The 117,080-nt window shown below is 39.5% G+C and overlaps 11 protein-coding genes and 1 long non-coding RNA gene across 15 annotated transcripts; 8 read left to right on the plus strand and 4 right to left on the minus strand.

The window, feature by feature from the left end:
• The first annotated feature begins 9,173 nt into the window (after nt 1-9,173).
• LOC149951931 (uncharacterized) lies at nt 9,174-10,137 on the plus strand. The gene is made up of 2 exons (XM_090170155.1): nt 9,174-9,509; nt 9,581-10,137. Exons 1-2 carry the CDS (start codon nt 9,238-9,240, stop codon nt 10,017-10,019), a joined length of 711 nt encoding a protein of 236 aa, XP_090026281.1. The 5' UTR covers nt 9,174-9,237; the 3' UTR covers nt 10,020-10,137.
• A 10,198-nt stretch (nt 10,138-20,335) lies between these two features.
• LOC149951932 (uncharacterized) lies at nt 20,336-21,213 on the minus strand. Its single transcript, XM_090170156.1, has 2 exons — nt 20,871-21,213; nt 20,336-20,799 (listed from the first exon to the last, which is right to left on the minus strand). The coding sequence occupies exons 1-2, from the start codon at nt 21,140-21,142 to the stop codon at nt 20,361-20,363; spliced, it is 711 nt and encodes a 236-aa protein (XP_090026282.1). The 5' UTR covers nt 21,143-21,213; the 3' UTR covers nt 20,336-20,360.
• A 5,950-nt stretch (nt 21,214-27,163) lies between these two features.
• Kap-alpha3 (karyopherin alpha3) lies at nt 27,164-32,873 on the plus strand. Of its 2 annotated transcripts, none has more exons than XM_090168383.1 (11): nt 27,164-27,407; nt 27,646-27,953; nt 28,017-28,102; nt 28,171-28,478; nt 28,579-28,641; nt 28,704-28,772; nt 28,834-28,962; nt 30,220-30,324; nt 30,397-30,631; nt 30,705-30,796; nt 32,733-32,873. In XM_090168383.1, exons 1-11 carry the CDS (start codon nt 27,339-27,341, stop codon nt 32,826-32,828), a joined length of 1,560 nt encoding a protein of 519 aa, XP_090024509.1. In that variant the 5' UTR covers nt 27,164-27,338; the 3' UTR covers nt 32,829-32,873. The 2 variants fall into 2 exon arrangements, with proteins under 2 accessions (XP_090024509.1, XP_090024510.1); XM_090168384.1 differs by having other exon boundaries at nt 28,171-28,472.
• Nucleotides 32,874-35,673: 2,800 nt separating this feature from the next.
• On the minus strand, nt 35,674-36,501 carry LOC149951934 (uncharacterized). Its single transcript, XM_090169701.1, has one exon. It carries the CDS (start codon nt 36,499-36,501, stop codon nt 35,674-35,676), a length of 828 nt encoding a protein of 275 aa, XP_090025827.1.
• Nucleotides 36,502-55,075: 18,574 nt separating this feature from the next.
• LOC149951935 (putative ammonium transporter 1) lies at nt 55,076-66,558 on the plus strand. Of its 2 annotated transcripts, none has more exons than XM_090168385.1 (11): nt 55,076-55,487; nt 56,153-56,242; nt 57,643-57,757; nt 58,790-58,902; nt 60,259-60,341; nt 60,532-60,669; nt 61,055-61,291; nt 61,355-61,588; nt 61,646-61,772; nt 65,225-65,326; nt 65,397-66,558. In XM_090168385.1, exons 1-11 carry the CDS (start codon nt 55,355-55,357, stop codon nt 65,561-65,563), a joined length of 1,539 nt encoding a protein of 512 aa, XP_090024511.1. In that variant the 5' UTR covers nt 55,076-55,354; the 3' UTR covers nt 65,564-66,558. The 2 variants fall into 2 exon arrangements, with proteins under 2 accessions (XP_090024511.1, XP_090024512.1); XM_090168386.1 differs by lacking the exon at nt 55,076-55,487 and adding an exon at nt 56,071-56,089 and having other exon boundaries at nt 65,397-66,557.
• Nucleotides 66,494-71,619, minus strand: LOC149951936 (uncharacterized). Its single transcript, XM_090168387.1, has 6 exons — nt 71,236-71,619; nt 71,010-71,169; nt 70,743-70,877; nt 70,093-70,152; nt 69,727-70,029; nt 66,494-66,772 (listed from the first exon to the last, which is right to left on the minus strand). The coding sequence occupies exons 1-6, from the start codon at nt 71,341-71,343 to the stop codon at nt 66,543-66,545; spliced, it is 996 nt and encodes a 331-aa protein (XP_090024513.1). The 5' UTR covers nt 71,344-71,619; the 3' UTR covers nt 66,494-66,542.
• A 2,293-nt stretch (nt 71,620-73,912) lies between these two features.
• LOC149951937 (uncharacterized) lies at nt 73,913-84,937 on the plus strand. Its single transcript, XM_090169702.1, has 5 exons — nt 73,913-74,010; nt 74,966-75,027; nt 83,180-83,281; nt 83,359-83,397; nt 84,887-84,937. Exons 1-5 carry the CDS (start codon nt 73,914-73,916, stop codon nt 84,935-84,937), a joined length of 351 nt encoding a protein of 116 aa, XP_090025828.1. The 5' UTR covers nt 73,913.
• A 4,383-nt stretch (nt 84,938-89,320) lies between these two features.
• LOC149951938 (uncharacterized) lies at nt 89,321-89,958 on the plus strand. Its single transcript, XR_016479881.1, has 5 exons — nt 89,321-89,368; nt 89,437-89,541; nt 89,654-89,692; nt 89,764-89,808; nt 89,873-89,958. It is a non-coding gene; the product is annotated as an uncharacterized LOC149951938 (long non-coding RNA).
• Nucleotides 89,902-90,891, minus strand: ND-13A (NADH dehydrogenase (ubiquinone) 13 kDa A subunit). Its single transcript, XM_090168389.1, has 4 exons — nt 90,719-90,891; nt 90,342-90,395; nt 90,158-90,280; nt 89,902-90,082 (listed from the first exon to the last, which is right to left on the minus strand). Exons 1-4 carry the CDS (start codon nt 90,860-90,862, stop codon nt 90,014-90,016), a joined length of 390 nt encoding a protein of 129 aa, XP_090024515.1. The 5' UTR covers nt 90,863-90,891; the 3' UTR covers nt 89,902-90,013.
• Nucleotides 90,892-91,046: 155 nt separating this feature from the next.
• Nucleotides 91,047-93,443, plus strand: LOC149951940 (uncharacterized). Its single transcript, XM_090169703.1, has 5 exons — nt 91,047-91,475; nt 91,563-92,412; nt 92,697-92,901; nt 92,960-93,185; nt 93,246-93,443. The coding sequence occupies exons 1-5, from the start codon at nt 91,047-91,049 to the stop codon at nt 93,441-93,443; spliced, it is 1,908 nt and encodes a 635-aa protein (XP_090025829.1).
• On the plus strand, nt 92,992-97,369 carry Cog3 (conserved oligomeric Golgi complex subunit 3). Its single transcript, XM_090168388.1, has 18 exons — nt 92,992-93,185; nt 93,246-93,690; nt 93,798-93,881; nt 93,950-94,011; nt 94,071-94,236; nt 94,299-94,466; nt 94,527-94,777; nt 94,844-95,068; nt 95,141-95,280; nt 95,340-95,500; nt 95,812-96,013; nt 96,082-96,167; nt 96,230-96,319; nt 96,385-96,505; nt 96,566-96,783; nt 96,845-97,051; nt 97,125-97,223; nt 97,289-97,369. Exons 2-18 carry the CDS (start codon nt 93,553-93,555, stop codon nt 97,322-97,324), a joined length of 2,454 nt encoding a protein of 817 aa, XP_090024514.1. The 5' UTR covers nt 92,992-93,185; nt 93,246-93,552; the 3' UTR covers nt 97,325-97,369.
• A 13,963-nt stretch (nt 97,370-111,332) lies between these two features.
• LOC149951942 (nudC domain-containing protein 1) lies at nt 111,333-114,718 on the plus strand. 2 transcript variants are annotated; one of them, XM_090168390.1, is made up of 8 exons: nt 111,333-111,517; nt 111,583-111,737; nt 111,806-111,982; nt 112,135-112,345; nt 112,409-112,817; nt 112,876-113,146; nt 113,622-113,854; nt 114,423-114,718. In XM_090168390.1, the coding sequence occupies exons 1-8, from the start codon at nt 111,343-111,345 to the stop codon at nt 114,667-114,669; spliced, it is 1,878 nt and encodes a 625-aa protein (XP_090024516.1). In that variant the 5' UTR covers nt 111,333-111,342; the 3' UTR covers nt 114,670-114,718. The 2 variants fall into 2 exon arrangements, with proteins under 2 accessions (XP_090024516.1, XP_090024517.1); XM_090168391.1 differs by having other exon boundaries at nt 111,333-111,481.
• The last annotated feature ends 2,362 nt before the right edge of the window (nt 114,719-117,080 follow it).

Raw genomic sequence — 117,080 nt, forward strand, 5'->3', positions numbered from 1 at the left:
ATCTATAACCTTGGAAACACAAAGCACACGGGAGTAGCGAGCTGGTGTGGGCTCGCGTGGCATGAAGAGCTTGCCACCATCCTCCTACGCATTGTAACTCGGCCAACTGTTCAAGGCATTAAAGGTCGCTAGATGACTTGGGCTTAAGGTGGTGCCAAGGGCATTAGCCTAGTTGATTATTATGATTAAGTCCCTCGAAAGGGATTTAAAGCAAGTGTCGGCTCGACGTGTACTAGCTCTTTTTTTTCAACAGATGGCGTTAGCGTCGAAATCAAAACAATATGCTTAAGCTACATTGTGACAAAAAAGGCGGGACATAAAAGTACCCATCGCGTTGATTGGCTTGTTTGTAAATTTAACAATAACTTAAATTGTGGTAATTTTTAACAGTATATTTTATATGGGATATATAATAAAGGTTAAAGTGCACTAAGTAGAGTATAAGTTATCTAATTATAATACTCATAAATGGTTCTCTGACGACGTTATTGTTTCGCTATTTTGAATTTTATCTTCCCGTGCCAATAATAGATGGCACCACGCTCTCCAGTAAAGTCGTTTTTTCGAAGAATCGGATAGATTCATTGCCATCTCTAATAACAAGGGTCTTATCATAATACAGGTGGCAATGATAGAGCCGATAGTTGCTTTAAGTTGCGATTTCGAAGAGTCCTTCAGACTTTCACAAACCCAGGTCGTCGCTTCCGCTTCTGATACTACTTCGAGGACATGTGACTGTTAATTGGCCAATATTGTTTTCATAGATTTGGCATATACATTTATTTATTTCTTTATTTAATACATAACGTCTTAGTCACTAATCTTTTTCAGTAGTTGCCTGTAAGGTTTGCTTTCCCACGGTGCACTTCCCTGGCTCAGCTGGTTAAGATACTTGTTTTATTTTGAGCTCCTGTTAGATATAAAAGTGTTTATATGTTAACTAGCTTTTATAATAAATTAACTTGACTGTGAATATCCTTTTCGACTCGAATGAGCAAAACCTGTTGCATTTTAAGAATAATTTTATATTCAAATGAATAAGGACAAAAGGATCTAGGATAAAACGTTTATTTCAAACGTTTAAAGGTAATAAAATCTCAGGTATTTGGTGTGGAACACCAACGTTTACAGCTCTGGCCGCTCTTGCCTTTGGCTTTAAAAATATTTGGCGCCACTGTACAGGGTAATTTAAAAAATTTAAACGGACTTCCATAATGATTGCTTTGCAGGTTATATTACCAATGAAGAATTTTCCAATTATAGTTCCATAAGTTGAAAAATTTTGAAGCCTATACAATGCAAGAATTTATTTAAATGATTGTTCCGAAAGAACATTCTGTAAGTTGAAAAAAATGATTTTTGCAGCCTACGGAATGTAAGAATTGTTTTAAAGTTTGTTCCGAAACCAAAATTCTATAAGTTGAAAAATTTTGAAGCGCATAAAATGTAAGAATTTTACAAATAATGCTTCCAAAAGAATATGTAAAAATCAGGGTATCCGAAGTTAATGTTACTCGCTGCAAATTGAAGATGGATTTGTGGCAACATTTGAACGCTGGTGGGTCTGTCGGATTCGTCTTAATGAGTGTGGTGTCGACCTTAACGACATATGTTATATCTCTGCCATTTTCGTGGCCGGGAATTTTTTCGTCTGACCTTTAGTATCACTATAATCTACCCTGAGAGGCATCGCGGTAAATTAAGATGGTCCCCTTTAACGGATGTATTAGAACCAAAACCAATGTGGACCATTGATTCGAATTCTTTCTCCGGGACTTCTTCGTATAGCCGGTACCATAAACAAAATAATTAGTATATAGATAGGAAACTTCAATGGGGCAAACTGACTCTCACGAGATTGCCCTGACATCTAGTGACTGCGCCAGTTGGCTGTGTTCTCAAGAGCGTAAAACGTATTGAGAAATTTGAGGTTGGAGTTTAGGGAATAAACGTATTTTGCAAGGTAAATGTCTTCAAATTTACCAGAAATAGCGTTTAAAACAAGCTTGAAATCTTTACTGAATGCTATTTCTTTAGTGCTATTTTTTTAAATTTGCTCTCAGTTCAAGAAAAAGTGCTTTTAATACATATAGCTCGCTTAAGCCTTTGAAATTGGGATTGCGTTACACCAAGGTTCTAGCAAGGAGGATAGGAAGGGAGGCGAAGTAGGAGGGATGAACGCGCCAGTATTCTTGTAAGAAGTTTAGCGCGCGCTCGGCGGGAAAATTTCGGAAAAATGGCGGCAACACGTAGCGTAGCGGCCGCAATCTTGCCGCCATTTTTCCGAAATTTTCCCGCCGAGCGCGCGCTAAACTTCTTACAAGGATACTGGCGCGTTTATCCCTCCTACTTCGCCTCCCTTCTTATCCTCCTTGGTTCTAGTACGGACATCGAGTAGTGCGAACTTCACCAAATAATATTATTCGGGTGCCGCCACCAGATGTCGGCCCAAATTCTGGCGTCACTTCTACAACATGAAGTTTCCTATCTATATACAAAGTTATTTTATCTATAGCCGGTACTATTGACCTTCTAGGAAACATTTTTCACAAGCAGAAGTCGTCGTGTATAAAAAAAACTTAAAACATGTTTTAGAACTGCCGTAAGTTTAAAAAAATAATATCTATTTTAATATATTACTATTAGCGTCAATGTTCCTGAATTCTAATGGTAACAAAGATATATATTTGACTAAGAAGTAGGATACGCGACGAAATAATATATATATATCTATGGTCATAACTAAACCAAAAAAACATTTAAGAAAACCCTAACCCCATTCTCTATAAGAAATATGTTTGACCCAGCGGCCTCAGGAATTAAAATCATCCCTCGCTCTATGTCCTCCTGGGTGCGTCCCTCTCTGACGAAGCAATTGCTTCTTGCCTCGCGAGTAAAACTAAAGCTTTGAAGATTATGGCTGGGAATCTCCATAATATATCAACACATCACGGTTTCTTCCTTTTGAAAAGCTCTTTGGCCATACCGAAGCTGTCCTACCTCCTGCGAAGCGCTCCTGTCTGGCAGTGTAAAGACGGTCTCCTGTCTTTCGATGAGTGTCTCCGGATGGCGCTCCAGGATGTCACAAATACATTGATGGATGAGGGCCCCTGGATACAGTCGTCGCTTCCCGTTGCGAAGGGTGGGCTTGGAATCCGACACGCTTCTAAGCTTGCCCTCCCGGCTTTTCTCTCATCACAATCCAGCGTCGCCGAGCTGATTCGACAAATCTTAACAACCCACATAACTGACCCTCGTGATTTGGTTTTTACGATGCCCTTAATCAATGGGAACGCCTTACAGAGTCGACCTTACCTTCACCCGATCATTGGCGTCACCAGAGCGTGTGGGAAGGTCCAATTGCCGACAACTCCATCAACTCTTTGTTTGCCTTGGCATTGAGTGCACGTGATAAAGCTCGGCTACTCTCTGTAAGCTCTAAAGAGTCTGGCGCTTGGTTAAACGCTCTCCCATCGCCGTCCTTGGGCACTCATTTAAAAAACGACTCTTTCCGCATCGCAGTCGGTATTCGGTTGGGCGCCCGGATCTGTGTTCCCCCCATTTGCAACTGCGGAAGCCAGGTGGATTCCCTCGGCACTCACGGGCTCAGTTGTAAAAAGAGCGCTGGTCGTCTTTCCAGTCACGGTTCCGTAAACGACACTATAAAGCGTGCGCTTGTTTCCGCGGGCCTATCGCGGGACGACGAGAAACGTCCGGTTGGGATGTCTTTGGTCCCTTGGTCTGGCGGTAAGTCGCTAGTTTGGGACTTTACACGCACAGACCCCCTCGCGCCTTCGTATTTGGCGGCTTCTTCTACAGCCCATCTCTGGGCCGCTACCCAGGCTGAAGTGAAGAAAAGGTCTAAGTACGCTGGACTCGAGAATCGGTACACTTTTAAAGCCTTGGCCGTTGAAACTCTCGGCTCGTTCGGTCAAGAAGGTTTGGATTTAGTGCACGCCATTGGCCGTCGTTTAAAGGACGTCACCGGTGAGCCGCGTTCGGTTCAGTTCCTTCTCCAACGCATCGCGATCGCGATTCAGCGTGGCAACGCGGCATCAATTTGAAACACCTTTCTTCCAGGTGCTTCCCTAGAGGATTACCTCTATTCTTTGTAAATTTTGTAAATATTTGCGAAATAAATAATATTTTTAGAAATCCCACCTACTGACATCGTACTTACAAGAAGAGTACCCGAGGTGTTTATTGCCAATTTTGTTCAAAGTCGGGCGTAATGTAGATCTATATGATATATGAAATTTCCCAAAAGGAGACGTTGCACTACCCATTCGATTTGCCATGGCAACCGAAAATGTTTTTGACCACTTAAAACTAAAATAAGATTTTTTCCTCATTTTAAACAAAAATGCTTACAATTTTACCTAGAAAATTTCCAATTTACCCAAACTTTATGAAATTTACCTAAAGGTGGTCCAAATTACCCATTTCGTGATTTTCAAATTGAAAAAAAAATCGTAATGCTTTTTTAAATGGAGATTTTATGTTTTAAGTGGTGAAAAACATGTTCGGTTGCCATGGCAAATCGAACAGGAAGTGCAACGTTTATTTTTTAGAAAATTCATACCTCATATAGGTCTACATTACGCCCAGCTTTGAACAAAATCGGTAATAAACACCTCGGGTACTCTCCTTGTTAGTGAAATCTTACCTACTAACATACTTAACCTATAACAATATCACACACTTATGTGGTGGGTTGTCTAAGCAGACTAAGCTGTCTGGGATTGTAGAATTTGGTAATATATAGTTTAAAATTAAAAAAAAAAGCATGCGAATAACTAGATAACGCAAAGTAAAAATAATAATATCAAAAAGTAGATCAAAAGTTCTATACAAAATTAAATATCGTTGTAAAAAGAAGTAAAATTAGAACTTTGATAGTATCCCGATAAATGTCTGAAAATATTCACTCCATATTCTTTTGTAAATAATTTTAGTTGTATATGTAAAATAAAGTAATAGTTCGTTTTAATTCGACGAAGTCCCAGTTATTTGCGTACAACGATTAGGGTTCAGTACAAGGTTCGTAAAATCGTTCAGTAAAAAATCGAAATTTTTCAAATTAATTTTTTTTTAACTTGTGGCAGTCAAACAATGTTTTAATGGTTTTTGTAATATCGGCGTGACGTAGGTCGACTTCACCCATGTTTTTTCCTATTGATAAAACACTGTACTCAAAATGGCGGCCATAGCCCAAAGCTACAGAGCGATACTACTCCATTGGTCCTCTTCTATGTGAATTGGTGATAAATCTTAGAAGCCTTCTTGTTATTCTCCATTTCAAATTTAATGGCCACATTTTTAAATAATTTAACACGGCTTAAGGAAAAAAAGACAGTTTAAATGTTTTGAAATATAACCTACATAATAATAATTATCAGCTAGGCTAATACCCAAGGCACCACCTTAGGCCCAAGTCATCTAGCGACTTATAATGCCTTTAAACAGGTGGCCGGGTTACAAAATTAATTGCGCAAAATTAAACAGTCAAAGATGGAGTTCGCAATATTATAATTTACACTTATTATCTTATGATAATTTCATTTAAGAAATTGCAGATTTTTATTTAAGTGAATTTCAATTAATCGATTCAATAGTCTGAACAGACATATACCATTCTAGGCACTCAAGTTATTTCATAATGGAAAACAAATTTGTTGTGTTATATACTCGCATTTAAAATTTTAAATTAAGTCTGTTATAACTTAACAGTTACTATTGAGTAATCTACAATTTGGGAAACGACTAAACTAATGTTGATACCTTTTACGGTAACAGTTAAAAATTATCCTAGATAATCCAATATATTCTCAATCTACAATAAAAAATTTTATTTTAAATAAACTAATATTAAAATAACGGATGAAAAATACATTCACTGGCTAATTAATGACCCCTAGAATTAATTACTCGTGTTAATTGGAGTAGATCTTAAAATTCACCCTTTTATCAAAGACTCTTGGCAAGAACCTTTTTTTACTAGTTTTTTTACTCCAGCCGATCTTTACAAATAAATAAATCCGGTTTGAGAGACAGTAGTACATTTCACAGTTTTATTCAGTCTTTAAAAATTATGAAATTTAGTAAAAATTGTCAAATTATTTCAGATATATCAAAAGGAACGAATCTGATAGACCATACTCTACTATGCGGACTAAGACCTAGAATTAATAGCGTCTGCTAATTGGAGTTAGGGTAGCCCTTATAATCTACTCTTCCTGGTAAATAATCTTGAAAAACCTTTCCCAATAATATTTATCTCAAAAGAACATCGTCAGAGGGTTCCCTAATGAAATAACGAACACTACAGGCCAATTTTTGTCGGTGCGATCGAGAGACATATGATGATGTATTTGTACCCCGCCGTTCCGCTAGGCACTACGGCGGCTTACACGACTAACCAGTCAGACCGGGACAAAAGTGCACGTTGCGAAACAAAGGTTCGGCCAGTGAGACAGTTATAATAACTGGCTCACATCTAGCAAACAAACGCCCTCATCATGGCCCAACAAAAGGCAACACGATGAGTCTGCCCGAGAACCCACCCTCGCACAGCTGAGGACTAGAGTGACCTTATTCTTCCACTGCAAATACCATCCCCGATAAGGTTATCGAATGACAGGTATGGAGCGAATCATCGCGCGAACCCGAAATCCGAGCCCAGCAATCACGGACAACACCCGTCACCCCCGGACAGCAAAGGGGCCGATGCGACCTGACGCGCAAACCCAGAAATCAGGCCCGGCAGCCGCAAACGACACCAGTGACCCCATTAAGGACAATCCGGATAGGGACAGTGATACCTGTGCAAATCAGCCGCAGGTTATTAGCCATACGTTGCCCGACTCTCGCCACGAGGAGGCTTTGCAATCTGGATTTAAGAGAGCCGCGATCGAGAGACATAAGTATATGTATTTGTACCCCGCTGCTCCGCATTAAGCACTACAGCGGCCACCTAAAACAACTAGCCCCGAACAAAAGTGCGCTTTGCGAAACAACGTTCGGCCAGTGAGACAGCCATTTTGACCGCCTCACATATAGCAAACAAACGCCCTCATCATGGCCCAACAAAAGGCGACACCATGGGCTGCCCGAGACCCACCCTCGCACAGCTGAGGACTAGAGTGACTTCCTCTTCCACTGCAAACTGCCCTACTTAGTAGGTCACAGAATGACGAGTGTGGAGCACCCATGAGGTTCCAGTGACCCAGCGCCCCGATCACATGACCTTGAGAGCCGGGTATGGAGCCCCTCACAGGCTCCAGTGACCCCATCACACCACTAGATAGGGACAGTGGGATCGAGAGACATAAGTATATGTATTTGTACCCCGCTGCTCCGCCTTAAGCACTACGGCGGCCACCTAAAACAACCAGCCCCGGACAAAAGTGCGCTTTGCGAAACAACGTTCAGCCAGTGAGACAGTCATTTTGATCGAGAGACATAAGTATATGTATTTGTACCCCGCTGCTCCGCCTTAAGCACTACAGAGACAGTAAGAACAGAAGTGCGAATATGACCAGTTTTAAAATAACTGAGACCCTTGCGTACTTTTTTTGTTCAGAAACTCGTGTTGTCGGCCAGACGCATTAGACATCAATAAAACCGAACAACACCAAAATCAAAAGAGAGACAATTTTATATCATAAGTCACAGTATACAGGGTGTTTCAAAAGGTTTATGCAAAAATGTTAAGGAGTTGTAGGGGGTGAGTTGAGAAGTATGCCGGTTTTTTCCCCATTTTCCTACGATGAAAAGAGCGCCAGAGAGCTTCAAAGTGTGGCCTACTAGCCCCTGGAAGTAGGCTGCAACAAGCGCAAAAACATTTTTGGTTGCCATGGCAAAACGGTTGTCTATGGAGACATTTCCCTTTGGGGTTTTTCAAGTTACAAGAAGGTCTACCAAACCCCCGAGTTTCAACAAAATCGGTGATAACCACCTCGGGTAGTCTCCTTGTTAGTGTGTCCATTTTGTGGTAATATTCCTAATTACAATAACGAAGCGTAATAGGTAACGAACTCAGCGGAGCCTGGCGACGGTTTTTAAATAAATCTAATCATTAAAGGTGTTGGGATTAATAACGAAGGATTTCGGTAAACAAATGACATTTAATACATTGCTAATAACAGGAATCCATACCTCTACTTGGAATGCTTATCCAGCCGTATCGCGTTTGGTAAGATCACTCTGACGGCTTTGGCCCCGCCTACGAGAGAAAGATTACATTTGCGCGTTGTTGTTTGTTAAGTTAACATAGTGACGTCAAAAAAACCGTCAGCCACATCGAGACGAAAATCTGCCGCGATAAGCATTGGGGCTGTTCACAAATTACGTGACGCACAAAAACCACTTTTTGGACTCCCCCTCCCCCTCGTAACAAAGAGTAACAAATGGAAAGACCCCTCTTCTTAAATTACGTAACAAATATTGAACCCCCCCCCCCTTAAATTATTATAGTACGTAACAACTAATATGCTGGTAATAAAGTACAATAAGATCAGGTACTAAATTTTGTTGTTTGTAATTTACATTTGAAATTACAACTGTATTTTTACGCAACACTTTATACCCATGGGTATGAAATTCTTTTAAACGTGAGTAAACCAATGAAAATGCTTATGTTTTTAATAATTGCGACTGTTTGTGAAAGTGATGAAAATTTTATTCTACGATATTAAAAATTAGATGTGTTACGTAACATTTTAGTGAACCCCCCCCCCCCCCCCCACGTAACAATTCGTAACGCTTGCCAAAACCACCCCTCCCCCCCTACCACGTTACGTAATTTGTGAACAGCCCCATTCCAGGTAGAGGCATGAATTCCAGCTAATAACTATGTAATTTAAAACACTAGGGTTTGCGTTCGAATTACCTTCGAAACAAACAAGTTAAGCTAAATATTACCATTTTAATTATGGGAATGGGTGCGCATTATTTTGTCTTGTTATTTGTGCAAATGTCACTAGATGGCAATCGTTGTACTGAAGTAACTTTTGTTTTCCATTTTTCCCTCGAGTGTTTTAAGTTGTTATCTTTTAATTTTATAACTAAAAATTAAATGATAATCACAGATAAGATAATTTATAGAAAAAATAATTTTGAAAAATAGTATTTAAACCCCGGATTATTCCACCGAAACATCATTCTTCAGTTACCTGCCCTGTATATCAACAACTACTGAGATTATAATCAGCGCCTTCATAATATCCGTGCACGACAATGGCCTTATTCGTATTTGTCACCTCTGTCTTTTTCGTGATTGTCGCGGTCGACTGCCATCCAGTCTCGAGCCAGAGCGGCGATGTCCCTGTCCAGAGTGCGGAAGACAAACTCGAAGGTCGCTCGCCTCCATTGTCTCTGGCCATGGAGTCCTTCTCGCAGTACGTCTTGCGAACCGACCAACAGAAATGTATGCTGAAACTCGTCTGCACCATCGGCGGGAACGTCACCAGATACGGTTCCTACGGAGACGTCGTCTCTTCTTACTTCGGGTGAGATGGTCATTCGCTGGCTTCGAAATTAACATCTAATTTTAACTTAGAGAACCCAACTTCTTCTAAAGGTACGTCTACAACCCGCACGACTTCAGCGTTTCCGAGAACAGTCACGCGCTAGAGAAGCTAGGTCGTCCGGCTAATCCTCTGGCTTCGGGACTACTCGCTTCGACGACCACCGTCACCACGGACATCCCCGCTGCGAATGGAACCTTCGACGATGGAATTAACAAAGCTACCGATCCAGAATTGTTCAACCGGAATCCCAGCCATGCTCTCAATGAGACGGCGCCGGAATCCGAGGTGGAAGCGAGAAGCTTCTTCCCGGGCATGAAGGTCTTCAACCGGGCCTTCGTCCTGGGTTTGAAAGGAGGGCGGCAGTCTTGCGACGAAACCTTCCGCAACTGCACGATGGACCTAGACGTTCTCATTCGGTTCGGACTCAACATGTTCAACAACTCGAATCGGAACAACTCTCTTCCTATCCCCGTCATGGCAAGTAACTGAGCAAACTGATTTTAATCATCAAAGTATCAACTATTGTAGATTACTATTTATCTTTGTTGTAAATAATTTGACTTTTTGTACGTATCCATCGTGGAAATAAAATAAGGTTGATTTTTAATTCTTCTTAATTTTTCCTCTGCAAACATTAAATTTTCTTTCTTGCAAGAGATGTACGCACCAAAACGAATAGACTGCCGGACACGCTCCTTGCAATCTTGGTTCTTCTGATATATTCTGTAGTATTTGTTGCAGTCTTTAGGTTACGTAGAGTACTTAATTACTTAACTTTATACCGGGACTAGTGTCATCATAAGGTCCCCATAAGCAAAGGTCTACCATAGGGGCCCATGTTAACGGCGTTGTCCCGGAGATAAGAAAATTAACGTACGACGATAGGGCAGTAGCGCCATCTTCGTTTTCAAAATTTCTACATCTAAAATATTATATTACTTGGTAGAGCCGTGGAAGAAGTAAAGAAGCAACGGCGGCCTCATGTTAAAAAACCTGTCGCAAAAAGCTTTACAAATTCCCCTTTTTGTTCATTCCCCCCATACTTTTACCCGGCATCAAGTTTCGTTTACGCAACCCTCACGCGCATCCTACCTTATGTTATTGATCTGAATGTCCGTATTAAATGCTTTTTAGTAAGGTACAACCATAGATATAGGAAACGTATATAAAGGTCTAGATAAAATATTTCAAAGGGAGTGAATACGGAGGTGACTGCTAGCAGAAACGCGTAATTTCTGCAGGCTATCCTTATAAGGCGCTATCTATCGGTAAGAAAGCTCGTGCTATCGTCTCGAGAGCCATTGTCTCCTGCTTAAAAATTATACTAAAAGTCACCAACAGATGGTGTCTAAAGACTACAGCCTGCGGAAAGGTCAAGCACTTAGTACTAAAATGCTAAGAGAGCTCGCGCTCTTGGTCACGTACCTTCCTCGGTGTCTGCAGGGGGTAGGAACGTACGCGAAATACGTTGTCTCATGCGATTCCCTTATGGGAGAGGTTAAGGGTGGAAGGTTAGTCTGAAAAGCTTCAGCGGGTTCGTCTGCTTCGGTATCTGGACCTCGTTTGGGCCTCGGGCTAAAAATGGATCACGCTTATTGTCAAAAGAAACAACCCAAATCTAAAAAGCCGAATGCTTAGTATTACAATTTTAATTATCATCGATATAGTCATAAATTGTTGGTTTTAAATATAATTTCAGATTGAATCTCCTGATTTACCTTTTGTAAAAATAAGTTTTAAATGCTTAATTTCAAATGTTTTTCTATATTTTTATTCTTTTTAAACAGCTTTGCTTAGAAAAAAATTAAGGCTAGAGGTCGGCGGACCGAATAAATTAACCGTCAAAATTTCGATTAACCATAAAAAGTTTGGTTAACTGTTTTTTATGAACATTTTATACGAATAAACAACGATTTAACATGCAAAAATAATCGGTTTTTTCGTATATTTTTTGGATAATTTGCGGTTATGAATAAAAATAAATAATTGGATAATTTCTTATTCAAACGCCGATCTCTAATTAAGACAAATCCAATAAAAATGATGACAAATGATGAAGCATTCCATTACTTGTCCATATTTACAATTGAAGGCACCACACGGTGACCAACGTATTAATAAACTTCGTTACAATTTCAATTTAACCCAACTTATGATTAAAGATGACTTGTGATAGTTCTTACAACTCATGAATTGCCAAGATTTTCCCATATTTAGTTTACACCTTGGTAAAATAAAATGAACCTTAGTTTAATATTATATCTGGTTAATGTAACTTAAAACAAATACCTTTGAAATCCAATCAGTAAAATAAAGTCCCGATTTTTTTTGTTTAGACTGCCAGCAGCCTTTGGTGTCTGCTAGGTGTCAATTCCGTATTTAATGTTAGGCTTGGACGCCCCGAAATTTATCTAGACCTTTATATACATTCCTTATATCTATGGGTACAACCATGGAAGAAGTACTTATTTGTTTGGTCCTCTACTGCGTACTGTTTTTAAAATTTTAACGGAAATTTTTTAATGTGTAAGGCTTAGGTAGTTACGGACAAATTAAATTGCTGATTTAAATCTAAATGCAAAAACATTCAAAATATGAATATATATTAAAATATATTATATCTAAATATAAAATATATTATATCTAAATATAAAATATATTATATCTAAATATAAAATATATTATATCTAAATATAAAATATATTATATCTAAATATAAAATATGTTATATCTAAATATAAAATATATTATATCTAAATATAAAATATATTATATCTAAATATAAAATATATTATATCTAAATATAAAATATATCATATCTAAATATAAAATATATCATATCTAAATATAAAATATATTATATCTAAATATAAAATATATTATATCTAAATATAAAATATATTATATCTAAATATAAAATATATTATATCTAAATATAAAATATATTATATCTAAATATAAAATATTTTATATGTATAAATTATATCAAATAAATTTATAAGAAAGAAAACATCAATTATAAAAGTATGGTGAAAATTAATCCATAGTTTGCATTTCATATATTTCGTTTTAGGTTTAGGGAATGTTAAAAATGAAACGTTCTTCATATAAGGTTTATGGTAGAGCAGCCACGCTTGGGTTGATAAATGCCACACAAAACGCGTTTAAATCTCAAATTTCAAAAATAAATACCTTCAGAAACAACTCTTATTTCTATTAGCCAGTTTTAGGTTCTGATGAATCATTTTGCAACGAAAAGTAATAATTTTAAGTTTGAAAGTGATAAAATTGTGAATAATAATCGTCCAAAATTTGACCTAGACCTTAATTGCTTATGGGGACCTTATGATAGGCTTATGGTGTCATTAGTACATGTGCAGGGCCGTAGCTAGAGAAAATGGCGCCAGGGGCGAGCTGCAATTTTGGCGCCCCTAATATAATAATATGGACCAATTTTGGCGCCCCTATACCCTATCGTACGCACGGCGCCCGGGGCGGCCGCCCTGGCCGCCCAGCCCTTGCTACGGCCCTGTACATGTGTTGTTACTTTAACTATCTATAGATAACTTAACTATAGTATTTAATCTAGTAGTAAGAGACGATAATTAACAATGCTTTAATGACAGCCGCTTGGCAAGTGCCGAGATCATTTTTTAGTGTACACCTAACTTGAGAAAACATAAAACGACTTGTACTAATAATACAGTATAATTGAGGGAAGTCATATGAGAGCTTTAAAAGTTCAGGAATTTTTCTAATACCAACTCAGAATCGGATGAAGTACAAGGAATATCTAGGGAGTTTTTTTGTTCTGTCTATCCTGAAAATCACTGGCAAATATTTATTAACTATTTCGATGAAAAATGCAAAAAATATTGAACGGGGTCTTGCCCTTCATACTTAAGCAGTTTTTCGGAGCTCAAGTTCTGCCCCCCTCTTTAAAAAATCCTAGATTCCAACTGGGCTTCAAGCTTAGGAAATATAACGCCATCTGCCTTAATATCCGTCAACTAAGTATGTTAAAAAATAGCAGGTTACTTTTGAATAACGGTTGAAGTTTTTTTGTGCAGAGATAATTTTGAACGAGTAGTAAGATTTCATATATTCAACGAAAACCTTGGTCGGTAGGCGGCGATACTTATGACCAAAATTTAAATTACGCCGAAACTCAGAAAAAAATCGTTCCCTAGTTACTATGATAGCAAAGTATAAATAATAAGACCACGAACAATTTTTAATAGTATCGTCATGCATGTATTCATTTCAATCATGTTGCATATGCCGAGGCTTAGAACAATTTTTATTCGTAAAATATTAATGCGCATGTTTTTGAATATAAATAGGTAAAATAGCAAATGTGTGATTATCAATAGCTGTTATCTTGGTTGGTTGAAACGAAAAAAGTTAAAAATTAATATTACACTGAAGCTAAATGATATAATTTCACGCGCTCCCTCCAACAAATTTCGCGCATTTAAAGCGAGTGTCGGCTCGACATGTACTAACTTTTTTTCAACCGAAAACATTTGGAGAGATTTTAAAGCCCGTTTAGTGAGCGAATTTAAGAGATTTTAGTTTCGATAAATTATTCCCTAAATAGGTAAATTTTAAAGGCAAAACAACGTAGGAATTTTACAAAATATAGTTTTTATAAATTATTCTCTCGACGGATATATTTAAAGCCAAACTAATGTACGAGTTTTACATAATATAGTTCGAAAACATTATCCTCTAAACAGATATGTTTTAAAGCCAAAACCGTGCAGGAAATTTACACATTACAATTCCGAAATAGTATTCTGAAAGTGGATAAATTTTAAAGCCTAAAGAATGTAGGAATCTTCAGCTTGTTTTCCACTGGCGCGCGCAACGACGCGTTTCTCAGCTTTGAAACGTTCAAACGTTTTTACACGCGTAAAGAAAATAACATTATGACGCGCGCTAGTGGAAAACAAGCTTTACACAATATAGTTCCGAAATAGTATAAATAAATTATATATAATAAGAAAAACACTGCAAAATATTAGAGGGTCTATAAAGAATACCGTACGTCTCAAGAACTTTTAATTAAAAAGAGTTTTTCTAAAAGTTAAAACATTTTTTTCCCCTCGATTTTGAAGTTCTGTCAAATGAGGGCTCAGACACAGTTGAGGTAGTTGCAATATTAAGTGAATCCACTGCCATCTTTGATATAAAAAACCCGCCAAGTTTTGGAAGTTTCTTTTTATCTGACATTTTCTTATTAGTCTCTTTGTCGAACAGTCGAACAAAATCAACAAATCGGAATTGGTGAAAAAAAAACGTTTAAGTGGAAAAATACCCATTATCTTAATTAACGTATAATAAACTGAAGTTTTTGCTTCATTCATTGCGTTTATACATTCAAAGTTCACATCTTCGAGTTAATTTAAATTAATTTTATTTAATAATAATATTGTATTGATAGTTTGGCGGTGAAATGATATCACATAATTCTATGGATGTGTAATCGGCTAATATGTGGATAAATATGTTTCCCTCACATTTGTTTTATTTAATATTGCCTAAAGTGTGCCGAAGGCCGGCTAGAACGGACAATCCACGCACTTTCTGGTTTGTTCTTTCGTGTTTTGTATTAAAATGTACATAGATGGTGGTAGCGTTTTCGTTGAGTGACAAAAAATCAATAAGCCCGCTATCCTGGGGGTCGGAATAAAGTTTTACAAGTTTTTGGTGTATATAGCGGGGGCCTTCACACCAGGCGCGCAATTTAAAAACAAATAAAACAAAAAGAAAAACAATAAAAAGCCCGAAGAACACTGTACAAATGGTAGAATTACACCAAAAACAAAGGAAAATAAAATAAGGAAACCGATCAGAATGTCAATGCACCGCACGTCGCAGAATAGCACAGGTGGCAATAATAATGTCCATATGACCGCCATGTTCGGAAGATTGCGCTTCTGGAGCGCTGAAACCAGCGCTGGGTGACGCCCAGTGTGATAGGGGCAGGTGAATAAGACGTGGTACGCATCGTCGATAGCTCCGCAGTGAGTGCAAGCGGCCGTCACACTGAGGTTGAACCGGTGTAGGGTCGCGTTTGTGGGAAGGCGACCACAACCTAGTCGCGAGAGAAGGGTATCGTCCTTGCGCGAGAGTTTCAAGTTAAGTATAGTACTAGAGCCGGGAAAAGGTTTAGCCTCACGAAGAGGCCGCACTACCCTACTGGTCTGCCAGCCCGTACTCCACTCAGCTGAGAGAGCCCGACGACACGCACTCTTTATTTCTACAAGAGTAGACGGGAGGAGGAAGTCCACTCTAGAAGGGCGCTGCAGCCCAGGGACCGAGGCGAGACGATCGGCCGTCTCGTTTCGTGGAACTCCCACGTGTGCTGGACACCAGATTAGAGAAACCGGATACGGGTACTTATCGCAAAGCTCCTGGATACAGATGGCCACCGGATCCATCGACCGACTTAGCAGTTGGGTGAGTGCGCTTTAAGAGTCGGAGCAGACAACTACCGGCGAACGCGGATGTGTGGACGCTAGGAGAGAGCCATCTGGATGGCCAATAGCTCGACCTGATTAATAGAATGACCGGAGTCCACTAAATTAACCGCACCAACGTTGAGGGAGGGAATTGCGAAGGCAGCACCCGCGACCCCTGAATCGGGGGAAGCCGAACCGTCCGTGTAGAAAACCATCGCGTCCTTCGCGTGAGGTTCGAGAGTAGCGAAAAACAGTTGCCGTAACTGCTCAGAGTTATTGTCATCCTTAGGAAGGTGAGCCAACGCGAGATGATGGTCGCCGACGGAGGGGTCCATGGTGGGGTCGCCGCGGTGACGAGGTGTCGACTAGATTGCAGGCCTGAGCCAGGCGCCAAGCTCTAAGTAGAAAAGGCAGCCTGTTCTTTGGGAAGCGATGCTCCAAAATCTCCAAGGAAGCAAGGTCCCCTCATGGAGCAAGGGTGATTAGATCCATATAGTCTCTCCTGTTGCTTAATGGCGGAATGGCCGCTTCGGCCGCCTTATTCGGCGCTTCCTTAGTTCTAGAAGCTCTCACCGGGTGACACTACTCTTGAATTCACTGCCTCCCAAACAGTGTGAGAAATAAGGCACTATCACAGGCCAATCGCCAGTTTAAAAATTAGCTGGGCCAGTTTAAAAATTAAATGCTTGGGGTGTTAGTGGCCCTGGTGACCACTTTTTAATTCAAAGTGAGTCTGTCTACTCTACACACAGTAAAGAAATATAAACAGTCTCTCTCCAAAATTTTGAAATACCCATAATAAATAACCTACTAAGCCTATGCCCTAGAACATGTTGCAAGAATAAATAATTTGACCATAAATTATGAAAGCCTGATTTTGACGGTTAAAAAAGGTAAGTGGCCAGTGGCCAGTTTTTAATTAAACTAGCTAGGCTCTATTTCCTTCCTACTCTTTGTTCATACACTTAGGGTACCTTTGCTCTTAGCACTTTAAAAATGTCTGTCATGGAGGGAAGTTTAAATTTTCCGATTTGTTGATTTTGTTCGACTGTTCGACAAAGAGACTAATAAGAAAATGTCAGATGAAAAGAAACCCAGTGGAGCACAGTTTCGCAAGAGAAGAAAAGAAAAAGATAAAATCACAAGAAACTTCCAAAACTTGGCGGGTTTTTTATATCAAAGATGGCAGTGGATTCACTTAATATTGCAACTACCTCAACTGTGTCTGAGCCCTCATTTGACAGAACTTCAAAATCGAAGGGAAATTTTTTTTTAACTTTTAGAAAAAATCTTTTTAATTAAAAGTTCTTGATACGTACGGTATTCTTTATGGACACCTCTAATATTTTGCAGTGTTTTTCTTATTATATATAATTTATTTATACTATTTCGGAACTATATTGTGTAAAGCTTTTTTTCTACTAGCGCGCGTCATAATGTTATTTTCTTTACGCGTGTAAAAACGTTTGAACGTTTCAAAGCTGAGAAACGCGTCGTTGCGCGCGCCAGTGGAAAAGAAGCTTAAGATTGCTACATTCTTTAGGCTTTAAAATTTATCCACTTTCAGAATTCTATTTCGGAATTGTAATGTGTAAATTTCCTGCACGGTTTTGGCTTTAAAACATATCTGTTTAGAGGATAATTTTTTCGAACTATATTATGTAAAACTCGCACATTAGTTTGACTTTAAATATATCCGTTGAGAGAATAATTTATAAAAACTATATTTTGTAAAATTCCTACGTTGTTTGGCCTTTAAAATTGATCTATTTAGGGAATAATTTATCGAAACTAAAATCTCTAAAATTCGCTCACTAAACGGGCTTTAAAATCTCTCCAAATGTTTCCGGTTAGATTCCGTGGTCGTTATTTACTTTCTTAAAAAAATTTAGCTTGATAATAGAGAGGTTAAGTCAGACCCCGAAAACGTGTAGGGGAAACCTTGGTGTGTACAGCCTGCACCTCCTTCAAGTTATCTTTACACGTTCTCTGGCCGATTACTGATGCTGGCTAGGTGTGGTATAACCATTTTACGATTTTCAACTATACCAAGTTCTTAGGTTGTGTATTCCCACGTGTGGAGTGCAACTCTTTTCATCTCAAAAATGGTAATACCCGATTTAATCCATTTAATAATAATGATAATCAGTTAGACTAATACCCAAGGCAACACCCTAGGCCCCAGTCATCGAGCGACTTTTATTGCCTTTTTAGTTTTACATCGAATATGTATTTGAAGTGACACTATTGCTATGGACGGAACGGCATTAAGTGTTTGTTTGTTTGTTGTTGTTGTTTGTTTGTCGTGGAAAGCGATGACACGGAAGATGGAGCTGCAAACATTATTTCAAATTATGATGATACCGGGATTCGAACCGAGGTTTCTGACCGCGTAGTCTCCAAAACCGACGCCTTATTCAAGTGAGCAACGCCGTCCTCTTCAAAAATTCCTGCTTGAACTTTTAGCCTTGAAACGTTTATAATTTGTATAGTTGGTCCAGAGATTTCACTCTTGTCCGAAAGTTTCGGCGCGTTTTTTTGTTTGAATATTTCATCGAGCAGTTAGTTTGGCGGGAAGTTTGAATTAAACCCGGGTCTTCTGAGGGTGGGCGGGTTGGTCTCATTCGATAGAGCTCTTTTTTCCGCCCCCTCACGCGTGCCGTTAATTTCCGCCCCCTCCGACCAACCCCCTTAAATTAAAGGGAGAGTGACCGAAAGCATCGCACTGACGCGTCTTCAACTGATTTCCTATTTCCATGGAGCTTCTATAGAAGCTCCATGCTATTTCCTATAAAACAAATCCGTCGCCAGTATGGTGCAAATTAAAGTGTTTTCTCTTTGTGACCCAGATGGTGGGCGCCATCCACTCTTTACCTTAGGATGGAAATTTATATATCAAACGATAAGAAATCACGTAGCCTCAACAGTTTTTGTATTAGTTAGCCTACCTCTGTCTACTAAGGGTGTATGAGTTTGCCCACCCGAATACACCGATGTGGAACTATAACATTACGGCCTGGGCCGACTTGTTAATTTGGGTGGCCAACAGCTCCCTACACTCGCAATTACCGTTAACCTCTACAAGTGTTTATCTCAATGGATTTACTTGATTATTACGCCCTAATATTTTACGAATTTTACGAATTTATCATAAATATTAACTGTCATTGACGTCTCTCTCGGGGGAACCTCCCTGTGGGGTGGCGGAGTGGTTAGCAAACTCAGCATTTTCACCACGCAGCGAGAGGAGCCTGCTTGTGGCACTGGGTGAAAACTTGGAGCTACTCCTTCCTCGTTGAGTTTGCAAGTTCTCTCCTCACAGGTTAAAGGGGGGTTCCCCTTTCCATAAAAAACTGGTTGAGGTTATCGAGTGAAGGGAGCTGTTGGCTCGCGTGGCTTACCACCACCTTCCTACGCGTTGTAATCCGGCCACCTGATTTACAGGTATTAAAAGTCTCTAGATGACTTGGGCCTATGGTGGTGCCTTAGGTATTAGCTTAACTTGAATTGTTTTAAAACAATAATGGATCATTCCTGTAGCTCTAAAAATGTTTCTAAACGAAAGAAAACTAAAGGTGAGTAATATAATCTTGGGTTATCTATTGAAATTCCTTATTTCTCACCCTGCTATGGAGCCCGATTTTTCTGACTTCCGGCGCGAACTCAGTAAAAGCCTAAACGAGAAAACGCTCTATTGAGAAACGGCAGGATTTCGAATCTAGGGTACGTAGTTCTTTTGTCTTTGGTCTTAGTCGATAGCTACGCCGCAGAATTTTCGTTTTGAAAACGGAAACATTTGAGAGAGTTGCCCTTTTCAGTCTATCAAAATCTGGCAGCCTAGCTTGCCTTCCGGCCTATATCTCCATACCGAAAATGGCCGAAGATTACACCACCGAAAATATTTTACTAAACTGATCGGCGGCGTTTTTGAACGTTATTTTGAATTATCGACTACGACTATCGTCGTACGTTAATTTTCTTATCTCCGGGACAAGGCCATTAACATGGGCCCCTATGGTAGAAATTGGTTACGGGGACCTTATGATAGGCTTATGATGACACTAGTCCCGGTATAAAGTTAAGTTATTAAGTACTCTACGTAACCTAAAGACTACTACAAATACTACAGAATATATCAGAAGAACCAAGATTGCAAGGAGCGTGTCCGACAGTCTATTCGTTTTGGTGCGTACATCTCTTGCAAGAAAGAAAATTTAATGTTTGCAGAGGAAAAATTAAGAAGAATTAAAAATCAACCTTATTTTATTTCCACGATGGATACGTACAAAAAGTCAAATTATTTACAACAAAGATAAATAGTAATCTACAATAGTTGATACTTTGATGATTAAAATCAGTCTGCTCAGTTACTTGCCATGACGGGGATAGGAAGAGAGTTGTTCCGATTCGAGTTGTTGAACATGTTGAGCCCGAACCGAATAAGAACGTCTAGGTCCATCGTGCAGTTGCGGAAGGTCTCGTCGCAAGACTGCCGCCCTCCTTTCAAACCCAGGACGAAGGCCCGGTTGAAGACCTTCATGCCCGGGAAGAAGCTTCTCGCTTCCACCTCGGATTCCGACACCGTCTCATTGAGAGCATCGCTGGGATTCCTGTTGAACAATTCTGGATCGGTAGCATTGTTAATTCCATCGTCGAAGGTTCCATTCGCAGCGGGGATGTCCGTGGTGACGGTGGTCATCGAAGCGAGTTGTCCCGAAGCCAGAGGATTAGCCGGACGACCTAGCTTCTCTAGCGCGTGACTGTTCTCGGAAACGCTGAAGTCGTGCGGGTTGTAGAAGTACCTTTAGAAGAAGTTAGGTTCTCTAAGTTAAAATTAGATGTTAATTTCGAAGCCAGCGAATGACCATCTCACCCGAAGTAAGAAGAGACGACGTCTCCGTAGGAACCGTATCTGGTGACGTTCCCGCCGATGGTGCAGACGAGTTTCAGCATACATTTCTGTTGGTCGGTTCGCAAGACGTACTGCGAGAAGGATTCCATGGCTAAAAATGCTGGAGGCGAGCGACCTTCGAGTTTGTCTTCCGCACTCTGGACAGGGACATCGCCGCTCTGGCTCGAGACTGGATGGCAGTCGACAGCGACAATCACGAAAAACACAGAGGTGACAAATACGAATAAGGACATTGTCGTGCACGGATATTATGAAGGCGCTGATTACAATCTCTGTAGTTGTTGAAATACAGGGCAGGTAACTGAAGAATGATGTTTCAGTGGAATAATCCGGGGTTTAAATACTATTTTTCAAAATTATTTTTTCTATAAATTATCTTATCTGTGATTCTCATTTAATTTTTAGTTATAAAATTAAAAGATAACAAGTTAAAACACTCGAGGGAAAAATGGAAAACAAAAGTTACTTCAGTACAACGATTGCCATCTAGTGACATTTGCACGAATAACAAAACAAAATAATGCGCACCCATTCCCATAATTAAAATGGTAATATTTAGCTTAACTTGTTTGTTTCGAAGGTAACTCGAACGCAAACCCTAGTGTTTTATATTACATAGTTATTAGCTGGAATTCATGCCTCTACCTGGAATGCTTATCGCGGCAGATTTTCGTCTCGATTTGGCTGACGCTTTTTTTGACGTCACTATGTTAACTTAACAAACAACAACGTGAGAGGGGAGCGCCCGCAGAGGGGATTTTCTCGCTCGTAGGCGGGGCCAAAGCCGTCAGAGTGATCTTACCATACGTGATACAGCAGGATAAGCATTCCAAGTAGAGGTATGGATTCCTGTTATTAGCAATGCATTAAATGTCATTTGTTTACCGAAATCCTTCGTTATTAATCCCAACACCTTTAATGATGAGATTTATTTAAAAACCGTCGCCAGGCTCCGCTGAGTTTGTTACCTAATACGCTTCGTTATTGTAATTAGGAATATTACCACAAAATGGACACACTAACAAGGAGACTACCCGATGTGGTTATCTCCGAATTTGTTGAAACTCGGAGGTTAGGTAGACCTTATGGTAGTATGAAAAGTTGCAATGCGCTTTAGTTTTCCCATGGCAACCGAAAATGTTTTTAACCTCTCAAAACCAAAAAATTGCCATTTAAAAAAGCATGGGATTTTCTCGGTTTCACAGGGTACTTACTTAAAATTGATCAATGATATTTGCTAAAATTGATCAATTTTGGTTAAATTTTAACAAAATTTGGGTAACCGAGAAAATCCCATGCTTATGGAGAGGTCAAAAACATTTTGGGTTGCCATAGGAAAACTAAAGCCCATTGCAACTTTTCCCTTTGCGAATTTTCATACTACCATAAGGTCTACCTAACCCCCGACCAAATCCCGACTCCTAAGTTACAGACTGCGAGAGTGCCCCAACCAAACAAACATACGGGGTTATCTTTCGAGTCAACACTAAAGATAATCTACAACAAGTTGGCAAGCCAAAATATACCTCTCCTCGGAAGTATGGTCCCTAGTGGTATTAATTTCTCGATACGACCCCCAAAGATATCTCCGCAATTCAGAGTTATTTACGAAAAACGTATTCTCGGTTCAAATCCTGCCCGGTATAAAATTTTAATTTTAATTTAAATAATTGAGACGAAACAATCGAGTTTAATTTATTCAGAATATTATAAATTAAGTAGTTACAACAGCGAGTTAGATTCACTAAAACAATGCACAATTGAATTTAACCCTTTTTACAGTACATGTTTATCAGTTGAATATAATACTAAGCAAATTTTAATGAAAGAAACATCTACAGATGGTATTTGTATTTTTCTCGCTTACGAAATACTTGCCGCATCTTTAACGCTCATTTTATTTCAACGCTCGTAGACTTCCAGTTGACGTTGTGACACATACCGCATGAAAAAGACCAATGCCGTCCAATTTCCAATATCATATAATGACTCGCACACCCAAGAAATCATTGACTGCGTTAGAAATCGTAGATATCCAAATATCCACACCAAATATATTTACAAGAAGCAAAAACCTTACCATCAACAAAGCACAGAGAGCCACTTGACTAACCGCCAGCTCTTAAAGCAATTAACGTTAAATTATCTCCTTTGAATTAACACAACTATATATAGGTCGTTAATAATACCCGTAAATAAATAACAAAAAAACTAACAAAGTGGACCACCCACAGGGTCTACCCTTTAACCCTCTAATCTCGGCTGACTGCGCTAAAACAAGATTTAACCTTTAAAAAAAACCCGATTAGGCCTTCATAAATTCATTAATAAAAAAGACTTTATTACCTATTATGCTTACGATGCCTGTCTTAATTTCAGTGAATCTAAGCAGCTATCGGTGGTTCTGTGGTAGAGCGCTCGACTGCCAAGCCGAATGGTCTGGGTTCGAAACCTGGGTGGCGCATTTGTTTTTAATCAATAGAGAAACGCTAAATTAGAATTTCTTCGATGCAATAATTTCAATTTCAATTCTATTTCAATTAAACCAAAATTTCGTACCCTATTAAATACGCTTCCGATAAAGCTGAAGGTCTAATTTTCAATAAAGCGTAACAAGTGTCGGTGGTTCTGTGGTAGAACGTCCGCCTGTCAATCAGGAGGTCTCGGGTTCAAATCCCGCCCGATGCGATCGCAAATTGATACTAAGACGAATACCGTGTACAACTGCTGGAAACCCTGCCATTGGACGTTGAGAGGTAGCATTACATTCAGCACTCGGTCCGTCCCAAAGTCATTAAGAAGAAGTTGGAGAGAAAACGCCCATATAAACACCACAGACTCAACATGTACAACCATCAGAACACAAACACAACCAATTCAACACTCACAACCTACGCATAAACATTACAAAAACGTAATACACCAAACCGTCACGACGGTGAGCGAAAAAACACCAACCAAACCGCCAATGCATCCGTTAACGCTCACCGTCACACGGTGGTTTTGCCAACCCTTTGAGAAACTGCGTACGCAGTGATTACACTTTGCACCGAAAATGCGAACGCGTTCGCAGGCCTGACAGACCCACAGACCCACAGACAGACACTTTGTCCCCTCGGAGAGATAAAAAGGGTTACACAAGGTTTGTTAATTTAACCCAGATTTCCATTCGCGTAACTACCACTGGCATTGGAGTTAGCGAAGTATACTTATGAATATTTTTAGGCTTATATTAAAACGAGACTCTGAGAGTACCAAAAGATTTAATAATATAAATAAAAAGTAGAATTAAAATTAAACGTTACGAAAACAAACATATAATTCGAAGTACTTCCTTTCGCGACTTAAATACACTACTAATCATGCAATATATATAACATACAGGTAATGGGACAATAGGGATTATTTACATTATATTAGTTCTTTGTCCAGTTTGATTAATGGGCTGATGGTCAATTCTGGATTTTCCGGTTGATGGGTGGGCGCTGATGCGGGTGACACGTCGATGCGAAGGATGCGAAGTCCTTTTAAGGGAAGGGTGGAATTTTATGCACATCTGCACTTGACCTTACGACCGTACACGCAGCTACTTTGGCGCGACTCTGGTTAGCGTCTTTTTTAGGATCGGCGTCTCTCTTTCAGAGCGCTCACGTTTGTCCTCATTCAGAGAGGCAGAATGCAATCGTCATCACTCTCTCGTTGCGCCACGACCTTCTCTTGTTTTGCGCCAATTTTGGTCCTTTTTCTAGTACCCCTGATCATGCGACCATTCCCAAGTTATCCACTCACAACTCACCCACGCATCCTTTTTAAATTTTAACGGACCGAATCCGCATATTAGCCCAAGCTTACGAGTCCTTTATACCAACTATATTTATAGTGGCACTATTTGGTCACTGTTGGATCCATGGAACACTCTTGTATGTCCAAAGATCTAACGTCAACGCCGCACACAAACATCACAGATGGGGAACACAAACACTCGCCGAAGAGGGGACACAACCATAAAACAACGCTTAAAATAAAATAAAACTGGTAATGATTATCGCTTGGCACTCAGTAATAAAACGGGAGTGGCTAAACGGGGTTACAATTACTTCCAAATATAATATCTCCTCGCAGTGGTCATCCTACAAACTTGGACCTCGGTTGTCCAAGTAGAATCTGGGCCAAAGACTCGCCGCTGATCCAAATCCCATAAACTTTCACTTGGCACCCGCACCTTCGGATCGAACATCTGGAACCCATTACCCGAAGTCTTTTTAACGAATATAGGTCCACCATAAATGTTTATGTATATTTAAATTGTACTTTAGGCCTATTTTTGGCACTACGTTACAGTTCTTCAAAAGTTGGTTTGCATTGTTTGCGAGATTCTGAATACATTTTCTCCTTTACAAGTGGTAGTAGAATGGCAGTCTAATGTTGAGCTGGTTCGTTGAGAACCTTGAGAGCCTTGCTCGTTCGGCTGTGGTCTCTAGGAGTTTTCTCAAAGCCGATGAAGGTTCTGGCGTTGATTGAATAGTCGTTTAACATGTGTATCGATGATTTCACGGGTATTGGTGAAAATGTCCCAAGTTTCAAAGATATTTAAATTTGTGAGCTCCTGCAGTTAGCGATGCGTTGTTACCTCGCTAATTGGCATAACGGGATGTGGCAGCTCTTCGATTCGATTCTGAAATGAGTTCACGAATCATTTCGGGTGACAAAATAATTGTACTCTTCTTAGTGGGTTAGTGTTCGTAGAAGTCATCGTTGTGTTATTGGAGGTTTTCAGATACTGCTATATGAATTTAATCCAAGTTCTTCGATAGTTTTGTACCCTATATATCCCCGTTCAATTTCAATGAGACATTAGATGGACTGTACGCTGCTTTACCAACCACGGTTTCAATTCTAGTGAATTGTCTAATTAAATAACTCTTCGTTCGCTTACAGGAATATCCATTATGCAATGTCGCCTTGGTTGTAGTTGTAGAATGCTTGGAATCTTTTGTTTATACTCTACTGTTTCCCACGGAAAGATATAGATTCAAGATTTGTCTATTGACTGTATAAAAATACAACACTTTTATAACAGGGCGGCTCAACAAATTTGGAAGCACTGTCGAAATACAATCCAAAGTGCGATATGGTAAAAAAAAGGATAGTATAAAAGCCATAGACTAGACTTCTAATCTTCCAAATATAAACCGCAAAGAGAGGGCGTGAGGCGAATATAGCTGCTATTCCGAGGGCGGAGCTTCAGCGGCCCTCAAGCTACTCCCTTAATGAAATAAATTTCATTTTATATCTTGTAACGTATTCATTGCTTTGTTAAATATTCGCAAAAACAGATGAATTATTTAATGTCCACTGTTTTGGCTATTTAAAGTTTAGCGCGCTGCTAATATGTTACAAGTGTATAATTGGTAATTTCTTTAGAGGACTAGACATCAACCTGAAAGCTGTAGCAGACGAAATTTCAAGTTGGCATATAGTGGCGTCTGCCTTATGTGAATTGTGATGAGTGTGGAAAGCTTTACGAGGTGTTTTATTTGTGATGTCATGAACATAGAAAATCCTAAAAAAGTTTTTATATGTGGAACTGTTATAGCTGTTAGAAATCATTATAAATTTACGTTATACACTGTTGATGATGGAACTGGTGTTATTAAATGCTACAAATTTCTTAATGATAGCGATCAGGTTCTGACTTCTGAAGAAATATGTGAAATTAAAGAGGATTCTATGTGCAAAAGCCTGTATTCTGATTTTGAAAGAAGTGAAAGTTCAAATCCAGTATGTGGGGATCTTATAGAAGTGTATGGCACTTCAAAACTGTTCAATAATGAAAATCAAATCACTGTTGACACCTGTAATATTTGTAGGGAACCTAACGTTGAAACACAAAACATTCTGAGTACTTTGGCCACCAAAACTATGTTACTTGACAAATAAATAGCCAAAACTATGAAATAATTAATGTAATTTTTTAGAAATATATTACCTATTAATAATAAACTTAGATGGCTCGCTTGTGAATTATCAAAAATAAATAATTTTTTTACAGCAAAATTTTGCATTTTTTCTCACGAAAATCCTTATATCCAACTAATAAAATCAAAAGTAAACTCGGTTTAATAATGTTTAAACGCAAAGACCTAGGAAATGAAATATTTGTATATTTACGTCATTTTGTCTACACGGAAATCATCTACGGAAGTCACGTAATTTTGGAGCGTAATTTACGCATGCTCATTTCGGCTTATTTTTCTCCTCAGTCTCTGACGCGTGAAGTTCTGGGAACGTGATTGGGAATGCTAACTCTCTTTTTGAAAGGCTTGGAATTTCAATCACCTGCAAATTTGTTAAGCCTAACTGGAAATTCGCGGGCCCGAAAATATAAAAACTCTTTTATCTAGTTAAATTTCTTAATTTTATGTAAATATGGCTATAGATAACATTAATAAAAGTCGGTGGCAACAGCATTTCAAAAATAAAGGAAAAGATCAAGATGTAAGTAACAAGAATTTTAAGTACAAAGCTTGCCAAGGCTTACAAATCTCGTTGTCTTTCTACTATTGTTAACGTTTTGTGACTTCTAAACTGTTTTAAGAAGTGTTTTCTTAATTCTTCTCGTTGTAATATAAATATTTCGATCTATGGCGCTTTTAAAAGTTAAAATAGAACACCATACTTTAAAAATAATATTGTTTTATTGAGTGTTCCAATGTATGTCACTTGAACTCTTCAGGAAATGAGAAGGAGACGCAATGAAGTTACTGTAGAACTAAGGAAAAATAAAAGAGACGAGTCTTTACTAAAGAGACGGAATGTACCTCAAAACGACGAAACAGATGAAGATGAATTGGATCACGGAATTAATCACACAAGTCTTGAGGTTATTGTTCAAAATGCCAGCAGTTCAGAGCCAAAAACACAACTAAGCGGGGTACAAGCAGCTAGAAAACTTCTATCCAGTGATCGGAACCCTCCAATAGACGATTTGATCAACTCTGGAATCCTTCCCATTCTTGTCCATTGTCTTGCAAGAAATGATATGTAAGGTTCACTTAAATGTGAATTACTCATTCATTTCCAATGAAAATATATTTCTGCTTTCAGCCCCTCTTTGCAATTTGAGGCTGCATGGGCACTAACGAATATCGCCTCAGGAACATCAAAACAAACACAGGCAGTTGTTGCTGCAGGTATGTGTTACTATGGCTCAATACTTATACCACTTTGCAGGTGATAACACACTCATTTTCGCTTGCAGGGGCTGTGCCATACTTCTTAGCTTTGTTAAAATCTCAACATCAAAATGTATGCGAGCAAGCTGTATGGGCTTTAGGAAACATAATTGGTGATGGCCCAGAGCTGAGGGACTATGTCATCAAGCTAGGAGTGGTGGAGCCTTTATTATCATTTATCAAACCTGATATCCCACTCTCGTTCCTCCGTAATGTCACATGGGTGATTGTGAATTTATGCCGCAACAAAGAACCGCCTCCCGCCGTTGAAACTATCAAAGAACTTCTCTCTGCTCTCTGCTTACTCATTCATCATACAGATGTAAATGTAAGTGTTAGTACCGCTTTTGCTACCCTAGTTTTAGTGCTCGCACATTTACAATTTGAGATTTGTTGCAAATCGCGTTTGATTAATATTGATTTGGTGCTATTAGATATTGGTCGACACGGTTTGGGCTTTGTCCTATTTGACAGACGGAGGAAATGATCAAATACAGGTAAAACTATTATTGTAATTCATCATATTGTCGCACTAACTTGTCATTGCGTGTTTACTCAGATGGTCATTGATTCTGGAGTCGTACCTCATTTGGTTCCTTTACTTAGCCACAAAGAAGTTAAAGTTCAGGTATTTTCCGATCTAGCTTTAGCTACGTAACACTACTGAATGATCCAAATGTGTGTTTCAGACTGCAGCTCTGAGGGCAGTTGGCAATATTGTAACTGGTACTGATGATCAGACTCAAGTGGTTCTCAATTGTGACGCCCTTTCTCATTTCCCGGCACTTCTTACCCATCCAAAAGAAAAAATCAATAAGGTAGTTACACTCTTAAGAATCTTCCCTTGTCCCAGTTTCATTTCTAAATAATTCGAATGATGAACTGAAAGGAATTGAGTCGATTTCTAACGCTGAATATTCTTTAAAAATTACGGAATGAATGTGTTGTTTGAATGTGCATAAAACTGCGCCTGAAACTATCGTAAGCCTTTAGTTGATGATGAAAGAGGAGTGCATTTGATTTGTCATGATCAAAATCTGTAGCAGTTGTACGCGTGTTGCGTATGTGTTTGTTAATTTTTGAGGAATATCAGTTTGGAAATCCTAAAGTGATTGATTTGGAACAGATATCACACCTGTTCTGACTATTTCTTTTTTACCCACTTACCTTAGAAAATCTCCACTTTTGAAATTTTCTCTTTAGTCAGATAAAGGTTTCAAGTTCAAACTTTATCATTAAACCAAATAATGGCTAAATAATTGAAAATATCTATCCCTGATTTTTAATTTTCCCTGAATAGAGAAATAAACTTTCCTAACCTCGCAGAACTATTCGTAGTAGTAGATACGCAAATTTTCTTATAGGAAATTAGGCAGGTCCTAAAATAGTGGGCAGTTCTAGGCAGCGTTCAGTAAGACTCAACGGAGAGGAAACAGTTTTCTGAAAAAATATTTTCGTTGAGACCGTTGCTTAACGTCTTGTTAAACACTTTTTACGATTGCTATAAATTTTGTAAAATATAATCTGCAGCTAGCCTTCCTGAAAGCTGTGACATCAATATACCGTTGATCAACAAAATAACCGGCTATTCCAGCCGCTTACTTCGTTGACTCTGTTTGCAAATGTGACTGTAAAACCAGGAATGCGAAAAGTCGACAATTAGGAAATGCGCATTCAACAGCCCAACCGTTTATTGTTACTGAATGCAGCCCTAAAATTTGGATTTGGGTAGTGCTATTTATCGCTAAAAAGTATGAAAAATTTAAAATAGATGATTACCTCATGGGAGATGTTGTGGTCGACGTCTCTTTCCAGTACATATCGACAAACGCAGCCAATTTTACTGAACTAAGTTACTTATTTACAGCCTTTTTTCTCTCATAATTTTGCTACAAATTCTGAATTCTAACTGCTTTAGCTCATTGAAATTATGTTTTGTGGGGTTTAGTTTGTTTATTTTATTGTTGGCAGTTCTAAAAAATCCTTATTTTAGCCCCTGAAATTAGGAAATCAAATTACAAAATCTCTGGTTCTGTATAAATTATTAATTGTATATTTTTACTGCTAAAATTTAGGAAGCAGTATGGTTCTTATCGAATATAACTGCTGGAAACCAACAACAAGTGCAGGCTGTAATTGATGCTGGCTTAATTCCAATGATCATTCACCATCTCAGCAGGGTAACTATCGTATAAACTTGGACTGAAATAACAATCTTGTTTTCCTAATTTTTACTTGGTTTTTATTATTAGGGAGAATTTCAGACGCAGAAGGAAGCGGCTTGGGCAATAAGCAATCTAACCATCAGCGGAACGAAACCCCAAGTTTTGTATTTGGTCAGCCAGCATGTCATCCCTCCGTTGTGTAATTTGCTGACCGTCAAAGACCCTCAAGTGGTGCAGGTGGTCTTAGATGGGATTAGCAACATTCTCAAGATGGCTGGCTCCCAAGTTTACCAGATTGGAAGCCAAATTGAAGAATGCGGAGGTGTGCAATTTATCACTCTTAAATTATTTATTATTTTTTTGCGCTTTTTAATGATTTTTTTATTATTTAAAAGGCCTTGACAAGATTGAAGCTCTTCAAAACCACGAGAACGAAGATATCTACAAACTGGCTTACGAAATAATTGACCAGTATTTCTCGGATGATGTAAGTTTTCTTTTAATATCTTTTTATTAGTCTAAGCTCACTTGGTTTTAAGCTTATTATATGATTAGGTTCTGAGATGGATAGTTTATAGAGTTCATATAGTCTCTAGTTCAAAAGTCTCATTCAAAAGTAGCACGTCTTTATTTATCTTTTAAAATATCTAAAACCTTCCCAAAATAATCACAACAATCTTGTCGCCTCTTTCTCTGTTATGTTGTAGCTAAGTGCTCATTCCCGTGTTTTTTCTATTTTTTTTTTATTTGGATTTGGAAAACCAGACTAAAAAAAACCTGTCCAAAAAATTTTACAACCCAACTTACCGGGTTGGGGTCCCTGTACGATCACTATTTTTAACTTAGCTTAAAAGTTTTGACTTTTCTATTGCCATGAGCACTTAGTTGCGTAAATCAATCTCTAGCTTATTTACATAATTTTTTAAGCCGCTATATTTTGCAATTTCGGATCTACTTATATTTGCAATATAGGCCTACTAATACTTTTATTTAATACACAATACAGCAATTTTCTAACCAAATGCTTTGGAACAGCTTTTAATCGCCCCTGTACATAGGCTTGGGCTGCATTTGTGTTCCTTTTATGTATAAATAAAAAATGGTTTCCCAAATATTCGCCCTCATACAGTTGTGGGACCTATATAACCACCATTGACCTGTACTAGGAATTATGTACTGGGATTAGGGAACGCCTTAATTTTCTATTGCTAGATTCTAATATTAACCACTCCCTCCTATGGCTTTTGAATATTCAGTGCTGTTCAGTGGTAATCCAGGGTTGCCACACGTCAGGGAATATAAAATTGCCTAAAAAGTCAGGCAAATTTTGGGAATTTAAAGAATTTGTAAAAAGTCAGCGAATTCAAATTTTATTCTGGCACCTTTGAGGGTAATTTTACTCTAAGATCTATGACCAATTCTATGATTATCATTTATTTCCTCGTAAGTTTGGCTAATTTTTTCAACATTGCAATAACCTTTTTACTGAAATATAAGTCCATTTAAATTGTTTAACTTCTGATAAAAGTAAAGTATAAAATACAAATTAAGGCCTTAAAAAGGAAGGGAACTTGGATCTCAAAATGTTGTGGCAACCCTGTAACTGCTCAAATTGGAGTCTTGTTTGTGTTGTCAGTGGCATAGCTGAGAACTCAAGAGCCCCCCCCCCCCCCTCGCACAATTCTAAATGGGGCCCCTTTTCAATTTTTTATGATGAGCAGGGCCCCCCAAAGATCGGTGCCACCTCTGCGCTGCAGGCCCTGCGGACCATCAGCTACGCCACTGTGTTGTAGAACTCCCTTTAAACAAAGTTATGAATCTCTTAGGGGTTACCTTGTGAATGTTAAGTAACATTTTTAATCAGATGGAGTAAGGACTCTCTCAGTTTTGCTCTGTATTGCGTAGAGTAGAAAATAAGAGATGTTACGTCTTTAGAAGTTTTGAAACTGTAATAACTAATATGAAAACATAATGAGAATGACAGCTAAAGTGTGGCTTAATTCTGATTTTTAAATATTTAAAAAGTAAAGGTCTAAATTGGAAATATGCTCTGAACAGAAATTATTACATATAACAAATCCCTATAAATTTATCTAGCACCATTCTCATAAAAAATTCATTTATAACTTGTCAAAATGTATGGTTTTGAGTTGGTTCATCAAGTTTAAGATTTATTAAAACAACTAGATTACATATTATATTTTTAAATTTTTTAAATCTTAAAACAATTCAACCAAAAAAAGTGATCGAAAGGTTACATAAATTGTTACATTCACTGGGTTTCCCCTTCATAGTGAGACATAGTTGAAATCATTAAGTTACCAATACCTTTTTATGATTTTCTTACTAAATAAACCAGAACTTCCCCTATCCCTTCCCCGTTTAAGTAAATAGTACCTAAAACATTCTAAATTATCGCACAGGTTGAGGAAGATCCAAACCTTATTCCTCAGGCCTCCGACCAGGGTTACCAGTTTGATCCTGAAGCCTCCATCCCTAGTGATGGCTTTAAATTTTAGTGCTGTAGTTTTAAAAAGAAAAAATAAACAAAGCAAAGAAAATTATGTCTTGGGTTTTCCGTTTTGAAACGAAAATTATCTCGTCTACGTCTAAAAATTGTTACCAAAAGAACTTCATGCAACACAAATAGTAAATAAAAGAGGATTATTGAAATTCAGCAGTGAGAATTATACAATATTGGGGGAGAAACGTTTTTCCCCTCTGTGATGCCACAAAGAAATAATCAGGATAACCAAAAAGAAAAAATCGTTATAAAAAAACTAATTATCGCTCCTTCGAGAAGTGTAAAACGCAAACAGAAAGTTTATTTTTGCCTTCTAATAGCGCCTGATATTTTAATTTGCAAGTCACAGACTTACGGGACAATTTACCTTTTGACTATAATTTTTAAAAAGACGTATAAAACTAAACGTTTCTTTTAATAATATCAATTAATTGACGTACTGGTAAAAAATAATAAACTTTTTTCAAGTATCAGTCATTGCCTTGAACATATTTTAAAAACCTAACTGAACACCAAGAAATGATAAAATTGTTTAAAAGTAACTGAATATTGGTAATAAAAATGGCAACTATAAAGAAAGTGCAAGGCTTTGTTATTAAACAAGAAATATCATGTTGGTTTCTATCATAATTTAAACAATCGCACTTAAAAATATCGGTAGATTACGCAGTTTTTCTCTATTACTAGTCTTTAAAATGGGGGAATTTTGAACTACCATATTTAATTTGCTGATTGTAAAACCTAAGTTTGTAATTTTGCAGTTATGGCACAGTAAAGATTATAACATCTTTATTTTTGTGCCAAAATTCTAAATTCCATATTTAACTTTTTAACAATTTTATTTGTAAATGTTTTGAAAAAAGTTAGAAGGATAGCTTCCTTGGTAAAATCTATTTAAAAACGATACGTTAATGTAAAGCGAAAATTACCTTTTTCATTTTAATTTATACCTGTCTTAACTAAACTTTCCTTACTATTTTGATTTCATTTTATTTGTTCCTAATATTATAAAACTCAATTTCGCCAAACTTTTGCTGTTTAAAATTTAGCTTTACAAGGTAACGTATTTAAAAAGATTGGTTTTTCTCAATTAGTTCAAAACTGCATGCATAATGACTACGATGAATGCTTATTTGAGCAGAAAAAATAGGGAATATAAATATAAAAATTGACAAGGAAAATATAAAAAATAAAACATTAATTTTTTATGACGCCAGATACGAGATATTTTTAAGATAAACCTAGGTGGTATTAAAAAATACAAAATCAAATTGCTCAAATAAATGCTAAGAAAACATTGTTCCTCAGTCAGTATACATGCAAAATTCCCTCTTGAGAAAATTTAAAAAATGTGGTCTGATTTTTTTTAAGAAAAACTTTTTTGGTTTATTATTAATCATACATAAAAGCTGTTAGTATTCATATTAGAAATTTGTAAAATTTATTCCTCCAAAATATTACTGGAATTTTTGTCTTTAATTTTTACAATAAAAAATGGATCTTTACCCAATTTTACAATATTTTTACACCATCTCCTAAGGGAGTTTATTAGTTTTAAAAAATGAAATGGAATATAGCATTTCAAAATTGTATGTATTTAAGAATTACGTGGAAGAAAATGCCTAAATTAGGCATAATTTTAAATAATATTGTTAAATTTGGACAGAGATTCATTTGAAATATTAAAATTATGGTCATTTTATTATTTGGCTAACAAAAATATCCTTGCTGCAACAAAAACTCTTTGCAAACAAAAATAAAATTACTTATTGAAAATAAAATAATTAAAATACCATTCTGTAAAATAGGTTTTTTTATACTGTGAAAAAAAAAACAAATGTAAGAAAGAATTTATTGTAGCCTCAAAATTGGTCAGATCAGATTTCCTTGAACTTAGTTTAAGGCTAAGAAAAAATATTCATTGATGTAAGGCTCAATAAAATTTTCGGAAAATTTAATTTTAAGGTTAAAATTTGCCTTCGTTTCCGCTTTAAGATCGATTTTTTTAATGTTTTGATTTAGTAGCATTTGAATTTAGTGCGAAATTTGAAAACTTTTCCAAACACGTCTCGTTTTCAAACTTTGTTGGACGAACGAGACCAAGTACTGTGAGTGTACCCGGATTTAGATGTGTCTTCGATGCAACTATTGGACCGAACGAGTAAATTTGTTATGGGCCAAAAAATCATTTTAGCATATACCGTAAGTCGATTTTAATTATGAAAGATGGGATTTCGTGGTCGTTGTGATTTTGGGTAAGTTACAGTGGTTCAACTTTCCTTATATGGTAAGACGACGAACCTAATGTAGATCTTGGAATATTTTCAACACGGTTCAACTTATTAGTTTGAAAAATGTTTTTCGGGAGAAAAATATACTTGTTGAAATACGTCACATAGTTATTTACCAAAACTATAGGCCTCTACTTGGAATGCTTACAGGGTGACCATTCTAACTTTATTTCAGTGCTTTCCTTTATTTTCCTATAATTTAGCCATTTTTCTTATATTTTCCTGTAATTAGATATTATTTTGTATTTCGCGCGGTTTTTTCGTATTTCAAGCGTGCCTAGTTCGCTTTTCGTAATACAGATGGCGCTCCATGTACTAAAACCTTTTGATAAAATGTCCAGGTTTTTAAAATGTTTTGCATGCTGATAAAATGTAAAATGCTTCTCCAAAGAACTGCACCAGTGTTGGAAATAAGCTTTTTAAAAGTACTGGTCAATGTGACCACTATACCCCTACTTAAAAAATAAATTAATTGGGCCACCCTTTTCTGCCCCACCTTTCTCCCCCCTTTTATTTTACCTTCGAAAGCCATAGAAGTAAGAGAGAAGACTAGAGAAGGCCAACAGAAATGAGGTGAGAGAGGAACACTGAAAGGGCCCGCAGCAAAGCCGGGTGATGCGTATGGGTAAGAGCTTGAGCTAAATGAGAGCCCCTAGGATGAAACAGAAGACCAGTAAGGCAGCGTACTAAAGGGCCGCGGTGAGCCGCGAAGGCGGGACACGAAAAGAGAAAATGATCCAGGTCTCCGAGTAGTGCACATGCTGAGCATGACGGGGAAGGCGCACGATCGAAGCGATAAAGCACGGCAGGAGTAGGGAAGCGATCTAACAGGGCCAAGAAGAAAGGACGCTCTAGTGATCGCCGCAAGCGGAGGCGCCAAATGGCTGGGTACTGCGGAGTCGGTTGGACCGAATACAGAAAACGTCCGGTAGATAGCGCAGAGAAATGAAGTGTCCAGGAGGTCATCAATGCACCAGAAAGAGTCCTGCGGCATTGTAAAGTGTCAGCAGGTGAGAAAATATAAGGCGATACCAGGGAAGCAGTGGCGCCTTTAGCAGCTCTGTCGGCAAAGTCGTTACCGGAAATCCCTACGTGCGCTGGAACCCACAGAAGAGAGAAACGGGCAGTAGGACAATCTCGAAGCCGAGAAGCAAGTGGGAGTAATAAGGGATCGGTGCCGTCTGCGCGGTTAAGTATCGCAAGAGCAGAGCGGGAGTCCGAGCAAATCGTCGCGTCATAAATGCGATGATCCAGTAGCCAGAGGGCGGCCTGGACAATTGCCGCCAGTTCGACGCGGCAGATGGACAACTCAGAGGATGTGCGGAAAGAGTAGGTGACATCCAGGCTAGGAATATGAAAAGCCAGCCCAGAGTACATATCATTAGGCCAACTCCATTGGGAGAGAGGATGCTTTCGTCCGCTCAATCCAATCCCCGTCAACATAGAACGGGGAACTGGTCCAGGGGGCAAAATACGACGGAAGGGGGGCACGTAGGTTAGAGCGGTAAAGAATGTCGACCTTGTGAATAAGAGAAAGGTGAGCTAAAGCCCCACGAAGGGAAGCTGAAGTGGGATTAATTGGGGACATCCATTCTGCAAGAAAGTGGGAAAGAGGACAGGTGAAGCAGTGAATCCCGTACTTCAAAAGTTGTATATCGCGATGTAAAGACAGAGGAGGGACAAAGCTTACAACTTCCAGCGCACCTATAGACGCAGACTTCGGTGCTCCAAGTACCACCCGCAGGCAGGCGGACTGAACGTGATCCAACAGAGCAAGGGATGTTGCAGATGCAGCGCGGTAGGCCATCGCTGAGTAATCTATACGAGACCGAATAAGACCCAGGTAAAGCGTACGGAGATATTTGCTGGGTAGACCCCAGTGAGCCCCGGCCATTGAACGGAGCAAGCCTAGTAACCGGAGGCAGCGAGTTCGCAGAGCAACAATGTGTGGACGCCAGGTAAGACGAGTGTCAAAGAGTACTCCAAGGTAACGGGCAGTGCGGGATATTGGAAGGGGTTGACCATCCAAATGAAGGTGAAAAAATGAGGATACATCACGCTTCCTAGAAAAACACATTGCTACACATTTCGCTGGGGAAATGGGAAGGCCACGACAAGAGAGGTAACGGGACGCATCTTGCATATGGAGGTTGAGGAGGCTCAAACAGTGGCCAGTGAGGAAGAGATCAATGTCGTCCGCAAACATTGCAAGCTGAACACCGCTGGGAAGAACCGCGGGCAGATCATCCAGGAGGAGACTGAAGAGCAGCGGGCTGAGAACAGCACCTTGAGGCACACCACGAAGCAGCGGGAAAGGAAAAGAGAGCGAGTTGCACACTAGCGACACGGTCCGTGAGGTAAGACCGGAAGAAGGTTAGTATCGAAGCGTCAAAGCCCAGCGCTGTTAGTTTTCGAAGGACAAAATCATGATTGGCGTTTCCAAATGCATCCTTGATGTCGAGGAAAACGGCCACACAAGAATTTTGTGTGGAAAGGGCATGCTTAGCGGTCTCGCTGAGATATACAACATTATCCATACTGCGGTGGGCATGACGGAAACCCGTCTGAAAAGGCGAGCGAGCACCCAGCGATTCGAGCCACCAATCAAGGCGACGCTGAATGAGGCGCTCGAAAAGCTTCCCGAGAACAGACAATAGTGTAATGGGCCTATAAGAAGCTGGATCGTTAGGATCCTTTCCTGGCTTAAGAAAAGCCACAATGATGCCGGATTTCCAGGCGGTAGGCATATAGTGCGCTGACCAGCACGCGTTAAATATCCCAAGAAGAATGTAGAGGGCAGTCAATAAAAGAGAGACCCGATCAGCTCTAGGTGCAGTATTCCTGGTACGGGACAAACCGTAAAAAAACTCATCCATCGTGAAAGGGTGGAGGGCGCAAAGGTAGGGGCCAAGGGACGATGCCTAGTACCCGCCACTGCTGAAGAAGAGAAATGGGAGGCCAAAACGTCAGCGGCCGCTGCAGCCGAGGACACTGGGCCAGAGACCGATTTCAAAGGGGGAATCGGAGAAGTGGGAGGAGTAGCGTCAAACCAGCGAACCTTCCGCCACAGGGAAGAAAGGGGAGCCGCATCAGAAAGTACGCCAAGAAGAGGTACGGGACTGTAGGACGAGACACTTAGCACGCGCCGTGAGCCGGCGAGCAGTTTGAAGATCATCAGGGCGTTTAGTCCGATGCGCCCTGCGTCGAACCGCAGCAGCGGCTCTGAGGGCAATGGCAATGCGATTAGACCACCACGGAGGAGTTCTCGGAGAGTGATATCCAGGACTAGAGCCATGGACAGGGATGGTGGAATGGGCTGCACTGACAACATGGGAAGTAAAGGCCTCTACATCGGTATCTAATGAGGGGGAGGAAGTCCAACCTGTAAACAATTGGCCAGCAAGGGAATGAAATCGAATCCAGTCGGCTCGAGCGTAATCCCAACGAGGAAGGGGCATCATTTACAGTAGCACCACCTTCGGAGCAGCTAATAAGCAAAGGGAAATGGTAACTGCCGGAATCCGGCAGCATAGACCACTGACATGTAAGAGCCAAGTCAGAGCTGACGAAGGTGAGGTCAATTGAAGAGTCATTCTGAACTACATTACCCTTGCGAGTGATCGACCCGTCGTTGAGCAACGTGAATCTGTCCAGGGACTCGTACCAATCGGCCAATAAAACGCCCTGGGCATTAGTGGAAGGTGAACCCCATAAAGGATGATGGGCATTAAAATCACCCATAATCACAAAGGAGTCTCCGAGGCAGCCGGAAAGAAGATCCAAGTCGATACGCGATGCGCAGCCATGAGGGTCATAAACGCTAGCAACCACCACCCAGCGGTTAGCAATAAAGCAGGTAACTGCAACAACTTCAAGTGTGACAAACTTGGGGAGAGGAGTACGAAACTGGGGAACAGAGGAGGAGACCAGCAGGGCAACACCCCCTCCAGGGCGGCCAGAACGATCACTACGATAGACGGAGTAACGACCAAAACGTAAATTGGTAGTTGAAGATTCCGAAAGACTAGTCTCGTGGAGACCAACAACCGTGGGAGAAGTTTGGATTAATAATTGAGACAAGAAACCTAGGTGGGCCTGAACTCCACTAATATTCCACTGAAGGAAACTATAATCAAGACTCATTGGAAGGATCTGCGACGTCCATAGCGGAAGACTTAGATCGCCTACCAAACTTTCCAAGGTTAGCTAGTTGGGCATCCACGGTGTCAGATATATTGCTGAAGTGTGACACGGACACACTGGTGATCGTGGAAACCAGTCGAGGATCCTGAAGAGAGGAAGTGAGTTCAAGAAGAAAAGGCATAATAACCTCCGCCACAACAGTAGAGACCACAGCTGTACGAGAAGCAGTGGCTGGGGGCTCAACGAAGACTTCAGATGAAGCATCCGAGGTGCGGATAAGAGGAGATGGGTGTAAACCCAATGACGGTTTAGTAGAACGTAAAGTGGGAACCGTGGGGAAATCCATGACGCCAGCGGTGAAAGGAGGGGTCACAGGGGCAGCTCTGGCCGCGGCAGCATAATTTGCAGTGACTGAAATCAGAGCTTCCGAAAAAGTAATTCCTTTCTCCGCCTGGAATTTCTTAATTTCCACTTCTTTCCCAAAAATAGGGCAGAGTCGAGAAAAGCTACGGTGGGGGCCCTGCCAATGGTTGCATTTGTATGGTTTCGTACAGCTGTCAGTCTCGGGATGCGTCTCACTACAACAGGAGCAGCGCCACTTGTTTTCAGGTTGACGACATCGCTTTTCAGTGTGCCCGTAGTGCAGACATTGGCGACAACGCATAGGACGATCTTCAAAAGGTAAGACGTAAAAAAGCTCACCATAAATTTGAACCCTTTCCGGGACGTATGTGGAGAACCCAAGAAGGACTACGCTGCTACTAGGACCAAGACGACGGCATTCTACGAGGGAATTGGAGCTGGCCGAGATTTCGACCTTTATTTCAGCATCGGAGTATCCAGCACCTGAATGAACACAAATTATTTTACGGCGGTGGAGAGGTTGGAGATTCGGAGCGTCAACCAGTTTGACCGGAATGGAATGGAGGTGTTTAATGACTCGAAGCTTGCTAGCAGCGATAGCGTTAATAGGAGTAATGGAAATCCGTCCATTCGGCAATAGACGAATATCGGAGGGGAGGTTATCACGTCCCTGGCCGATAGAGCCAGGGGAGTGTTAGAGTCGGAAGCTATGAAGATCAGTGGAGGAGGACTCTTGACCAATCCTACCTTAGAAGGGGGGTGGTTTGGACTGGACGCGCCAGAGTCTGCGGTATGAGACCGTTTACCCATGACGACCTAAGCTGAAACCCACAAAGGGTTAGAAAAAGAGAAACCCGCAAGCGCTAAAAGAATAAATAACGGGAACACAATGAAAAAGGAATTAAAACAAACAAATACCAGTTATATTCTTGCACCGGCCGTGACTCGATGCAGGGAATAGAGAATAAGGACGGCCTAAGCCTAAAGAGAAAAACTTGCCCTAAATGGGAAGGGAAACACACAACTGCGCAAAATATTAAACGAACCCGAGAAGGGGGCGAACCGAAAACACGCAGCGAAAGAAAAACGAACCGACTCGGACGAAAGTTCGAGGCGAACCTCAGATGTTTCGCATTTAGCTCGACGAATCTGACTGATTGAAGCGGACATAGAAATCTCATAGGTAACTAGAACAGTGTTGCCAATGTTTGAAAGTTGAAATTCCCATTGCTGGGTACTAAATTTCCCACAAATTCCCACACCCCTATTTAGCCCCGCCCCCAACGAAAACTCGACGGAGAACATGCCATAATTTTCAAAATTTTTGAAAAATTAACTTTTATTGAAATTAAAATGTTTAAACATTTTGGTTGTTAGGCCTATGCATTGATTGATTGTAGTATTAGGAGGCACCTCCTTTATATTATTTATAAAAACCAAGATTCACGAAAATACACTGCTCTAGATAATTTCGGGCTTTCTATTGATAGTCAAATTAGAAAACAAGGGATAAATACCCGCAGACATGAAAATTCCCACAAAATAGACGTTTTTGAAAAAAATTACATTTTCCCCACTGAGCCAAAATGGACCCCCAAAATTCCCACAATATGGGAAATTTCCCATGATATGGCAACACTGAACTAGAATGCTGCCGCCTACAGGCGAGCTTATAGCCAGTACGTTTTGAACCTTCAGCCAATGAGAGGCCGTAGAGTGGTTCCGCCAAGGACGATAATAATCCTCCTTGGTTCCGCTACTATCGCGGGAGCTAGGTGACGTCATTCTCTCTGGTGACATTAAATTCTTGGCAGAACCACTCTTTGAGCTCTGATTGGCGTGTTCCCACAAAGAATACTGGCGATTCCACTCTCATGGCAGCCTTCTAACTCGTACATCTCACCACAATCTAATCGTGCTTCTAGTTTCATTTCTATTTCTATGGTTGAAACTTTCAGATATTGTGCAGAGATAATTTTGAACGAGCAGACAGCTTTCATGTATTCAATTTAAAATTCGGTCGGTAAGCGGCGATACTTATGACCAAAATTTAAAAATTATTTAATGTCCATAGATAGTTAAATTTTTACATTTTACATCGTTAGTTGGGCTAATATTGTGTCATCATAATGCTTTGCGATAACGGCCACAGTCCGGAAGGGTGACGAACGGCCATAAGCCGCGGGATAACCTCACTTCTGACGCGAGCCATCTATGAACTACCCCTCCAAAAGGTTCAACAATGGGACTACCATCTCACACACAGCCCACAAGGCGGGACAGCAAGGGCCGCAGCGCCTCATACGGAGACCCACCGCCGTCGTACAGCTAGAATGAACTCCGCCACAGAGTGTCGGCAGTGAAAGGAACCAAAGGACCAACCCCATTAGCCTGAGCCCTTATGAATGAATGAAAAGGTTTATTTGGTTAGCGTACATGACGCGCCCTTTTAGAACAGGGCGGCTCCACTTAGGCGAGCACACCCGCACAAATTGAAAACAACAATTATTTTCAGTTTACAAGGGAATTTTGGAAGAAATACGGCACTAAGTATTTTTCACGGGCACTAACAAGGAGACATCCCGAAGTGTAACCCACCGATTATGTTCAAACTCGGGGGATTGGTAGACCTTCATGAATCATGAAAAATCCTAAAGGGAATTTATTCAATGGGCAACCGTTTTGCTATGGCAACGGAAAATGTTTATCACAACACAAAATATTAAATTTTCCCATTGAAGGAAATAATTTGCGGGCAACTGAAAAAATGCGCAACCAGAATAATAATAATAATTATCAGCTAGGCACCACCTTAGGCCTAAGTCATCAAGCGACTTTTGAAGCCATTAATTCAGGTGGTCAGGTTACAATGCGTAAGAGGGTGGTGGCAAGCCCTGCATGCCACGAGATCGAGCCAACAGCTCCCTACACTAACTATTACCGTTCGACGGTTCAAAGGTATATAGTTTGAAAGCACCAATCACCCCAGTCTTCTTTGAAACCTGGTGGCAGAAAGCGCCAATCACCCCTATCTTCTTTGAAACCTGGTGGCCGAAAGCGCCAATCGTCCCAATCTTCTTTGAAACCTGGTGGCCGAAAGTGCCAATCGTCCCAATCTTCTTTGAAACCTGGTGGCAGAAAGCTCCAATCACCCCTATCTTCTTTGAAACCTGGTGGCAGAAAGCGCCAATAGTCCCAATCTTCTTTGAAACCTGGTGGCCGAAAGTGCCAATCGTCCCAATCTTCTTTGAAACCTGGTGGCAGAAAGCTCCAATCACCCCTATCTTCTTTGAAACCTGGTGGCAGAAAGCGCCAATAGTCCCAATCTTCTTTGAAACCTGGTGGCAGAAAGCGCCAATCGCCCCTATCTTCTTTGAAACCTGGTGGCAGAAAGCGCCAATCACCCCTATCTTCTTTGAAACCTGGTGGCCGAAAGCGCCAATCGTCCCAATCTTCTTTGAAACCTGGTGGCAGAAAGCACCAATCACCCCTATTTTCTTTGAAACCTGGTGGCAGAAAGCGCCAATCACCCCTATCTTCTTTGAAACCTGGTGGCCGAAAGCGCCAATCGTCCCAATCTTCTTTGAAACCTGGTGGCAGAAAGCACCAATCACCCCTATTTTCTTTGAAACCTGGTGGCAGAAAGCGCCAATCACCCCTATCTTCTTTGAAACCTGGTGGCCGAAAGCGCCAATCGTCCCAATCTTCTTTGAAACCTGGTGGCAGAAAGCGCCAATCACCCCTATCTTCTTTGAAACATGGTGGCAGAAAGCGCCAATCACCCCTATTTTCTTTGAAACCTGGTGGCCGAAAGCGCTAATCGCTCCTATCTTCTTTGAAACCTGGTGGCCGAAAGTGCCAATCGTCCCAATCTTCTTTGAAACCTGGTGGCAGAAAGCTCCAATCACCCCTATCTTCTTTGAAACCTGGTGGCAGAAAGCGCCAATAGTCCCAATCTTCTTTGAAACCTGGTGGCCGAAAGTGCCAATCGTCCCAATCTTCTTTGAAACCTGGTGGCAGAAAGCTCCAATCACCCCTATCTTCTTTGAAACCTGGTGGCAGAAAGCGCCAATAGTCCCAATCTTCTTTGAAACCTGGTGGCCGAAAGTGCCAATCGTCCCAATCTTCTTTGAAACCTGGTGGCAGAAAGCTCCAATCACCCCTATCTTCTTTGAAACCTGGTGGCAGAAAGCGCCAATAGTCCCAATCTTCTTTGAAACCTGGTGGCAGAAAGCGCCAATCGCCCCTATCTTCTTTGAAACCTGGTGGCAGAAAGCGCCAATCACCCCTATCTTCTTTGAAACCTGGTGGCAGAAAGCGCCAATAGTCCCAATCTTCTTTGAAACCTGGTGGCCGAAAGTGCCAATCGTCCCAATCTTCTTTGAAACCTGGTGGCAGAAAGCTCCAATCACCCCTATCTTCTTTGAAACCTGGTGGCAGAAAGCGCCAATAGTCCCAATCTTCTTTGAAACCTGGTGGCAGAAAGCGCCAATCGCCCCTATCTTCTTTGAAACCTGGTGGCAGAAAGCTCCAATCACCCCTATCTTCTTTGAAACCTGGTGGCAGAAAGCGCCAATAGTCCCAATCTTCTTTGAAACCTGGTGGCAGAAAGCTCCAATCACCCCTATCTTCTTTGAAACCTGGTGGCAGAAAGCGCCAATAGTCCCAATCTTCTTTGAAACCTGGTGGCAGAAAGCTCCAATCACCCCTATCTTCTTTGAAACCTGGTGGCAGAAAGCGCCAATAGTCCCAATCTTCTTTGAAACCTGGTGGCAGAAAGCGCCAATCGCCCCTATCTTCTTTGAAACCTGGTGGCAGAAAGCTCCAATCACCCCTATCTTCTTTGAAACCTGGTGGCAGAAAGCGCCAATCACCCCTATCTTCTTTGAAACCTGGTGGCAGAAAGCGCCAATAGTCCCAATCTTCTTTGAAACCTGGTGGCCGAAAGTGCCAATCGTCCCAATCTTCTTTGAAACCTGGTGGCAGAAAGCTCCAATCACCCCTATCTTCTTTGAAACCTGGTGGCAGAAAGCGCCAATAGTCCCAATCTTCTTTGAAACCTGGTGGCAGAAAGCGCCAATCGCCCCTATCTTCTTTGAAACCTGGTGGCAGAAAGCTCCAATCACCCCTATCTTCTTTGAAACCTGGTGGCAGAAAGCGCCAATAGTCCCAATCTTCTTTGAAACCTGGTGGCAGAAAGCTCCAATCACCCCTATCTTCTTTGAAACCTGGTGGCAGAAAGCGCCAATAGTCCCAATCTTCTTTGAAACCTGGTGGCAGAAAGCTCCAATCACCCCTATCTTCTTTGAAACCTGGTGGCAGAAAGCGCCAATAGTCCCAATCTTCTTTGAAACCTGGTGGCAGAAAGCGCCAATCGCCCCTATCTTCTTTGAAACCTGGTGGCAGAAAGCTCCAATCACCCCTATCTTCTTTGAAACCTGGTGGCAGAAAGCGCCAATAGTCCCAATCTTCTTTGAAACCTGGTGGCCGAAAGTGCCAATCGTCCCAATCTTCTTTGAAACCTGGTGGCAGAAAGCTCCAATCACCCCTATCTTCTTTGAAACCTGGTGGCAGAAAGCGCCAATAGTCCCAATCTTCTTTGAAACCTGGTGGCAGAAAGCGCCAATCGCCCCTATCTTCTTTGAAACCTGGTGGCAGAAAGCTCCAATCACCCCTATCTTCTTTGAAACCTGGTGGCAGAAAGCGCCAATAGTCCCAATCTTCTTTGAAACCTGGTGGCCGAAAGTGCCAATCGTCCCAATCTTCTTTGAAACCTGGTGGCAGAAAGCTCCAATCACCCCTATCTTCTTTGAAACCTGGTGGCAGAAAGCGCCAATAGTCCCAATCTTCTTTGAAACCTGGTGGCCGAAAGTGCCAATCGTCCCAATCTTCTTTGAAACCTGGTGGCAGAAAGCTCCAATCACCCCTATCTTCTTTGAAACCTGGTGGCAGAAAGCGCCAATAGTCCCAATCTTCTTTGAAACCTGGTGGCCGAAAGTGCCAATCGTCCCAATCTTCTTTGAAACCTGGTGGCAGAAAGCTCCAATCACCCCTATCTTCTTTGAAACCTGGTGGCAGAAAGCGCCAATAGTCCCAATCTTCTTTGAAACCTGGTGGCCGAAAGTGCCAATCGTCCCAATCTTCTTTGAAACCTGGTGGCAGAAAGCTCCAATCACCCCTATCTTCTTTGAAACCTGGTGGCAGAAAGCGCCAATAGTCCCAATCTTCTTTGAAACCTGGTGGCAGAAAGCGCCAATCGCCCCTATCTTCTTTGAAACCTGGTGGCAGAAAGCGCCAATCACCCCTATCTTCTTTGAAACCTGGTGGCCGAAAGCGCCAATCGTCCCAATCTTCTTTGAAACCTGGTGGCAGAAAGCACCAATCACCCCTATTTTCTTTGAAACCTGGTGGCAGAAAGCGCCAATCACCCCTATCTTCTTTGAAACCTGGTGGCCGAAAGCGCCAATCGTCCCAATCTTCTTTGAAACCTGGTGGCAGAAAGCACCAATCACCCCTATTTTCTTTGAAACCTGGTGGCAGAAAGCGCCAATCACCCCTATCTTCTTTGAAACCTGGTGGCCGAAAGCGCCAATCGTCCCAATCTTCTTTGAAACCTGGTGGCAGAAAGCGCCAATCACCCCTATCTTCTTTGAAACATGGTGGCAGAAAGCGCCAATCACCCCTATTTTCTTTGAAACCTGGTGGCCGAAAGCGCTAATCGCTCCTATCTTCTTTGAAACCTGGTGGCCGAAAGTGCCAATCGTCCCAATCTTCTTTGAAACCTGGTGGCAGAAAGCTCCAATCACCCCTATCTTCTTTGAAACCTGGTGGCAGAAAGCGCCAATCACCCCTATCTTCTTTGAAACCTGGTGGCCGAAAGCGCCAATCGTCCCAATCTTCTTTGAAACATGGTGGCAGAAAGCGCCAATCACCCCTATCTTCTTTGAAACCTGGTGGCAGAAAGCGCCAATCACCCCTATCTTCTTTGAAACCTGGTGGCAGAAAGCGCCAATCACCCCTATCTTCTTTGAAACCTGGTGGCCGAAAGCGCCTATCGTCCCAATCTTCTTTGAAACCTGGTGGCAGAAAGCGCCAATCTTCTTTGAAACCTGGTTGATTAATTATAAATGTGGAAATTAATACTCCCTTTAAAAGAAAATCTGCTTCGAAGATTTTTTACAAAATGGTTTGTACCAAGGTTACGTACGAGTCGACCCGTGTACCTAAGCATGACTGTTAATCTCGATACAAATAATGGACATTTTTCACCTGTACGGTATAATGCAACAAGTGTTTCCTTTTAACCAGCTTTTTTTTGGCTTATTACGGCTTAGCAAAAACACTGTTCTGTTTTCGGGTGAAAATTTTGCAATATTTCAACTAGCACTACATGAACAGTCACTTGTAGGTCTTGGAAATATTACTTCTTAGCGATTTCCTTGAAGATGTTTTATTGAAGCGCCTCTTTGATATTTTTATTCTTACCCTTCCAACTATGAGTCTACTTCTGGCCCTTCTGGGGCGTAGTCAGGCCCTAAATGGGTCAGGGTGTGCAATAACTGGTGGCTTTACCGGTGAGTCGGGGTCCGGCTCTTGGGACCCATAAGGGCGGTGGCGCACTGGGATATGTTAGCTCTGATCAAATGGTCTTATCTCCACCTCCGACTTCGGTCAGGTTTGGGCTGGAAACTGAGCTTCGGCTCAGGCTAACGGAGAGGGTCCTGTTCCCTGGCCTTTTGGAGCACACCGGGATCTCCGGTGCCAGCTGTGTGGACCGCTGTGTGCTCGTCGTTCCCCTTTAGGAGCTCTCTCCAAAGGGTTTGACTCTTTACCTACTAAGGTAGGGTGTCGGCTGGATTTGCTACAGCATCCACTCTCAAGGCCCCAACACACATACGGTTCGCAAGCGATTTCGCCGGCGAATTTTCAATCACGCGCCCATGCGCCATGACTTCCATTCTATTTAAGTCACGCGACGCGATTTTCCAGCGAAATTTCGCGCGCGAAGGCTATGTGTGCATCCGCCTTTAATCCTAGTGCTGTGTGCGAAGTGGGAAATGGTCCACCCACTGCTGCACCTTCTGCTAGGTTGAGTGGCTTGCGACTATCAGTAGTAGGGTACTACTACCCATGCTGGATTTGTCACCTGTCCGGGCTAGGTGGACGCTGGCGTAGGGCACTACGATGATAGGCCTCCGGTGGTGTGGTTTTAATCTTACCGGTACACCGGGGCTATAAATTCTGACACACTGGGGCGTTTCCACCCGCAAAGCATTAATTTATTAATATTCAACCATGAATATAGATCTCCTATGATAAAGGCCCCATCACGTTCTAAAAAGGCTGAGCTTTTAAACCCCGCGCACAGTGGCGTCATCGGATACAGTCGTCTGCCTAAAATTTCGCGTCCGATTGATTAGAAATATTATGGGTAAGAAAAACGCGAAAGTTGCGCGTGAAATTAGTTTTAGTTTATCTAAAATAAATTTAGCGAGTGAAGAATTAACCCAAAAGGTTATTGCTAGGTTAGCCCTTGATAAATAGAAAGGAATTTTAAAACCAAAAAGGCTCAAATATCTAGACCATTTGGGTTTACGTTTGTTAACAGAAGCATATGTAACATAATTACTCATAAGTGTGCCAGAAGGAAATTTTTCTCAATGAGACCTTGTTGCAAGGATATGACGTAATTGACGTCACTTCCCAGTCGATGACGGTTTTATCGTCATCAAAACTAGTTCTGGCGGGGAGGGAAGGAAGTTAAAACCAGTTTTACGCGACGTCAGTCCGTATTTTCTTTGGTGGCTGTGAAACAAGGTCTCATTTAAATTTTTAATGCAGAGATGTTAAACAGAGGCACACTTATGAGTAATTATGTTACATATGACAGAAGTGAATGAGAAACCGAGTCTTGACTGCATGTGATACTTATCAATCAAGTATTTTGACTGAATTAAAAATGACATTTCAAAAATTTAATCAGAATTTCTAGATGTAGCCAAAAATATAAATTTATTCAACCTGACTTCAAATGATGCTAAACCTAGGTCCGATAAGTTACGTAAGTGAACTGATGATAGATTCTTAAAATTATCAGAGGTGGAAAGAATGGCTTTCAAAAGATTCACTTTTGAACTAGTCATATTGGTAGAAACGGACATTTTAAAAGCAGTTTTTGAACCATAATTAATGTAAAACTTATACCGTTTTCCATTTGACTGCTCTCAAGCGCTCTTAGATCGCTCTGATCAACATTTTGTGTTCCATTTCTGTGCTTGAATCTGCTCCGATCAAGTTTCGCGTGTTCCATTTCCCGCTCTCGGGTGCTCCGAGATCGCCCAAAACCGATCTGCCGATTTCGACAGATCAATAGAGGTGTGCAAATACCATTTTTTGGGGATCGAATCGAATATCAAATATTTGTTTCAAAGCACGGCAAATACCAAATCGAATATTTATAACGTCAAATAATTTGGTCGAATATTTTTAGGGCCAAAATTTAGACCAGTTAACTGATCAAATACCAAATAGTATTTCGAATATCAAAGTTCCCTGTGCGAACTTGGTAAATCAGTGGTATAATGACGGGCCCGTCCTAAAAGATGGTCTTTTAAATTTTTAATTTTACTTAGCATACTCTTAGCTGCAGGCGGGCCCATAATTTTATATTACGCCACTGTGGTAAACTCTAACTTACCATTCAAATTAATTCTAATTGTTGTACAAAATGTCTTTATTTTCAACCTTCCTTCGAACAATTTTTTCGATTTGATCAAAATGAGTTAATCGTAACCTACAAAAATATAGTGCATATCAACATCAATTATCATACATATTTTAATTGGGTACCATGGCAAAATAATAATAATAATTAACTAGGCTAATACCCTAGGTACCACTCTAGGACCAAGTATTCTAGCGACTTTTAACCTTTAGTAGCTACTAACTACAATTAAAATTAAAGGACATGCTACATACTTCATAGTTTGCAAACACTTAATTAAAATTTCAAGTTTTTAAATATATGTAAAACTCGAGGGAGCAGATCTTTTGTTACAAATTAAAAAATTGCATTTATATTAATTTTAAATCAATAATTATTAATTTAGTTAACTCAAAAATTCTAAACAGAAAAATCCATAAAGTTACTTACTTCAACTTTCCTCCCGGTTTTTAGTTTTGTTTTGTTTTGGTTTACTTTTTAGACTCAATTTTAGTTTTACTATTCTAGAAAATTCCATAACAAAAGAGAACACGCGAGTAATCTGGCCAATAGGCGCTAGAATAAACAGCTTCTGCCTTTCGCTGAGAAGTTTTAATACAAACGGTATGGATAATGGACGTGCAAGCTACTCTTTATATGGTCCTTGGCACTGCGGCCTAAAGAGAGGTGCCAGAAATAAGGACTAGTTCGGAAATTTCACTACGCTCTCCTGGGATGACCTTGAACTTCAACAAATTAGAAAAATACCCGCGGTTATTCGACCAGTTTGCAAACTATTTGTAAATACCAAATACCTTTCCCTATCTTTTCGAATATTCGACTATTTGATCAAAAAATTCGATTATTCGCGAACTTTTCCAAGCGCTATTCGATTCGACTAATCGAATATTCGATTTGGTATTCGATCGAATTATTTGGTCTGACCAAATATTTTGCACACCCCTACAGATCAACGGATCGAGATCGAGATCGGAGCAAATTTTTGGGTGTTCCTCTTAGATTTTTTGGCAAAATGGCAGACCAAGACGCGAAAATTCAAATTACTAGCAGACGAAAAACAACAAAGCGCGGAAATATGTTAAAGGATTGTTCCATTTGTGGTTTTCCTCTAGTCGATTCGGGCGAGGTCTATGACGTCAGAGACAGATTCGGAGCGAATCTCGTGCAATCAAATGGTATAGTGGCGCCAAACATTTTCTAAAGCCAAAGGCAGGAGCGGCCAGAGCTGCAAACGTTGGTGTTCCACACCAAATACTTGAGGTTATATTCCCTTTAATTAATATGTCGGCTGATGGGGTCACTGGAGCCTGTGGGGGGCTCCATACCCGGCTCTCAAGGTCATGTGATCGGGGCGCTGGGTCACTGGAACCTCATGGGTGTTCCACACTCGTCATTCTGTGACCTACTAAGGAGGGTAGTTTGCAGTGGAAGAGGAAGCCACTCTAGTCCTCAGCTGTGCGAGGGTGGGTCTCGGGCAGCCCATGGTGTCGCCTTCTGTTGGGCCGTGATGAGGGCGTTTGTTTGCTATATGTGAGGCGGTCAAAATGGCTGTCTCACTGGCCGAACGTTGTTTCGCAAAGCGCACTTTTGTCCGGGGCTGGTTGTTTTGGTGGCCGCTGTAGTGCTTAAGGCGGAGCAGCGGGGTACAAATACATATACTTATGTACCCATATCGGTGCATCCCTAATTAAATCAACTTTATAAAAACATTATCAGGTAAGTGAAAAATATAACAAATAAAGTGATTTACAATAAGTAAGCAGATATGAAAACTTCAAATAAGTGGAATAATAGGCAAATTATATTAAAACAAGTGTTTGAGTAATTACTCTTACAATATTTAATTACACCGTTTTGAACAATTGCTGAACTTTTAATAAAAACCGCGTTTCAAAATTTAAAATAAACGTGTTCTTGGATTGAGACCGCCATTTTATTTTGGTATTATTGGAGAGATAGTTTTTAGTTAGACGCGGTGGAGAACTGGAGATGGCGTTACTGTCGTACACCAGCCAACGAATAGCAAAGGCTAAAGTTACGGTTCTATTCGGCGCGCACCGAAATATTATAAAATAGTTCTAGTTATTTCTCCGAATTCTATGGGTTTAACCAGGGACTCATTTAAGTAGTGGTTTAACCTTTTTATTACGTTTGTTGCTACGTAAATATTTCGTCAACTGTACTGAATAATTCGCAGGTGCCCCTCAGATTTGACACGCAAGCCGATACAAGCACTGTTTTACCTTCGATTCTTGCTCGAAATTTAAATAAAAAAGAGCAGTTGCCAGGCTGAAAGTCCAAAAAGGCTTATAGTCGACGGCTTAAAACTTTAGCCAACTCTCGAAAAGCAACTGTGTCAATTAGGAAAATTTATTTCCGAACTGATTTTGAGAGCTATTGCGCATACTAGGGGTAGTTCTCAGCCCAGGGTGACAGAGCCCCCTAGAGTCTAAATATGGTTAAGAGATAATGTTAGTGTCGAAAAAAGGTTTGGTCAGGAAATTACCATTAAAACAATAGGAAGTGTCATATTTATTGTTATTATGTTTCAATTAATTACTAATTTACGAATAAGCTTCAATCTTAGAGAAATTGACAACGGATATCGCGTCCGGGTATGATCCCAGCTTGTGGCACTAGTTGAAAACTCGGAAAAACTCCTTCTGCGTTGAGTTTGCAAGTTATCCCGCTGGTTTTCCTCCGAGTTCTTCGGTTTCCTCTTCCATAAAAACTTGTTGAGGGTAACGGTAATAGTTAGTGTAGGGAGCCACCACCCTCCTACACATTGTAACCCGGCCACCTGAATTAATGGCTCTAAAAGTCGCTTGATGACTTAGGCCTAAGATAAATAACCACATGAGTAGTATTTTATAGAATGGTCTATTTTTATGGCATAAATATTTTTTTTACTCATAAGAGGTTTAATATAAAGTTTTGTTTTATATAGTTGAGAGGTTGTGTACGAAAATGATTCCATTTAAATATTTGGAGCTAAGATTAGGCTTGGTCATAAGCCGTTCTTCAAAACTATAAAAATAAAAGCATTTGTGTTTTCTCCATTACCACGTAATTTCGCGGTTTCGAACTCGTGTTGGCCAACCCTAGCAGCTTAGGCAGGGCCGGACTGGCTAGTAGTTGGCCCCACCGGCTATGCAATCGTGTTGGCCTTATTTCCCATTAATGCCAAATTTTCCCACTTTGGCCCCCAATTTGAGTTGGCCCCGATCTGACCGGCGATCACCGGTTAACCGCCCGGGCCAGTCCGGGCCTGAGCTTAGGTCAAGCTTCGTTCAATACTCACTCCGGTACGTGATAGTCTTAAGATTGGGGGTTTTCTACTACGTTCTTGACTTTTCCTGCTAGGGTTATACTCCCTTGAAGATTATCACAAAATCAAGGGTTGTTGTATCTTCAATGTAACGCTCCCTACTAGGGCCGTGCTTAGGGGGGGGGTGAGCCGGGTGGTCGCCCAGGGCCTCTAAAAACTTACCATAGGGATGTATATACCGGAGGGCCGCTACACTCACGTCGTCAGTTTCGCCCATGCATTTCGCCCGGTGCCGCGAGACCTCTAAACACGGCCCTGCTCCCTAGTTTGATCTAATTAATACAAGGACGTTTCGGTCCCCTGAAGCGTAAAGCCAGGGGCGCGTCAAAATTCTGAGAAGGAATTCTTCTCTTGAGAAGAGTTCTTCGTGAGATCTCGCTAAAAAGCCTCCAAAGTAAATAGATTCTTCTAAAGATGGCGGCTTACGAGAATGCCATGAGCGTTGTAATCTAAGCCTTTGACCATAAATATTATTTTTACACGATTTCACGACAATATATGAAAGGAAGAAAACCTTTAATTTAAAATTTAAAAGGAAATATTTCATTATAAATTAACTTAACATTCGGTTTTCTCTGAAAAACATTTTCGTCCACAAAAATATCATAATGTTTATTTTCTTCAGCATCAAGTAAACTGATTAGAATATTAGCTGTATTCCCCCATTACAAGCTCCCCGTCGTACCTACGGTAACGTAAACGTAGCTCGAGCAAAACTTTAACCTAAGCCTGTAGCGCCATCTTACGGCAGGCAGTGTTAACATACATGCGTGTACATATAATTTCGTCTGCTAGACGTTCGAAATATGAAGTAGTAAGTATATTTTTTACTTTTGGAAAAAACCGTATAGTTGTGTTGAACGCTTTTCCTTGTTTCATTGTAAAAACTATAAAAACACGTGGCGTGCCAATAACTTTCCTTAAGTTTAAACTATTTCCGCTAGATGTCTATATTGTATTAAGGTAAATGGTTTAACGTTGCCAAGCCTACCTACTCAGTATACCCCTTAATTTCCTCTCCATAATTTCCATCCTACTAGTCGCAAGTAGGGGCTATTTTTAAAATTAGACTGAACGTCCACTGTGGTTTTAAATACGACCGCCCCTTGCGCGCAAGTGGAGTTTCTTTGAACTAGATCATGCCACATTTCCCCTTTTCGCCATAGAAGTTTGAGCAGATTCTGCGATTTAGTTTTCCCCCACGTCACTTTAGTTGCCGTTGGGGATAAATTTATTATCTATCTTTTGCCAAACATCAATATCGAAAATAATAATAATAAATAATCATAGAATACTAAGATTTTCAAACTACATGCTGCAGCAGGAATCCATATGTCTACTTGGAATGCTTATCGCGGCAGATTTTCGTCTCGATGTGGCTGACGGTTTTTTGGACGTCACTATGTTAAAGGGAGCGTCCAATAATTACTTGAGGCGATTTTGGCGATTTTTCGACCCCCCTCCCCCCTTGGTGAATTGGCGTAAGATTTGGCTCAACCCCTCCCCCCTTGGTGGGATGTCGTAAGATTTGGCTCAACCCCCTCCCTCCCTCCCTCCCCCTAATATTACGTAAAAATTTTATTGTGTAGGATTTAGCCATATTTTAGTGGAGAAACATGTTTTACTTAATATAACCCAGTTTTATCGCAATTTTACACTGCTTCTTGTGGGGAAAAAAATTACGTGATATTTGCCGAAACCCCCCCTCTCCTCCACGTGAGATTGAGTGAGATTCAGCTCGACCCCTCCCTCCCATAAATGCCTCACGTAATTTATGGACGCTCCCAAAGGGAATATAACCTACAAAGCAATCTTTATGGAAGAGCCCTTCAATTTTTCAAATTTCCCTGTACAGTGGCGCCAAACATTTCTAAAGCCAAAGGCAAGAGCGGCCAAAGCTGCAAACGTTGGTGTTCCATACCTGAAATTATATTCCCTTTAACTTAACAAACGTGTAATTAGTGTTTTAAATATATAATTAAGTTAATTTGTCAGGAGTAACTACTCCTACCTGAAGTAACTAGAATCTATGTAACGTTTTAATTTGAAAGCACACTTTTGAGCCAAATCCGAAAAGTATTAACTGAGAGAACGCTGTATTAAAATGATCGTGGTACAGGGATGTGTAAAATAGCGGTAAATGAATCGCGGGAGTCACTTGATTATACTTGTAACCATAAGCCTATCACCTCTAAGTTTTAAACACGCATAGCGCCCTTTGTACCACCACTGGACGGCCGAAAAAGAAGAAATTAGGCGATAGTATAGGCACCTGGTAGAGATAAATTGAAGCTTCTTCCTTCCCCGTTTCTCTCTCTACGCACCTCTCTCTTACCAAAGCAGCTGGCATCATGCATTGCGGAACGCGTTACGTTTCGCTTTTCCGCCACCGGGTGGATTTAGCGCTGTACTTTCGCCAGTCGTTTGCTTGAAGCAACACTGGCTTTCGATTCAAACTTAGGGTTGATAGGCTTATGTTGTAACCTAGCTCACCATGTCAATCAAAGTTTGAGGGGAAAAGGTAAATGATGTTAAGGCGGAGCTGACGCGAATAACAATCAAGGTTTTGTCGCGGGCTGGAATAGGAGCACGCGCAAGAGTGTCGGCAGGTACAGCATTCGGTGTTCTTCACTGTTTCCCCTCCAGCAATCGGAGTCGGAATACCCGCTGCGATGGAAGTCGGAAACTTGACCAACATTCTTAATAATATCAACAAATCGTTCGCCGACATCGACAACCGTTTCGCATCCCAGGGAAAAGACTTGGATGTCCTTTACCTATTTCTAGCCGGAGATATTGTGCTTTGTGAGTATCTCATTGCGTATTTCTCTTCATTTCAGGTCGAGTTCTAGGTAAACCCGGAATAAATTATTTCACATGTTTACTATTTTTTTTATTACACTGATAAATAGTCCAATTTTTGTATCACTTAAAATTGGAAAATTCAGACTGAAAAATCGTAAATGATGCAGTGTAGTCCCGCGCGTAATTATAATTGGCAAACTTTGGAAAGGGAATTCCCATTTCCTTAACAAGGTCTGTTGTTTATAAAATTAACTCAAACGCAATGACTAAAAGTGAACTATAGTGGAGCAAATATTGTTCAGCGTTTTGTGGTTTTGGCCTTACTTTGGATATCATTTTAGCAACCCTGACATATTACACGTGTATTTAACGTACTTAATATTAACAATAAAGAATAAATAAAAATCCACTTTATTTACGTAATAAATAACATAATTAAAACATTTTTTGGACAACTAGTTTCACATTCTATACAGAGGTATCATCCGCAGACCCGATGATGCCTCTGTATAGACTGTGAAACACATTAATTAAAATTAACCCCCTTTTATTACGGAAATAAAGTGTATTTTTATTTATTCTTTATTGTTAATATTAAATACGTAAGAAAGTCGCTATTATTTAAATAAATATTTAATATTAATTTAAAATTTTGACGCGAATAGTTTTGCAAGCTGGATTCGCTTTCATGGAATGCGGTATTGTCCGGAGCAAAAACACCACCAACATATTGATAAAAAATTTGTTGGATTTGTGTGAGTGTTGATGCTTATTACTATAAGTAGCTAAGAATTCATTGCGGTATATGGGACAGCAGAAATTCAAAACTCCCATCCTCGCGTAGTGGAAGATGGTCTGCTTTTGAATTTAAGTAACGCTAAGTTTACCTCTTTAACGCTTGTTCTGGTGTAGATAATTTTTCCACACCCTGAAATACTGGTTTCGATAATTACTAATTTACTCTATACCGTGAACTCTTCGTCAAGGTCAGATTATTAAATTGAGGTTGCATCTTTTACTCCTCAAAAGCAGGATAAAATCGTTCGCTTATCAAAAATTCATCTGATTAAATGGCCACAGTCAGCCATTTTGGGAAAACGTTTTTACCCCGACTCGAACTATTCTCATTTCTCAACCACAGAATCGGAGTGAAATGACGTCATAGGGTTACCCGTCTTACCCTACTCCAAAATCTCAAAACCACCTATCATTTACATTCGGTGATTAAAAAGCTGATGAATTTTAGCTAAGTCGCACGCGAACGTTGTACCAGGAGTTAATGCTGAATTAATTCTTGAAGTAACGTAATATAATAATAGTTCAGAAACCTTTTTAACTGATTACTTCGAGAGTTTAAGCGCTAGCTTTTGAATGCTTTGATAGCGCTAAAAATCCCGTACGTCCCCGTTAATTACGTCAGGTGTTTAAAGGGAGTATAACCCCGCTTGTTTGATAGGGTGCACTTAGACTATACCCAGTAGCTTCCACAAGAGTTCCTAGCGAGGGGCGGCAAGAAGTTAGTTTGATCGGGCTTTACCCCCAAATTCCCAAAAAGTGTATACATACTAACTAAACTAGCTCCTTCCCACCCCTCGCTAGGTAGGCTTGTGTAGTGCTCGGATTTCGATTAATTTTTATCCATGAATAAAATAAGCTCGGAGATATTTAAATAATATTTATTTAAATAACCAATAGTTCAATAAAAATTGTAAAATGTTTAAATAATCGAAAGTGAATAAGCCTATTATTTAAATAAAACAAACAATTATTTAAATAAATACCACTTTTATTCAAATAAATGCTTGGTTGCGTAAAAAACATAATTAAATAAGTTAAAATGATATTCTTTTTACCAACGTTTTTTAAATAAATCGAAAAATTTGTGGATAATGAATAAACAATTCCGAGCACTAGGCTTGTGGAAGCTACTCGGTACAGTCTAAGCGCACCCTACCAAACAAGAGGGGTTATAATCCCTTTAACCTCCCACGATCAAACGAAAACCGTTATAAAGGTTGCGTTTCGACCACTTACAGGGTAAATCAGATTACATAATATTCGAGTGTTAATTATTACGTATCGTGATCACCTAACCCAGCTCTGCTTATTCACGAATCTTATCAGCGTAAAAATGCTCCTTTAATTTTGCTTCTAGTTATATCTGGCGTCGCCTTCTGGGTTCTGGGATACGCCTTTACAAGGGGGAATGGAAACGCTTTCATCGGTTACACTAACTTCGCCACCATCGGTTTGGACGACTACAGCTACGCGTAAGTATATTACGCGTTTCGCAATTTATTATGACGTCACGCGAAATTGATGCCTTCGTTAAATATTTACTCCGAGTTGCGATATCATTACCTCTCCGAGGGGACTTTGTACCCTAGGAGGGGTTATACAACCACCGTGTCTGTCTGTCTGTCTGTCTGTGGGTGGGTGGGTCTGTCTGTCTGTCTGGCCTGCGAACGCGTTCGCATTTTCGGGGCAAAGGGTAATCACTGCGTACCCAGTTTCTTAGAATCAGGGAAAAGGTTTTTCCGAAAGCGCCTTTTTTTTGTCATTGGGTGTAGTATAATTTTTTAATCGGCCGGGATTCGAACCCGAGCCCTCTTGCACGACAGGTGAGCGTTCTACCGCAGAACTTGTTTTTTTTACGTTATACACCTATAATAAAAGGTGGTTAAGAATGCCGACCCACACAGCAAAATTTGAATTTATGTGAAAGACCAATAAGAAACTGCTATTTCGTTAAACCGAAAACACGAATCGACGCAAGACAGGAAATTCATTTTCATATAAATTCAAATTTCGCTGGGTGGGTTGACATTTTTACCCACCTTTAAATATAGGCGTATACTTTAGCTTAAATCATTTAATGAAATTAAAAGATTTACAAGAGACGAGATACTTCATGACTAAAACTTTAATCATATTTCCATATTTATAACTTTTTCGTATTTAATAAACGCTTCAATAAATGATCCTCCCAGGAAATCGCCAAGAAGTAATACTTCCGAGAGCAAGGACCTGCAAGCCACTTTTTATACAGTGCTTGTTAAAATAATGGAAATTCTTCACCTTTACGGCAGCAACAAGCGTTCCCTTTTAACCAAGTAGCTTTTTTGACATATTAAGGCTTGGCAAAAACACGACGTTCTGTTTACAGGTTTCCATTATTTCCACAAGCACTATATAAACAATACCTTGCGGGTCCTGGCTCTCGGAAATATTACTTCTTGGCGATTTCCTGGGATGATGGTTTATGTAAGCGCCTATTAAATATAATATTTCGTTTTTTACAGCAATTGGTTTTTCGACTACGTGTTCGCTTCCACGGCGTCCACGATCATTTCGGGAGCTTTGGCTGAACGTTGCGAGTTTTTTGCCTATTTGATCTACAGTTTTGTCATCACTGGTATTATTAACTTTGTACATATTACACCATTTGTGGGCGGCAGAGAAACAGCGCGTGTTCAGGTTGAAAATCCTAAAGGGCATTACCATTTCATTACGTTTACCGGAGTTTTAATTGTAGAAATTTTACGCTAGTTACGTTAAAAAACAAGTCGTAACGCGTGCTAAAGCAAGATTATTAGATTTAGTTTCTACTCCATTTAGAAGCTGGGTTTCAACAGGACAAAAATCCCCGTTAGGCTTAAAATTCCATCGAATGAAAGAACCATGGATTAATTAACTAACTAATTAATTAATCAATGAAAGAACTAATCTCTGATTATAGCCAGTAGTCGATAATATATATCTGACGAGATAAGTGCAGTAGTGGCGCCAGGATTTTTGGGGAGGTAGGTCAACCATTTGGAGGCCCCCCAAAATTATAAAGGCCCATCCAACTCAATTTTTTCAATTCCGTCCACGTGGATTAGTTAATTTTTTTAAGCAAGTGGTGCAATTTTTGGGGTACGTCAAAGAAAAGTGACTCGTACCTTTGGAAGGAATAAAAATAGCAGGGTCGTTAAGAAAATCACTCACATTGAATATTGAAAAATTAATAAATAAATAAAATATTTCGCAAACAGATTACAGGATTTTCTGATATTAAAAAATTTGGAGGCCCATATATTAAATTTCGGAGGCCCCTTAAAACGACTACCAAAATTTCAAGTAGGCCCAGGCCTACCCCGGCCTGTTGCTGGCACCGCTACTGGATAAGTGTCCATCTAGGCCATAAAAACGAAACCAGTACTTTCGCAGGCTCTACACAAATCCCATTAATAGACTCGAATTTCTCGCCAAACAACTTGAAATATACCTCTCGTATTACTTTTCTTAAAAATGTAAAATGTTAAAATTACACTGAATAGGAATGTGTACTAATTAATAAATAATTTCCCCCCTTTGTAATAGTTTTAGGAACTAGCTATATGACGAATTTCACCCTCGATCTATGTGTCTTCTAAAAAGAATGTTGAAGACGCATATTTCCAACGAATAATATTAGCAGGATATGGAAATAATACTTATATCGTATGAGATATATAGAGTAGTATCGCTCTGTAGCTTTGGGCTATGGCCGCCATTTTGAGGGCAGTTTTTTATCTATAGGAAAAAGCATGGGTGACGTCGGCATACGTCACGCCGATATTACTCTATTGTACATTCTGTAATAGGTTATAAATACGCACACGGTGTATCAGAATTGGACGCATTTTGTGATAACGCCTAAGGTGTTTTTGACCCCAGCCGCGGTATCATCTTCTCTTAACCCCAAGATCCGTTAATTAAGTGCGGCGAATATTATCCTTATTCGCAGGTTTGGTCTACCCAGTAGAGGCGCATTGGTGCTGGCAAGCAGATGGTTGGCTCGCCAAGGGAGACGGAGTGCATCACTTTATCGTAAGTGTCAGCTGAAGTAGTTCCGGTTGGAACTGGATCAGTAAAAACTCCCGTAAGGCCTCCCTCGTACACTGCCACCTTCGAAATTGAACTTGGCACGGTAGTACGTGGGTACGGTATGCGCTGGAGATTGCCGCTAATTGTCTCCCGTACACCATTGTGAAATAAGCTCTATTTCCCTCGGTAACAGGACTATTCGGGGAGTGGCGTCGTGCACATGTGCGGCGGAGTCTGCGGATTCGTTGGGGCCGCCATGTTGGGACCCCGTATTGGACGATTCGATTCCGTCACCAAAAAACCCCATAACATCAAAGGACACTCACTACCAGTAAGTTTCCATTCTCATGACAAAAACCTCGAAACAACTCGTTCGTCATACGCGTGGAGGGAAAGAATGAACATAGGGGGAAATATATCTGTGTCTCGTTACGCCATCTAGTGAAACCTTAAAATAATTTGTTTTATATAATTTATTATATGTAGTTTGGGGACGCAGTATAGATGTCGCCCAACAGCGTAGTAATATTTTTTCCGCGGTTTGAAACTGACAAATAAGTTGCTCTAAAAACCTTGACTGCGTTGACCTCTCCATAAAATAATCCTGTTCAGATACTGCGTATTCGCCAACAAGAAAGTCACCTATTTGAAATAGAACCAAACGCCAGTGGAAATAATTTCACAATGTTTAATCTTTAATTATTCTTTATTGCCAGTTTGTAGCATTGGGTGGATTCATTCTAATTTTCGGCATCGTTGCTTTCAACGGGGGTTCTCAAAACCACATTTCTCATTTGGGCGACGGGCGTCCCATCGCCATAATCATCGCCAACACCGTTCTGACCGGAAGTTTCGGCGGCATCACGGCTCTATGCATTTCCAAATTAGGTATCTTCGGAGAAAGTGGACAGTGGAGTTTGATGACGTCCCTTAACGGTTCCCTTTGCGCCATGGTAAGCTTCCAAATCCCTCTTTTCTCGCGAAGCGTATCTTAACGTTAAAGTTCCACTATCCAGATCGCCATTTGCGCGGGCGGTGAGCGTTTGACGATGTGGGCGTCTGCCGTGGTTGGGGTGGCCGCCGCTCTCACCTTCTTCTTGGTCCGAATGACCACTCTCAAGTTGAAGGTGGATGACCCCTTGGACGTTGTGCCCGTCCATTTCGGCGGAGGATTTCTGGGGCTGATCGCGTGCGGTGCCTTAGCTAACGACAAAAGTTGGGCTTTCGGAACGGAAGAGAATCCAGGCTTGGTACGTCAACCGCGACTAATTTAAATATGAATATCTGATCTATATTCTCGCGCGCAGTGGCTAGCGTGGAATTTATGCGGGGCCTTTTCCATCATTGGCTGGTCGGCTGGCTGCAGCTTCATTCTCTTCGGAATCCTGAAAATGTTGAAAATCCTTCGAGTGTCTCCTCGAATGGAGCTCAAAGGTAATAACCGCACTCAACTTTGTCCAATAGGGGCTGAAACCCAGCTTTTAAAGGGAGTAGAAACTAAATCTAATAATCTTGCTCTAACACGCGTTACGACTTGTTTTTTAACGTAACTAGCGTAAAATTTCTACAATTAAAGCGCCGGTAAATGTAATGTAATGGTAATACCCTTTGGGATTTTCAACCTGAACACGCGCTGTTTCTCTGCCGCCCACAAATGGTGTAATATATAAAAAGTTAATAATACCAGTGATGACAAAACTGTAGATCAAATAGGCAAAAAACTCGCAACGTTCAGCCAAAGCTCCCGAAATGATCGTGGACGCCGTGGAAGCGAACACGTAGTCGAAAAACCAATTGCTGTAAAAAACGAAATATTATATTTAATAGGCGCTTACATAAACCATCATCCCAGGAAATCGCCAAGAAGTAATATTTCCGAGAGCCAGGACCCGCAAGGTATTGTTTATATAGTGCTTGTGGAAATATGTCAAAAAAGCTACCTGGTTAAAAGGGAACGCTTGTTGCTGCCGTAAAGGTGGAGAATTTCCATTATTTTAACAAGCACTATATAAACAGTGACTTGCAGGTCAGAAATATTACTTCTTGGCGATTTCCTGAGAGGATGATTTATTGAAGCGGCTATTACGCTTTCAGTTAATGTAGAGACTTAGCCATTGTATGTTTTCGTTTGCTAAGTATACGCTTGCCGTTTTAAATGAAACTCCAGCAGCTAAAGGTTCACAGAAACGTTTGAAACGTTATTCGGGCCGAATTTCATATAGCTCCTTTCCTACCGTCACGTGACTCAAGAATTCATTTTCGCTGATCAAAACGCTTCATTACTTGACCTCTAGAAGCGTCTATGTTGATTGAAAAGGCTAATTGCAATTTACCAAAGGGCGTATTTAAGGGGAGTTTTGGGCTTTCGAACCGCCTCCCTCGAATGAATGAATGAATGATTTTATTTGATCTACGTAACTACGCACCGTTTTACTTAAGGGAAGGGGGGTTAAACGAAAAAATGGTTTTAGGTTAAAAAGGAGGGTGCACAGTTAAAACCTCACCGAAAATGAAATCCTAGAAACGGCCTTGGCTTTAGCTGGTGTCAATTGAAAGCTTGTAGGGTGTATTTGATGGACTCCGATTGCTTTGATTATTAAAAGTATGGAGGAATTTTCCCATGGTAAAAGCATAAGTCTATTATATAGTTTCAAAAGTATGACTTTCCTTTTACTATCAGTTGCAATTTTTTTAATGAAAGTCAATCGAGAGTCACGATGCAGACTACTTCTAGCGTTCATCCGGGACTAGCTCTCGGTTAAATATTTCCAAAAGAGCCATACTTATGGAACAATTTTATACACTTAAGGTACCGGTATTTGTTCGTCCGTGACCATAGATAATAAGTTCTAAAGCCTCATTTTCATGCTCGCTGGTAGCGGGTAAAATCGTCAAACTCCGCTTCCGCTATACACTTTTTCACTTTCCGCCTCGATCTGTTTCAAACTTATATTTTAGCTTTATTTTCACGCTTACGAGTGGTGGAAGCGAATTTTGACGATTTTTATCCGCTACCAGCGAGCATGAAAATGGGGTTTTAGGGTACCGGTATTTGTTCGTTTTTGACCAAAGATTATAAGTAATAGCAGGAATCCATAACGGTACTTGGAATGAATAACGGCTTCGATTCCCCGCCGTGCGTTGTGGCGGAACATAGTAGGCGGAGCTTATAAGCCTTTGTTTGTCACTGAATTTGACGTCATTTAAGGCGGTATAAGCGTTTTTAGCCCCTCCCACAATGTTCCGCCACAAAATACCACAGGGGATATGGGGAGATACTCATTCCAAGTAGCGTTATGGATTCCTGGTAATAAATGAAGCCAAGAATTTATACACGAACTTGGAATGCTTAAGCTCTTCCCCCTAACGTCCATACATTCGTAAATTTTTGTCGCGTTTCATTGGCTTAAAACTCGAGTAGCAAAAAGGCGTCCGCTTCAAAATCTGTAGTCTGTGAGTTGGCTAGGCCTAAAATGTCAGCGAAGGCGAAAGTTTTGAAATATCCAAAAATCCTCACCAAATACATTTGACGCTTATAGAAATTTTGGAATAAAGTGAAAACTGAAACAATAGTGGTCAAATCGGAGATTTTCCTAGTATTAAGACAACTATCAAGGAGACATCCCGAGGTGTTTCTCCCTGATTTTTTTCTAACATGGGGGTTGAGTAGACCTTCATGTACCTTGAAAGCTCCTAAAGGGAAAGGTTTCAAGGGCCATTCGTTTTGCCATGGCAACCAAAAATGTTTTTCACAACTCAAGTTTAAATTTGCACTACGTAAAATAGCCAGGGAAAATGACGGATTGTATCGATAAAAATGGGTAAAATAAATTTCCCAATTTTATCGATTTTACCCAATAGTTCTTTTTATATTCTGTGATTTTCCAATGCTATTTTACGTAGAGAAAGTTTGAACTTGAGTTGTGAAAAGCTTTTTTGGTGGTCATGGCAAAACCAACTTTTTCCTTCAGGAGCTTTCAAGGTACATGAAGGTCTGCTTAAGCCCTGAGTTTGAAAAAAATCTGGGAGAAACACCTCGGGATGTTGTCTCCTTGTAAATGAGGGGAACTTAACAGAAGGGGTTATTTTATCTAGTAGGCGGAGCCTAAGCGATCAGCGACCTATTATCATAATAATAATAATCAGCTAGGCTAATACCCCAGGCACCGCCTTAGGCCCAAGTCATCGAGCGACTTTTAATGCCTTTAAACAGGTGGCCGGGTTACAAAGCGTAGGAGGGGGGTGGCAAGCCCTTCATGCCACGGGAGTAATATTTGCGAGAGTTAGTACCTGCAAGCTACTGTTCATATAGTGCTTGTTGAAATAATGGAAACTTTCACCTGTAAGGTATGCAATAAGTGTTTCCTTTTAACTTGGTAGCTTTTTTTTTTGAGCAAAAACACGACGTTCTGTATACAGGTGAAAAGGTCCCATTATTTCAACATGCACTATAATAAACAGTAACTTTCAGGTCCTGGCAGGGTCGTTTTAACCAAATTTGTGCCCCAAGGCAGACTTGTGGTGTGGGCCACCGTGGGCCCTCCCTACCGGAGTTGCAACCACTCAACTATCCAATTGTATAGTACAAGTGACAAAAAAACCAAACATTGTAAGAATGCCTTGTTTTTAACGTTGTTTTTATGCAGACTTTACTCGTAGAAATGGTAAAATGCACACTCAATCCTGGATCTAGTAGTTTTGAAAACCATCTGTGGTGCGGGCTCTCTTTTGGTGTGGGCCCCAAGGCAGTTGCCTCGCTCGCCTGTGCCTTAAAACGGTATTGGGTCCTGGCTCACGGAAATATTACTTCCGGGCGATTTCCGTGAATATGTGTTATTGAAGCGGCTATTCCCGATGAAGCTGATAAATATAACCTGATTTCCCAGGGCTGGATATCGAAAAACACGGAGAGGCAGCCTATCCGATACAAGGCTGGGAAGAGGAACAGTACTCTGTTTACACGCTTCAAGGTGGAATGGCCAAATCACGTACGAATAAAACTTTTTCATCGACTTTCCAAAGACAAGCCGAATTAAACTTCAATTTTCAACCGCGTAGTTATCGGAGTGCATCCCATCATGTCCACTGGCTTTCCCGAATCAAACGGGAAGGTCAATTGTAACGGCACCAACAGGCCTATGACGCCTGTCTTGGGAAATTATCTCAGCCACGAAGTGACCCGCGCAAGTAACAATCCAATATTCGAAGAAGTGTCTTACTTATGACCAAATCGGACGGTAGATCACGACATTTTACTTCATTTTATCCTCGTTCAGTTTTGTACTCTTTGAATAGACGCTAATACATTGGCCAAGGCTTATCTCGTAAGCGTTGGTTCGGATAAAGCCCTTTCACCATAAGCCTATCATAAGGTCCCCATAAGCAAAGGTCTAGGCCAAATTTTGAACGATCACATACCCGTTATTAAGAGGTATTCAAAATCTGCACCTCTTATTAGTGGCTACGTCCTCAACTGTACATTTCTGAAATAAATTATCGCGAAATCATTATGAATGCGCAGAAGCCATGCGCGAACGTTTTTAAACTTAGAACCACGCGGGAGAAATCTCCGCTACGAGCCCTTAGCACCGTAGCCAAGGCTTATTCGAAATTTCATCGCTTTAAACCTTAAAATGAACACTTTTGCAAAATGATTAATCAGAACCTAAAACTGGCTATTAGAAATAAGAGTTGATGTGTTCCTGAAGGTATTTATTTTTTAAATTTGAGACTTAGACGCGTTTTGTCAACCCGAGCGTGGCTGCTCTACCAAGTAAGATAATATTTTAGATGTAGAAATTGACGGTTTTTAAAATTGATTATGCACGTGAAAATAACGCTTCATGTTATGGGCAGAAAAGCATGTAAATAAGGCTGCCTGCCTAAGACATGTAGTGGTAGTGTCGCGCGCAAAAACGTAATTTCAAATTCGGTCAATTTTGAAAAAGAAGATGTCGCGACTGCCCATTAATTTTCTTCTCTCCAGGACAACGCCGTTACCAACTTACCATGGTCCCCTATGGTAGACCTTTACTTATGGGGACCGTATGATAGGCTTATGCTTCCAACGATAAGGTAATATTATTTAGATCACAATCACCACTTCTCCATTTTTTTAAGGAAAATGTAATTCAAATTGTTTAAAAATAAGGTTTTTAAGTCATTAAATTTTTACAAAATATTTACATAAATTTGTGGTTATTATCAAGCCATTGATTTCTTAACTTGAATTTCTTTAAACGAAGAGACTACGTAGTGTACGATTCCCAAAATCAACGAAAAGAAGACGACCATGAAACACAAATTCAAAATCCAGAAGGAAAAAGAGTAGAGTCCAGGATGGCAATAGTGCTCGCTTTCAGTTCCGTTGAACCTTCGCGGAGACATTTGCGCATCCGACTTACTTTCGTACGCCCCGTAAACCCACACGCAGCCTGAGGAAGAAACGGAGGAGTTAAATAGCTTTAAAATAGACCATTTCCTGGAGAAGTGTTCCACACGCGCCACATTTCTGCTCAGGGAGAAGTTATTTCCGAGGGGTAAGACACTCTGCGAACTCGGTGTACACTGCCGTACCTTTAACAGTACTAAATGGAACTCGCGAACTCTTGAAAATATGTACCTTTAACAGTGCTAAATGCACGCACTCTGTGTACAGATTATCTGAGACTGTCTTACCCCTCGGTTATTTCGCAGGGTTCGGGTACCAGCGTCCTCTTTAGTTAAAGGGAATATAACCTCAGATATTTGGTGTGGAACACCAACGTTTGCAGTTCTGGGAGGCTATTCTGTAATTTTCATTTGGATCGAGTCTGTCCAAATTGTTTGGAATTTGGACAGTTGGCACCCCAAATGACAAAAATGCTTATTCTGTAAGTCTAAATCCCAAATCATATGGCTCGAAGTAAGCCAAATTATTTGGCCATTTAAGTAGCAGGCCAAATGGGGGTGAAATCTCATTTAGGTAGTTTACCCCCTGATTTGAAAAAACACTAACTGTTAAGAGCAAAAGCCTAAGAATAAAATTTTCTTCTATGATGAGTATTTTTGAGAAATAAATAGCATGTGCGAGTACTCGATCGATATGCCTTAGGTGAAAGGCTCGAAAAGGGTTCGAGCCTATAATCGAGGCCTAGGCTTAACTTTCAAGTACTCGAAACTATTAGGCACTGCTCGCGAGCTTTTAAAAATGGCGGGAAAAGCTACTAAAAAAATTCCCTTTGGTCCCGCCTTAAGATCTCTTATTGGGTGAGGTAAAAGTCCTGCTGGTTTCTGATTGGTCACGGATTTTAAATGTAGAAAACGAAACCAAAACTATAAGTTATATAACGTAGGGTGCCTTAGCTGTTTATTGTCAGTTGTTTGGCGGTTCATCAGTCCACTATTTTCTTGTTATAATTGTATGGTCAGTTATTAATTTAGACTTTACAAATATGGCTTCAAATAAACGTAAAAGCTCTGGCGGTAAATATTATTTTAATGAAGAAATAGTAGAACCTAGTGATAGAGCTAACCCTAATTATTCGAGTACTCGACACCACTTTTTAAGCCAAGCCTGAAAGCTCGATAAAATTTTGAAGCTCGACTCGATACTCGAAAAGTGAAATTTTTCATACTCGAAGCTCAGCTCGATACCCAAAATTCAAGGCTCGCACATGCCTAGAAATAATACGAAATTCTTGGAAATAAATTATTTGACAGTGTGCAAAAGCAGCAAAACCGAATTTCGATTGGGAAAACCCATTTGAAAACCCGCCAAATGAAATAACCAATAAAAAAGAACGTTACAAAAAAAACAAGGCGTAGTGTGAGAGGAAAGGACGTTCATATAGACTCTTAAACGCGCCTTCCCAATCGACCACCATTACCTTACAGTCTACGGGGAGGGTGATGAAAAAACCGGTTTTGGGGGGATTAAATTTCTGCGGTAGAGGGCTTGCTCGTTGGTTGTCTGTACGATAATGACGGCGCCCAGTAACCGTTTCTAAAAAGAGTGTATAGATTTCAAAAGGGCATTCGAGCGATCCATATGACGATTTGGATTAGAGAATACGGTTTTTTGCGCCCAATCCAAATGAAGTCGATCCAAATCATTTAGATTTGGAATTGTCTATACGAGTTGGATTGTCTACAGAGTCCGGCCGCTCTTGCCTTTGGCTTTAAAAATGTTTGGCGCCACTGTACAGGAAAATTTTAAACATTGAAGGGGTCTTCCGTAAAGATTGCTTGGCAGGTTATATTCCCTTTAACGTTTGTAAAACTCTTCCCAATTCAACATGTTTGGGTATGAAAACAGTAGCTTCACTATAGGGAGATGCGAACCCCACCTCAAAGGGGAATAACACTTTCATCATAATAAAATTGTGTGTCTTGGAAAAGGATAAGTTTCTTCTCCTATTCCTATTTGCTCATGCGTATATAATTTTCATATATAGACACAATTTTTGAATAAAATGTTAATTTTAATACTGCCTAAGAGGAACACTAAAAGTGTTAGTATTGCATCTAGATCCGTAAGTAACATTATTTGCATAAGTATGACACTTCCTTTTCATCCGACGCCAATTTTTTCAAAGACAATCTGTTTCGCCATTGACGATATATATCATTACATGGCTAAGGACTGGCAATTTTCACCGAGTTATTACTAGTCTGTGGAACTGCTAGCCTATTTGAAGATTTACCCAAGGCCTATTGAAAATCGAAACGCTTTAAAAATTAAAAATCTATAAATTAACATTGGTCTTTTGGTTTCGATGTTGTTGGTGACGTATCGATGACGTTTTACTACGAAAAGCCCTCGACATCAGATTAAATTCGACGATGCACCCTATTTTTAAGCATAAACTAAACTTGTACGTATTTCGTGATGAATGAGCTACGTAAAAAAAGTTCACCAAGCGTAGCTTATTTTATAGAAAGACCTAATATTAAATAGGATAATAAATTTGATATATAACCACTACATTCGTTACAGCAGGTAGTTATTTTCGTATTTGAGACCTAAAATCGAAATCGTTAATTGCCATACTAATTTACATTAAGTTACTTGTGCGATAACTATATTATTCAAATATATATTTTCCATAGCCAGAATAGCCCGAAAGTTAATATCTACAAATTACATCTACATTGTAACCCGGCCACCTGAATTAATGGCTTCAAAAGTCGCTTGATGACTTAGGCCTAAGGTGGTGCCTTGGGTATTAGCCTAGCTGATTATTATTTATTATTAAACATTAGGAACCATTAATGTTCCTTTGTGGTCTGGTAAGTACGATCCCCGGGATGACAGCCTGCGTTAGCTCACTGATAAATTGCGAGTGACACCGCCCTTAGTGACGGAACTGTATGAAAGTACCAAAAAGTTAGTAGGAAAAGTACCAACCGGCGAAGAACCACATTAGCGCGAAGCAGTGTAGTAGGGAAGTGAGCACTCCAATCGATTTGCACGGGAGTTTGTTCCTGCAGTGATCGGTTAAACTGGTACTGGTCCTCAAGTCGTCTTCGCTTTCCACGATGCTGCTGGTGGTGCTACGATTCATGTCCACTTGATTCTGGAGCTCCTTGCGTTTCTTGAAAAGGTACTGCCCGGTGCTTATGAGGTTGCTGAGAACCGCCGTTACGCCACCCACCACCAGAAACAGAGGAACACGCCATTCGCGAGGACAGTAGTTCCAGTAAGTCAAACCTGTTTTATTTTTCATATTAGCAAATTTGCACCTTAAGCTTTAATATTGAAACTCTCGCTTACCTAGTATGAGCATTATGAAAGGCAAAGTAATGGTAGTCCCTACCACTATCAGCCATAAAACTGAAACGTGATTTTTGGGATTATAACCTTGATTTAGTATGTAAAAGCATAAGTCTATATTATTGTTCCAAAAGTTTATCACTTTGGGGAATATTTTACAGAGAGCTAGTAACGAAGTGACGTCATCACAAGAAGAAAATCTCCCCCTAGCGAGGCGCTGTCAAAGGCTACGTGTGACGCGCGAGCAAGCGGAAGCAAAACGGCACCGAAGCCCGTAATGCAGTCTGTCTCGGCCTGTCTTGTGAATAGCTCTCAGTAAAACTTTTGCATGTGAAGTATAGGAAGTGTCACACTTATGTAACAATATTATTACACTTATGGTAAAAACCATGACCATGCGAATGATTGAGTTAATTAATTATTAATTAATTAATTAATTTAAGAGACCCATTTAATCGGACAAGTAGTTTTACGCTTAATTGGACATTTACAATCTCAAACTACAACAATTTTAAATTTTAGGAACAACAACAAACCACTAAACAAAACCTTAGGAAGTAACTGAAAACTATGAAACACTGTGTGGCCACACAAACTACTTGAGGTGATATTCCCTTTAAGTAAAAACTCAACAAAAGAAAGTACGATACCTTTTTGAACGAGAAAATCGAAAACGACGCGTAATATTTTGTACAGCTTGGACGATTTGTAGCACAACTCATTATTTTCATCGTCTTCGTCGTAGCTATCGTCGTGTAAATTCGCCCTTCGAAGAGATTCTTCCGCTGATAAAACAATGTACACTTACTTATCTCGTCTCGCGTTAGCGCTCTTTGCAATTTTATAACGCGTACGGATACGTTTAGGGAATCGCGACGGATCTATTTAATATTGGGAGTCAAGCGGTAGTAACTCACAGAAAACAGACGGTTCCGGAGTGACAATGTGGTGATCTGATCGTAGGTTACCGCTCTTGAAGCTATCGTTGCAATCGGCTGGAAATGGAGGCCCTCTACTCCCGTAGTCGACGGTTTTAGTACTTTCAATTTTACGTTTAAATCCGAATTTTCTCCACGTCTAAATACGTAACAGTCGAATCTTTAAGATCGTTTAAATCCATCGTCGTAGGATTGTTGAACTTACCCTTTTGGGTAGGATCAAATTGTCGGAACTGTGGTTCATGACTACTACATCGTCTTCGGGTAGAACCCGCGATTCGTCCCCTATCCCGCTGTGTAATATATTATCCATTTCAATGTACAACCACAATTACTACCGCCATATTCTACAACTTAGTCTCGTTCGCATTGGTTCCTTTCGTAGATTGCAATAACGAATTTCTAGTAAACAATAAACTCTCGCGTCGCCGTCCGACCTAAAATTCCAAATTCGAAAACGACCTCGGGTTGAAACCTCATGATCTTGAATGGCAATGTTTGACGCGTTTTTAAGCCTAATTCAAGTTGCCGTAAACGTATTCGTACGAGTCCTACTTTATCCATTTTCCAAACAGATGCTGATGTACTGTTTCTACGGGCTGCTTGTCGTAGGTGTTGCGTGTTATTTAAATGGTTGACAGGTGCGGCTTTCCGTTTTCCTCGGATAGCTAATGATTGTTGGAATCGTTGTATGTCTCTTTAAATAATTATCTTGATTCACCCGGAGACTCTCTTGGAAATTATTTAATGACCAAATGGCCTATAAACGAAATTTTATAATAGTGTTTCACATTATTAAAAAAAATTGAACCATTTATAGAATGACCACACATTTTTGATGGATTTCAGACTGGGCCAGACTGAGTTTGAATTCTACTAGTTTGCCGCGTAAAATGCATTTATTCTCCGTTAGGTGTCAATTACGCTACCTGAGAGCAAAAGTCAAGTAAGTCGAGATACGTGACTATTGAAAGAAATTCAAAATAAGAATCCTTGAGTGTTTTTAATTTAAGGTGACTCAGTACAAAATTTTCAATATATATTTTCACTCCATTTTTATCAATTTTCATTATTAGATTATCATTGTTATTATGCTAGATTTCGAACTTAAGGGGGAAGACTACTGTGGCCATTGTCTACTTTCGCGCTATTTCAAGCTGAACTCTTTTAATTTTGTATTTTAACAGCCTCTTGTTTAGTGCTTAAAATAATTTTGACAATTTTAAATTTAAAAGTAATTAAGTTCTTACGTTTTAATTCGGACCCCCGGAGCTAAACAAGTTGGGCAAGCGCCCAAACTAACCTTTAGTTAGGACCTTATATCTCGTTAACTATTAATATTATAATTATCAAAATTATTTTAAGCACTAGAGGAAGGTTCAGCCTAATAAGAAAAATATAATTCAATGATGTAATTGCTAAAACAGAAACGTTCAGCTTGAACGAAAAAGAGGCTTTTACTGTATTCTTCCCCCTTAAAACTGGTTTTTCTCAAATAGGGGCTTTCAGACTTGCTCGACTCTTGCTTTAAGGTAGCAGTCGCCAGTGGAATAAAGGTTTTTATAGCGCGTGCGCAAATCGCTCGTGCGAAGAATATACTAAATAAAGTGGTGTGTGTAAGAGCAGTATTTTAATAAATTGGTGGGCAAGACCACTTTTTATTTTATAAAACCACACATAAAATTATATATATATATATATATATATATATATATATATATATATATATATATATATATATTTATATAAAATTATAAATTGCACGCGGTTTCTTAAATAAAACGTGTTCTTATCTTTAAAAGTACAATAAAACTAACAAATTACCCCTTCTTCCAAACTTCTTTGAATGAAAAATTAGAATAAAATGGTATCACAGTGCACTTTTATAATGATTTTATCATATACACTACAGCAGGAATCCCTACCTCTATTTGGAATGCTTATCGCGGCAGATTTTCGTCTCGATGTGGCTGACGGTTTTTTTGACGTCACTATGTTAACTTAACAAACAACAACGCGAGAGGGGAGCGCGCGCAGAGGGGATTTTTTATCTCGTAGGCGGGGCCAAAGCCGTCAGAGTAATCTTACAATACGCGGTACGCCAGGATAAGCATTCCCAGTACAGTTATGGATTCCTGACTACAGTTATGATAGATAACTTTGTTTATATCAGTCGATATTATCGGTCACGAATAGCCGATATATCGGCCGGACCATATTGGTGCATCCCTAATCCTAACCATAGCATCCCTAATCCTAACCATAGCATCCCTAATCCTAACCATAGCATCCCTAATCCTAACCATATTTTTCAACCGCCGGTGTCGCCCTAGCTATTTGCATCTTCGTCGTAAAAGAGCACGTGCCGGAAGCCAATTAGGCTTAGAACCGGTACGTGATAATTATCGCTAGAGGCACTTACGCTACTGGGTATGACGTCAATTCCGCGTCACTCCACGCATAACAATCAGTAATTATTCCGACTGATACACTTATGGAACGTAATTATACGCTTATGATATATCTTGTCGTACAATCAGGCACGGATTATTATTATTATTAACTTCCGGTCGGTAAATATTACTACCAGTTAGTAAATATAATTAGCGTATGCTTCTTCATGATTTTAAAAGTATAACAAAAGAAATTTTGTCATATTTACCGAAAATTCCATAATTCCTCTCTAGTTTAATGATCTTAAATGTTGTAGCTCGTTTATCAAAATAGCTTAATCGTTAAAAACGTTAAGGTTGGAACTATTTTTTTGTTCCCATAATATTTCGAAAGAACGTTTAGTACTAAAATTAATTGTCTGAAAAGGTATAAAAGCTAAACGACAAAAATGAAAACAATTTACTTTATCGTTTGACGTTTCACTTAAAGATGGATAGTTTCAAATGCGTTCTTTTGCTCGCCTTATCTTACAGTACTAGTACAGTTTACTGTTATTCCTACGCCGTGACCGATTTGAAATTTTGCGGTGAGTGTCTGGGATAGTTGTGCAAATTATTTCTACTTGAATATGCCCTTCAATAAAACCTAGAGCTGTGCGACTACTCGGACATCATCGAGTGCTCGGCCTTTTTTGAGGTCGAGTATTCGAACTCGACCTCGAATAAGTAATTGGAGAATACTCGTCGATTACCGAGTACCAAAAAATGGCATATTCGGGTACCCGATTACTCGAATAAGCTGCTCTCTAAACAAGTCGAGTATTTCTTTTTTCTATCCTCGTTGCTTCAAAGGTCAAAGAGGGGTTTATACAACTTTTTGGGGGTAATAAACGGTACCTACAAAGTTGTGGAAACTCTGGTTCATTTAAATTAAAGGAATATTTTTCAGCATTGAAAGTTACTTTATACTCCTTTTAAATTTAATTTCATAATTACTTGAATAAAACCAGCTCGTAATCAAGTACTCGATAACCCGACTCGTTAAAAATATTACTCTAGGGTTTTTTTAGTTACTCCACTCGAATAAGAGAAAATTTCCCCTTAATCAAGTACTCGATTACTCGACTCGACTTCAATATTACTCGACTCGAATACTCAATGAAAAAATATTTGGTACTCGATACCCAACTCGATTGCTTAAAACCACTACTCGCACAGCAATAATAAAACCTCTTCAAGGAAATCGCCAACAAGTAATATATCAGAGAGCCAGGACCCGCAAGTTACTGTTTATTTGGTGCTTGTTTAAATAATGGAAACGTTTCTCCTGTAAAAAGGCTGTAAACCGAACGTCGTGTTTTTTCTCAAAAAAGGCTACACTTATTGTATACCGTACAGGTGAAAGTTTCCATTATTTCAACAAGCACTATATAAAAAGTAACTTGCAGATCCTGGCTTTCTGAAACAGTACTTCTTGGCGATTTCCTTGAAGAATGAAGATGTGTTATTGAAGGGCCTATTATAATTAAATATTCGCTTTAGAAGATGAAGAGTACGCCCAACTTTCCAAAGTGATAAACTGCGCCAAGCAAGCTCCAGCCGCGGTAAATATCTCATTTCAAATTATTAGTCTTTTCAAAAGTATATAAAAATATTCTTTGATAGAAGGATTCATTTAATCAATTAAAATTAAACATATACATTCGCAGGCTTGAGATAGTTTTCAATGGACGTTTCACGGTTCAAAATATATAACGCTTGTATTCGAGGGGTCGGACATTCACCATAAATGTTTACGGGATTTAAGGATTTCTTCTTGGATTTCAGAGTTCTTATCTTTTGTCGCGGATTTCGGGATTTCTCAATTTCTCGATTTATCGCTGGATTTCAAAATTTATCGCTGGATTTCGGGATTTTGTAATTTCTCGCTTTCTTGTCGGATTTCGGGATTTCTTGCCGGATTTCGGGATTTCTTGCCGGATTTCGAGATTTCCCGTCAGATTTCTGGATTTCGAGATTTCCCGTCGGATTTCTGGATTTCTTCCAGGATTTCGAGATTTCCCGTCGGATTTCTTGATTTCTTGTCGGATTTCGAGATTTCTTTCCGGATTTCTGGATTTCTTGCAGGATTTCGAGATTTCGCTGCGGAGTTCTGGATTCCTTGCCGGGTTTCGAGATTTCCCGTCGGATTTCTGGATTTCTTGCCGGATTTCGAGATTTCCCGTCGGAATTCTGGATTTCTTGCCGGATTTCGAGATTTCCCGTCGGATTTCTGGATTTCTTGCCGGGTTTCTGGATTTCTTGCAGGATTTCGAGATTTCTTGCCGGAATTCTGGATTTCTTGCCGGGTTTCGAGATTTACCGTCGGATTTCTGGATTTCTTGCAGGATTTCGAGATTTCCCGTCAGCTTTCGAGATTTCTTGCCGTATTTCTGTATTTCTTGCCGGATTTCGAGATTTCCCGTTGGATTTCTGGATTTCTTCCAGGATTTCGAGATTTCCCGTCAGATTTCTTGATTTCTTGTCGGATTTCGAGATTCCGGATTTCTGGATTTCTTGCAGGATTTCGAGATTTCGCTGCGGAGTTCTGGATTCCTTGCCGGGTTTCGAGATTTCCCGTCGGATTTCTGGATTTCGAGATTTCCCGTCGGAGTTCTGGATTCCTTGCCGGGTTTCGAGATTTCCCGTCGGATTTCTGGATTTCTTCCAGGATTTCGAGATTTCCCGTCGGATTTCTTGATTTCTTGTCGGATTTCGAGATTTCTTTCCGGATTTCTGGATTTCTTGCAGGATTTCGAGATTTCGCTGCGGAGTTCTGGATTCCTTGCCGGGTTTCGAGATTTCCCGTCGGATTTCTGGATTTCTTGCCGGATTTCGAGATTTCCCGTCGGAATTCTGGATTTCTTGCCGGGTTTCGAGATTTCCCGTCGGATTTCTGGATTTCTTGCCGGGTTTCTGGATTTCTTGCAGGATTTCGAGATTTCTTGCCGGAATTCTGGATTTCTTGCCGGGTTTCGAGATTTACCGTCGGATTTCTGGATTTCTTGCAGGATTTCGAGATTTCCCGTCAGCTTTCGAGATTTCTTGCCGTATTTCTGTATTTCTTGCCGGATTTCGAGATTTCGCTGCGGAGTTCTGGATTTCTTCCAGGATTTCGAGATTTCCCGTCAGATTTCTTGATTTCTTGTCGGATTTCGAGATTCCGGATTTCTGGATTTCTTGCAGGATTTCGAGATTTCGCTGCTGAGTTCTGGATTCCTTGCCGGGTTTCGAGATTTCCCGTCGGATTTCTGGATTTCTTCCAGGATTTCGAGATTTCCCGTCGGATTTCGGGATTTCTTGCCGGATTTCGAGATTTCCCGTCGGATTTCTGGATTTCTTGCCGGATTTCGAGATTTCCCGTCGGAATTCTGGATTTCTTGCCGGGTTTCGAGATTTCCCGTCGGATTTCTGGATTTCTTGCCGGGTTTCTGGAATTCTTGCAGGATTTCGAGATTTCTTGCCGGAATTCTGGATTTCTTGCCGGGTTTCGAGATTTACCGTCGGATTTCTGGATTTCTTGCAGGATTTCGAGATTTCCCGTCAGCTTTCGAGATTTCTTGCCGTATTTCTGTATTTCTTGCCGGATTTCGAGATTTCGCTGCGGAGTTCTGGATTTCTTCCAGGATTTCGAGATTTCCCGTCAGATTTCTTGATTTCTTGTCGGATTTCGAGATTCCGGATTTCTGGATTTCTTGCAGGATTTCGAGATTTCGCTGCGGAGTTCTGGATTCCTTGCCGGGTTTCGAGATTTCCCGTCGGATTTCTGGATTTCTTCCAGGATTTCGAGATTTCCCGTCGGATTTCGGGATTTCTTGCCATATTTCGAGATTTCCCGTCAGATTTCTGGATTTCGAGATTTCCCGTCGGATTTCTGGATTTCTTGCCGGATTTCGAGATTTCGCTGCGGAGTTCTGGATTCCTTGCCGGGTTTCGAGATTTCCCGTCGGATTTCTGGATTTCTTGCAGGATTTCGAGATTTCTTGCCGGAATTCTGGATTTCTTGCCGGGTTTCGAGATTTACCGTCGGATTTCTGGATTTCTTGCAGGATTTCGAGATTTCCCGTCGGAATTCTGGATTTCTTGCCGGGTTTCGAGATTTCCCGTCGGATTTCTGGATTTCTTGCCGGGTTTCTGGATTTCTTGCAGGATTTCGAGATTTCTTGCCGGAATTCTGGATTTCCCCGGGTTTCGAGATTTACCGTCGGATTTCTGGATTTCTTGCAGGATTTCGAGATTTCCCGTCAGCTTTCGAGATTTCTCGCCGTATTTCTGTATTTCTTGCCGGATTTCGAGATTTCGCTGCGGAGTTCTGGATTTCTTCCAGGATTTCGAGATTTCCCGTCAGATTTCTTGATTTCTTGTCGGATTTCGAGATTCCGGATTTCTGGATTTCTTGCAGGATTTCGAGATTTCGCTGCGGAGTTCTGGATTCCTTGCCGGGTTTCGAGATTTCCCGTCGGATTTCTGGATTTCTTCCAGGATTTCGAGATTTCCCGTCGGATTTCGGGATTTCTTGCCGGATTTCGAGATTTCCCGTCAGATTTCTGGATTTCGAGATTTCCCGTCGGATTTCTGGATTTCTTGCAGGATTTCGAGATTTCTTGCCGGAATTCTGGATTTCTTGCCGGGTTTCGAGATTTACCGTCGGATTTCTGGATTTCTTGCAGGATTTCGAGATTTCCCGTCAGCTTTCGAGATTTCTTGCCGTATTTCTGTATTTCTTGCCGGATTTCGAGATTTCCCGTTGGATTTCTGGATTTCTTCCAGGATTTCAAGATTTCCCGTCAGATTTCTTGATTTCTTGTCGGATTTCGAGATTCCGGATTTCTGGATTTCTTGCAGGATTTCGAGATTTCGCTGCGGAGTTCTGGATTCCTTGCCGGGTTTCGAGATTTCCCGTCGGATTTCTGGATTTCGAGATTTCCCGTCGGAGTTCTGGATTCCTTGCCGGGTTTCGAGATTTCCCGTCGGATTTCTGGATTTCTTCCAGGATTTCGAGATTTCCCGTCGGATTTCTTGATTTCTTGTCGGATTTCGAGATTTCTTTCCGGATTTCTGGATTTCTTGCAGGATTTCGAGATTTCGCTGCGGAGTTCTGGATTCCTTGCCGGGTTTCGAGATTTCCCGTCGGATTTCTGGATTTCTTCCAGGATTTCGAGATTTCCCGTCAGCTTTCGAGATTTCTTGCCGTATTTCTGTATTTCTTGCCGGATTTCGAGATTTCGCTGCGGAGTTCTGGATTCCTTGCCGGGTTTCGAGATTTCCCGTCGGATTTCTGGATTTCTTCCAGGATTTCGAGATTTCCCGTCGGATTTCTTGATTTCTTGCCGGATTTCGAGATTTCCCGTCAGATTTCTGGATTTCGAGATTTCCCGTCGGATTTCTGGATTTCTTGCCGGATTTCGAGATTTCGCTGCGGAGTTCTGGATTCCTTGCCGGGTTTCGAGATTTCGCTGCGGAGTTCTGGATTTCTTCCCGGATTTCGAGATTTCCCGTCAGATTTCTTGATTTCTTGTCGGATTTCGAGATTCCGGATTTCTGGATTTCTTGCAGGATTTCGAGATTTCGCTGCGGAGTTCTGGATTCCTTGCCGGGTTTCGAGATTTCCCGTCGGATTTCTATATTTCTTCCAGGATTTCGAGATTTCCCGTCGGATTTCTTGATTTCTTGCCGGATTTCGAGATTTCCCGTCAGATTTCTGGATTTCGAGATTTCCCGTCGGATTTCTGGATTTCTTGCCGGATTTCGAGATTTCGCTGCGGAGTTCTGGATTCCTTGCCGGGTTTCGAGATTTCCCGTCGGATTTCTGGATTTCTTCCAGGATTTCGAGATTTCCCGTCGGATTTCTGGATTTCTTGTCGGATTTCGAGATTTCTTTCCGGATTTCTGGATTTCTTGCAGGATTTCGAGATTTCGCTGCGGAGTTCTGGATTCCTTGCCGGGTTTCGAGATTTCCCGTCGGATTTCTGTATTTCTTGCCGGATTTCGAGATTTCCCGTCGGAATTCTGGATTTCTTGCCGGGTTTCGAGATTTACCGTCGGATTTCTGGATTTCTTGCAGGATTTCGATATTTCCCGTCAGCTTTCGAGATTTCTTGCCGTATTTCTGTATTTCTTGCCGGATTTCGAGATTTCCCGTTGGATTTCTGGATTTCTTCCAGGATTTCGAGATTTCCCGTCAGATTTCTTGATTTCTTGTCGGATTTCGAGATTCCGGATTTCTGGATTTCTTGCAGGATTTCGAGATTTCGCTGCGGAGTTCTGGATTCCTTGCCGGGTTTCGAGATTTCCCGTCGGATTTCTGGATTTCTTGCCGGATTTCGAGATTTCCCGTCGGAATTCTGGATTTCTTGCCGGGTTTCGAGATTTCCCGTCGGATTTCTGGATTTCTTGCCGGGTTTCTGGATTTCTTGCAGGATTTCGAGATTTCTTGCCGGAATTCTGGATTTCTTGCCGGGTTTCGAGATTTACCGTCGGATTTCTTGATTTCTTGCAGGATTTCGAGATTTCCCGTCAGCTTTCGAGATTTCTTGCCGTATTTCTGTATTTCTTGCCGGATTTCGAGATTTCCCGTCGGATTTCTGGATTTCTTCCAGGATTTCGAGATTTCCCGTCGGATTTCTTGATTTCTTGTCGGATTTCGAGATTCCGGATTTCTGGATTTCTTGCAGGATTTCGAGATTTCGCTGCGGAGTTCTGGATTCCTTGCCGGGTTTCGAGATTTCCCGTCGGATTTCTGGATTTCTTCCAGGATTTCGAGATTTCCCGTCGGATTTCTTGATTTCTTGTCGGATTTCGAGATTTCTTTCCGGATTTCTGGATTTCTTGCAGGATTTCGAGATTTCGCTGCGGAGTTCTGGATTCCTTGCCGGGTTTCGAGATTTCCCGTCGGATTTCTGGATTTCTTGCCGGATTTCGAGATTTCCCGTCGGAATTCTGGATTTCTTGCCGGGTTTCGAGATTTCCCGTCGGATTTCTGGATTTCTTGCCGGGTTTCTGGATTTCTTGCAGGATTTCGAGATTTCTTGCCGGAATTCTGGATTTCTTGCCGGGTTTCGAGATTTACCGTCGGATTTCTGGATTTCTTGCAGGATTTCGAGATTTCTCGTCAGCTTTCGAGATTTCTTGCCGTATTTCTGTATTTCTTGCCGGATTTCGAGATTTCCCGTTGGATTTCTGGATTTCTTCCAGGATTTCGAGATTTCCCGTCAGATTTCTTGATTTCTTGTCGGATTTCGAGATTCCGGATTTCTGGATTTCTTGCAGGATTTCGAGATTTCGCTGCGGAGTTCTGGATTCCTTGCCGGGTTTCGAGATTTCCCGTCGGATTTCTATATTTCTTCCAGGATTTCGAGATTTCCCGTCGGATTTCTTGATTTCTTGCCGGATTTCGAGATTTCCCGTCAGATTTCTGGATTTCGAGATTTCCCGTCGGATTTCTGGATTTCTTGCCGGATTTCGAGATTTCGCTGCGGAGTTCTGGATTCCTTGCCGGGTTTCGAGATTTCCCGTCGGATTTCTGGATTTCTTCCAGGATTTCGAGATTTCCCGTCGGATTTCTTGATTTCTTGTCGGATTTCGAGATTTCTTTCCGGATTTCTGGATTTCTTGCAGGATTTCGAGATTTCGCTGCGGAGTTCTGGATTCCTTGCCGGGTTTCGAGATTTCCCGTCGGATTTCTGGATTTCTTGCCGGATTTCGAGATTTCCCGTCGGAATTCTGGATTTCTTGCCGGGTTTCGAGATTTCCCGTCGGATTTCTGGATTTCTTGCCGGGTTTCTGGATTTCTTGCAGGATTTCGAGATTTCTTGCCGGAATTCTGGATTTCTTGCCGGGTTTCGAGATTTACCGTCGGATTTCTGGATTTCTTGCAGGATTTCGAGATTTCCCGTCAGCTTTCGAGATTTCTTGCCGTATTTCTGTATTTCTTGCCGGATTTCGAGATTTCCCGTTGGATTTCTGGATTTCTTCCAGGATTTCGAGATTTCCCGTCAGATTTCTTGATTTCTTGTCGGATTTCGAGATTCCGGATTTCTGGATTTCTTGCAGGATTTCGAGATTTCGCTGCGGAGTTCTGGATTCCTTGCCGGGTTTCGAGATTTCCCGTCGGATTTCTGGATTTCTTGCCGGATTTCGAGATTTCCCGTCGGAATTCTGGATTTCTTGCCGGGTTTCGAGATTTCCCGTCGGATTTCTGGATTTCTTGCCGGGTTTCTGGATTTCTTGCAGGATTTCGAGATTTCTTGCCGGAATTCTGGATTTCTTGCCGGGTTTCGAGATTTACCGTCGGATTTCTTGATTTCTTGCAGGATTTCGAGATTTCCCGTCAGCTTTCGAGATTTCTTGCCGTATTTCTGTATTTCTTGCCGGATTTCGAGATTTCCCGTCGGATTTCTGGATTTCTTCCAGGATTTCGAGATTTCCCGTCGGATTTCTTGATTTCTTGTCGGATTTCGAGATTCCGGATTTCTGGATTTCTTGCAGGATTTCGAGATTTCGCTGCGGAGTTCTTGATTCCTTGCCGGGTTTCGAGATTTCCCGTCGGATTTCTGGATTTCTTGCCGGATTTCTGGATTTCTTGCCGGATTTCGAGATTTCCCGTCGGATTTCTGGATTTCTTGCCGGGTTTCTGGATTTCTTGCAGGATTTCGAGATTTCTTGCCAGAATTCTGGATTTCTTGCCGGGTTTCGAGATTTACCGTCGGATTTCTGGATTTCTTGCAGGATTTCGAGATTTCCCGTCAGCTTTCGATATTTCTTGCCGGATTTCGAGATTTCGCTGCGGAGTTCTGGATTCCTTGGCGGGTTTCGAGATTTCCCGCCGGATTTCTGGATTTCTTGCCGGATTTCGAGATGTCTGGCCGGATTTCTGGATTTCTTGCAGGATTTCGAGATTTCGCTGCGGAGTTCTGGATTCCTTGCCGGGTTTCGAGATTTCCCGTCGGATTTCTGGATTTCTTGCCGGATTTCGAGATTTCTTGCCGGAGTTCTGGATTTCTTGCCGGATTTCGAGATTTCCCGTCGGAATTCTGGATTCCTTGCCGGGTTTCGAGATTTCCCTCGGATTTCTGAATTTCTTGCAGGATTTCGAGATTTCCCGTCGGCTTTCGAGATTTCGCTGCGGAATTTTGGATTCCTTGCCGGGTTTCGAGATTTCCCGTCGGATTTCTTGATTTCTTGCCGGATTTCGAGATTTCCCGTCGGATTTCTGGATTTCTTGCCGGATTTCGAGATTTCCCGTCGGATTTCTGGATTTCTTGCCGGATTTCGAGATTTCCCGTCGGATTTCTGGATTTCTTGCAGGATTTCGAGATTTCCCGTCGGATTTCTGGATTTCTTCCCGGATTTCGAGTTTTTGAAAAAAATTTTGGATTTTGAAGAAATCCAGGCTGGATTTCGGATTTCTTGGAAAGTGTACGGGATTTCTTTGAATGTCCGACTCCTCGCTTGTATTACTCCACTTACGGATGTAAAATGTAAAAATTACATTCCGTACAGAGTTAACTTATTTTTATATCATATTTTAACTATGCAATAGTTTTAGAAATTTAAAATATGTTGTATTTCACTTCGCTCTATTTTTGAAAAATCAGTGGAAACCTGCTAAGGTACATATGTTTCAAGCAAATGACAATTAGCACGATAGGCAGATGGATAGTGCTCTCGTCAGATATTTTTGTGATTATACAACATATAGCAATTTAATTGACTTAGGTGATTGGGGAATTCAGGGGTTGCGTGGAGAAATCGGATATGAGGTCGGAACCGGATATCCTTCAAGTTATTTGTGACGAGAGTTCCACCAAGAGTCAAAAGGTAAGGGGAAAATATTAATTCAGATTGATTTAACAACCGTTAATTTCATATTCGTTTCCGAAATTAAAAACGTTTAGTTTTTGGTGTGCATAAATCAACAATTAGACAGACACGTTGTAAGTATCATTTTAAATTTGGTGCCTATTCACATTAGAATTTGAGTTGTTAATTTTCCGGAACAATTAAATGCGGAAAATTTTCCGCAAATCGGAAAAATAAAAAGGGAATATAACCTCAGGTATTTCGAGTGGAACACCAACGTTTGCAGTTGTGGCCACTCTTGTCATTAGTTTTAAAAATGTTTGGCGCCACTGTACAAGGAAATTTGAAAAATTTAAGGCTTTTTCCCATAAAGATTGTTTTGCAGGTTATATTCCCTTTAATTTTACGGAAAATTTAAATGCGGAAATTTTTTCCGCAAATCGGAAAAATTAAACATATTACCAGAAGAAAATAGGGGGAAGTACGCTTCTAGTCAGCTTTGGAAAGGCGTCACTTTTCACGAATTTTCGCGCCCAAACGGTTTGGCGGGAAATCGCGGATGAATACATCGTTTAAAAAATCAATTTTTCTTAAATTGAACAATTGTAACATATTGGCCTTCTCATTCTCTGCAAATTGAGCTAAGGCGTATTTGCTTTCGTCGTTTATAGCCGTGTTGAATGAAAACAAAAGTGGAACTACTTTTTCAGTTTGATTTATTATGCGTAAAAAGGCGTTTTCGTGGGTCACACGACGACTTCTACGGCTCTAAGCTACAGATACGTACTTCCCCTATTTTCTTCTGATATTACTTATTAAAGGGAATATAACCTCAGGTTTTTGGTGTGAAACACGAACGTTTGCAGTTCTGGCCTCTCTTGCCTTTGGTTTTAAAAATCTTTGGCGCCACTGTACAAGGAAATTTGAAAAATTTAAGGGGTCTTCTTTTAAGATTGCTTTGCAGATTATAGTGCTCGGCATCCGATTAATTTTTATCCATGAATAAAATAAGCTCGGTGATATTTAAATTATATATATTTAAATAACCAATAGTTGAATAAAACTTGTAAAATGTTTAAATAATCGAAAGTGAATAAGCCTATTATTTAAATAAAACAAACAATTATTTAAATAAATACCACTTTTATTCAAATAAATGCTTGGTTGCGTAAAAAAACATAATTAACTAAGTTAAAATGATATTCTTTTTACCAACGTTTTTTAAATAAATCGGAAAATTTGTGGATAATGAAAAAACAATTCCGAACACTAGCAGATTATATTCCCTTTAAGGATTTTTATTCTAGACTAGTCTAAAGGTTTAGTTTTACTTTGGGATTCGAAAAAAATGAGCCGAAAATGCCACGAAGTTTAAATTTGCGAACAATATAAGGCTAATCATGGAATGAAAATCTTTTCATTTCTTTTTTTTCGGAAAAATACGATTTTTTTGGAAAAATTTCGACAAATTTCCCGACTTACAAGAACCACATAATTTACCTCTCAGAGAGTTACCCACTTAATGTCATTTGCTTTTAACATGTTCTTTAAACGGTACAGACTTTACTCATCTCGTAGGAGAGATATTATATTCTTTTGATAATATTTATATGTTTTTTTTAGAAAACTGACGGTGATAAAAAGAAAGTGGAGTCAGTTAAGGTGCAAATTTGAATGACCATTTCATTTGACGTTATTAAAACTATTTAAATTAATAAATTTAATTTTAATTTTCAGAAATGTTTCGATTCTATATGAATGTAAAAAAATCCTAATCGATATAACACGGGGTTAGATTGAATAAATAAAAAATCCGCATAATCAAGAAAGGGTTCTTTGTGAATTTAAACGAATCAGACAGTGTATGTACCAACAATACGAAATAATAACGTATCCATTATTTCCCAGTATTATACAATAGATGTCTTGAAATTGATAGTGTCATCCGCCACTATTTATTTTGCCAATAATATAACACCTGGCTTTTCAAAAAATAAGGTTAAGTCTTTACCCAATAATTACTACTTTGAATTTTAGGCTGTAGGGAGGTGGATTTCGCGGAAAAAATTCAACATTCAATTCAAACACTTTAGATGAGGGTTTTTCGTGAAGAATAGAGGGCAAAAACGCTATTTGCTTTTAATTTTGGGTAATTTGGGAGAGACGAGTATCCTAGGTTATAAATGTAAAATGGCTCGGTTGGGGCTCTTTCAACGCTTAGGTACTTTAAGAGAACGCAACCGAAATGAATTTCGTCTCCGGATTAGTATTAGTGTTCGCCATTTTAACGTTGGCATTCGGTCAAGGGGATGAGCAAGCTAAACAAGAAATGGATAAAATTCGAAGAGTTAGTTGTTGTAAGTTTCAATTTCCATTTTTTTCAATTGATGATTTCTTTTAAATATTAAATAAAGGTTTATTTTAGTCAAAAGAGTTGATACTTCAAGAGTGTTTATTTATTTTGTAAAAATCCGGGATGTGAAATAAAATAGAGAGCTTGACGAGAGGTCGGACACTTGCCATTATTTTGTACGGGATTTCGTAGAGATTTTGGCGATTTTATCAGTACTTTTTGAAGTGATTTTGGGATTTCTATGTTAATTTACCATAGAGAGAGTTAAAAGATTTTGCGATTTTCGACAAAGTGTACAGCATTTTGGTAACACTAAAAAACGAGCAGATAAAACATGTAGGATCAGTGGCGTAGGTACAAAAACAGTGAAAACTGCGCCTATCGTAATGTATGTGTAAACAATTGATTCTTTTAAATTCGGTCGTTTTGGGAATTTTTACTTTTAGGCGATTTTAAGAGTTTGTGACTTTTGGCCTTGTTTAGCAGTTTGTGACTTTTGGCCTTGTTTAGCAGTTTGTGACTTTTGACCTTGTTTAGCAGTTTGTGACTTTTGGCCTTGTTTAGCAGTTTGTGACTTTTGGCCTTGTTTAGCAGTTTGTGACTTTTGGCCTTGTTTAGCAGTTTGTGACTTTTGGCCTTGTTTAGCAGTTTGTGACTTTTGGCCTTGTTTAGCAGTTTGTGACTTTTGGCCTTGTTTAGCAGTTTGTGACTTTTGGCCTTGTTTAGCAGTTTGTGACTTTTGACCTTGTTTAGCAGTTTGTGACTTTTGGCCTTGTTTAGCAGTTTGTGACTTTTGGTCATGTTTAGCAGTTTGTGACTTTTGGCCTTGTTTAGCAGTTTGTGACTTTTGGCCTTGTTTAGCAGTTTGTGACTTTTGGCCTTGTTTAGCAGTTTGTGACTTTTGGCCTTGTTTAGCAGTTTGTGATTTTTGGCCTTGTTTAGCAGTTTGTGACTTTTGGCCTTGTTTAGCAGTTTGTGACTTTTGACCTTGTTTAGCAGTTTGTGACTTTTGGCCTTGTTTAGCAGTTTGTGACTTTTGGTCATGTTTAGCAGTTTGTGACTTTTGGCCTTGTTTAGCAGTTTGTGACTTTTGGCCTTGTTTAGCAGTTTGTGACTTTTGGCCTTGTTTAGCAGTTTGTGACTTTTGGCCTTGTTTAGCAGTTTGTGACTTTTGGCCTTGTTTAGCAGTTTGTGACTTTTGGCCTTGTTTAGCAGTTTGTGACTTTTGGTCATGTTTAGCAGTTTGTGACTTTTGGCCTTGTTTAGCAGTTTGTGACTTTTGGTCATGTTTAGCAGTTTGTGACTTTTGGCCTTGTTTAGCAGTTTGTGACTTTTGGCCTTGTTTAGCAGTTTGTGACTTTTGGCCTTGTTTAGCAGTTTGTGACTTTTGGCCTTGTTTAGCAGTTTGTGACTTTTGACCTTGTTTAGCAGTTTGTGACTTTTGGCCTTGTTTAGCAGTTTGTGACTTTTGGTCATGTTTAGCAGTTTGTGACTTTTGGCCTTGTTTAGCAGTTTGTGACTTTTGGCCTTGTTTAGCAGTTTGTGACTTTTGGCCTTGTTTAGCAGTTTGTGACTTTTGGCCTTGTTTAGCAGTTTGTGACTTTTGGCCTTGTTTAGCAGTTTGTGACTTTTGGCCTTGTTTAGCAGTTTGTGACTTTTGACCTTGTTTAGCAGTTTGTGACTTTTGGCCTTGTTTAGCAGTTTGTGACTTTTGGTCATGTTTAGCAGTTTGTGACTTTTGGCCTTGTTTAGCAGTTTGTGACTTTTGGCCTTGTTTAGCAGTTTGTGACTTTTGGCCTTGTTTAGCAGTTTGTGACTTTTGGCCTTGTTTAGCAGTTTGTGACTTTTGGCCTTGTTTAGCAGTTTGTGACTTTTGACCTTGTTTAGCAGTTTGTGACTTTTGGCCTTGTTTAGCAGTTTGTGACTTTTGGCCTTGTTTAGCAGTTTGTGACTTTTGGCCTTGTTTAGCAGTTTGTGACTTTTGGCCTTGTTTAGCAGTTTGTGACTTTTGGCCTTGTTTAGCAGTTTGTGACTTTTGGCCTTGTTTAGCAGTTTGTGACTTTTGACCTTGTTTAGCAGTTTGTGACTTTTGGCCTTGTTTAGCAGTTTGTGACTTTTGGTCATGTTTAGCAGTTTGTGACTTTTGGCCTTGTTTAGCAGTTTGTGACTTTTGGCCTTGTTTAGCAGTTTGTGACTTTTGGCCTTGTTTAGCAGTTTGTGACTTTTGGCCTTGTTTAGCAGTTTGTGACTTTTGGTCATGTTTAGCAGTTTGTGACTTTTGGCCTTGTTTAGCAGTTTGTGACTTTTGGCCTTGTTTAGCAGTTTGTGACTTTTGGCCTTGTTTAGCAGTTTGTGACTTTTGGCCTTGTTTAGCAGTTTGTGACTTTTGGCCTTGTTTAGCAGTTTGTGACTTTTGACCTTGTTTAGCAGTTTGTGACTTTTGGCCTTGTTTAGCAGTTTGTGACTTTTGGTCATGTTTAGCAGTTTGTGACTTTTGGCCTTGTTTAGCAGTTTGTGACTTTTGGCCTTGTTTAGCAGTTTGTGACTTTTGGCCTTGTTTAGCAGTTTGTGACTTTTGGCCTTGTTTAGCAGTTTGTGACTTTTGGCCTTGTTTAGCAGTTTGTGACTTTTGGCCTTGTTTAGCAGTTTGTGACTTTTGGTCATGTTTAGCAGTTTGTGACTTTTGGCCTTGTTTAGCAGTTTGTGACTTTTGGCCTTGTTTAGCAGTTTGTGACTTTTGGGTGGGTTTTATTGATATTTGTGATAATTCATTTTAGTGGTTTGTAACTTTCGGTGCTTATTTGGCACTGTTTCTGGGTGGTTTTGTGGTTCCTGAAGTTTTCGGATTTCGGCCTGTTGCGGAATAACCTAAGTTCATTTGGAGGGTATTTAATTTGAGTGGTTTAATTGAAAATAAGTGTAAAATTGGCCATTGATCTCTCGTACATCCCGAGCACCACATTGGCGTATTTATATACGTCACCGGGAAGGGCGTAGACTATCAAATAAAACTATACTTTTATCTAACTTATCTATTATTTTAAATCCATAAAGTATCAGTTTTTTTTTAAATATACGTTTAGGGCTGTGCGAGTACTCGAACATCATCGAGTATTCGTCCTTTTTTGAGGTCGAGTAGTCGGACTCGACGACCTCGAATAAGTAATTGGAGAAAACTCGTCGATTACCGAATACCAAAAAATTGCATATTCGGGTACCCGATTACTAGAATAAGCTGCTCTCTGAACTCGTCAAGTATTTGTTTTTTCTATCCTCGCTGCTTCAAAGTTCAAAGAGGGGTTTATACAACTTTTCGGGGGTAATAAACGGTACCTACAAAGTTGTGGAAACTGTGGTTCATTTAAATTAAAGGAATATTTTTCAGCATTGAAAGGTGCTTAATAATCCTTTTAAATTTAATTTCATAATTACTTGAATCAAGTACTACATAACCCGCCTCGTTAAAAATATTACTCGAGGTTTTTTTTAGTTACTCGACTCGAATAAGATAAAGTTTCCCCTTAATCAAGTACTCGATTACTCGACTCGACTTCAATATTACTCGACTCGAATACTCAATGAAAAAAATTTGGTACTCGATACCCGACTTGATTGCTTAAAACCACAACTCGCATAGCCCTAACCTTTACACATTTTTAAAACGAATTTAATTTAATTTATATTTTCTTTCAGCCACTGATTCGGCAATAAAAGGCAAAGTAAAAAAATGCGAGGCATTTTTACCAGATAAAGTACACGTCCATAATGAAAAATCTATTTTAATTAATTTAATATAATACCAATGATATTTGAAATTTAGATTAAAAATATTGGAAAATCCATGAAAGATGCTGTGGCTAAGTCCATGAGTGAAGACGATTTTAAAAAAGCTATGTGCGCACCCAAAAACCCAATTCACGAAAAAGTAATTATTTTCATCTTGACCTACTGTATTAGTAGAAGTATCCAATAACAAATGTTACGTAAGGTAGAAGAACGCATAGGGGTCTTCATATTTTTATTTTGAACCATTTTAGATAAGACGTCATATGGAAAGTGGAAATTACCAAAAACCAGTAAGTTTAATTTCATTTTTAACACTAAACGAAAAATTTCAACCAGTACGTATTTTATATTTCAATTAAAGCCCGTACTGTCTGCTGAAGAAGAAAGTCAAACTACAAAATATTTCGTAAGGTTTATTTTTTAAACGCATTAACTATTAGTGGCTAACTCATGTTCTAATTGATTTACAGAGTTGTCTTATGGCGATAAATTAAGTCAATTTAACGAGTTAAATAAAACTTTATTACATTTTCCGAGTCACATTTTATTTTATGTACTAAATGTTTACAATATTGAAACTAATTTTTAAATGTATTTACATTTTCAATAAATCAATGATGATGTGGATCTTTGATAAATCTTAAGCCACAATATCCGCAAGCGTGGGGTCCTTCTGGATCCTAAAATTAATTTTAATTAAAAAAATATGGATATCTATATGCAGTTATGCATATCCAATAGACAGCTATTCCTACCAAATTTATGTACACTTTAGGATGTCCTAAAGGTCCTCCACCTCCATTGCAAAATACATCTCGTCCTTTGATAGGTGTAGGTGGTACTTCAGCGATTAAATCAATGGCAAAGCGTTCGTTTATCTTTGGAAATTTTTTTATCATTCACTTGTCAGTACTTTTATTTGGGAATATATATGTTTACCTGTTTTGGTTTATCTATGAATCTAACTAGTCTGTAATCATCTTCTGTCCAGCGCTGGAGAAATAAATAAAAACCAATTTACTTTTCATAATAATCACAGACAAATTTTCCCCTTCTTTAACTAGAAAAGTGTAAGCCTTTGCAAGTACTTTTATTAATATTTTTGGAAAATTATTTTCCCAATGTATTCTTATTTCTTTCCAAATATACAGACTATTAAGCTTAATAAAGTTTTAAAGTAATCGTGAAGATCGTAAGAATAGACAGACATTAAAGAAGCTGCAACAGATACGAAAACAGTACCAAGACGGTGGTTTCCGCCGATAGAATTACCATCAGTTGGGGTAGGATAACATGATGTTATATAACGAACGTACCTGTCCAGTGTGTGTTGTTTTCTCTTCAGGAACCCATTTTTTCGTTTTATCTGGTAAACTACTTAAATTTGGACAAGAAATAACGCGTAGAGACGAAGAATTTAGCAGACGTGAATTTCCAAATAACCTCAAAGCGGTCGCCATTTTTGTTTATCTCAAAAGTTATCCAAACGTAAAATAGATGGCGGCACCTTCGAGCTTTTCATTTTCAGTCGCCATGGTTACCGTTTTCTCTCCATTCGAAGAAACGCGTCAGGAAGGATATTTGAGATCTCATCTCTTCGTGTTCCTTAAATTTTTTTCGTATAAAGCAGATTTTACAGTAAATATGTTCAGTAAAAAGAATTCAAAAGGGTCTTCAAAATCGAGAAGTAAAAAGAGTGGTGTTTCGAAGAAAGAAACTGAGAAAAGCCTACTGGATGGAGGAAGTACATCTTTGGATGTCTCAACAAAATGGGATATCTCATCGGCGGGTTCGCTTCCGCAAATAGTTTTGGATAAACCGGAATTTCTTACCAATGTGAATTCAGGAAATACGTCCACTGAAAAAAGCCGTGATTTGTTCGAATGGGCTTTAGAGTGCGTTTCAAAATACGAGAACGCGTCTGCTGCTATGAACCCCACAACGTTCAGTTTCGAGTTCAAACGAAGTACAGCCACGGACGACACGGACAGTGTCATCCAAAAACTACCTTCGCACGAGAAAATTACTGAATTATCGCGTTTACAAAAAGAGACACAATTTGACTATGAAAAGGTAAGTACCGTAAATTTGAACATATTTTAATAAATATAAAATAAAGTAAAAATGTAGTAGCTGTAGTAGAAAGGATGTCCTTTTTAGGAAAAAGCATCTACGGAAGACATTTACATTGTTCTAACGCAAACAGAGGTGACCTGGTTACTGGACATTCCAAGTGCCTATGTCACAGATCCCGAAGAAGAAGAACTTATGGAGAAGATATCTAGCCGACCCAAAGATGTGGATTCGAGAGACGCCAGTGTTCAGGTTTACCGGGTAAACGTTGAAGAAGGACTCGATGAGGATTTCAAAACCCAAGACCGTGGTATTCAAGTACAACCGATGTTAAAAACCCATTGCGCCGCGCAATCATCCGGCTGGGACATTTACGACTCCGTCCAACCACAATCAAACGAAATGGTTGAACCTGCAAGAGATATATCGTCACTGACGAGGATGGAAAGGGCTGTGAGTTGGAACACCTACGGCTCCGATGTATTACGAGTAACAGGAAGGTCCATCGACGTTAACACCAGCAACCGTTCTCCTCTGACACTTCCTCTTCCTTTTGCCGGGCAAACCACGACGGTATCGCGCATCGTGTGGCATCCCACTGTCCCCGACCTACTGGCTGTTGGATATACCATGGAAAGCGACAAGGTGGGAGCCGTCGATTGTTGGACGCTCAAAAACTGCACCCGTCCGGAGAGAAGGTATCACTTGACGCGTCCTGTTCTGGACATCGCTTTCTTGGCTGATTATCCGGCATTCTTGGTGGCCGAAACGAGCGTGGGTATCCATTTGGCCGATGTTCGATCTACGGGCACTTGGACCAGGTTCCTGAACAACTCCTCAGAATTTGATCGTCTGGTTGGTTGCGTATTGCCATCCCCCGCTAAATACGTGATCGGAGCCGGAGGAAAACCCGTAAAAATAGACGTTATTTTTCCTCGTAAGTAGATTCTTAAGGTCTTTTCACACGAGCCAACTTTTCAAATCAAAATGCTGAGTCAGCAAAAATGGATCAGTGATCCATTTTTTTCTGGCGTACTTTTTTGGTGGATCAACTCATCGAACTTTTATTCACACGAACCAACTAGTTTACTCAACTCAAGTTGACTCATCTAGTTGGATCAAAAAGTTGGCTCGTGTGAAAAGGCCTTTAGATGAGGCTAACTAGCCCCATCTAGTTTCGATTTCGTCAAACGTATCCTGACAAATCGCTTTGTTTCGTAGAAGATGGGGATCAAAAGTTAGTTTACGATCAGCGTGGAAAATATTGTTTGGGCAAATCGCAGGTTGGGTATATATTGTTATTTTCGTCGCTGTGTCCGAATAGAAATAGGTTGGCTGAACTGAAATTCCATTTGGGACCTGTTACGTCTTTGAGATGGACTTCTACTGTAGAAGAGAAGCGCAATCAAAGGCACGAAAATAAAAGGTAAATTTATCGGTATTTCGAGTTGGTCTAATTAGTTTTTTATTTCTTTCTCATATAGGTGGGAAAATATTTTTGTTAGCTCCAGTGTAGATTCAACGGTGGCTTTATGGGACGTTACTATGACGGAAAAGCCCGTGGGAATACTGCAAACACTACCTATTTCCATGGCAATAGATGCCGACTGTCTGTACCACCCCAAATTAAAATGCTATATCGTGTCTGCAGTAACCCCAGAACATTTGCATATTTGGAAATATCCCGAAAGTGCTATTCTTGAAGGACTGGTATACTTCGTAAAGTTTCAAATTGAAATATGCGTTTGCTAAATCGAATTACATTCATAGGCATCAAAATTAGTTCCCAAAACGCCAACGTATACGTGGTCTATTTTGGAAGTGCGCAACACGGCTGCCAAGACTGATAAAGCAACTGAAAATATAAAGTTTTCTTGCATCACTCTTTTAGAAAAGGGAACAACGGTGGCTGTGGGTCACAGTGATGGTCGAATTGCGTTGTTTCCATTGCTTTTAGATAAAATATAACTTTTAAATTTTTAAGTTGGATCTCAGTTTTTACCGTTTAAATTTCGCGCTGTTGTTTTGATCCTGCCGCCCTCTATTGGCACGTCACTAAGTTGTTTCAGAAAAAAAAATGGCGGTTGTTGACAAGAAAATTATTCAAAAAATAAATGAGTGGGATGATCCTGTAAATCCGTTGGTACCTTTAACATCTTTACAAAAGGATGGAATTAATGAATTGATGAACTTTTTCGAAAATTGTAACACCGCAGTAAGTTTACTTTATAATGTATAAAACCATTTGAGATGATCATCCTAAGCCTTGGACTTAACCTGTCAAAAACGTATGACTTACTTTGGGCTATTTTCATTTTGTAGACTGAAAGTGGTTCTGAAGAAGTTATCCCAAATGAAGAACATGAAAGTTCTGTTCCTTTGCAACCGATACAAACTACCCAAGAGGTTGCTTTAATTCGATTGATTATCAAAAAGTCACTTATGATTTATTATATGGTTTTTTTTAAACTTAGTTTATGACTTGGTTCTCGGAGCTGGAAAATGAAGTACTTGATCAGAAAGATGCTTTGTTCAAGTAAATACCACATAATTTTATTAAAATTTTGGTTTGTATTCTTATATATTTTTGTCTAGAGCCTATATCAAAGAACTAGAGGGATATCAGTCTCAGTGTTCTTCATTATTGGATGAAAATCATGTTGCTTTAGAACACCTTGATTCTCTGGGGAAGAAATATGTTTTTGTTTCCAACAAAACAAATGCATTGCATGAAGCTTGTGAGCATTTACTTGCAGAACAAGTATGATATACTATTATAATAAAGCGAAGGATGTTCCCATAGATTTTCATGTTTATATATAGGGAAAATTAGTAAATGCTGTGGAAAATATTAGTGAAAAACTCTTGTACTTCAATGAACTTGACAGTCTATCTCAAAGATTAGCAGCTCCAACATTATCAGTTCTTCACGAATCATTCGTTCCTATTTTATCAAGGCTGGACGAATGCATCGCTTACTTGGAGAAAAATGTATTTTATATCTCTTTGTGTCTTTGAACATTAATATTTAAAGTTATTTCTACCTTTTAGTCTCAATATAAAGAAGCAGGAACGTATTTGACCAGATTTAATCAACTTTTAACTCAATCATTGAGTATGATAAAGATGTACGTTACTAATACCATTCAACAAACAACGCAACAAGTTATGGCCAAAAGAGATCCAAACATGACTCAACCTGAAAATGCTTTCACCCTCTATTATGGAAAATTCAGAACCCACGCTCCAAGAATACGTTCATTAATGGAACAGATTGAGGAGAGAGTAGATCATAATTCTTCGTAAGATTTGAAAAATGCTATACAATTTCTCGTAAATTTTCTATAATTAAAGTGGATTATTATTAGGTACCAACATCTACTTGACGAATGCCACCAATGTTATTTTTCACAGCGTGAACACGAACTACTTCTCGGAGCCAGTGTTTCCGCAGCAATTACAGAACTAGCCAATAAACATCAACGTGATATTTGCGCTTTAGTTCGGAGTGGATGCGTTTTCTTGATTCATCTCTGTGAAGATGAACATCAGTTATTTAATCAGTTTTTTTCAAAGCCGACTGAGCAGTTAGAGTAAGCATTATTTCGAATTAAGTTAAGTTCATTTTGTAAATCTAATCTTTCTTACATATTTTTTTCCATTAGCAAATTTCTGAGCAGATTATGCCAGCGGCTGTATGATGTAATGAGACCCATTATTATCCATGTTGTACATTTGGAAACATTGGCTGAGCTTTGTACAATATTGAAAGTTGAAATGTTAGACGAACATGTACATCATAATCGTACGTATTGATTTAATTCCTTTTCGCAAGATATAAATTTTAAATTTAGCCCTTTAAAGCCTCTCAACTGAAAGCGTTTGAAATAATCGCTCATCAAATGATGGAGGATGTGCAAGAAAGGCTAGTTTACAGAGTGCATATCTATATTCGTTCCGATATTATTGGCTATAATCCAGCGCCTGGAGATTTGGCCTATCCAGACAAACTAAAAATGATGGAGGTTTGATCAATTTAAATTTTTGGTCATTGGCTGCGTTCAGTAACTCTATAAAAGCTCAGCGCTGAGCTCAACAGTCAGCAGATTTTACTGAACGGGTTTTTTGACATCACGTTGCCTGTCCGTTGAGCAACGAAGTCATCGGCTGTAAGAGCAGGTTTTTCCATTGGTCACGTGACGTTGCAGCGCGGAGTAAAGCGTTCAACGAAAGCCTATGTCACGTTAGCAACGGTCTCAACCAAAATATTTCATTGACAGTTACTGAAAGCAGCCATTATGGTTTTGAGAAATTACTTAAACATTTTTAAATGTAGAGCATTGCTGAAAGTTTGCAAAAAGGCACACTAAGTCGTTCCAGTTCAAGATCATCATTGGTTTCTTCCGTCTCTGCTACCCATAGTGAACCAGCTACGATAAAAGTCAGCGCTTCGGAACAGATTGTGGAAACTACCCCTTGCACGGTTCAAAGTGACCGAGCCTCGGTTGTGTCTCAAGGACGAGCTAGATCTATTAATTGTTCGTCGTTCAAATTTTAATATCTAAACAATGAGAAGAACAGTGAAATTAAAAGTGTAAATTTTCAGATTCTCCGGCTGATCTTCACGGAATGTGGTACCCAACTGTTCGTAGAACGCTTGTTTGTCTGTCAAAACTCTATCGTTGCTTAGATGTAATATGATTTTTAAACTGTTAATTCTGTTTTTTTTATTCAACTTCGTAATTAATTTTCAGAAAGCCATTTTTCAAGGACTCTCGCAAGAAGTGTTAGGTGCTTGTGTTGAATCCCTGTCAAATGCTAGTCAAACCATTTCAAAGAATAAGGTATTTTTTCATCATATTCTTGTTTAATTTTAAAAATAACTTAAAGTTTTCTATTAAATATTCAGACACCTTTGGATGGCCATCTCTTCCATATCAAGCATTTGCTCATTTTAAGGGAACAAATTGCTCCGTTTCAAATTGATTTTGCTATTAAAGAAATGTCACTGGATTTTACTCGTTTTCGAAGTACACTTTGTTTTTTTGAGAATTTTAGCTAAATTTTTATTTAAAAAATTATAATTTCAGATGCAGCGTATAATTTAATGCATAACAAGGCCAAAGTTTTTGCCTTCAGTTCCAATAACTCTTTGTTGGAGTTTTTATTCTCAGGAACGCCACAAGTAACGGAACATATTATTGATTCGAAGAAAGCAGTTGATCATCAACTTAAGATAATTTGTGAAGAGTTTATTCAGTACGCTGCAGATTCTCTTTTAGGAACGTTGCCTAATTTCTTAAGAAAAGTCAGTAAATGCAAACAATCTTTCGGGTATTATAATAAAATGCATTTAATTGTTTATACAGGTTAAAGTTATAACAAATTTGCAAGCGGAAGAACCAAATCGGGATATTCAGCTAAAGAATCAGCCTTTCGCTACTCCCGAATTGACTGCCCAATTAGTCAATGAAAATTATCGCAATTTGAAATTGAAATTAAATCAGCTACAACAAAGCATGGCGCTGTATTTGTTTAATAAAGATACAGAATACATACTTTATAGGCCAATACGGGTATGTTTCACCTTAATATGCTTAATATCTCTTTACTTCGGATGTTGAAAAACTTTTTTTTATGTAATTTTAGAATAAAGTTCAATCAGTCTATGAAAATTTGATTCAAATTATTAGAACTAATTATTCGGAGGAAGATCAACTGGTTATTGGCCAACCATCTCTAGAACAGGTAAGGCATTGAAGCAAAAAATATTTCGATCAATTTATTCGTATAACATCTTTTCTGTTCTGTAGATAACCATTTTATTATCAACACCTTTTTCAAAATAAGTTCTACTATTGTAATAAATCAAATAGTTATATTTATGTAAATTATTTAAGTTTGTAATTTTTTTTTAAAAGTAAGTGCTTCAATTTGAACTTCCATTTGAAATTCTTTTCCTGATAGATAATGTTTGTTGGCTGTTGGCTTGTCGCATATGGCAAGTAGGCCTTCGCAAAAACACCATGGAAATATTAGATATTTAACATACTGAGAATGGGGTATTTACAAATAATACTATGACACAAAGCGACCAACAATTATCAGATGTTTGTTGCGTGAAAAAAATCACAATATCTGTCATGAGCGTATTCAGACAGACTAAGCAAGATATCTCAAATGCTCTGTTGAATGGCTTGATTACTCTCACTTCAACTGTTTTCACCTCTTTTGCACAGTCTGTACAACAGGAATGTATATTAAAGGGAATATAACCTGCAAAGCAATCTTTATAGAAGACCCCTTAAATTTTTCAAATTTGCCTGTACAGTGGCACCAAACATATTTAAAGCCAAAGGCACGAGCTGCAAACGATTGTGTTCCACACCAAATACCTGAGGTTATATTCCCTTTAACAATGAAAAACTGATGGTTTGTGGGCACCCTATCGCAGTGGAGTGTTAAACAAGTATTTCCATTTGGAAGCCGAAATTTGGGTGCAGCTGTTCATAGTAGGAAATTTTATGAAGATCTACGTTCAACCTTTCCCATTTCGAATCCTGGAATTAATCGTTTTCACTTATTTACCTACAAACTTCAGAGGAAGAAGAGAGATATTGATTAATGGGTATCCCATTCCAATAGCTTCCAATGTGAGGAACTGGATGTCCATTTAATAAGACAGTGGGGTCGAAAGTCGATTCAAAAAACGTCATCAGTGTGTAACTTTGTAAATGCGACGAACGGCAACCGAATGACGTGTTTTAAATGGACTTCAACCCTCCACGGCTCTTCTCATAGGCTTATATACTATATTATTACTATATTCCCTTTAATTTCGGTAATAATTGAGAATATAATGAATAATCAATTAAATCGGAATAGTTGGTATTACACAATTACAGAACGAAAACGGATGGGAGAACCATATTTGAAAGAAAATTGGCAAAAACTGATAATACTTCAATGGCTCATTCTTCAATTGCAGCACGAGTAGTCAATTCATAATGGGAATTTAACTTCTAGTATTGGCTTAGTACTTATAGTGGTTTGTTACGGATGTAATCCCAAAATTGTTGGGGTCTTCCATAAATGTTGAAGATAAGAAACGATATCGGCTTTTTCCGTTTCGTTTTTTAACAGGTTAAAATGTTAATGTAAATAAGATATTCTTTTTTAATTATTGCTAATCTTGTTTACTATTTTTTTAACCTAATATATATATATATATATATATATATATCCGCTCAACAGCGTTTACAGGGTCACTTATATTCTGTCATTCCATCTTGTACAGTATTCACTATTAATATGTTTTAATTAATAAACGTTTGTTATTTTAATTAATATATTATGACTCCTTACTAGTTTCGTTAGTGTAGTGTAGGCTTTGCTGTTATCATTGGTGTTTAAAAACTCCAATAATAAAGAACGCGTTGGATATTATATTCCCTTATAGAGTTCTTTCTTTTATACACTATAGCATCGCAATCTCTTGGAGCTCCCTCTTTTCACTTGCACAGAAAGCTTCTGCCAACACGGCTTCAGCTAGGGAAATTGGGCCCCAATGCAAAATAAGAAAATGGGGCCCTGTGTTATGTCAATTTTTGTGCGTTCCAATGTAATGTACGCGATGGGGTGCATTGGCCTATTTACGTCACTGGCTTCCAATATCGTGAAAATGACATCACGCTAATACTGCCTATAAAAATATACATGTATACGGCGTTCTTTCGTGAGACAGCCAATCGGATTATCGGACAGTCGACTAAGTAAAAGTTCATGGGCCCCATTACTGGGGTGGGCCCCAATTCACCGCATTGGCTGCATTGGCGTATTTACGCCACTGACATCACTTAAATATAAACCCCGAATGACCAAAATCCACTAGTTCTAAAATAAACTTAAACATAAAAAGGAAAAAACTTTCAATGAAAGTTCCCATCGATTGACGTAATAGTTTTCCATCGATGGCACTCTTACGCAAATTTTCAACAATGTTAACTTAATTGCTTTTTGATATTTTATCTGACTGAAAAATTACCTAAATCAACTTTATATAGAACATTACAGCAATTTCATACTTCTATTAACAATAGCTCTCCCTAACATATTTAATTACACGAATGTGACGTACTCGAGTTGAGAGATTTTTAAAAAGCAAACATTTTCAGACTAAATGTATGATGAAACAAGTTGGCAAGCCAAAATATACCTCTCCTCGGAAGAATGGTCCCTAGTGGTATTAATTTCTCGACACGATCCCCAAAGATATCTCCGCAATTCAGAGTTATTTACGAAAAACGTTTTCTCGGTTCAAACCCTGCCTGGTATAAAATTTTAATTTTAATTTAAATAATTGAGACGAAACAATCGAGTTTAATTTATTCAGAATATTATAAATTAAGTAGTTACAACAGCGAGTTAGACTTACTAAAACAATGCACAATTGAATTTAACCCTTTTTACAGTACATGTTTATCAGTTGAATATAATACTAAGCAAATTTTAATGAAAGAAATATCTACAGATGGTATTTGTATTTTTCTCGCTTACGAAATACTTGCCGCATCTTTAACGCTCATTTTATTTCAACGCTCGTAAACTTCCAGTTGACGTTGTGACACATACCGCATGAAAAAGACCAATGCCGTCCAATTTCCAATATCATATAATGACTCGCACACCCAGGAAATCATTGACTGCGTTAGAAATCGTAGATATCCAAATATCCACACCAAATATATTTACAAGAAGCAAAAACCTTACCATCAACAAAGCACAGAGAGCCACTTGACTAACCGCCAGCTCTTAAAGCAATTATCGTTAAATTATCTCCTTTGAATTAACACAACTATATATAGGTCGTTAATAATACCCGTAAATAAATAACAAAAAAACTAACAAAGTGGACCACCCACAGGGTCTACCCTTTAACCCTCTAATCTCGGCTGACTGCGCTAAAACAAGATTTAACCTTTAAAATTTCATTCGTAAAAAAACCAGATTAGGCCTTCATAAATTCATTAATAAAAAAAGACTTTATTACCTATTATGCTTACGATGCGTGTCTTAATTTCAATGAACCTAAGCAGCTATCGGTGGTTCTGTGGTAGAGCGCTCGACTGCCAAGCCGAATGGCCTGGGTTCGAAACCTGGGTGGCGCATTTGTTTTTAATCAATAGAGAAACGCTAAATTAGAATTTCTTCGATGCAATAATTTCAATTTCAATTCTATTTCAATTAAACGCAGTGATTACACTTTGCACCGAAAATGCGAACGCGTTCGCAGGCCTGACAGACAGACCCACAGACCCACAGACAGACCCGGTGGTTGTATAACCCCTCCTAGGGGACTTTGTCCCCTCGGAGAGGTAAAAATAGAGTATTGAAAAGTAGTTGTTTAAATTAGTTTTATTAAATCGCACAGTTTTGCGCGATTATTTGGAAAATAAACGGTCGGATATGAGTCGGCCGTTGTTCGGGTTATAAATATGTACTGTCTTTTTCAAGTTAAGACATTTATTACAATTCAAGGTCGGTGTTCCGACTCTAAACAGATGCAATGGTGAAACTTATTGAGTCAGCAAGTGGTAAAAATGTGAGGTCACCATACTGACTTTAAAAGGGATCAAAAACGTACTTACGTGGAAATATCTCAAAAACTTTTCAGACTTATAGAGCAGGCTTGGAATTAAGGTTTATTTCTAAACTGGTCTATTTGGCCAGTGAGTCCCAACTCTTGAATTATTTAAGTGGTCACGTAGACCAGTTGGTTAATAATACGGTAGATAATTTGGAATTAATAAACTGGACATTGGACCAGTGAACCCCTAGCTTTTGAATAAAAAAACTGGTCCGAGCAATTAATAAACTGGTCTTTGACCCAGTGACCACCGCTTATTTCCAAGGGCACCAAGCCTACAAGGGGCACCAAGAAGGTTCGAAATAAATAAAAGTACAAATCTTTAACCATTTGCTTTTCACAAAATATTTTCCGTAGTAATTTTAGTAAACGCGTCCACCCCTATGAACCAAAAACGTTATAACATTCTCTGACGGACTGCCGTCTGGCCCCTGACGACATTCTAAATCTGGCAGCAAAATGAATTTTCCTTCCATTTCTCAATTATAAATTGAGGAAGCGCCTAGCTAGCTTCGCTCGCTATTGAAAGGGGGCACCAAAATTAACTTGGGCCTAGGGCCGCATATAGTTTTAATCCGGCCCTGTATTTACCATCTATGGCATTCTCATACTATTTACCATCTATGGCATTGTCATACTATTTACCATCTATGGCATTCTCATACTATTTTACATCGATGGTCATAATTCTTTCATGCGATCTCCATCGATCGACATAATTCTTTCATGCGATTTCCATCGATCGACATAATTCTTTCATGCGATTTCCATCGACATAATTCTTTCATGCGATTTCCATCGATCGACATAATTCTTTCATGCGATTTCCATCGACATAATTCTTTCATGCGATTTCCATCGATCGACATAATTCTTTCATGCGATTTCCATCGACATAATTCTTTCATGCGATTTCCATCGACATAATTCTTTCATGCGATTTCCATCGACATAATTCTTTCATGCGATTTCCATCGATCGACATAATTCTTTCATGCGATTTCCATCGACATAATTCTTTCATGCGATTTCCATCGATCGACATAATTCTTTCATGCGATTTCCATCGACATAATTCTTTCATGCGATTTCCATCGATCGACATAATTCTTTCATGCGATTTCCATCGACATAATTCTTTCATGCGATTTCCATCGATCGACATAATTCTTTCATGCGATTTCCATCGACATAATTCTTTCATGCGATTTCCATCGATCGACATAATTCTTTCATGCGATTTCCATCGACATAATTCTTTCATGCGATTTCCATCGATCGACATAATTCTTTCATGCGATTTCCATCAATGACCATTATATTACACCAGAGTAATTTAAAAAAAAATTATATAAAAGTTATAACAATATTAACGTAAAGTATACTAAAAGAAGATTTAAAAAATAAATTAGTAAGGAGTCATATTATTGTAAGATTTTCGTGACTTTTACTCTTCAATTAAAAAATTATAAGTTTCTTCATGGACGAACATACCTCTCCCTCTCATGCAATGGGATATTGATGGCCATTTAGACTCATGCAATTTGCCATCGATGGTCATTATCTGACTGAATTTTCCTGTGATGACCAATAGCAGTTTAGTTCGTGCAATCTTTGAAACCACGGACGTTATAATTTACTACACTGATAATAATATTTTATTAGTCAGGAAAAGAAAGTTCAATACACTTATTGAGCCCTGAAACACGAAATATACAAACAAAAGAAAACAATATGAACGAAAGTGACACACAATATGGGTATACAGCATATAGATATATAATTTTTATTTATTTATTTATTTATTTACCAGCCACGAAACCTATCAAGGCGGGTCTTGAACGCTGAGGCTGAGGGTTAAACTTTCACAATTGTCGGGAGCCGAATCCAATCATTTACAACCCGTTGAGTGAAAAACACACGGCGTTGCGCGCTATTACAGCGCTTTTTGACAATTGTGGGGGCTTTGCGCCCAGACCATTTGACATAAAAAAACTCGTTATATTGGACATTGTAGAGACCATGAATAATTTTGAACGTCTCAATGAGGTCATTTCTTGCACGCCTGTCCTTAAGGGACATTGAATTTAAGCGTTTAAGGCGCTCTTCGTAAGAAAGAGTACGCGTACCATTAACCAATTTCGAGTCTTCTTTTGTACTCTCTCGATATGCTCAATATCTTTGACTAGATGGGGCGACCAAATACTCGAGCAGTATTCGAGATGAGGGCGAATATATACATTGTACAATATTGTAAACGACTTAACACTGAAATGCGAAAAGGAACGGCGTAGTAAATAAAGAGCGCGCATACCACGAGCAGCGGCAGCACGACTATGAGTAATTCCAAACATACGGCCACTGAGCATAACCCCAAGATCACGGACTACAGTTCGAGCCTCAATCAGCCTACCACCCAAATGGTACCCAAAACAGGGGTTTTTATCCCCACAATGCAGAACCATTGACTTAGAGGCGTTGAAACCCATGCTATTGGAAGACACCCATTGCTCAAGAGCTTGGATGTCATTCTGCAGTGACGTGATGTCTACAATGCCACTCCCAGGTTTTTTTTTCTAAAACACATGTTATATTAGTCTGCTGTTCTGCCTGTAACGTAAACGTTTCAGTTGTGTTTCCCTTCGATAATGGTCTTGGCGTAAAAATTTTCTGGTATATTTTCTATACCGTTTCTACTTTTACAATTTCAAAAGGAACCATGAAAATCTTAATCTTAATTGTTATAACAATATTAGGAGATGTCAAATCATCGGACAATAAAAACATTAAAAATTCGCTGAAAGAAAACGGTAATTAAATTTCCATAGCATTCAATTCTGTCTATCCGTACTTTTTACCTCTCCGAGGGGACTTTGTACCCTAGGAGGGGTTATACAACCACCGTGTCTGTCTGTCTGTCTGTGCGTCTGTCTGTGTGTCGGTCTGTGGGTTTATCTGTCAGGCCTGCGAACGCATTTTCGGGGCAAAGGGTAATCGCTGCGTACGCAGTTTCTTAGAATTAGGGAAAAGGTTTTTCCAAAAGTGCCCGTTTTTGTTGTCTTTGGGTGTAGTATAAATATTTTTCAATTTAGTAGCGGGAGGGATACGAACCCGAGCCCTCCTGCATGTCAGGTGAGCATTCTACCGCAGAACCACGGATACATTGTACACTTCACTGAAAATTAGAAACTCTTCCGAGGAGAGGTATATTTTGGCTTGCCAACTTGTTTCAGTTTGATTTGAATTTTCAGAAAGCGTCATCAAGCAAGTAGACTTGGCCAATTTCTTTACTTTTTTCTTCAATGTAATTCGAGCGAGCGACGCGATGCGCGAATTATTGTCGCCTATTTTTATACCGATTAAATTCGAAGTATTCGAAGAACCCGACACCATTGGCATCGATGGGCTCGAAGTCCATGGTTTGGACCAGCTATTTGTCGAAGTTGGTCATATTTTACTAAAATCTTCACTAAACATTAAATTCTAAGACAATTAGTATTCGACAGGGTACTCCAAAAGTGGCTTACACCGACAAGAAAAATATCGTATTTGACGCCAGCATCGTGGCTAAATACATCGAATTCGGAATGTACTACAAATTCGGTCGCCTGCCTCCTGATTCAGTTGTAGGACACGTTAACGAAGTAATAAACTTTTAAGTTATGTAAAACTGATTTTCACAAGGGCTGCGACGCAAAAAAAATCTTCGTTTTGACAATTTTTGCGTCGACGCTTTTGGAAACCAACCTTAACCCTTCGTTTTGTCTCAAAAAGACTCGCTTAAACTTGTCATATAGGTGATCTTAGATATAACAATGCAAGTGCCAATGTCCGGAGGGGGACATCCGAGTTGTACTCGTTTCAAAATCTCAGAGTTTCGAGGGTATACTTTGACATCGGGAAATCCGCTTGTACTCCCCATAGCGGGAAGTCAGCTTTTGGCGTAGGTATCGGGAGCTTTTAATCGCGATCCTATTAATTGAAAAAGGTCTCTAATTTCATTATTAAAAATTTAAAGAGATACGTTAGTGGGAATTATCTCCAGTCAGGGTGAAGGTCTAATCAACAAATTCATGGTAAAATTCAAATTACCGGATGTTCCGGCCAATAGTACAACGTCCAAACAAGAATTGTAAAATACAAAAAAAACTGTATCATGTTTTTCTTTAATAAAAAACTTTCGCGTCTGTACAATATACACATTTGATGGCATAAAAATATTTACAATTGATGATGTAAATCAGCGATTCTTAACAATTTGTATTAAAATATGAAGTACATTGAAATTTACAGGTGTCTTAGATTTTAATTGAGTAAGGCTTGCTTGCCGATCTTTAGTAAATGTCGATGCCGACCTGGAAAATATATAGCAATCTCGACCTTCGAAATGGTGATATTGACCTTCAAAATCTTTATCTTGAAAATACTAAAATCTTATAAAAATAACTACAATCATAAGCGCGATTTCGACCTTCAAAATGGAAATAGTTAATTTCGAAAACTCGGGCACACTGGACGTTATGTTAAGAATTATTGATGTAACCAACACCTCCTCTTTGGTCAAGCGAAAACAAGCTAATTCAGAATTAAGCACTTTCTATCTTTTTGCCAGCAAGAAACCCGTATCCTTAATTCCAGTTTTTAACTTAGCTTTCAGTTTTTCATCTTGCCATGGCATAATTACGCTCTTCAAATAGTCGTTCGCCATGTTGGTAGCGAAAGACGATACACCACCCAAAATTGTTCTTTTGAAGAAATTACTGTTTAAGATGCCACTGAGAGCGTTCAATTGACCCGTGGTACGGAAATTCTCAAGACGGGTGAAACGGACGTAGCCTACCGAAGGTCGTCCGGTATAGTTTGTCGGTAACGTGAATAAAGTGTCGATGATGATAGAATCCAATATAACACTGCCAAAAATTACGTAAAAGACTGTTCTAAGAAACATACACGTGAAAAGAAGCGTTGGAATTTACCCGATATCTCCTTCGGTCTTAAAAAAGAACGCTTCAATTTTGTAGTACAAGTCGACTCGAATTCGGTCAGTTTGTACGTCCAAGTAGATACGAATCGCATTGCCATCGAAGGTAATCTTGGACTCATTGCCACTTCGGACGGAAGTAAGCCCGTTAACCACTAGTTTCTTTAACTCTACAAACGGAATTTTCGGAAACTTGGGTATAACCAACGGATTCACCAAATGATCAAAGGCTGGGTCGTTTAAGACTGCGTACAAAGTGAAGCTAATTATTTTGTTTATGGTATTCTCCGTATCTATATTAAAGTTACAATTACAATAAAGAACTTTTAAGGACTATGAACATAGTGGTACTCACAGTAAACTGATTTGCTAACGACCAAATACGATACGATGGCGCATAAGGAGCAAGATATCAAAATAAGTTTATTCATTATTTATTCGTTCAAGATATTGTTCCACTCTATTTAGAAAAGGGATCTGTAGGAGAGTAAATTATTAAAATTTTAACAATTAATCTTCATCATTGTACACGTTTCATCAGAAACGCTTCAGTATACGCTTCTGGTTCAATGGGATATTCGTACGAGTCTACAACTCACTGTCGGCAATTATCTACAACTGATTCACCTACTAGTACGCGTATTTTCTATTGCATAATTTAAGCCCCACAATCAAAGCACAGTGGTTAGAAATACTTAATTGCCGTACTCTTTCAAAGCAGTGTGCGGTTTGATAAAAATGGTAAACAATTTCCCGTGAGCCAATGCATGGTTCATATAGATCGAATTTGAATGAAAAAACCTGTTTTTGAAAATGTGCGCGTAGAAATTTCGGAAGTTCAATAACGTCGAAGTACGGTACCCATTGGTAAATTGGTAACAGAGGTCGTGGAACTTGATTTAAATCAAGGTTTTTGAAGTACGGAGGTTTCCGGTAGCTATGTTTTCGTTGCGGGTCCAACGCGGAAATGAAAAACACCTGTTACATTTATTTTTACTTTTTGCTGTGCGATTCCAACTACATTGACTGGAGTTTCGATTAAATTATGAATCGACTACGGATTCGTTCATGAATATTTTTATCCCTTTTTTCGCAAACTCGATCCTAGATCTTGGTCTTCCCTACATCTCCTTAATTGCTAATTAAACGTACTTGAACAGATAACACTCGTTACTACCCCCCAGTAAAGCACCCCTGCCCCTTTTTCCCATGCGAGAATTTCTCTGGTACCCTTTTCACCATAGTCGAACCCCCCCAATAAGGCACTCCTCCCCCTTTTCCTCATGCGAGAATAACCGTGTACCCTTTTCCCCATGCGATAATAACTAGCTGAAGGCCCACCCTACGGGCGGCAAATACAATGTTTCCAAACCCCGCAGTAAGGCATTCGTCCCCCTTGTCCCCATGCCAAAATTACCGGGGTACCCTTTTCCAAAAAATCTCGTCTTTCTCTCTCGTCCGAAACCCCCCCAGTGAGGCACTCCTCCCCCTTTTCCCCATGTGAGAATTACCGTGTTACCTTTTTTCCCAGAAATCCCCTTTTTCCCATGCGAGAATTACCATGGTATGCTTTTCCCCACAAAAATTACTCAAAAACTCGTCTTTCTCTCTCGTCCCAAACCCCCCAGTAAAGCACCCCTCCCCCTTTTTCCCATGCGAGAATCACCAGAGTACTCTTTCCCCCCCCCCCCTCGAAAATAACTAAAAAACTCGCCTTTCTCTGTCGTCCCAAACCCCACTGTACCCCTGTAAGTCCCCTGTATCCAATGGCAGATTAGCTCCCCCCTCATGACGAACAGAAAACTACGCTGGTCCTTGAGCCCCGACTTCCCTCTGCCCCGCGGGCCGCTCTCTCTATAGTCGAACCACCTCAGTAACGAAGCAAAAGGCAGTCGCGGTTTCCCTCTGTTCCGCGAGGATCCTATATGTTAGAAGGATAGGATCCTTGAACGAACGGAACCAAGTGGTTTTTATCATATTGATGTTCAGTGATTTGCCTAAAAGTAGTAATACAGAGAACCAGGACATACTTGTAAAAGCGAGATATTTTATTTAACTATTTTATCCCCACAAGAGGAAGGGGCAATGGAATACTTAGCTGGTTGGGTGGCCAGTGGAGGCGCCAGGAATTTTCACCAGGGTAGGCAAACCAAATAAATGCCCCCCCCCCCCCCATTTTCAACGAAATGCTTGAATCAAAAATTACGATGAAAACCTTTTAATATACTTGGTTCCTGGAATAAATTTTACAATGAAAGACTCAAATATCACTTTTTCGTTATACATTTTATATCAGGAATTAATGACATTCGCATATTGCCTCTTTTAGCGAATTTTATATCTTTGGAGCATTTTGAGGCCCTTTCTAGATCAATTTATAGGATGATTTTGGGCCCCCCTTGAAATTTGAAGGTAGGCAGTGGCCTACTTGGCCTACCCCCTAGCGCCGCCACTGTGGGTGGCTTAAAATAATTTTGGAACATATCCCAATTTTGACTTGAAATGTTCCTCCTACACTATTCCATCATGGGTTTCCCCATTAATTAGTTATGGAGGAATAGTATTTCCGTAATTTACATTTTTAACTGATGTAAATAACTTTGAAAAAATGTTTCTTCGCCATCATAGAGTGGCGCCAATTCGAAAGTAATTGCAATTAGTAAGGAAATGGGTGTTGTTAAAAATGTAACCGAAATCGTTTATCAGTCATTTCCTTAATATCCGAGATAAATTATTTTAACTTATATCAAAAAGATAACTCTAATCAGATTAAAATATCTAAATATAACATCCAATATAGAAGCACAAGAAAAGAAACGGGATAAAACAAGATGTCACGGACATTTAAGTACACACAATCCCCGCGATGTAATATTTAAATATTAAATTTAAATTTGAACAAATTTCTAATCATCTTGTACATAAACTTAAAGGGCAGAAATTCGCTCTCATTCGCGAATTTTTCGATTTTCTTAGCTCAACCTTGCGGATTATTAATCCAAAGCTGTTTCCGAGAGTTTGACGTTGATTAACAATGTTTTAGAAAAAATTATGGAGGTTGAAACATTAGGCCTTGGACGCGGTATATATCTGCAGCTAGCCTCTAAACCTCACACACTTGGCCCTATATCCAGTCTCCATTTCCAAACCATCATTGTTCAGATAATCTCTGTTTTTTTGTTTCTGAAATTGCTGCCATTAATGATTATCTGAATATATTTTTAACGCGCTGCTGAGCTCCATTTTCTCTTACGGCAAATAAAAACCTTTAAATCTTTATACACTGACAGAATATTTATCTTGGTTTTATTAATTTTTTTTTGCATCAAGGATCCGATTTGTCGGTAACCTCGAAAACTTCCTTTTCCTCGGAATGCATGGATTTTGCTACTGCATAAGAACCGCGAAAGGCGCATTTAAATTATACAAAATAAATTCGCCAAATATGGTACTGCTTTTTTTACAGAGGGAAACGGAAAGGCTATGGCAGATAGCGCATGCGCAGTCGTTCTTTTTTTATCTATAAGGTAATTTACCCCCTGCATGATCACTTGCTTTGCTCTTTAATAAACTCAAGAAGAATTTTTTCGAGTTGGTTTTGGAAATGAGGTAGCGAACCGCGTGAATGGCCTTTTTTTTGGCGTTAGATGGCGCCTGAGTCAATTGTATTTGGTACGAAATTCAAATATGACAATAGCGCGTACGCGGGTCGGTTGGGTCCCGCGTATTGGCCAGAAATCTCACTTAAAATTACAATTTGTTAATGCAACCGAAAACGTAGTTCACAAATAATCAGTACTAACTTTAAATATAATTTACAAAAAAGTCGGTCTTAATTTTAAAATGTTATGTACATTTTAAGTCGAAAATCGCCAGACGTATCATACATGTATGTCTTTTTACCTCTAAAGTACAGCGAAACTAATATATACAAATCCTTTATGGTTGTGTGTAAAAACCTAACTAAGAAGCAAACGTTTTTTAAATATTATAATAATAATCAGCTAGGCTAATACCCAAGGCACCACCTTAAGCCTAAGTCATCAAGCTACTTCTAAAGTCATTAATTCAGGTGGCCGGGGTTAGAATGCGTAATATTTTGGGTATAACTATTAATTATATGAGGGGATGACTGACGAAATTCAACATTGTTTACAAAAGAAAATATATATAAAGATTTTATATTATAAATTTGGTAATTAAAGCTTTAAAGTTGATTACAAAAGTAAATTTTAATTCTGAATATGCATAATTAATATACGTTAAAATACTTAAAAGTATCATGAATAATTCCTGCTATTGTTAACAATTGTATCTGAAGGTGCCATATTAGGTTACGTGTATATAGTTATTGTAGGTATAAAGCTGATTGGGAAAATATTAAGTTTTACGTAATAAATAAATTATAATTGGCGGGTGGCGGGAAGTTTGAATTAGACAATTTCTTTCGATATGCTAGAATAGGATTATAATTGGCGGGTGGCGGGAAGTTTGAATTAGACAATTTCTTTCGATATGCTAGAATAGGATTATAATTGGTGGGGTGTTTGAATTATATAATTTATTTCGATATGTTATATTAGGAAAATTTTTCGACGTTGTAAATTAATTATATTGAATTATTATTGCACGTCGTAAGACATCGAAGGTAGCTTAACTATTTAACCTTTGATACTTTACGTCGATGTGAAACTAATAATTCGGCTGGGCGGACTTGTTTTTTTAGAAGGAGAGAGAAACCATGGACAAACCATAAATAATAAAGGAATAGGGACTTGGCAGTGCTACGTCACAGTTTTCTTTTTTCAATAGTTTTTATCGTGGGGAGAAAAATATGACCACAATGGCGGCCATGGCCAAAGCTACGGAGTGCCAAGTCTCTATAATACCCTTTGATCATAAGCGTCTGGGAAACAGATAATGTGCAAGATTTAAAAAAATCGTGCATGCACTACTGGATAATGTGGAGGGCCTTGTGAGCATGGAATAACCATGGTTATTTCATGGTGTGAGGTTGGTTGTCATACTTCCACCACAGGTGTCCCGTCCCTATTCCCAAGTATCCCCCCCCCCCCCCCGGTTGGTGTGGCCTTTACACTTATCCCACGGTTCCCACCCCTGATTAAATCGCTCATAAAATAAACGTTTGCGAGCAGATCAAAGTTGGCCGAGATTAAGCAGACGACAAATAATTTGGTAATTGGTATTTAAAATACGGTTGACTCGAAAGTAGATTGATAATGGAAAATTCAACTTTAAGTTTATCAGACAAAACAATTATAACAATTGATATTAACAGAAATCTATTAGCTTCAACATTTGAGAGTTATAGGCTTTCTTTAGATCCTTTACCGACTTTAAAACAAACTGTTATTGGTGGTACGCTAATTATTTCCAAATATAACTTAAGCCTTTGTAACGCTTAAAGCATATTTACATAATTTAAGTTGTTATTGGTTTTATTAATTAATTTATTTTAGGCATAGAAGAAATTGGCCTAGGCGAGGAACAATATGGTTATCTTCACGCTCAAATATTTGGTGTATTAAATCACTTAATATCAGATCCATATGCAAATGAAAGTGTTTACTACGTAAACTCTAGCCGAAATATTCAGTGGTGTAGAGTTACACAGGTAAAAAATATGCGTGTAGATCTATTGTTAATAATGTTGAAATTAATATACCTTTTTGTCAATAATAGGATACGAGGTTCTCTTCTCAACGCTGTGTCTGGCAAATACCTCAAAGTGAGGTTATAGCAAAGTCTGGAAATACTTCGATTAGTTTTCCACATTCCGAGTGGGCTGTTGTTTGCAATGGTTCCACGGGTTTATATCTTTTAAACACTCCGAGTCGTAGCGAAGGAGAGCCATGGCAGGTATTAAAATATACCTATAATTTAAATATCTACCTATAAGGCTTATGCTAAAACAAGAAAATTTGACAGAATTTCATTAGTGGGCATAGACTTTAGTTAAAATAGCCACATTTCAACAGAATATTTAAGTTTTATTTTTCTTTATTTTTCAGCATTGTCATACCCATCAAGTTGATGAAATTGACCTAACTTCTCCTTCACTCATTTTACATTCTATGTACAAAAGCTTACCTAGTAATCATCAAATAGAATGCTTACTATGTTATGTGTCTAAAGTAGAAAATTTTGCTGCTATGAAGAGCCAAGAGAAAAATACAAATGTTCATTTTGTTTGTGTTTTGGAATGGCTAACGTTCTCTTGCCGTAAGATATATTTTTGAGTAACAAAGACCAGGGCATTCTTAAATAAAATCTAATATGTTTCAGCACTGGGAAAGGAAGCTTCGAACTCTTGGTTTATTAAACGTCACCGCCGTTTATTGGGCCATTCTGCTCCTCTATATTCGTACTTTGAAACTTTAACAGGCATGTTAATTACAATCTCTGAAAAGCCTTTTCAAATAATACATGACACGGATAAACCTATCCAAGTGTTAAATGAAGATGCCACTCTTGAAAAGGGTAACGAAGAGCAACCAAAGTTATATTTCTTCGTACAAACCAACGAGGACATTTGTGTTACATTTAAAGTGGATTTTGATCGGAGGTCTGACATAACTGTTACTATTAAAGCCTCTAGTTTACAAGTGCGTGTGAAAGACAAGCCAATTCTAGATGGAACGTTAATGCACACTGTAGACGTGGCTAATAGTACTTGGACATTTAATAGCAATAGGTTATTAGATGAAATAATTACGTGTATTTTGGTTTTAATAGAGATTTAATGATTTTAGGTTAGAAATATTCCTTACAAAATCAAGCGTGGGTTGGTGGAAGAATTTGCTCTTAGAGGGTGATGAAAGAGGACAAGAAGTGATGGATTCTGCTTTAGTAGAGGAAGTTCAGCAACGATTATCACATCTTACATCGGAAAGTGAAGTTGTTGATGTGAATCGTTCTCTCTCTGCCTATGATCCGCAAGAATTGGAAGATTGTGATCTTTCAAGCTATGAAAATTTGTTGTTGCAACGTTTCGATGGTGATAACCATAATGTTACTCATCAAGTAATTAAATTTTAAATATTCATTATTTTAATTATCAAAATATTACTTAGGTCAATTTATGTCTATAAGCACACCTCAGAGTTAGTTTTAAATAAAAAAAATGTTTTAATGAGAAATTATAAGAAAGATAAGAGCCAAGCACTCTCTGTTGTTGAGGATTTTTTTCTAATTTTTTAATGGTCAAGCATATCACCCATTATCATTATTTTTGTTCATTAGTCAAAGACTTGTTGCTAAGTGTTTCCCCCTTCCTCACTTATTGTTTATTTTCATTCTTACTGAAAAATTGTACATTTAGTGTTGACCTCCACTGGGTGTTTTTAGCAAAATTTTAGGGGTAGTGATCATGCTACCACCACCCACTCTTAAAAACGATAAAAACAGGTGGTCAAGGAACTTTTTAGAATTATTATTTCTTTAAAAATCACTTTAGATAAGGTTGTCAATTCACGACCTCCTTCAACTCTGTTCTTAGGCGAATATGGGAGGCTACCAATGGCTATTCAAGATAGAGCCTTCGAATGAGCAAATACCTCCCTTTTGCACTCGATACGATGTGGATGGAGTAGTTTGGCAACCGTCAACAATATCTGATGTTAATCAAGCTGAGAAATTCCAAGTGGAACACGTGGCCACCCATCCTGCCTTGGGTTATGTTTTGGCATCAAAGCAGGACCGCAAATTCATCACCGCAGCACCCGATTTCAGGTAGGCCCATAACGGAACCCATGGTTGCGTTCAGTAACTCAATGAAGTATCTGAAAAATTATTTTCGTTGAGACCGTTGCTAACGTGACGTAGGATCTTGTTGAACGCTTTTTATCCTTGTTGAAAATTTTGTCAAATATCGTCTGCAGCTAGCCTTACTCCGTGCTGCGATGTCACGTGAATGTTGAGCAATGGAAAAACCTGCTCTTACAGCCGATGACTTCTTTGCTCAACGTGACGTCAAAACCGGAAGTCAAAAAACCACTGACCGTTGAGATCAGCACTGAGCTTATTTAGAGTTACTGAACGCAGCCTATGTTTAGACCGATTTGGCCAGCTGTTTGTGGTGTATTAATTTTTATGCCATCCTTAGTTTTTGATAAAGTTATTGTTTTCCCAACTTTAAAACTTAATGCTTATACTGCATTGAGAATAGTTTTCGTAGCTTTTTTTAACTTAATTATTCTACCTTGAAGCTTCTCATGGTTTTTCAAAGTTTTTATACTTTTACGCACTATTAAGAAACTTTCAAACTTCAAAGTATTAAGAACTGAAACTTTGTTTATAGTTACGCCACTGTGTGTGACACAAAACGTCATGTTTACGTCTACCGCCAGCCACAAAATCTGCCCAAAGACTCTCTGTCATTGAGGAACAGGAGAACTGGGAGGGAGGTTGACTGTATCGCCAAACAACATGTCATTAGTTTGGACCAGTGCGACGCCATTTTGGGATTGCATGCCAATGAGCGCTTTATTTATGTTCTGTCCCAAACTTGTATTTATGCCATCAAAGTCAATGAATCACTTTTATGATTTCAATATTTCTGAAAAAAATATACAATTAAATTCGTACAAATATTTATATTTTTGGTTACTTAATCCCAAAGTGGTATTAAAAGTGACAATACTCACTGTAGAGATTTTAAGCTATGTTCTCTGATTTTAAAAGTACCATGTATCATAAGAAACCAATTAAGATGTTGGTTCATGTATGTATTTATGACTCAACTATCAAGAACTAATTCACGCTAGCCCAACATTGTTAAATTAACTGACAAAGGGGAGTAGAAATAGAAAAAAATTGTCAACAAGCAAAACTCAAGGATATGTATCTAAAGGGCCACAGATTCATTTGAAATATTCCACCCAAATATAAATTAGAGATGATGACGTCACGAGAGTACACCCTATAAGCGAACCGCGGTGAAGCGATTTCGCAAGTGTGAACCAGGAATAGTTGATTTTATAAAATGTCTTTATGCTTGCCCAACTTGTTGAAATGTTGCCGTGGAATAGTTCAGCCAATGCCTAAGAATGAGTTCATAAACTCTTTAAGTGAGAGAGAAAACGGATCCACAACTGAAGCGGGGAAACAACATTTCGACAAGATAGCCAAGGTTATTTTCTAAAAAGAACTATTATCGTCGGCGGTCAAAACTGGCATTCAAACCGACCTAAACTAGGTTTTAAGCTCAAGTGTGACCGTGGCTTTAGAACAGAGATCCTATATAGCTACGCATCGAAATAAAGGTTTACAAGTTTTTGGTGTATATATCGGGGGCCTTCACACCAGGCGCGCAATTTGAAAAAAGCAATAAAAAGCCCGAAGAATACTGCACAAATGGTAGAATTAGTCCAAAAACAAAGGAAAACAAAATAAATAAACCGATTAGAATGTCAATGCACCGCACGTCGCAGAATAGCACAGGGGGCGATAATGATGTCCATATGACCTCCATGTACTGCTTTAATAACCCCCACGAGAGTGTTCGGAAGATTGCGCTTCTGGAGCGCTGAAACCAGCGCTGGGTGACGCCCAGTGTGATAGGGGCAGGTGAATAAGATGTGGTACGCATCGTCGATAGCTCCGCAGTGAGTGCAAGCGGCCGTCACACCGGTGTAGGGTCGCGTTTGTGGGAAGGCGACCACAACCTAGTCGCGAGAGAAGGGTATCGTCCTTGCGCGAGAGTTTCAAGTTAAGTATAGCACTAGAGCCGGGAAAAGGTTTTGCCTCACGAAGAGGCTGCGCTACCCTATTGGTCCGCCAGTCCGTACTCCACTCAGCTCTTTATTTCTACAAGAGTAGACGGGAGGAGGAAGTCCACTCCAGAAGGGCGCTGCAGCCCAGGGACCGAGGCGAGACGATACAGATGGCCACCGTATCCATCGACCGACTTAGCAGTTGGGTGAGTACGCTTTTAGAGTCGGAACAGACAACTACCGGCGAACGCGGATGTGTGGATGCTAGGAGAGAGCCATCTGGATGGCAAATATCTCGACCCGATTAATAGGATGACCGGAGTCCACTAAATTAACCGCACCAACGTTGAGGGAGGGAATTGCGAAGGCAGCACCCGCGACCCCTGAATCGGGGGAAGCCGAACCGTCCGTGTAGAAAACCATCGCGTCCTTCGCGTGAGGTTCGAGAGTAGCGAAAAACAGTTGCCGTAACTGCTCAGAGTTATTGTCATCCTTAGGAAGGTGAGCCGACGGAGGGGTCCATGGTGGGGTCGCCGCGGTGACGAGGTGTCGACTAGATTGCAGGCCTGAGCCAGGCGCCAAGCTCTAAGTAGAAAAGGCAGCCTGTTCTTTGGGAAGCGATGCTCCAAAATCTCCAAGGAAGAAAGGTCCCGGCGCAGGAGAGTGCGGTAGAAGTCCGGAGTGTCCGCCGCGCCACATGGAGCCAGGGTGATTAGTCTCTCCTGTTGATTAAGGGCGGAATGGCCGCTTTGGTCTCCTTTAAACTGATAGGAGAAGACGGTGGAGTCCCGAGGATGACTCGAAGGGCCGCATTTTGAACTTTACCTAGTTTCTTGAGGGCACAAGCGGGCGCCGACGCGTAAAGGGGACTAGAGTAATCCAGTTTGGAGCGTACCAGGTGTGTATAAAGAAGCCGCAAAACCTTACGACCTGCACCCCACTGGGTACCCGAAACCGCTCGCAGGAGGTTTAGTCTTTTCATCGAAGAGGAGGAAAGGTCCTCGATATGGGGAATCCAAGACAGACGGTCATCGAAAAGACCCCCTAGGTACCTTACCAACTTTGTATCTCTAATGGTTCTCCAAATAAATTTTAAATGACCTTGAATACATGGTTCAATGTCATGGAAATTTCCGTTGTCAAGTGACCCCATGCACGTTCTATGAGGCCTGAAAGTTTGATTCTTAGCTAAAACACATTTTGAGTTATTGTCCTTGTATGGGTTTTTAGTTAACACCCAGTAT

Source organism: Leiobunum rupestre, chromosome 3 (assembly GCF_980474605.1).
Source record: "Leiobunum rupestre chromosome 3, qqLeiRupe1.1.hap1, whole genome shotgun sequence".
In the NCBI taxonomy this organism is placed as follows: Eukaryota; Metazoa; Arthropoda; class Arachnida; order Opiliones; family Sclerosomatidae; genus Leiobunum; species Leiobunum rupestre.

Excerpts from the sequence above, each read along its gene's own strand:
- LOC149951940 (XM_090169703.1), top strand. The coding sequence starts at position 91,047 with ATGTTCAGTAAAAAGAATTCAAAAGGGTCTTCAAAATCGAGAAGTAAA. Across the intron at positions 92,413-92,696 it reads AATAGACGTTATTTTTCCTC|AAGATGGGGATCAAAAGTTA; the intron begins GTAAGTAGATTC and ends TTTGTTTCGTAG. Across the intron at positions 93,186-93,245 it reads GTGCTATTCTTGAAGGACTG|GCATCAAAATTAGTTCCCAA; the intron begins GTATACTTCGTA and ends TTACATTCATAG.
- LOC149951935 (XM_090168385.1), top strand. The coding sequence starts at position 55,355 with ATGGAAGTCGGAAACTTGACCAACATTCTTAATAATATCAACAAATCG. Across the intron at positions 57,758-58,789 it reads TTGGACGACTACAGCTACGC|CAATTGGTTTTTCGACTACG; the intron begins GTAAGTATATTA and ends CGTTTTTTACAG. Across the intron at positions 60,342-60,531 it reads ACGGAGTGCATCACTTTATC|GACTATTCGGGGAGTGGCGT; the intron begins GTAAGTGTCAGC and ends CCTCGGTAACAG.
- LOC149951934 (XM_090169701.1), bottom strand. The coding sequence starts at position 36,501 with ATGTACTCTGGGCTGGCTTTTCATATTCCTAGCCTGGATGTCACCTAC.
- LOC149951936 (XM_090168387.1), bottom strand. The coding sequence starts at position 71,343 with ATGGATAATATATTACACAGCGGGATAGGGGACGAATCGCGGGTTCTA. Across the intron at positions 71,170-71,235 it reads ATTTGATCCTACCCAAAAGG|ACGTGGAGAAAATTCGGATT; the intron begins GTAAGTTCAACA and ends TTACGTATTTAG. Across the intron at positions 70,153-70,742 it reads CGATTTTCTCGTTCAAAAAG|TTTTATGGCTGATAGTGGTA; the intron begins GTATCGTACTTT and ends ATCACGTTTCAG.
- LOC149951942 (XM_090168390.1), top strand. The coding sequence starts at position 111,343 with ATGGAAAATTCAACTTTAAGTTTATCAGACAAAACAATTATAACAATT. Across the intron at positions 111,518-111,582 it reads CAAATATAACTTAAGCCTTT|GCATAGAAGAAATTGGCCTA; the intron begins GTAACGCTTAAA and ends AATTTATTTTAG. Across the intron at positions 111,738-111,805 it reads AGTGGTGTAGAGTTACACAG|GATACGAGGTTCTCTTCTCA; the intron begins GTAAAAAATATG and ends TGTCAATAATAG.
- Cog3 (XM_090168388.1), top strand. The coding sequence starts at position 93,553 with ATGGCGGTTGTTGACAAGAAAATTATTCAAAAAATAAATGAGTGGGAT. Across the intron at positions 94,012-94,070 it reads CAGAAAGATGCTTTGTTCAA|AGCCTATATCAAAGAACTAG; the intron begins GTAAATACCACA and ends ATTTTTGTCTAG. Across the intron at positions 95,501-95,811 it reads ACAAACTAAAAATGATGGAG|AGCATTGCTGAAAGTTTGCA; the intron begins GTTTGATCAATT and ends TTTTAAATGTAG.
- LOC149951931 (XM_090170155.1), top strand. The coding sequence starts at position 9,238 with ATGGCCTTATTCGTATTTGTCACCTCTGTCTTTTTCGTGATTGTCGCG. Across the intron at positions 9,510-9,580 it reads GTCGTCTCTTCTTACTTCGG|GTACGTCTACAACCCGCACG; the intron begins GTGAGATGGTCA and ends CTTCTTCTAAAG.
- Kap-alpha3 (XM_090168383.1), top strand. The coding sequence starts at position 27,339 with ATGGCTATAGATAACATTAATAAAAGTCGGTGGCAACAGCATTTCAAA. Across the intron at positions 27,954-28,016 it reads TGTCTTGCAAGAAATGATAT|CCCCTCTTTGCAATTTGAGG; the intron begins GTAAGGTTCACT and ends TTCTGCTTTCAG. Across the intron at positions 28,963-30,219 it reads CAAAAGAAAAAATCAATAAG|GAAGCAGTATGGTTCTTATC; the intron begins GTAGTTACACTC and ends GCTAAAATTTAG.
- LOC149951937 (XM_090169702.1), top strand. The coding sequence starts at position 73,914 with ATGGATAGTTTCAAATGCGTTCTTTTGCTCGCCTTATCTTACAGTACT. Across the intron at positions 74,011-74,965 it reads GACCGATTTGAAATTTTGCG|AAGATGAAGAGTACGCCCAA; the intron begins GTGAGTGTCTGG and ends TATTCGCTTTAG. Across the intron at positions 83,282-83,358 it reads GTTCCACCAAGAGTCAAAAG|TTTTTGGTGTGCATAAATCA; the intron begins GTAAGGGGAAAA and ends AAAAACGTTTAG.
- ND-13A (XM_090168389.1), bottom strand. The coding sequence starts at position 90,862 with ATGGCGACCGCTTTGAGGTTATTTGGAAATTCACGTCTGCTAAATTCT. Across the intron at positions 90,396-90,718 it reads AAACAACACACACTGGACAG|CGCTGGACAGAAGATGATTA; the intron begins GTACGTTCGTTA and ends TTATTTCTCCAG. Across the intron at positions 90,083-90,157 it reads CTAAAGTGTACATAAATTTG|GATCCAGAAGGACCCCACGC; the intron begins GTAGGAATAGCT and ends AATTAATTTTAG.
- LOC149951932 (XM_090170156.1), bottom strand. The coding sequence starts at position 21,142 with ATGTCCTTATTCGTATTTGTCACCTCTGTGTTTTTCGTGATTGTCGCT. Across the intron at positions 20,800-20,870 it reads GTCGTCTCTTCTTACTTCGG|GTACTTCTACAACCCGCACG; the intron begins GTGAGATGGTCA and ends CTTCTTCTAAAG.